This window comes from Triplophysa dalaica, chromosome 2, assembly GCF_015846415.1.
Source record: "Triplophysa dalaica isolate WHDGS20190420 chromosome 2, ASM1584641v1, whole genome shotgun sequence".
Taxonomy (NCBI): domain Eukaryota; kingdom Metazoa; phylum Chordata; class Actinopteri; order Cypriniformes; family Nemacheilidae; genus Triplophysa; species Triplophysa dalaica.
Genome location: NC_079543.1, coordinates 22,875,100 through 23,019,278, shown reverse-complemented (window position 1 = coordinate 23,019,278; position 144,179 = coordinate 22,875,100). Strand labels below are relative to the sequence as shown.

The 144,179-nt window shown below is 38.3% G+C and overlaps 6 protein-coding genes across 21 annotated transcripts; 4 read left to right on the top strand and 2 right to left on the bottom strand.

Annotated features, from left to right (window-relative positions):
• The first annotated feature begins 41,291 nt into the window (after nt 1–41,291).
• LOC130407249 (larval/pupal cuticle protein H1C-like) lies at nt 41,292–41,897 on the top strand. The gene has a single exon (XM_056730012.1). It carries the CDS (start codon nt 41,292–41,294, stop codon nt 41,895–41,897), a length of 606 nt encoding a protein of 201 aa, XP_056585990.1.
• A 7,300-nt stretch (nt 41,898–49,197) lies between these two features.
• Nucleotides 49,198–56,002, top strand: noctb (nocturnin b). 5 transcript variants are annotated; one of them, XM_056737750.1, is made up of 4 exons: nt 49,198–49,384; nt 53,420–53,512; nt 53,669–53,944; nt 54,400–56,002. In XM_056737750.1, exons 2-4 carry the CDS (start codon nt 53,500–53,502, stop codon nt 55,254–55,256), a joined length of 1,146 nt encoding a protein of 381 aa, XP_056593728.1. In that variant the 5' UTR covers nt 49,198–49,384; nt 53,420–53,499; the 3' UTR covers nt 55,257–56,002. The 5 variants fall into 5 exon arrangements, with proteins under 5 accessions (XP_056593728.1, XP_056593732.1, XP_056593719.1 ...); XM_056737741.1 differs by lacking the exon at nt 49,198–49,384 and adding an exon at nt 49,426–51,737; XM_056737754.1 differs by lacking the exon at nt 53,420–53,512 and having other exon boundaries at nt 49,204–49,384.
• A 283-nt stretch (nt 56,003–56,285) lies between these two features.
• elf2b (E74-like factor 2b (ets domain transcription factor)) lies at nt 56,286–72,070 on the bottom strand. Of its 3 annotated transcripts, none has more exons than XM_056735015.1 (9): nt 71,730–72,070; nt 67,670–67,789; nt 66,407–66,626; nt 60,429–60,542; nt 60,164–60,340; nt 59,911–59,991; nt 58,777–58,966; nt 58,269–58,631; nt 56,286–58,180 (listed from the first exon to the last, which is right to left on the bottom strand). In XM_056735015.1, exons 2-9 carry the CDS (start codon nt 67,742–67,744, stop codon nt 57,430–57,432), a joined length of 1,971 nt encoding a protein of 656 aa, XP_056590993.1. In that variant the 5' UTR covers nt 67,745–67,789; nt 71,730–72,070; the 3' UTR covers nt 56,286–57,429. The 3 variants fall into 3 exon arrangements, with proteins under 3 accessions (XP_056590993.1, XP_056591000.1, XP_056591009.1); XM_056735022.1 differs by lacking the exon at nt 71,730–72,070 and adding an exon at nt 68,891–69,287; XM_056735031.1 differs by lacking the exons at nt 66,407–66,626; nt 67,670–67,789; nt 71,730–72,070 and adding an exon at nt 63,302–63,428.
• A 448-nt stretch (nt 72,071–72,518) lies between these two features.
• On the bottom strand, nt 72,519–79,297 carry mgarpb (mitochondria localized glutamic acid rich protein b). Of its 3 annotated transcripts, none has more exons than XM_056738719.1 (5): nt 79,116–79,297; nt 77,528–77,628; nt 77,182–77,254; nt 74,986–76,397; nt 72,519–73,755 (listed from the first exon to the last, which is right to left on the bottom strand). In XM_056738719.1, the coding sequence occupies exons 4-5, from the start codon at nt 75,107–75,109 to the stop codon at nt 73,112–73,114; spliced, it is 768 nt and encodes a 255-aa protein (XP_056594697.1). In that variant the 5' UTR covers nt 75,110–76,397; nt 77,182–77,254; nt 77,528–77,628; nt 79,116–79,297; the 3' UTR covers nt 72,519–73,111. The 3 variants fall into 3 exon arrangements, with proteins under 3 accessions (XP_056594697.1, XP_056594708.1, XP_056594718.1); XM_056738730.1 differs by having other exon boundaries at nt 74,986–75,257; XM_056738740.1 differs by lacking the exons at nt 77,182–77,254; nt 77,528–77,628; nt 79,116–79,297 and having other exon boundaries at nt 74,986–77,138.
• A 414-nt stretch (nt 79,298–79,711) lies between these two features.
• On the top strand, nt 79,712–83,925 carry LOC130408384 (histone PARylation factor 1). 2 transcript variants are annotated; one of them, XM_056731893.1, is made up of 8 exons: nt 79,712–79,795; nt 80,400–80,568; nt 80,751–80,937; nt 81,279–81,377; nt 81,521–81,671; nt 82,132–82,219; nt 82,384–82,556; nt 83,048–83,925. In XM_056731893.1, exons 1-8 carry the CDS (start codon nt 79,754–79,756, stop codon nt 83,180–83,182), a joined length of 1,044 nt encoding a protein of 347 aa, XP_056587871.1. In that variant the 5' UTR covers nt 79,712–79,753; the 3' UTR covers nt 83,183–83,925. The 2 variants fall into 2 exon arrangements, with proteins under 2 accessions (XP_056587871.1, XP_056587864.1); XM_056731886.1 differs by having other exon boundaries at nt 79,785–79,885; nt 80,404–80,568.
• A 655-nt stretch (nt 83,926–84,580) lies between these two features.
• On the top strand, nt 84,581–142,371 carry ank2a (ankyrin 2a, neuronal). Of its 7 annotated transcripts, XM_056735275.1 has the most exons (50): nt 84,581–85,058; nt 100,614–100,715; nt 103,010–103,108; nt 103,950–104,048; nt 104,127–104,225; nt 104,409–104,594; nt 105,919–105,942; nt 106,384–106,392; nt 106,887–106,985; nt 107,813–107,911; nt 108,891–108,989; nt 109,132–109,329; nt 109,419–109,517; nt 109,757–109,855; nt 110,069–110,167; nt 110,921–111,118; nt 111,250–111,348; nt 111,440–111,538; nt 111,618–111,815; nt 111,895–111,993; nt 112,736–112,834; nt 113,007–113,105; nt 113,734–113,832; nt 113,929–114,001; nt 114,078–114,131; nt 114,410–114,533; nt 114,664–114,748; nt 114,855–114,955; nt 115,917–115,952; nt 117,356–117,580; nt 117,806–117,904; nt 118,713–118,867; nt 119,021–119,232; nt 121,316–121,508; nt 121,594–121,690; nt 121,815–122,043; nt 122,181–122,306; nt 122,524–122,646; nt 122,729–122,761; nt 123,079–123,100; nt 124,365–131,228; nt 131,922–131,999; nt 132,915–133,046; nt 133,181–133,321; nt 133,437–133,638; nt 133,842–133,908; nt 138,494–138,577; nt 138,811–138,975; nt 139,239–139,412; nt 140,556–142,371. In XM_056735275.1, the coding sequence occupies exons 1-50, from the start codon at nt 84,939–84,941 to the stop codon at nt 140,574–140,576; spliced, it is 12,435 nt and encodes a 4,144-aa protein (XP_056591253.1). In that variant the 5' UTR covers nt 84,581–84,938; the 3' UTR covers nt 140,577–142,371. The 7 variants fall into 7 exon arrangements, with proteins under 7 accessions (XP_056591253.1, XP_056591264.1, XP_056591273.1 ...); XM_056735286.1 differs by lacking the exon at nt 106,384–106,392; XM_056735295.1 differs by lacking the exon at nt 114,078–114,131.
• Nucleotides 142,372–144,179: the final 1,808 nt, after the last annotated feature.

Below are 144,179 nucleotides of genomic sequence, written 5' to 3'. Positions count from 1 at the left end.
TCTTTAGGTTGGCTGTTAAAATGCAGGACTAAATAAATTTGGTCTGGACCAAAAGAACCGAACAAATATGAACGCACCCTTAGTCTTGTTTTATGAAAGAAAATTTAAGAACTAGGTAAGTTTATGTTTAAAACAAGATTGAAAATTAAATCTACAGTAAGTTTACATTTACACTTAGTCATTTAGCAGATGCTTTTATCCAAGGTGACTTACAAAGAGTTTAGGGAGCAATAATATGTCATACAGGAGGAATAATACAATAGGTGCCAATACATAGTTACTGGTTTCAACAAAAGCTATACCACTACCTTTTGAGAGAAATAGAGAATTTGTTTTTTTTTTGTCTGTCAAGTATTCACAGAAGAGATGTGTTTTAAGTAGTTCATTAGTGATTTCAATCTGATACAGGCTTCTAGCGGTAGCCAGTGGAGAGAGATGAAAAGGGGTGTCACTGGCAAACCTGCTACAAAACTACCGAAAAGTTTTATAGTGCACCTTAAATTCTTCCAGACACCTTGCCCCAATCGCTTAACTTACCAATTAAATTGCACAAGTTGAAGAGGAATGGAAAAGACGCTTAAAGAGAGGGAACACAACTTGATGAGGTGGGGGATGAGGGAGAGAGAAAGGAGTGGTACCAGCCGTTTGGAAATATGACGGTGTTTGTTCTGTCAGCCCACAGTTAACGGAACCTTAGTGTGTGTTAACCTGTCAGAGGGCCTAACCCAAGGCTAAAGTGGCAATTTCTTTTCACACTCCAACTCTGGAGAGAGAGAGAGAGAGAGAGAGAGAGAAAGAAAGAGAGAGAGAACCTATCATCAGCCAACTGCGGCAATGGCCAGAAGAATGTCATAAGCCATTGGAAGATTTGCGGTATGGATATTATAAGGCAGCGGGAGGGTTGGGCGGAATGTTTTTCATTCACTCTGCCGTTACTCTCTTTTCAATTATACCTGACAAGAGATTTTTCTGGGGTTTAGAGCCGCCATGGCAGCATCATGTGGGGAGAAAAGAAGCACTATCGCTAATGCTCATCCTTTGGGTTAGGGATTTGAACAAACCCAAAACTCAAATTTAACGGGCAAGAATGATGCCTCAAATCGCAATGCTTGTTGAGTAGAGAAGTGATATTACTTTTCTAAGAGATTGGATTTCAAAATGGACACGAACTGGGAACAGGAAGGGACCAAAACAGTATTTAGATAATATGGGCTACCTTTTTTTCCCATGGGTAGTAAGCAACCACTAAGAACACCATTGCAATGCCACAAAACAATTGGCCCCCATTGACTTTCATTGTATGGACATTGGACACAAAAAATGAGGGGGGGAATGAACCGTCCCTTTAATAGCCTAATGAATGACATGACAGCTAGAGAAAACAAGACATTCACGCTGTCATTGTGACAGGTATGATGCACAACAGACCGATAATTTCAGCCCTTTGGCATTTCAATGTTTGGATTTGACCTCACACGCTCGTATACACGCACACAAAGCAAAATCTCACCTGGTCATCTCTTGTTCCCGCACAGCATGGCGGAATGTAAAAAGATAGAGGAGAGACACCTGGAGAGAGTCTTTCTTCCTCCTGTATTGAGAATAGAAAGCAATCAAAGGGTCACCGTGACGACCACACACATTCACACTCTCGTGCCCACGAGCCACAAGCTGTGCCACCATTTTCTGCGAGAAACGGTAGAATGAACAACAAATGAAAAAACGAAAAAAACAACAACAACAACCCCGCGGTTTCCCCACTGCTGTGCGAACCGCTAAAAGTATAACCAAAAATACACAGGCATCTTGGAAACAGCAGATGCGGTTTCACCCCCTTGTTAGGAATTCAATAAGTTGTTCGTCCATGGGGTAGATTCACAAAGGATGGATAGTGGTGAACAAATGGGTGTATAAGTGTCAGTAGATGTCACGTTGTGTCCTACAATGATAGCAACAGTAAAAACTATCAAAATTGCGGGAAGCAGCCCATAGTGCCGAAAAGAACATGGGTTTACAAATATCAGAAATAATGCAAATAAGGTATTTTAAAGGTTAGAAGATGGGTTTGGAAAAAAATATAAGTACAGTAGCAACCATAAATAATGTTGTGTTGGCATATTTGTAAAAAATGAGATGTACGATACTTTTAAGGAATTTATTGGACAAATTACTTGCAAAAAGTTAAAACAGCGAGAATATGGGTTTCGTTTTTATATTTAAGAAAAATTAACTGGAAAAATAAAATTGTGTACATTCTCCTGAACTTTGATTTATAAACTGGTTGTAATTTTTGCCAAGTATCTTTAAATTGTTCTCAAAGCTGAGCTTCACACCAATGCAACATGCATACGTAGATTTTTAAATGCATCTTTAACACAAATCTTTAATAAAGATGCAAACATTTTGGCCACAGTCCTTCGTTTTTGGTGGGTGATGGGGTCCACCATGGGCGTCACTAGCTCTATTTATTCGGGGCTATAGCCCCGATTGTTTGTAATCTAGCACCGAATGTTTTGACCCAGAAATATAATAATAGGAATTCAGTAACTGGACGTTTAAAATTCACTGCTGGATGGATAGTGTTGACACACACGAGTCTGATACACACACAGGCACGCGCACACACACACACACACACACACACACACCCGTGACTGATTTCAACCTATCACTAAAACATCACCATGGAGTTGAGCTGCTCGACAAAATAAAATCTAACAGAGTGAGTATAGAGAAGACTACATAACGGCAATGGCGTTTGCCAAAAAACAAACAAATCTTCTTTCATTTTGGCAGAAGACAAAGAAATTTATAAACTTTAGTGTTTGAGTACACGCAGACGAAAATGAACACCTATAACTGATGATATAAAAATCCGGATTATCACAACAAGCTTGCACAGTTTTTTTTTCAAAGATAACAAAATGAATTTGATCAATTTTTACGAGGATAATGCACAGATGTTGCCTGTCGCTCATGTGAGGTCAGTGAGTGATCCATGGGAACCTTTCTTATCTGGCTGCTGCCTCACAGAAGTGCCAAGGACCGACCGAAACAATAATATCTGAATATATGCAGAGCAGTGGAGCAATACTGTTTCGTATTCCTTGTAAAAAAACATCGTCCTTTTGCAAACGTTTCCCGTCAGCGCGCGAATCTTCACCTTACAACTTAATCCAAATTCCCTACATTAGCCCCTCATGTTTTAGGCTTAGCCCCTGATGGTTTTATTTCCTAGATATGCCCCTGGAGTCCACTAAACCTGTCTTTAGCCAGTTTGTAATATGTAAATGGGAGCTGGAGCAAACACTTACAATTGACCCAGGCCCCTGTGAATTCGAGCAATGGCCTCGGTATAGCTTCTGAGGTCTGTTTGTGTGTGTTTGTATTTACAGCCTTTTGTTCGAGTGTTTTGTTGAAGTGTTTGCAGCAATCAGGTCTTCTATTTCCTATCAGCGAGCCGCCGGTTCTTTGAGTTTGCGAGGTTGCTTTCTGGTAACACTTGAAATCAAATGCTGGCTCTTATCTTCAATGGTTGCTAGTGAGGAGCTTTACACAGCCTCCTGGCATTCACCCAAACTCTCTACGGGTCCATCACCTCCTCCCGGCAACAAGTGTGTCTTCACTTAAGGGATGAGCAAATGACTGGGCTATTTAAATTGCTTCTCTGTAGAAACAAGATAGTACCTTAACATTTGTGCATTTGGCAGACACCTTTATCTAAAGTGTACTAAAATAAAGTTCAAGGTATACTTTTTTTACCGGATTTGGACATGTGACCTTGGTGTTGATAGCACAGTGCTAATACTTGAAAATTTTATAAGATAACAAAATGGTGTTTTCAAAAATGAGTGCAACTGAATATTTGGTGCAAAATAAAATAGGACAGGTCTTGATCTCATGCATCCAAATTTGACAGGATCTGTAGGGGTTTTAGGTTTTAGTATTATTGGTTAATATTATTTCCCGCTGTGTGTGTATGGTCTTTGTTACATCAGCAGAAAAGGGAATCATTACAATTCAAAACTGCAGCCCTTATATTATACTTCTATATTGCCATCCCTGTTTGAAAAATAAATATTATTGTGAAATGACGTCAAACTGACATTTCCAGCAAACTGTACACAACAGATCAATTACAAATCATTTAAACAGGCTTACAGTTGTGATTTTTGTTGTAAATAATGATTTGAAAAGTTGATTTTCGTTTATTTTTAATAGAAAAGTAACAGAATCTTTAAAGAACCATTGAAGAGATAGTTCACATTAATATGAAAATTCGGTCATCATTTACTCAATCCCTTGTCATTTTAAACTTTTATGACTTTCTTTCTTCTGCAGAACACCAAAGAAGATATTTTGAAGAATGTTGCTAACCTTACATCGGCGGTTCCCATCAACGTTTTGTGTCTGATCGGTTTTGTGTCCGTGTAAAAATATATAATTACGTGTTCTGCAGAAGAAAGAAAGTCACACAGATGAGAAATGACAAGAGGGTACAACTTTGGGTGAATTAAAACACAACTTGACAGCCTCTGGTTGTTACTTTCATTTTATGGATAAAGCCTGAGTGACATTTCACTCTGGATGAAAGTCCATCACCTGCAACTGAACCTAGCAAAAACAGAACTGCTTGTGATCCCTACTGACCCAAAGACTCATCACAACCTCTCCATTCAACTAGGCTCATAAACCATCACACCTTCCAGAACGGCCAGAAACCTGTAGTGTCAATCGATGATCAGCTACACATATAATGTAACAAGCACCACCCGGTCCTGTAGATTCATCCTCTACAATGTTAGGAAAATTAGACCTTTCCTGTCTGAGCACGCTACGCAAGTCCTAGTTCAGGCTCTTGTCCTGTCCATGCTGGACTATTGCCATGTGCTACTGGCTGGACTCCAAGCTTGCACAACCAAACCTCTACAGATGATCCAGAAGTGGTCTTCAATGAACGAATAGAGCACATGTCACTCCTCTCTTCATCAATTTACATTGGCTACCTATAGTCGCTCGTATCCAAAACTCTGCAACTGACCTACAAGACCACCTCTGGTTCAGCACGCCCATATCTTCACTCGCTAATACAGACCTATGTACCTGCCAGATCCCTACGCTCTGCAAATGAACGACGTCTTGTAGTTGCATCCCAAAAAGGGAAAAATCACGATCACGTACCTTCTCTGGATCTGTTTCACATTTGTGGAATGATTTAACCAGTGCTACAAGATCAGCAGATTCCGTAGCCATCTTTACGAATCGGTTTTAAACACATCTCTTCCATCAGCACCTGACCGAATAGTTCTGACTTTTAGTTCTTTTCTACTCTTTCTATCCTTTAAAAAAATCCTTTGCCTTGTATATTGTGGTAGGTTATATGAGACCAGTTTTTACTGCACTTATGCTTTTTCTTGCGCTTTGTTGTTCCAATTGATTCTATTGTTTCTCATTTGTAAGTCGCTTTGGAAAATAGCTTCTGCTAAATGACTAATTGTAAATGGATAAAGCATCACTCCTAATGTAACCATACAGGTTAAGAACAACATAAAAGTAAGGCCAACGATTTTCATTTTTAAGTGAACTGTTCTTTTAAAAAAAGCACAGATTATTAATGCCTGTGTACATTATCACAAAAATGTGCTTTAATTAAGCTTGTGGGTAGTTAACAGCAGTTAGTGGTTAGCTAGTTATGCTTGAAATTGGTTGTTTAGACTTGAGTCATGTCACTCAGCGGGTCACTGCCGCCATCGACTGAATTCTGAGCTTCTTACCTTACCTTATGAAACACATTGAGACATGATTAAGAGCCCCTTGAAGGCCCGGCGATGGGCTTTCAACAAAACAGCTGTCCTCCAGCCCAGGCTAGCAGTAAACAGAGGCTATAAAAACTGATTTCAGGTCAGTTTGAAGGAGCTATGTGGAGTGCATAAAAATCCACTTGGCTTGATTTGAGGCCGTGTGTGGGAGGGCGTCGAACTTGAGAGAAATAAAGATCGTTAAACTGATTTGGGGTCAGCTGAAGAAAACCTCTTACATTGAGATGAGACAATCAAGCTGATTTGAAGCCTGCCGGCGGCCGAGTACAAGGCTGTATGCGCACCTGTGGCTCACTGACTCACATTGTGTTGAACAGAAGCCGACCGAGCTTAGAATAAATGTGCAATACTATATTGTCGGTATCTACTCGTAGCTTAGATCTATGAACAATACTGTGCCGTTCAAGTACTCTTTAAGAGCTAATTGGCTTTACAATGAAACTATACTGTATGGTTGATGCTTGAATGAGGTCATTGAAGCCTCTTTAACTTCACATCTGAGGCTAAGAGCCCATTGAAAGTCCCTGCGGCGCTGTTACCTAGAGAAGCAATGAGGGTTAACATAGCAACTGTAGAATTAAGTCTCACTGTTATTATACTATACCTTTAATTAAAAATGTCAAGTAAGAACATTGATGAGTGACATATTAATAGTACAGCCCTTTGATTTTCATGATGCGTTAAACACAGACGGAATTGTGGAATCCAGGCATAAAAACAAAGAATTTAGTGGTAAGAGTTCAAAGCAGTCAAAAACACCACGCACTGTCAGTGTTACCAGTAAAATGGTTCTAAATGAGCAAGCTGCTCCAAGTGAGATTCGAACTCAAAACATGCAATGAATCCAGAAAGGGAAATATGCGCTTAAACCATGAGGCTACAGTCAATCATAAGTTATGGGGGATTTTTTGAAGTTGTGCAGTGAAGTTTCCCTGCACAGACCACAGCTGGTCTCCGTTACACATGCATAATTAATGCGTTAAGATTATCAACATAATTAATCATAATCACTTCATGATGCAAGAAGCTGTTCACATGGTACGTTTTTGGCACCCCTCTTGCACACTGTTGGCAACTGCCTATGTCGACTTTACCACAGGCCGACCCTGCCTATATGACTTTCTTCTGCAGAACATAAAAGAAGATATTTTGAAGAATGTTGGCAACCGCCGTTGCCAACCTCACTTCTATTCACTTCTTGTATGAACACATTTCTAAAGCAAGTGAATTAGCACTGCTGTGATAAACACAGAAAATGTGTACATTTGACCTACAGTAACAATGGGTTAAAACAGCCCAGCATTGGCTAAATGATAATCCAACAGTGTTTGACACAATGTTTGGTTAAAAAAAGAATTTTAAGAGTGTTTATTACAGTTGTTGCGTACGCCCTAAAAGCGTCTGTGTTGCAGCAACACTTCAAACAAACAAAAAACTCCCATCACATCTTCACAAGAACATCTTTGCTAGGACAGTATCAAATGTGCAGCCCAGAAAACCCAAGGCAGTTCACAGTGTCGGCTGTGGCCCCATTAGTGATGATTAGGGTGGAGAGAATGTCTGAGTGCAGTGGAGTCGAAAATGAGTTTTTCACATTGACATTCAGGGCCGCATTGTTGACACCATTCGGTCGCATCTGCCTCTGCATTATTGTCTGAGCATTTATCATCATTGTTGATCGGTCAGATTGATGTGATGTGTTGCTGAATGCTGTTGGAGTTCTTCAACTCCATTAAAATTCCTCTCAGAATCAACTTACAATGAAGTTTGGAAAGTATGCCTGACTGTGTTTACTCTGTATTATGTTTTAACTCTGTGGATGCAACCACTGAACACGGCGCTAGACGCTAATTGGTAAAATGTTCAAAGGTGACTTCTGCAACTGTTAATCTGAACTCCCACACAAAATAAATGTAGAATTGTGTGTGCGTGTAGAGCATTGTCTATTAGCAACTTCTACATGCTTGATATTTGATCTGAAAAACAGGCTGTTTCTCAAGACAGTCATTATGCCATCTGAAACTGCCAGGCTATTAGTGTAGCACACGGACAAACAGCTCCAAGCCATGTCTTAGAACCATACGAAAATATCACACAATACTGGACATCGGTTGTTTACTCGGGTGCTTTATTAGAATGTTGACAATTCGTTGTCTATCACGCTCAAACAGTAACAGCAGACCCCAAGGGAGTGAAAACTCCCAATCGCCAGAAAGAGTTAGAAAGCGAAGCAGCTAGCGTTTTAACACATGTTTTTGTCTTTTTTGTTTGTTTTTACTTGTACAGCTGATTTGAAACAATTCAAATTGAATAAAGAGCAATTTGACTTGATCTAAGACACATGGCAAAAGTGATAACATTGCACATGCATGACATCAGCGCTTTCACAGTTGTGTTTTCCCACTTTACACTGAGACGACAAGGTCCTCACACTTTGAAACCTGTTTTCAAAAGTTTGCTTTTTTAGTCCCACATACTGCCGTTGTGGTGTAAAGGAACAGCCAACACACATAAAAATTTACCTTTTTTTAACTTGAACACATCAAATAGATGGCCGCTTAGAAAATTACAGTCTGAGAGGTTTTGTTTAATTTTCTCATAATGGAGGAAAATTTGAAAATGAAACAATACAATATTTACTTTTTTTTCAAAAATATACAGAAATGAACACTGCGATTTTATATCTGGCGATGCCGTTTCTGCAGATCGAATTAATATTTCTTAATTTTCTGAGTGTTATTAATATAGGGACCTTTCTCCAATGACTATTAATATTAGACAAAATGGTGATGTACAGAGCATAAATTCATTGCAATGTCATGTCCTTCAGGCCGATAGTATGAAAAATTGCTTTTATCAACTCTAAATATAGCTTTAAGAGTGATATTATATAGAGAAAGTAAAAAAATCAAAAAACAAATGATACAAAAACGCAAATAAAAACTTTAAGAAAAGAAGAGGGCCAGACTTTCCTGAAAATCAAAGTTAGACTATGCTAGACTCTTCTTGAATGAACAAGACAGTAATGAGACAAATCAAATCTCAGATAAGCATGAACAAAATCAGAAAAAGGTAATAAAAACAATTACACAGGCACAACTGCTCCAACTTTAAGTGACTGGAAAAACAAAACATATTATAAAAGATTCTTTGAAAATAATTAAATCTGAAATCTTTACACAATTAAAGGTATCTATCTGAGTTAACCACAGTATCTCTGCCCAATCGCTGGTGACCACCTGTGTTTGCTGAACACTGCCAAAACCCTCAACTCTAACATAAACCGTCACTTCAATTATCATTAAACTAACATTTCACTTAAATTGTTAGTGTGGCCAGCACAACCATTTACACATGCACACAGATGTGCTGTTAAAGCTTTCTCATTTACGCTTGCTAAATTTGCATTTTAACTTTCAAACTGCTTTTAATCAACATGTTTAGCCACCTGTTCTGTCTATTTCTCTTACAGTCACTTTCGTGCAAACACACACATATATTTTCGGACAGGTTTCTTTGGATGTTTGTGAGAAAGAATCTTTATAATCTACATAGATGTACTGCGCCATTGTGGCAGAATTTCGGGGCGATATTTGCATTTATGTAGGCCAGAGCTGTCAGAATGATATGACTTTTAATACACCGTTACTGTTTTATTTATTAATGACACAAGTCTCATAAAAATAAATCATAATTTGCTGAATATTAACATTGCAAGCTGATATTCAAACAGACATACTGTAGCAACTCTTGAAATATGAGTAATGTTCTACCATGCATCTCTTAAATGTGCATCTACAAATTTCTAACCATTAAGAAATGTATATTTATTCCTTGACAGTTATTCCCATGTCCGAACAATAACAAATACAGAAATTCAGGTGAAAAAAACTACCACTTCTTTTCTAAACAATACATGTATCCCTAATTGTCGTAGGATTAAATAGGTAATTGCACCCAAATGAACATTTTACTTCAAATATGATATTGATATGATATTATAAAGCCATTAAACTGTGAAGACCTACAAGATTTCTGTTGTGTTTATCCTTTATTACCAGAGGACAGATTATCTCGGATCACTATAAAAGTTCTGATCATGACGACTGTACACAACATCACCACTAGACGTGATATGCTGTTAATGCTGCACAGATAAAGAAAACCTGTTACAATTTCTAGAGGGAATAAAAAATGTAAATTAGTTTTCGCTGTGTGCAAAAGGGTGTGATTTTTAAAGAAAAGACATGAAGGTGTAGTCTATAGAGCATCATTTTATGCTGTATGCACTTAAGTGAGAAAGTGTGTGTGCGTGTTAAGGAAGCAGTAGAGCGACAGAGAGAGAGAGAGACTTTATCACTCCCTCATGGCCAGAGGAACAAATCCATCCATTAAAAGAAAGAGACAGCCAAGGTCAACACCCATATAAGGGCAATCATAGCACAACGCTGCAAAGAGTAAAGGTTCACTCTATCAATGAGGACTAATGGCTGTTCAAAATACACACAGCGCCAGTAAGTGTGTGGGTGTACGTGTGTGTGTGTGTGTATCCTCTAACCTGTGCTTTAGCTGAAAAGATGAGTGTTGAGATTTCATGCTGTATGTGAGGAACTTCTCTAATAATTTATAACACTACTGCAACGCAACCAATATTTAAGCAACATATAGAATCAATGAAAGTGACAGGCATCAGAAGACTGGGTTTACAATGCTGCTGGTCTCCTTAAAAGCATAAACCATATAAAATGAAAACTGTAGTTTATTGCTTTTGGTCAACTTTTGGTAGCTTTAATACCATTGCTGTGATAATCAAAAAATTGAAGTTAAAATAATGGTGAATAATTGTGACTTTGCGATATTGGACCAATCCAATAAAAGTAAGCACTTTTATTGACCCCCTCCAGTTTGCATGCCAGCCCTATATAAGTGTGGACGATGCTCTTATTGGCATGCTTTGAGGGATTATATGCATTTTAAAAAACCCTGGTGCAGATGTCGGAATTTTTTTATTTGACTTTTCTAGAGCATGCAATACCATTCAGACTACATTTTTGTCAGGGCTTGTTTCCATTCCCGATTTCAAAAATGAGTATATTTTGTGTTGTACTCGGGCCCCACAGGGTACCGTTTTCTCTAATTTCCTGTTTAGTCTGTATACATCTGATTTTCAATGAACTTCGGACACTTATTTTCTTCAGAAATATTTGGATGATTCAGCTGTTTTGGGATGCATCAGGGAAGGAAATGAGGAGGAAAATAGGAGTACATTTAAGGACTTTCTGGAATGGTGCAACAATAACCATCTGAGATGGTGGTCTAGTGGGTTAAACCACTGAACTGGTAAATCAAAAGGTTGCTGGTTCGATCCCAGCAGCCACAACCAGTGTGTCCTTGATTAAGACACTTTACTCCATTTTGCTCCAGGGGGATTGTCCCTGTAATAAGTGTGCTGTAAGTCACTTTGGATAAAAGCGTCTGCCAAATGACTAAATGTGATCTGGGACTGAAATTGTCTACGATTTAGGAAATGGTCATTGATTTTAGGAAGAGGAGACCCAGAGATCCAGTCTCTATTTCGGAAAAATAAATGTGGACCTGGTTTCCAACTACAAGTACCTGGGAGTACAGTAAGATTATAAATTGGTCCAGCCACATGGAAGCTGTCTACAAAAAAGGTCAAAGAAGGCTCCACTTTTTGAGAAGGTTACGATCTGTTAATATTTGTCAACCTCTACTCTGCACCTTTTACAAGACTGTTGAGGCCAGTGCTCCCTTTTTTGGTGTGGTGTGTTGGGGGCTGGGAGCACATTCATCTGATAGGAAGAGACTGAACAAACTGATTAAAAAGTCAAGCTCCATTATTGGCATCCCACAGGACTGGGTCGAGCAGGTTGCGGAAGAAAGAATGTTGAGAATAATAAATGCTATTATGGACAATAACTTGAACCCATTACAAGCTCTAGAGATGTTTAGGCAGAGTAAATTCAGTGGTAGAGTGATCCCACCAATATGCAGGACTGAACGGCATCGTAAATCATTCTTGCCTAATGCTATTAGGCGATTTAATGTGCAATAATTGGACCATCTAGTTACTGCACTTTTTGTATGTATTTTTATATCTTATGTTTTCTATGTGCTGGATAGATGATTTGTGTGTTGTGTTTGTTGTGGCTGATAATGATGTAAGTATTTCTATTTAATATTTAATGGATCAATATTTCTGATCTGTTTAACACAAAAGAAGATATTTTGAGGAATTAAGAAAAGCTATTCTTCGACTACTATAACATTTAAATTGTAGTGAATGATGCTCCAGAAATATCAGTTGCGAACATTCTTCCAAATATCTTTCTTTGTGTTCAACCAAACAAAGAAATGTATTCCGGCTTGGAACAACTTGAGGGTGAGTAATTCATGACATCATTTTCATTTTTGGATGAACTATCCCTTTAAAGCGGCCCTAACACACAGGGTTTCTGCCAATCTCATATTAATCTTGAGTACCTATAGAGTAGTATTGCATACGTTTGTATCTTCGAAGAGTATTTAGTTTGATCAAATTTATAAAAGATAGAAACAGCTGCATGATTACTTCCGAACTCATACGGCGCGTGCGGGGGGGAGGGGTAGGCTGAACTAAAGTACTTTGTCAACAAAACACAGACATCAGTTTCACTCACCGCATACGGTTCATGGACGGCTCGATATATCAATTTCAAACGATCTCCAAATCCAGCGTTATATCCACTGTTAATATAACATTCATCACCCAAATGCAGTGAACAAACAAACACCTGAACTTCGTGAACATATGCTCTCTCTCTCTATCCTGCACATAAGTGAAACTGACGTCTGCACATGATCCTTCTCCTGCTTTCCATGCTGCGGCGTGGACGTGTCGCTTGCTTTTCCAGGAGAATTGTCCAATTAGGTACTAAGATTATAGGATTTTTACAAAACAGTTTTATATGTTCAAAAAAAAAATCTGAAACCTGTACGGTCGCTGGGGTGGGGTATTGAGCACAGAAATACCAAGTTATACACCCAACTCGTTTTTTGACAAGTTGGCCATGTTAAGCATGAGAAGACGGCACGTTTAACATTGTAAAGAAGTCAGAATGCATGACACTTCATTATAGCACCCCTTTAAGTCTGACGTCACACACCACCATATGGCAGGTCATATACTGTACCCCTCTATCAGATGCCATAGAAAATTAAAAACGATGCTAAAATACACTCAAGGCGAAAAACCCACGATCCCATCTTCATAACAAGATCACTTAATTTTTTATAAATTACAAAAATATTGATGTCTGAGATTCCGTGAGCCTGGAGACTGTAGTGTACACTGGGAGTTTAAAAGATTTCGCTAAAATTTGTGAAATAAATTTAAAGCTCATAAACAGTTTTTCTAAATATTCTCCATTGAAATGAGTTGCAACTTGGACCGAGAAATAATATTCATTACTTCAGGTTTTTAAGTGGATGCAATGCCCTCTAGAATAAGAATGCCCCATTCTAATAACGTATCTTCCACTGGAAGTCGTGGTTTTACCTGGCTGTGACGTTCACTAAAACATACTAGCTAAAGCAAGTCCCAACTTGCTGTTTGAAGCAGAAATATGTCAACATGGGATAGAAATTGATATTCTCCATATCAAGCATTTAATGAGCTCTGTAAATGCAAGAAACAGCTTTAATCAGCTGACGCAAAACATTAACAGGTTTCACTACAGCCAAATCGTAAAATCTCAATTCATTTTAAAACATTTCACCATTGACAGATTCATTAGTTTACGTTTCATTCATTAGTTGGCTGTTCGCCTGGCATTTGACCAATACACACTGTGATATCTCATAAAACGGACAAATGTGAGAGCTGCCTTACTAAATGTGTGAATGTAATTAACACAGTCCCAGATTCTTTCTTTTTCCAGATTCAGTCTTTACTTCTACTGTAAAAATTCGAAAATAACTATTATTTCACTTCAGAATCAGCAAAATAAGAATTTATTTGACAAGTGCTGGCATAATTAGTGCTTTGTTTGATTTCATGTGTACACCGAAACATGAAGTGATTTTGTCTTGTGTACGGCTTCCCGCGGCTTCTCGCGGCATCAAAAGTAAATAATTTGCAAACACCATGCACATCCAACAGGAAAAGGCACGCTCAGTGTAAATCTAGGAAAAAAATCAGTTCCTGACTTCAAATATACACAATAATCCTTCTATCTCGGCGAAGCCATCCAGAGCATTAAAAGACCAATGGTCAGACCAGGTGTTGGGCGTCTTGAAACGTCATCAAGGTAGGAAGATCTTTTTTTTTTTTTTTTTGAAGCAATGCCTTCGCACATTTTCCTTTGAAGTTGCTTTCCACACACATACAGATTGTAATGTCACAGCTCATTGTTAATTTCAAAGACTTTTCTAATATTGTTTGTACTATCTGTTTGCGTTCTGTTCACTTGGGCCATCTTTTGTGTTGTCGAGGTCTAAATATTTTGTCATTTTATAGGTATGAAAGTTTCCCCTCACACAGCGTCCAGACTTTGTTTTTTCATAGCTCTGGAGATTTAAGAGTTCGTAGCTATGATTCAGTTTTAAATCAACGTTGTCTTGAATATTTCTCCTTAAGTTCCTTAGGAATGAACATACAAACAGAAACAAGATGATTGTTGACATAGAGGAAGAGCCTAGACTCAAGATGAAAAATAGAAAGCATGCTCAGAATTGGTGTTAGGCACAGAAGCACTGGAAGAAAATTTCAAATAATAAAGACTTGATTGCAGACTTTAGTATCTTGGCAAATCTGATCATAGTTTAAGACATGTTGAGGAGACACAGGTACCATTACAAGTTTTTCAGAGGAAATATTACCTTAAAACCAGGAGACATAAAGGGTTAGAATGCTCAGCCTTATGTTGTTCAAACCCCTGATGGGTTTCTTTGTTCTTCTAAAGCAAATATCCTTTTTTAGGATTTTTTGTTATTTTTTTAAATTGGGAGTAGATGGTTAGACTGCTGTCTCAAGATTATTAAAGCGGGCGTAACACACAGGGTTTCTGTAAATCTCATATAAATCTTGAGTACGTATAGAGTAGTATTGCATACTTCGTATCTTCTAAGAGTATTTAGTTTGATCACATCTTTTATAAAAGATAGATATAGCTTTAGGACTGTTTCCGAAAACATACAAATCATGCGGGGGGGAGGGGTAGGCTGAACCAAAGCACTTGCGCACCCATTGTCAACAAAACACAGACGTCAGTTTCACTCATGTCCGGCATCTTTTAGCGCTGGGGGGGCTCCATATATCAGTTTTAAACAATCTCCAAATCCAGCCTTATACCCAAAGTTTATATAACATTCCTCACCTAAATGCAAACAAACAAACTCCTGAACTTCGAGAACCTATTCTCTCTCTGTCTGCTTACAAGTGAAAGTGACGTCTGTGCATGCTCCTTCTCCTGCTCTTCTGTGGCCGTGCCAGGTGCTTTTCCGGGAGACTCGTCCAATAAGGGACTAAGAAAAGTTGTTAGAAAACAGTTTTAAATGTTCGGAAAAAGCTTTCCGAAACCTGTACGTTTACTGGAGGAGTGTATTGATCACAGAAATACTACGTAATACGCCCAACTCTTTTTTTGACAAGTTGACCATGTTAAGCGTGAGGAGACAGCACGTTTAACATTGTAAAGAAATCACAATGCATGACGCACCATTCCAGGGCCACTTGAAAAATGAAATACATGGTATTATTTAAAAAAAAGACATCTTAACAGACATGTCAATCCATCTTAGTTTCAAACCTCTCTGAGCCACTTACACAGTCAGTATACTTAGGACGTTTACTTTTTATAATACATACTGTAACATGCAGAAATGGCAGAGGAGTGCTTTTTTTCCAAAGAGGCACAGATCAAGACTTTCGGTTTTGATAAAGAAAGTTACTGGTGGTTTAAACAACATGGGGGTTAGTAAATATTGACAAAAAAAGAATTGGGGTAAACTATTCATTAAAGCCAAAGTCTGCATTTGCTCTCCGTTTGATCTTATTATTATCCAGGAGAACAAATTGAGCTGTGCATTTATACATTAAATAGTTCTCACGTAGCCCATCACAGTATTGGGAAGTTACTGTTAGAAAAATGCTAGGTGAGATAGGACACCGTCTTGACACTGTCACTGGATTTAAGGTTTAATTAGAAGGGTATTGGGGGACAGCAGTGAGGGGAAAGTTAAAACATGTTCAGATCGGATGTGGAGTGTAGGGTTAACACAGCTGTTGGCCCCCTTCAAAAATCTAAAGTGCACCACAATAAAACCTTTAACAACCTTCTGAAAAACTTTAATGGCTTCAGCAAGAGCCGTCACTATGTACCGACTTGCCTAGACTTTCACTCTCTTCTCTCTCTGTCCTACTCTTTCTCATTACTGCTTTCGTTCTTTTTTCTCTTCTGGCCAATAGCGTCAGTGCTTGGTTCTTTCATACAGAATGAATTTGAAAGATGTGGATGAGAGTAATTTCTTTCTCTATACCTGTCATGCTGTGTTTCCATGGTTTCTTTATGCCCTCTTTCACTCCCAATTCCTGCTCCTTACTTTTCTATAGTCCACCACAAAAGACGACATGAGGGTTCACACTCTAAAAGCTCTTTCTCATTTCTATTAGTTTTCTAGCTTTTATGCTCGTTTTTCTTAATTTTCAGGTTATTCTGACTTCTTTTCTCCTTCCTTTCTTTTCTCCTTCCTTTCTAAGTTCTTCCTGCCTTCTTGTTTCCTTTCCTTTTCTTTCGATAGTTACTAATTATCCACCTGCTGGATGAAAAACAAACTTTGATATTCCACAAAACTATTTTTTAACTATTATTAAGAGCTTATTAAAATGCCCAGACACCCATTTAGTCACCTCAAATTCTCCAATGCTGGAAGGCCAAATGAATGCCATACCAAAAGCCTGATTCTTTTGTCTTTGTGAAATAATTGTAACTCTCTCTGTCCCGTAATCACATGTGTCTTGTTACATTACGCAATGCCATCAGAGGAGTATTATGGGATGGAATGAACATCTGCTTGTCACACCGGCGCATATTTTAACAAAACACCTGTAATTATGCAAATGGTACAGCATGTGATTATCCTGCATTACAATGGCATACGGTAATGATTAGAGTGGCTTTAATGACTTACACATTCGCCCTTATAGATGAAATATATTTACACAAATATTATGCAGACCATTGCTTACATTCTCACATAACCAATGTAACTGCAATTGTACAGTAATAAGTAGATGCTTATCTGTTACAGAACGTCTTTCACTGCAAGCTTTATTGACTCCAATCATTCCTTCACAGTCTTAAAGGGACATGTCTTTTTGAAATGTATAGGTTTTTTCACTGTTTTAACAGGAAAGTAGAGGGAGAGAGTGTTTTTTTACAATATCATATTTTTTTCCAATGAAAATTCTCTAATTATTTAAAGCAAAACTATATTTATGTCAGTGCAAACATAAATAATAATAATTTCAGATTATTTAGCAAAACTGAAAATCCCAAAAATTCAAATATGGCAGGACAACGATAACTTAAAATCTCATTCGTTCTTATGCTTCCTGTAACAATTTTTCTGGGTCTCGTGTCACAAGAATTATTAGAAAACAAAATTCCACCAAATCATTGTAAATTAAACAAAAGTATTTTCTTATCACTTTTTAGATTTATTATTATTATTATAATCTTTATTTTTTCATTACAAGCAAGTACAGGCAAGATGGACCATTATTTGTAAACTGCTAACAAATGGACAAAAATCTCAACAAAAACACTATATATACTGAATTTTCCTTTTTTTTTGAGGTGTTATATGAAGTGTATTTTAATGCATTTCTTTAGCCCGGGTACCTGCGTCTGCATCTTAATGTTCTGGTCCTCGCAAACACTGTCTAGAAAGAGGCGAGATGTTCTACGGACAGATCAACAATCTTTCTCGTACTGATTTTGGAGCGCGATTCAGGAAAGCACAAGGCTGGAGTCGAGATGGGAGAAGATTGTTGAATTGGAATGATTGATGACGACAAGAAGAGACAGATGGAAAGACAGAGATCCAGAGGAAGAGGGTTGAAATTGACAAGTGCTTGTGGGGACAGTGAAAAAGATCCAGAGAGGAAAAGACAAGCAAAGATGAGGAAGAAAAGCTTGAGAATGCAAAAACTGAGGCAGACTGAGGCAGACAAAGAGACAGAAAGATACATAAGACGATAAAACAAAAAAGAGAGAGAGAGGGAGAGAGAAAGAGAGAGAGAGCAGTCCGGGAAGACAGCAAGAGAAGGCGTCAGGCTGCTGGGTAATCTATGTTATGAAGAGAGACGGCACAGACAGAAGAATCAATGGACCTGTCTGTGTGAGAGAGAATGGAGCCCAGGTTCCATGCCTAGCAAGCCCCAGTCATCCTGGAACTCAGTAAAGCAGACAGACCACGCAAGCTCATCTCCTCCCCGAGACCAGGGCTACTCACAGGGGGCATCAGAGGGTGGAGAGGAGAGCCTACGGAACAGTAAATCAGCCAGAGCTGTCGCTAACGCTTAGCACGGCAATATGTTCCAATACATCCCAGTCAAGGGCACGGAGGCGAGCTGACCCATTGAAGGAGGGGTGGAGAAAGAGCTGATGAACAGGAGCAGTAGAATGTGGGGGGAGAAATCCAATAATAATGAGAAAAGAGAGCGAATTTAAGAGCAAAAGAGAAAAACGGGAAAGCAGAGCAATTTTCCTCTAAATCTCAGTGCTTCAGAAGTGAAATTGTTGTTTATGAAGCAGTTTGTTCCAAGCCTTGATTCTAATAGATCAATAGCTTTTTTATATTCGATATTCGCTACACTTAACAATTCTGTGTATCATTGCTCAGCACCCAACCTTAGCAATGTAAACGAACGATTCAGTTGCTGTGCACAGTCGATCAGGGACTCTTTTTTTTCCAGCTTCAGAAAGACTTTGGGATTTTACAGTGCTTCTTGAAAGGTGCACAGATTTGTTTACCATAATATTTGTATTGTGTAGTGGTGCAACGGACCAGAAAACTTGCGTTTCGGATCGTTTAAAGATTTCGGGTCGAGGCTCGGATAATATTTCGGATCAGCTAATGACAATGCTCTTCAAGGTTTTATCTTTATAATATGAGCAGTTCATAGAATTTTACCTGTGAAAAAACCCTGAAGTTATCAACAGATTAATTTAACAGAGAATATTGTTTCTTCTAGGCTATCAGACAATATAAATACAATGTTTAATTTTTTTTTAATATGAATAACAAATAAATAGGATATAAACATGCAGTTAGAGAATAGAGCAAAAAATTGATCTCTAGAAATCAGATTATAAGTGTGACAGGTATGAGGTGACGATCATGGAGTGTCACGACTGACTGTCTCGCGCCTTATGACGCATCAAAGTTGCATGTTTGCGCTTGGATCATGTCATTTGCACTTTGATTTATCACAACATAACTTTAACGCTATAGCTTACGCAGCAGTTAATATATACGCGAGAACGTGCTTTTGCATTGTACTCATCCAGATAATGGAGAGAGAGAGTGAGACCGTGTGCATGCTAAAATGATCTTTTATACTCTATGATGAATAAACGTACGGTTTAATCTGTGGGTCACATGGTTTCCGAACCATAGAGCATGATCTGCACGGATAACGGATCAACCGCGATCCATTCCACCACTCGTATTTTGTGTTAACCATTTTATAGACCACTTTGGAAGACGTAAACAACGCTGGTCCTAGGAACACAAACGCTACAGCATTATCTTAATATATGTAGTCCAAAGTTCATATTAAGCATATCGAACCCTTTAAAAGAACAAAATGTGTGTTGTGAATACAGGGGAAATGTGTAAAAGTGTTTTTTAAAAATTATTACTTAACAAGTCCGAATGTGTCAAGAGCCTATGTCGTATAATAAAGGTCCCTTTATGGAAGTCGTACCCCACCCTTCGGACATAATTGCAACAGTAGCTACTTCAGTAATAAAGAACAAGTCTAATTTCTTGAGTCAAAAAAATCCTTGTTGTTCATTCTCTCCCATGCTTTCTCCAGCTTTAATCCTCCTAGGATCATGGCCCTTTAAAAACTAACAGTACTGTTTAGCGTGCTGACAAAATGTTATATGCTTTCCTACTTGTAAGTCGCTTTGGATAAAAGTGTCTGCCAAAATTGTACATGAATGGGAGAAGACCTATAAATCAAAAATCGGTGGTTACAATAAAGCACAATAAAAAAAATCTGTACTGTAAATATGGCTTATTAAACTGAAAGTGCGCATCTTTTGATTTTCCCAGTTTCCAGATTAACAACTCTTATTACAGAGCCCCCCCCCCCCCTAGACAATTATTAGTCATTTTATGACTGATGATATGCTCTTTTAACTGGAAGAAAATACTTTTTGCAGCTAAAGCGCTGCTCTTTTCCCTGATTCATAACTGCTACCTCTTGTTAAATCTCGAACATCTTTCTCGTGTCTTTATTTAAACTAGATTTTGAGAGATGCTTTGAGGTTCTCCTCCCTTAGGAAGGGCCCACGATTTGTCTGATTCAAAAACAATATGTTTGTACAAAATATAATAACACTAAAGGGAAAACAAGAGATGATAGAAGACGAAAAGATTGAACATGAAACGAAAAATGAAAGGCACTTCCAAAAACTATGCATCGTTTTGTATCCCATCGGGAAGGAGCTTGGAAGCCAACAACCTACGGCAGAGATCATTCATTCAGGAGAGCAGAGCAGTCTCTCAGCTTGCCGCTCTTCCGTAATGTACAGCACCCCAGCTAATTGTCACTTTTTCTCTCATGTCACTCGTCTTTATGTCACAAATTCACATGTGTCAACGGAAAGCCTGAGAGCCGATCCTGTCTAATTGGACACAGGAGACCGACGCCGTTGTGCCAATGCTTCAATCTTAACACGTGAAGCATTTCCTCCAACTTGCACATGACGCCCCATGCATTGATACCCTGCTTTCTCCCCTCAAACATATTGGATGGATTGAGTGGATCGCTTAGCGGTGTTAGCTGGAGCTGTGACATGTTTTGCATAAGCCGTAAGAGTATGTTAGAGGTGAAAATGAGTCAAAAAAAGATAAATGTCACTGTTGAAAATTGTGGATGCTGCTTAAAGGGAGAGTTCACTATAAAATAAATATTCTGTCATCATTTACTCACCTTCAAGTTGTTCCAAATCTGTATACATTTCATTGTTCTGATGAACACAGAGAAAGATATTTGGAAGAATCCGTATCACCAAACAATTCTCACCCCCCATTGACTACCGTAGTAGAAGTGCCCCAGATCTGTTTTCTGTCCTACACTCTTCAAAGTGTCTTGTTTTATGTTCAACAAAAAAATGAAAAAGTAGTTGGGATGACAGAATTTTCAATTTTGGGTAAACTATCCCTTTAAACTGGTAGCTGCGTTCTGTAACAGCTTAGTTTCATTACATCTCATTAGGTAGTTCAAACCATGGCCGTTTCTCAATATGAGTTCTTCGGCAGTTGTGAGTCCTCGTGTTCTCTCTCCACGCCATCAATAACCTTCAAAGTCTGGTTCCAATACTCAGGATCAGAGAGCAAATGAAAGTTTCCGGGTGTGTTATCGATATCAAGGTGCTTCCATTCAAGTTCGTTCTTCCGAGGCTGCTTTCAAGACCGGCCTCCACAAGAACACAAGTCCGTTCTTTGCGTTCTTGGAATTGAGAAACGGCCCATGGTCCAAAAACCAATTGGACCAATTAACCTGGTATGACAGCCCACAAGTTTGGACAGAAACCGCATCTAATGTTTCAAAAAACAGCTACCAATTTAAGACCATACTTAGAAACAGATGTATATTGTAATGCAATCTAAGTCGCTTTGGATAAAAGTGTCGGCCAATTGCATAAATGTAAATGTAAGATGGATATTGCGAACCCGCAAAGACACTGTACGGTCAATAAACCCCAAACATAAACACAAAAACCCTAATGAAATGTACATTCACAAATCATAGAGCTGCACAAATCTATGAGGCTTAGAGGCGAAGCAAATAGGTCAAACTTACAGCACCGAGGTATAAGGCATTCAGACATAAAAACACTGCAAAACACACAAACACACACATGCACAAACTAAGCTTTGTGAGACCCAGAGACTAACCGAAAGAAAACAAATGTGGTAGCGAAATCCCACCACCCTTACTAATAAAGCCCCACAGCACTGAATATGTATGAATTATGTATAGGTGTCTTCAGGCATGTCTTACGTTACACGCACAAACACATCTAAGATAAGTCAAGTGTCTCTTGAGTATGCGCTAAGTGCGCAAATATGTTTCACTGTTCATCTGAATAATCCAAAATAACTTCAGAAATTGGTCATATGCTCAAAAGAACACAAACACAGACTCTAGGCTGTGTTAGCTTGTATGTTTTTGGCAGTATTGTTTTTCTTAGGGCAAGTTACAAAAGTAACTTGAGTGTTAAGACAAAGTCAGGAAGTGATAATAAAAACAATATGCGTACCATTACAATCGTGAAGCTATTTAAGAGCATGAGGTAAGTGTTAGTCTATACAAGAAGGAGGGGTTAGGGATGAAAAATGGCTTTAGATGAAATTACCAAAATGGTTTTGTCAAAATGTTACCCCAGTTTAACCGTTGTTAAATCTGCAAAGTTTTTGTTTTTGGATAGAAAATAAGCTGGTATTAAATTTATGTTGTCAGCGGCAGTGGTTCAGTGGACTCTGCAACAACCCAATTACTAGCTCGTGGTTCTTTCCCGGTTCCCTCACCCCATAACTTCCTGTCTCTCTCTTCACTGTCCTATCAATATAAAACCAAAAATGTTTAAAAAAATGTAATTGAATGTATGTCATTATAAACAAAAAATGTAAGACTATTCAGCTCCTGGAGGGCCATCATCCGGCAGAATTTATGCATGTTCAAGACAAAGTTGGATGAGGGAATATTCCAGTTTACATATTCTACTTCAGTGCATTCCATTTACCCGTCACGGCAAATTAAAGATAGCCAGAAGTGTTTATTATTTGAATTTATTAATTATAACATATCGAAGACACTGAAAATACTTTAAAGTTTGTTTTTTAAAGTGAAAATGTCTTAAAGTTTCACATTAGATAGCTCCGTATTAGTCTCAATGAAAGCATCTTTGATATCAAATGATGCATCTCCCTAAGGTCGGCCCCTGAGTTCAGATGTCAGATCTTTTCCAGACTTTATTTCTGAGTTTGAGGTAGGAAAAAAATTGTTTTTTTTCTCTAATGTACCGTTAGTACTAACTTTAATGGAACACACAATAACCAGGAGTGGTCTTCAGGACTTCTTTAATAAAATTGTAGGCAGGTGGGAGTTAAATTTTGTGATCCATTGTGGATACAAAATAAGACATGTTGAAGAATGTCGGTAACCGAACAACAGCGGTACTCATTCACTTCTATTGTACAGACACAAAACCAATGCAAGTCAATGGGTACGACCATTGCTTGTTTACCAACATTCCTTAATATATATATATTCTTTTGTGTTCTGCAGAAGAAGGTCTTACAGGTTTGAAAAGAAAAGAGGGTAAATCATAAAAGCAACTTTCATTTTTGGGTGAACTATCCCTCAACTATCAAGAACTAAAAGTAACAAAGCTTTCCCTCTCCAATTCTTCTGTGACCTCCCTTCCTGTGGGAATATAATTGTGAACTTGAGTCTTCCAATTTTTTGTTTCACTAACTACACATGGCCCAAAACTTCTCAATCTCTCCATGAGTGTCCAACTGTTTAACACATTAGTAAAGTTTCATGGTGCTGTGACAGCACTTTGCCTTCAGCAGCTGGAAGACCTCTGCTTCAGGATCTCCAGGGACTTCCACCCTCCTTAATTATTGTAAACCTCTCCAGTACCCTTCCTCTCCCTTCATGCTCCATCTCCCTCTTCCCCTACAATCCTCTCCCTCTAACTCTCTCTCTCCCTTGTTGAAACATCTGTTGTTTATCGGTTCTTTTCGTCTCTATCGCTCCTTCCCGATGTGAGGGAAGAAGAGGGGGGTCCTGTCCGGGGGGGCTCCTGTCACTCACTGATCACCTGCTCCAGGGTCTGGGAGGCGGCAGACTGTCCCTACGGCAACCGCACACCGGTCAGCACCATGACAACGGAGCTAATGTATTCAAGGGAGATGAAAGATGACGATGGGTCGTCCCAGCGGAGGTTCGACCTAGTCACCAGCTGAAAGTGAGGGAGGCCCACAAGACAAAAGTGGAAGGTGAATCAAGGAAGGCGAGATGTAAGCTGCCTTGCTGTCTACGCATTTAAATTGCATTCAAATGAATTCTTAAGACACATATTTTTTTCACATAAAAAAATGGCTATGGGATTGCCATCTTTGTGAAAGGCTGCTTTGATGCTGTCTTTGAATTTATAGTAGTATGAATAGCAATAAAAAATTGTCTAGGTAGGCAGTTCACTAAAGTCTAGGTAGGCAGTTCACTAAAGACCAGGTAGTAGAACAGGTAAAAGGGAAAAATGAAGGAGAATGAAGATAAAGAAACCAAGTGAGAGTATGAAAACAGCAAAGCCAACAAACCCAGAAGATATTCTTCCCATTTTGCAAAGCATCATCTTTCGATATTCAACCACGATTTCTCTTATTTAAACTAAAAACTCCTATTATTGATCCCCATCTCAGGCTAATTGACTGCTACCAACATCAACACTTGACGTTTCCTGATGTCTATGTCAGTCTAGAATCTCTCCAAATGTAGCCGATACTCTTAAACGTTTCCCCCATTCACTCTATTGATTTTTCCACTATTCCACAAAAGCTAAAGGCAGCTTTTAGAATGTAGAAAAGCTGTATTGGGCTTGTTTTGGTCAGCACTGGAGGAAGGCCTTGCAGAGAACAACGATCTTCATTTAGTTGTGAGGCAACAAAAACAATCAGTCCTGTCCCGGAGAGGAAAAGAAAGCACATTGCCACTTTGTGCTCTACTGCAGTACTCCACTTGATCTTTCAATCTATTCCTCATGGACGAGAGCTTGACCCGGCATAGAGCCTGCGTGCATTAGCGTGTATACCGGTGAGGTGCGATAAAACCTATTTTCAACCCTTTGGCACCTAAGCACCAAAGGGCATCTCCGAAATCAAAATGAATGGGTAAATTGATGCCTACCACTCTGTGTTTACACTTAAAAACATATGAGGACTCCTGTTCCAATTTTTTTAATCTTAAAAGTAATCAAGGGAGATGGACAAATTGCCACTGATTACTAGGCCTGGGACGCTTAGGTGGGTAGCAATTTGGAGATGACTTATCTTAGCGCAGATAACAGCCAGCAGGTTAAGCAGCGGAGCCCCATTTACTATCCGAAACCGCAGGCATCATCTATTCATCTGACTTCAATTTAGCAAGTTCAAACGTTTCAGCACGCCTCTTTTCCAAACGAAATTATGTTCACTCTCACTGAAACAAAAACTTTTTTACAGGCAATGAAAAGGCATGAAAATTATTACCGGGGAATGATGTGACATTTGAGCTTAGGTACCTCACATACCAAATTGGATTCGGTGCCACCAGCATGAATGAACGCTTTCTAATGCCCAAAACCCCTCAATGCAAAGGTCAGCTAAATCTAGAGCTTACGCACAGATGGACTCATCAAAAAGCCCTGTTGTGAATGATATCTACTTGAAGGTGAACTGTTTGTACTGATGATAAATAAAATGCGTGTGAGAGATACCGCCATGACACATGCATCTTTTGAATGTTTCTCTTTAAAGAGCTACGGAGTTTAATGTATTCTAGGTCAGCTATAAAATGCAGGGTCAACGATTGTAATGCCTTCAAAACATTATTCACATCGTAATAACATCGAGCTCCAAAGACTTTGGACGAACCATAAAGCGGGGGTTCCCAAACTTTTCAGCCCACAACCCCCAAAATAACGAAGTCAGAGACTGGAGACCCTCACTATCCTCGGAGGTGGTTAAAGTTTACAAACGTTGCGCACAACTGCGCACATGCACTCATTAGGTCTTTCCAAACACTTACATAATGCCAACTCAAAAGAACACATTAAAACATAATATTATTTAATAGTGATTTACTCATTACTTTACTTGTTGTTATTCATAAACCATGAACTATTTCGACAGATGGTCAAATTCCATCAAACTGATTCCAGTGCTGACGAATGCCCTTTTTATGCAAACGCATAAGGTCGATGGATTTTCTGACTGCGGCGCTTCTCCGCCCTCCTCCGCTTCTCCAATTAAAATTAATTAGCAAAATCAACCTGTTAAAGAGAAATGAATCAATCATTTCTCTATCACATTTAATGATGTAAGTGTTTAAAATCTGTAATACCGTTGGAGCAATTCCTGGTTGAAGAAGCACCTAAATTAAAATGAGTCATAGGCAAGTATGTGTATATATACCCGCTAATAAATTATAGCTTACATCTGAGACAAACTGACAAACTTTATTACCCAATTGCTCTGAATTGTATGCTTTTGTTCAGTGATGCAATGCAAGCAATGCATAAACTATCGTCATGTCTTTTAAATGCCTTTCTCGTCTACCGCAATAATGCAACACTTGAAATGATTTTCATTTGACGTCTTTTCTCAGCAACTGCACGCGATTCATTTCATTTATTAATGAGCATACGTAATTAATTCGATTAAAATTCAGTTGACAACCCTGTAATTGAATCACGACTTGATTGGATGTGTTAAGAAATTCATTCCTTTGCCGTTTGAAGCGCTTGAATCTGCACAGTTGAACTTAAATAAACACCTGATTGTGAGAAAAGGAGTTGGTTCTGTTTGTTTTCGTCTGTCCTTTCATCCAAGCAAATCGGATTGCTGAATGCCTGTCAGAGAACCAGCCTGATGTTCGCTATATCCCTCAAAGAAGACAGATTCAAATGTATCTCCTCTGCTTGCACCTAAATACACTCCTCTTTGCTTTATAGGGTCAGAAGCTTTTGTGAAAACATCTGCTATGTACAGATTGTAACGTCAGGCAGGTTTATGGGCTGTCATGCTCCTGTCATGACAGTTTCCAATATCCATTTTGATTCTCTGCTCGGCTCCGGAGAACTAGTGCGCCACTGACTGAGGTAAAAACTGTATAAATAGTAGGTGAAACGGCATGCATGCAGCAATAAAGGCTTTGTAATGCATGCTATTTTACTATTTACTACTTGCATACTGAATTCTTTTTTAAATGGTATGCAGCAAAAAGGCTATTTTCAGTATACATACTGAATGCTGCATACTTAATAGTATGCAAAACACAATGATATGACTTTCTTTCTTCTGTTGTACACAAAAGAAGATATGTTGAAGAATGTTGGTAACCAAACAATGGCGATTCCCATCGCTTTTAATTTTCCAGCATTTTTCAAAATATCTTCTTTTGTGTTCTGTGTATCTTATTTTCATTCTTTGAGGAACTCTTTATCAAGCGGGCTATTATTACCATACAGCTTGCTTTGCATCTTATGTCAATCAGTATATGCATATGCGTACTTGACATAGATCCCACTTTCATTGGATAATAATAAGTGGCACGCCGTTCCAAACACATCCTGAGACTTAATTTGTTTGCAGGAGACCACTGTGGAGCTCGACGCTTGGAATTAATACAAGGCATGCATGCTGCACAGAATCACAGCTTGTGGGAAAGAATCCAATTGCAACTGTAGTCAATTTGGTAGGTAAATTATTAGCAGCACTTGTAGGTATTAGCCCATTGTGTCCAAGCCTGTCTGTCAGCCTCAGTGCCATTCTGTAATTAAGTGCCTGGATCTACAGAGCATGTAATCTCCTGCTTCCAACCGCTGATGCGTTGCACTCTGGGAGTTGTAGTCAGCGACAGGATTGATGGCTGCCATATGTAGTTCATTTATCATCGGGTCTGTTTGAATTCCTTATTAAATGAGACAGGAGCAGCATGGGGGATGGATGCGGAAGCATGAAAGAATACATACGTGCGTTGAAGTAGTAAGAATGTGTGTGAATGTACGTCTGTGTCCTATGGACTAAAGTAGTGGGACACCCCTGTGAAGAGGGGTGGGAGTCTTTTGGTACCTCACGATTCGATTCATATCCATTCCATTCCATTTTCTACCGCTTATCCGAACTACCCCGGGTCACGGGGAGCCTGTGCCTATCTCAGGAGTCATCGGGCATCAAGGCAGGATACACCCTGGATGGAGTGCCAACCCATCGCAGGGCACACACACTCACTCATTCACTCACGCACTCACACCCTATGGACAATTTTTTCCAGAGATGCCAATCACCCTACCATGCATGTCTTTGGACCAGGGGAGGAAACCGGAGTACCCAGAGGAAACCCCCGAGGCAGGGGAAGAACATGCAAACTCCACACACACAAGTCGGAAGCGGGAATCGAACCCCCAACCCTGGAGGTGTGAGGCGAACGTGCTAACTCGATTCATAACGATTTTTAATAAAGATTGTTCCTCAAAATTCGATGTGATATATGTTTCGATTTTATTCAATTTTGCTGGAATGATTGCGTTCGATTTGAGTCTTTACGTTTAGTGTTCTCAAAATCTTGTCAAGTTCCTTCTTACCATAGGGTTGATAAAATCCAAAGTATTTCCAAAAACTTGGGACAAAAACTAAAATTGGAACAGGGTGTATATCTTTCACCCCCGCCATCGCTGTTGCTGAGCTGAAGCTGTGCGGTCTCTCGACTGTCCAGGCGCCGCACTGCTCTCACAAAAAAGTTCTGCCTTTTTTATTCCGACAACATCAACAATTGTTATTTTAACTAGAAAATCTTTTTTTTTATCTGTGAATCGATAAGAAAAACTAGAAAATAGTTTTTTGAATTCTGTGAATCGATAAGAATCGTTAGAGGACTGAATCGCGATTCATATGCGAAAGATTTTTTCACCCACCCCTACCTGTCACACGTTTATCTATTCCAGTAATTCAAAGAATTATTTATGCAATACCATACAATACCATATTAAAGAATTTTGTTTCCATCTCTGTAGGAAAAGTTTTGGAAGAGGCTTTTCTGTTCTGTAATGACTGCAACGCTATGTACAAGTCATCGGGGTTGGGTGATGAGTGTTTGGCACAAAGGTGTTCAGCTGGGCTCATGTCTGGGCTTTATGCAGACCAGTTAAGCTCTTCCACACTCGACTGAATCAATCATTTCTCTTTGAATCTTGCTTTGTGCACAGGGGCATTGTCACGTTGGAAAAGAATTGGGCCCTGCCGGAACTGCTGCTGTGAAAAAAAATCTCTAGAATATGCTGTAATATTAAGATTTCTACTCATTGAAATAACTAAAGTAGCCAAAGCTGTTCATCAGAAGGTGGCGTCCTTTTGTCCATATAGTGTATCTATCTATCCATCCATAACGGATCGACTTTGTGATGCACAACACAGCAAAAATCCATAGCAACTAAACTTCTTCAAAAGGAACTACAGTAATTTCTGAAAAGTGTTTAGGAAACTTAAATCTCCTCACAGGAGGCCTTAGTTGGCCTCGACGTATATGTGTTTAGGGGGCTGGTTGGTGTTTATCTGTGCAGTAGGGGTTCTGTAATGATTTGCCCACACACCGAGAAGAACTGCTTTGCTTTGGCCGAATGACCACTAACGACAAATACACACACACTAGAAGAAACACACTTCCTCTCCATCACACAAACAAACTCTCAACTTCATTGTTCTACTCATATAAAAAGAGAACGGTAAAAGAAACACATGTATTTTTGCCCTGTCTCTCTCTCCGCCTGTCTCTCTCTCATGTACACTGAGCAAAAGGTTGTGAACAACACCCAGACCATTTTCTAAAGCCAGTGCATACGAAACCTCTCCGAAAAGGGAGGGTGTCTTCTTTCAAAACAGCTTTTAGCACTCATTTCTTGGAAGTGCCTCTCTTGCTCTCTCTCTCTCTCTCTCTCTCTCTCTCTCGCTCAGTTCTTTCACTGCTTTGCTTTGATGTTTCAAGAGCTCCCCCTACTGCTGGCAAACAATCCCGTGAGTTCATCCTTGTTAACTGGATTCAAATGAGTTATGAATTTTTCGTAAATTATTTATTGACTCATTTCCATGATGTTTATCCGGAGTTTATTAAGGGAAGCTGCCCTAATACGCCCTTGTCAAAATCCATCACTTCCCATTTAAAGTCCCTCTCAGCCAATCATTACCAAAACAGTCCACGCATCCAAATCATTGCTTAACAGATCGGCTGAAATAAATGACACTTGCTCTGGTTTGTTGCGAGGGCACGGGACCGGGATGCTTACGGGATGCTGTTTACAGGCTTATAGAACAATGGTCCTAAAAGCGAGTGCATTTTTGGTACCCCAGTGGTTCTCGACTCTAAAATTTGACTGCGAGCATGCATGCGACAGATTTGAAAAGGCACTCAGATAACAGCACGTTATTCATGTTTCTGAATGGACGTATTATGCCAGTGAGAGAGAAAGGGACCGCGTGCATCTCTGTGTAGTCGGCAGCCTCTTTCCTCGCTAGACTGTTAATCCTATTTGGTCTGAGCAGTGAAAATGACTGTCAATAGTTTAAGCTGATAAGAGAAAGAAGCAACGGGTTTAACCAGAGACCTCTTTACACAGTCTGGTCTCCACAGAGGAGGGATGGAGTACTTTTATTCTCCCACTTTTTTCCCCCCCATTTTCTTTCTCTCCCTCTCTTGGCTTCTCTCGCTTACTGCCTCATTCCTCCTCCTCTCTGAATCATTCCAGCGTTGAGCGTTGCAAAGAAGCTCAGGACGAACAGAATATCTCGTTTTTGTAAGTCATTTTATTCACTTCTCCCTTAACGCTCGTACACTCACACCCACAGAAAGAGAAGAAGAAAGGCAGTGGCTCGGAGACGAATGTATTGCTTTTGATAAGGTCACACTGTATGCTGAAGATTTCTTTAAAACAGAAATAGCACATATATGTTTTATCTCAAAGCCAATCCCTTTGGTTAAAGAGATTTAGGTCAGTATGAAAAGCTGAAGACTTACAGTGTCTTAGATACTAATGCTAAATGAAAAACTATAAGAATATAAAGAGTTAGCTGTTATGCGGTGCCCAATAACATGCTGTGATTCAGACTTACCTTTTAGGCAAAGATGTTTTATTAATGTTGTATTAAGAGATGCATGCCAGGGGTGCTTTTGGTCATTTTAAAGAGATTCCAAAATTTAAAGCGATTTCCAAATCTGGGGTTTGAAATGTCATTTCAATAAAGAGCACTAAGCAGATTCGTAACTATTTTATTAGGTGGCAATTTGTATGTTTTGGGAAGCATTCGTGCTAATGACTTTGTTTAGGAATGGGGTTTGGGGAGGGGCTTCTGTATGGTGTTTTTATAATAATGGTACGTTTTGATATAAACTTACACAAATGAGACACCTGGGAAAAAGTTACTAATACCTGTGAGTTATGGCTGAAGATTTTGGATTTTGAAAATGTTTAAAGCAAAAAATGGTTATGAGGTAAAACCAAACACATTTACGATTGTAATAAGCACATTTATGATGCAAGTTTTTCATTGCAAAGACATGTTTCCACTCAAAGACATAAGTCTAGTAGTCTTCTTATAATAAAATATTTACCATAATGTAAAACATCAGGTTTCACTTAAAGCGATAGTTCACCGAAAAGTGTAAATTCTGTCATCATTTCCTCACCCTCTTGTCATTTCAAGAAATAAAATGACAGTTTCCGACAGAAACATTGTTTCAGAAAAACGTAGCTAACCTAACAGCCTCGGCACTCATTTACTTCTATTGTATGGATATAAAACCAATGCAATTGAATGGGTGCCATTGCGGTTCGGTTACCAACTTCCTTTAAACTATCTTCTTTTGTGTTCTGCGGAAGTCAGAAATACAGGTTTGAAATGAAAAGGTGGCCAGTAAATGATTTTTGGATTAACTATCACTTTAAACATTTGGAATCCATGCCCGTTTTAGTGCATGTTGTAGGGAGGTGTCAAATACTCCATGTTAAAATAAGAGACATGATATTTTTTCACATTTTTACTTAACTGTAAAAAATTACTTTAATAAGAAAATATTAAACATGACAAATGCAAAACAGACGCCCTTTCACTAGTGGCCTCAGACTTTGGAACAGTCTCTAACAGTCATTTATATGTTTCTGGTTTTGAAAGGACACAAGTAAAAGTCTGTCTTACTGCTTGTGCTTAATGTTACTTTGCTCTGCCATCAGATGATAACTGTTCAAGGCACGTCTCAATCCTCTGGATGTTGTGTGAAGTACAGAACACAATTGTGCAGCGGGTTGAGTTGAAAAGCATTGATCTTGAATCTGACCCATGCTGGAGGACATGGTTAGAATTTCCATTTGAGAAAATGGTAAGACGTTGAGATACGGAGGTACGGAGGTACTTTATACTGCTGGGGACTTATACTGGTTGGCAATTTTTACTTACTAAGGTTATTGTTGCGAGGATGATTTCATATTCATTTTCACACAAAAAATATCTATCAAGATCCTAAAATGAAAACATTGTCATTGATTCACCCTCATGTCATGCCATGCTGTCAAAAAATAGAATTTAAGAACATGTCAAAGATAAAAACAACCCCATGAGTCAAGGATTTGTGAAGTATGTAAAATCTTCTGAAGTGATGTTTGTTTTGCGAGGAATGAAATTTTAGGAACCATTAATGAACATTGCACATTTTTAATCATATTTGTCAATAACAGGTTGTCAGATGTATGCTCTAGCTCAGTGGTAAGAACATTGCGTTAACAACGCAAGGTTGTGGTTTCGATCCCAGGGGATTGCAAATACCTATGTAAAATGTATAGGATAAAGCAATGTAAGTCGCTTTGGATAAAAGAGTCTGCAAAATGCCTAAATGTAAATGTAATGTTAATGTATGCTAACAGAAAACTAATGCTGTTTTCAGTCAGTGGTCTCAAATGGCACCGCTTTTGTAATTCAACATATTTTGGAGTCAATTTCAGAACTGGGTCACCATCCACTTCCATTGCATGGAAAAGCTGATAAAACTTTAAGTTAAATCTGGACATTTTTGCTTGATATCTCCTTAAATGCACCACTGGAAAAAAACACACAGAACATTACAGGTGAGTAAATGCTGAACTTCTTTTAAATAAACTTGCCCTTTAAAGATTTAACACGGACCAAGTCTTTTTCTTTCCCTGGCAGTAATAGAAGCATTTTAGAGGACCTAAGCAGGACCACCGAGGGGTCGTCATTCGAGAGCGATTTTTGTCCTTGTGAAGTGGGAGTGATTGAAGTATAGAACCTCTAATAGAGACCAGGAGCGCCTGAGGGACCACGGAACAGCCGGCGAAATACAACACCCGAGAGAACACAGAGCCTGAATCCCTCACACATGCAATCAAAAAACAACCCCAGCCATCAATAAATAACAGTGAAGGAAATGCTTTGCTCTTCTTTGGAGTGTGTATTTGGAGAAGTCACACACCCTTTAGGCTAGAAAAAATAGCAGTAGAAAACTGAATATTATAAATAGTTATTGAAAGAAGGGTGGAGAGAGGTTAAGAACGAAAGGAAGATAGAGAGAGAGAGAAAGTGGGATATTATGTTATCATTAAGCTCAAATGTGGTCTCATAGGGCCTTAGTTAACGGCTGTGTGTCTGCGCTCGGAGTGTGTGTGATCATTTGAGACAACACCTCTTCATTTCTATATTCCCCATACGCTACCTCATTACTGTATCTCAACCATCAGACCAACACTTAATTACGGCTCCCTCCGCAGCTCTTCGCTTCTGCGCGAAAGCTTCCGCAGAGCAATAATACTCGCTTCTCGTCTTGGTTTTTTTAGTGCAATGGTCATGTCTGCCGAAGCACCTTGACAAGAAAACACATTATCTAAATTCCCATCAGACCTTTCAGTGTGTTCCTCGGGTTTCTGTCGGGTGGATGTAACTACTTAGCAAGTACTTACTGGGAAATGACATCGGCGATCGATTGTGAAAACGTAATTGTTAAAGGGATAGTTCACCCCCCAAAAATTATGTCATTGTTTACCCACCCAAAGGTTGATACGAACCTGTACGAATTTAGTTGTTATGCTAAACATGAAAGAAGATATTTGGAAGAATGTTTGTAACCAAACAGTTTTTGGGGCACTATTGACTATCGTAGTAAGAAAAGCTTTTGTTCGGTATTCCACATTCTTCAAAATATTATCTTTTTTATTCCATAGAACAATGAAATTTATACAAGTTTTGAACAAACATACGTTGTTTAGTTTTTTGACACTGTTGACAACATTTATCAGGACATTTTCAACAATTTGGCTCCCACAAGTACCTATAGCCAAACCCATACACACACACACAGCTCAGGGGAATCCTGCACTTTAAAGGCTGCTGAGCACGAGACAAATCTGCTTCCCTGGTCTTTGTCCATGTGACTGTGGCGCTCTGAGACCGTGCAAGCGGGATGATCCACGCTCGGTCTAAACTGTCCTTGGGAACTTTGCCACATTTCCCATCAGCAAGCCCGGCAGCGCTGGCAGCTTTTCGCATGGGCGGCACTTTGAAAAGTCTGCGACAAGAGGAGAACAGGAAATGCAAAGACGGAACAAAAAATAAAAAAGATAGCATGAAATGAGATCAAGCTTTCGTGTTTGTCAGAGCGCTCGGGAAGCAGAGGCTAATTAAGAGATGGATAACCAAGATTAGAAAGACAGCGGAGTGAAAGAAAAATACCATTGCGAATGGATTCAATATGGATTAGATACAAACACAGCAGGAAGGGCTTTGCATTCACAGACACAAAAACAAAGCCTCTTAGGACATTTTTGGCTTCCACGTCCATGAAATTATAGTTTACTCAGTACCGGTTGGTAAATATTCTAATACTTTCCAATTTAGCTGACATTTTTATCCAAAGCAATTTATAGAGGGTGAACTGAATTTAACTGTCTTTCTCAAGGCGAAATGGGTATATAGCATAATTATGATCTTAATAACAATCATTTCAGGGAGGCTAAACACCCCTTAGAATATTAACTATCACATTACAAACCATTGAGGATACATTCATTCATGCATCTGGCAGAACAGGTTGGAAGATACATTAAAAGCCGTTATAGGTTATTCGATTCCACCACATGAATAATAGATACTGTATATGAAAACATCCATGTAATATAGAGCATTGAATAACGTTCAAAAGCCACCCGTGGTTAATAAATAAAATGAAAGATAAATTTAAAACTGCTCATTTTGCATGAAGAGTAGAGTGTGAACTTGACCTTACTTCTTGCACATATGCAACTACCTTAACATTGCATTCAAAGCATACAGTTTTTAAACTGTATACATGTTCTCAGGTAATCAAATCCATGACCTTTGCGCCGCTAACACAATGATCTACCATTGAGCTACAGGATCACTTTGGTGTAATCTAGTTCTGTCTTCATTTATTTACCTGCAAGTTGTTCCAAGTCTCTATACATTTCTTTGTTCTAATGAACACAGAGAAATATATTTGGAAGAATGCTTGCAACCAAACCGTTCGTAGCAACCATTGACTATATAGTAGGAAAACTGCTTTATAAATTAGTTTTCTCTTTTGAACACAAAAGAAGATGTTTTGAAGAATGTAGGAAAGCAGACAGTTCAGTTCTTCTGAATACCATTGTAGTTGTTCCTACTATGGAACTCAATGGTTGCCAAAAACTGTTTGATTACAAGTAAACAAAGAAATGTACACAAATTTGGAACAACTTGATGGTGAGTAAATGAAGATAAATTTTTATTTTTAGGTAAACTGTGCCTTTAAGGGGAGAATGATCCATGGTACTAATGCGACCATGGCCAATATAAAACGACTATAGATGACTCTTCTTGTTGGTTTATTGACCAAAATGAACATGGGATTGGACACTAGCAAAACTTGAACCCCCTGTCATTTCACCGAGAAAATTGGCAAAAAGGTATAAATCCATAAAGAAGGATCACCAGGCAGTGCAACCAGAAGCTTTAGTTATGGTATTCAACAAAGGTCAAAATAAACAAGCAGAAGCGGTGCATACAAATTATACTCAGCAGTCACACACATCCTATCTATCTGGACTCGATTAAATCTCTCAGAGGACGCCCGAGCTGTCAAAAAAGCAGACTATTTGCTTTATTATTCATATTGTGGCTTGCGTGAGGGGTTTAATTCAGATGGGATTAAAATCACAAAGTACGTCTGTGAAACATGCATTCACCGGACCACCTCAAGGAAAACTAGTCCCAGCTGAATGGGGTTCTGAAAACTGCACTCAAATCTCAATACCAGCTTTCCATATGTAGATTCACACCCGTGCCTGTTCACATAAATTTTAATAAGCTCAGACTATAAATTGTTTCATGGGAGTGTTTAAAATGGCAAGCTTGACAGAGAGTTACTAATGCAAACGTTACCATTGTGTATTACTAGTACTATTGGACTAAATAATATGCATTATTTGCATATTTAAATATTAACTTATATTAGGTTAGGTGGAGTTGAGAGAGAGATAGCTGTCTTGCAAGCTTGTGTATCCGAGTCTCTTGTCCATACACATTTTTGAAACAATTCAAAAGTGCAAAGATGAGCAAATAGGGATGTTTATCATGAAAAACTGAATCTGGTGGAAGCCGTTATGACTGTTTAAACTGACATTATGAAAAGGTTGATTGAAAGTGATGGGTAAAAAGGGTAATAGCAGGAAATCCAAACACAGGTAATTAACCATCTGCATCAATAACGTAAACATCTCACCTAGAGACCAATTACAATTACAAACACAAGCGACAACTACTACGGAAACAACACAATAATCATGACAAATGCTCATTCGAGAGCGTGCGCCGTGTGTGTCAACCGAGTGTGCTAAAAAGAGAGTGTCCGCTAGTGTACAGAAAAACAGAATCTAAGGGGAGAAGATCTGTAGCCTAAGGCTGAGAATTTCCAGCCACGATCTCACACCAAACTGCTTGAGGCATCGATGTACGCACGCAAACTCCTTGGTCTTGTTTAGCGAGCCCGAAAACAGATGGCCGGGTCACTGCGTGTTTATCTGCCTCCACTTAACAACCCCAACCTACACCATCCACCAGCCCTAAGCCACCTTCATTCTCCTCCACAGAGAATAAACACACGCAAAAGCACAAACAGGTTCCCACACACACTTATGCAGACGGCATCGAGCGTATTCCCCCAAGCGGCGAGCAAAAATCCTCCTACCCACACACACTCGTACGCTGCCAAAAGCCTTGCAGAGATTTTGGCACAGATGCAGCGCCACGAAATACTTCCATAAATGAATTCTGTCAAGACGCGCACACAGACACATGCCCGCCAAACGGCCCAGGCATTTGCTAATTTGTTGGCATAGCGAAGCTTCTTCAAGTAGCCTCTCAGGAGAAGTTCTTGTTTGCTAACAGCACGGCAACAAAGCGTTGACAGATATGACTCCGGCCTGCTGCTATGAAACTCGTTTCACAGCGTTGTGCGGCGATTTTTAACAAAGCCGACTGATCCTCGGTCAGTACTCATCACGTCGCAATCCTGATCAAGCTTGTTTAGGCTGCAGCTGTGATGCTTGAATCCTGAACCCCTATCGTAAAGAGACCGTTAAGAATTTGAATGAGTCTTGTAGGGGATGTTTAAAAAAGGAACGGACCTGTCGGAGAGACAAATCACAAATGAGATCTCTCAATTGGTTTTCCAAGATTAGATGAGGAGCAAATGGAGCCTCTTCTTGCTGTTCAGGTTTTTATTCTAACCGAGAGTTTAGCAATGTCACAAAATGTGACATGATTGTCTGTAAAAGTTAAAAAGCGGCATTACTAATCATAAATTTCATCAAAACTGATCTGCTATTTAATTTATCTTAGCGATGTTTTCCATAGCTACTACAGTACGTTGTCAACAGGTGTCTCATTCGATTCTATTTTAATTCTCCTAAATGACTTGTAGGAGAAACATCTGATATAAAGTTAATATTTAAATGAAACGTTGGAACTCCATTAAGTTACGAAAGAACAAACTTTGAGCAGTACAGTTTTCACAGGGGACTAATATGTTGCAGAAAGAAAGGCTGCCAGACAAAGAAATGACTAACCCTGAACACAGAGAGAGAGAGGGAGAGAGAGAGAGAGAGGGAGAGAGAGAGAGAGAGAGAGAGAGAGAGAGAGAGATTTAAAAAATCCATGTTGTTAAAATGTACATAATACCCTTACCAACTTGTGGCATGTTAAAATTATCTTAACAAAACAGAAAATTACAACTCTTCCTCAACAATTTCCCAAGGAGTCCCGTTTAAAGAACAAATAATTTTAAACTTTAAAAGATCATGCATTCATTTATAATAATGGAAGTCAATCAAAACTCTTCATTTTACAAGCTTTGGGAAAACAGCTACTAAGTACTATGTGGATTTTTCTCTGTTTTCTCGTTTCTTGTGACAAAAATTCCCATCTTTGCTTGACCAAATACAAATTCAGCAATTGAGACTTCTGACAGCACAGATAAACATTTTCATCGAAAGAATAATATTAAGAGAAGTAAAAAACATTACCATAATCTCAAATAAAGGTTTTAGCCTCCAACAATCCATAAATATGTAAACAACAGTCTCTATCAATAAACAAAAAGGGCAACCATCAGTTCTGTCAGGATTAATTACAGATATAAAAGCATTGCTTGTAATAGCAACATGCAGCACCCTCCAATGTAAATGATTTAAACTGCAATTAGTTGACTGGCCGCTAGAGACTGGCTCCAAAACAGAGCAGAATCTTATGATGTTAAAATGCTCAACTTTATACCAAAGAAAGACAGGTTTACAGCTTGGTAAAAAAATACGTTGATCTGTATAGATAATTTTGCCCATGACAACTGGCAGGGGTTGAATATTTTAAAGAGGTCAAATATGTGTTTTTCTGTGTCTTTGGTGTGTTATAAGTTGCCCATGCATGTATTAGACACGTAAAATTGCAAAAAGTACAAAAGATGCATTCTATCTAAAAGCGAATGCTAACCCAGACCTGCCTGAAACGCCTCGTGTAACCACACCCCCACGCATGTACGTCACTTTGTGGTATGATTTGACTAAGACCGCCAAAATGTATACGCAAGTAAGGTGGGCGTACCTGTCAGTACAATTGCTTTGGAACCTGATGATCCAAATAGGGTAAGAGGCGTTACATTTCTGTCACTTTTATGTGCAGTATTCGACCAATCAATACAAACATGCACGGTATGTGGAATATACAGCGTTTTAACCTTAAAACCCTGAGACTAATGACCTCTTTAATGTTATATAATTCAATTATAGTAAGAAAATTCGGAGTAATTAAGGGCGTGGCCACTTCAGTGACAAGTAGTTTCACCAACCAGCCACCTCGGCTCCACTCACGTCCCGCCTTTTTGCCCCTTTTTTATTATCCGGGAGTGACGCGCAGCGATGCCTACTTAACTTTATAATTGCTCTTCACAAACCTATGGATGACGTCACGGACACTACGCCCATGTTTTATATAGTCTGTTCTCCACAAAACATGCAGAGAAAGAGAAATGGCCAATCAGAAAATGGCCCTGCCCCTTCTCTCTTAGAACACTTTGGATCCAAACATCAAAAAGTAAGAGATTAAATCTCAGGCAGGAAAATTCTTAATCTATACTGCCTTCTGCTCCACTCTCACCACATCCATCTAACTTTCCTACGAGTGAACACACACATAGAAAAGATTAAAATGTAATCACTTATATAACCTGTGCTGCAAAATTAAAAAGAGGCCAAAAATACCACACAAAATACTACAGCCACACACACGTGCAAATCTCTTAATCTAAGCACACCTGATAAATTCCTATTAACCCTTATGTTTTTGAGAAAAGATTGTTTACGTTTCAATTTGAAAATGAATATCGACTTGTCTCAAAAAAACTCTCATGCCCTGGAGCATCATAGCGTTGACTGTTCAATGAAAAGCATCACAATCTAAAAATCCAATCCTGCATGTTTGAAACTAAACGGCCTTACAGAAACGTGAGGCGAGTGTGTGATGTGTTGCCGTCTGCAGTGGTCAGAGTGGATTAAATGCCATTGATCATCGGTGAATGGATTTAACAGCCAAAATATGATGAATGTTTATCATGTAACAGTATAGGAAAACACAACTAGAGGACAATCTTAAAATGGTGAGACTGCTTTTTAGATTTTTTTAATGAAAGTGTTCAGTCATGTGTCTCTTTGAAAGCTTCAATTTCTTAAATTTGCAATGTAAGGTCTGAGATTTCGAAATGAACATTACATTCACATTTACATGTATTTGGCAGACGCTTTTATCCAAAGCAATTAACATTGCATTATCCTATACATTTTATTTCTAAGTATGTGCAATCCCTTCGGATAGAACCCACGACATTGGCATTGTTAACGCTATGCTCTTACCACTGAGCTACAGGAATGCAGAAATGGGTCATTTGTTATACGTGACAAATGTAAAAATGTGAAAACATTCTCTCTATGATTGAATGAACAAACATGTTATTGTCTTTACAACGTGCACATTTTTTTTATCAAGTGATATACTGGACATACGCGTCATATTTTTCAAAACTGAAAACATGAACTATTATGAATCCAGCACTTTACTATTCATTTGTGAAGCATCCCGGTCTAAAGTGATTTCACTTGATGTATTCTGCACATTCTGTTGAGAAATAAAACTAATCCACAGTGTCTTCAGAGGCTCAGCTGTCGGGAGTAAATGAAGACTTATTTTCAGTCTTGCATCCAACAACAAAACACCTTGTTTCTTTACAAAACATTTTCGTAGCTCACTGTAAGTAGTCCAGCATGAAAAAACAATGGCGGACAGTGTAGAACTCGATGAGGGCAGAGACAGCATAGTCAATCAGCAGTCAAAAGTCCTCAATCAATGTGAAGTCAGGTTACTGACAGTCCAGAGCCCGCTCGTAAAATGGCCACCAGTCCAGAGCCTGTTTACAAGATGGCTGCCAGCCCTGATCTGGTTCACAAGATGGCCGCCAGTCCAGAGTTAGCTGACAGGAAGGTGGTTTCAAAGCGTCTGATTTCTAACCTAGAGGATAGAGACTCCTCTGGCGTCTGTGCCGGTGCCTGGTGTCTCTAAGATCTCAAGCCCGGTGGTCCCTAGTCCGGTGGTCCTGGAGGCATCTCTTCCTGAGGTCCTGTTCCTGGAGTCAACTCTGCCGGTTGTTGTTGGAGCCTTGTGGAGTGTCTGGGCTGTGTATTGCTCTCCCACACGAGAGGCCGCTGAAAAGATGAACGCCCTGGACTCTTCAGTGCCAAGTACCACAGCTAAGAGGGCCGCTCTGACTTCTACTCCCATATCCAGGCTTCCAGCTCTGCCTGCACCTCCATGACGTCCAGCCCTGCCTGCCACGCCCAGGCATCCAGCCATGCCTGCGACCACCAAGCTTCCAGCTTTGCATGCCATTCCCAGGTTTCCAGCCCTGCCTGCCACGCCCAGGCTTCCAGTTCTGCCTGCCACGCACAGGTTTCCAGCTTTGCCTGCCACGCCCAGGCTTCCAGCTACGCCCAGGTTTCCAGCACTGCATGTGATATCCAGGCTTTAAGTCCTGCCTGCCATGCCCATGTTTCCTGCTTTGTCGGCCACGCCTACGCTTCCAGCCCTGCCTGCGACATCCAGGCTTCTAGCCATGCCTGCCATGCCAAGGTTTCCAGCACTGCCTGCGATACCCAGGCTTCCAGCTTTGCCTGCCACGCCCAGGTTTCCAGCACTGCATGCGACATCCAGGCTTCAAGTCCTGCCTGCCATGCCCATGTTTCCAGCTTTGCCGGCCACGCCCACTCTTCCAGCCCGGCCTGCGACATCCAGGCTTCTAGCCATGCCTGCCATGCCAAGGTTTCCAGCACTGCCTGCGATACCCAGGCTTCCAGCTTTGCCTGCCACGCCCAGGCTTCCAGTCCTGTTTGCGACATCCAGGCTTCCAGCCCTTCATAGCACGCCCAGGTTTCAAGGCCTGCCTGCCACGCCCAGGCTTCCAGCTTTGCCTGCCACGCCCAGGCTTCCAGTCCACCCCAGCCCTGCCTATCACGCCCAGGCTTCCTGCTCTGCCTCCAGCTCCACCCTGGAATGGACCAGGTCTGGTTCTGTCTATATTAGCCCTTGTGTTTCAATTATCATTTGTCAGCAGTTGATTTTTGTGCCATGGTTCATTTATGTTTCGGATCACTTTTGCCCCTTGTTTCTTTGTTCTTTTATTTTGTTGAACTTTGTTTTGTGTCAATTAAATCCTCTACTGCACTTGGATCCTCTATTCTGCCTGGTTTCTACTCTGTTACAATAGCCATGTAGCGAATATCTAATATCGAGAGACCTAATTTAAGTCAAGAATTGCACTATATATACGGTAATGTTTTATAATGCAAAATGTTGTCACAACATTGTTACACCCGAATTCCTACCATGAAGTTTTAGGAAAAACACCTGAAAGTACTTAATACTTTCTGTAAATGAGACTGAGCCACAACATGTCCTTCTGGGTCCTAACAAAGGATTTAAAAAGCCCTTATTCAAACCAGACAGACCCCGTATGAATGAAAGTCACATGAGAAATAAACAAGGAGGAGATGACAAAAAAAACAAAGTGGCATAGAACAACATCAAAAAGCTTCCACGAGAGAGAGGTCATGGAGGTTAGATGGTGATAGGCAGAAGAACAAGGGAAAAATTGGGCAGACACAGACGGCTGCTTTGAAGGTGGAAGCAGGAGATGACACAGGCCGAAAGACACAGTGGTAAGTTTTAATGACGGGGGAAAGAGTGGAAGAGAAGGCGAGGCAGCAGATAAGACAGCAAAAAAAGAGATGAAAGATATAAGGGTCATTGGGACATTGGAATAAGGATTACCAAACTGCATACATTACAGACAAAGAGTGCGCTAATGAGAAAGTAAGAAAGAGAGGAGAAATGGACGAGGAGGAGGAGAAAGAAGAGAGAGAGAACAGGTAAGAAGTGAACAGGTTTGGAGTCTTCGTAAGCCTGCAGTGCCCTCTACAGGTAAAAATAAAAATGCCTTCCCAAAAGAAACCAGCAGCTGAGTGCCCCTCTATCCAAAAATAATAAAATAACAGATCTAAGGCGTTTTCTACTTTACAGGAAGGCTTATTTTAATGAAGAGTTTAAAAGAAAACAATCCCTGACAGATTTCACCACCCTGTGGTTTCATTTCACACCGACTAAAAACTTTAGCATTGACTGATTTTTTTTTATAAAAGCTTTATGGCTCCACACAAAAGGTTTTTGGAATCAACTGCGAACAATGCAAAACTAATTACACGACGTGCGATAATGATGCGGTTATTTTTGCGCAGCTTACACTGAGCTCATTTTGCAGATCAAAAGAACGAAAAGAAAGAAATGTCAGCCGGTATACAAGCTAGTTAAGCTCGAGATCGTCAAACAAATGTCAAACAAATTAAACATCCGGTTTTATCAAAAACTCTAATCCGGCCTGAGGGCCTGTCGGCGGACGTACACGCATCAGTTTCCAAATGGCAGTTGGCCTCGGGCAAGGAAATGCCAAAAACATAAATGTCTGATTTTACCAATAAAAGGCTTGTCATTCATAGATCGATGCTCCAGCTTCACAGTGTAAAAAGTAATGAAGTGTGCACGCGCGTGTGTCCTCGCGCCCCAGTCAATTACAACATCCTTGACAAAAGGACAAGGACTGTAATAGTGACACATGGAAGACAGAAATTCGCACACACTCAAACACATTCACGGCAGTCTCATGTAGAAGCTCGGCTGTTATTGCCAGCAGCAACAGCTTCATATATTGATTTCCACCGAGAGGAATCGAGACGGTGACATGGGGAGAAGGAGAAAACGCGAGCACAAGAAACTTTTGATTGGCATGCAAAGGATAAAGTGAGCTGCTTTAATGCTGAGGCTGTAGACGAGAGAAACTTGAGTTAACCAGTGTGGACAGTGTAAAACATACAAACAGAGAGAAGGAGAGAGAGAGAGAGAGAGAGAGAGAGAGAGAGAGTTATTAAGTGTGTGCCCAGTAGGTTGAAGATGGAGGTAATCTGTGATCTTTCAGTCTTGCCCTTCGTGATCCACTGTCGTTTTATCCGGATGACCAGATTGCCCCTGCTCTCTTTCATCCGACTCTGGGAACGACAAGGACAGAAAGGGAGACTGCAAAAGGAAGGGAAGAGGATGAAAGACATCTTCCTTTATCTGGTGGGTGATAGACAGCGAGAGAGAGAATCTAAAGTGAGCATAGACACATTTTTAGTAGTAAGGCACATGTCAAAACATCGAACTGCAGGTGAACTTACTCTCCACACAGTCAGCTTAGCTTCCGGTGATGTTTCTTATACTATCTTGGTTTAGTAAAAATGATCAGAAGCATTTCAGACAGGAACCACTCCGAGATCAAAACAGGGTAGCCTTAGAAATGGAATACCGATTCATCTGAATGGAGCTGAATGCAGATTTGTTGGATTCTTCACATAAGGTTTTAAGAATTTTACATTCTGGAGTACATCTCTCCTATATACAGTATAGCTCATATCTTGAGGAATCAGATTTCCTTGATCTCTGGAGATTAAAGGCTTCAGTGTACTATGAAAACATACTGATATTTTCATAACTTCAAAATTTCTTCTCCAGATCAGAAAACTAAGCTTCAAAAATGCCTTAAGTTCCACTTGCACAAAAAACAATAACTACAGCAATAGATAATAATATTGCTTATTGAAAGCTTGTGAACTGCAAGCTTAAATTTAAATAGATTTTCATTTGCTGTTAAAGTTTCGTCTCATCAGCTAGAGCAAAAAATTACTCCTAATTTACTATCCATCCATCCATCCATTTTCTACCGCTTATCCGAACTACCTCGGGTCACGGGGAGCCTGCGCCTATCTCAGGAGTCATCGGGCATCAAGGCAGGATACACCCTGGATGGAGTGCCAACCCATCGCAGGGCACACACACACACTCATTCACTCACGCACTCACACCCTACGGACAATTTTTTCCCTAATTTACTAATTTAATATAAAATTTACCTAATTTTATTCTCCTAATTAATCACAATTAATTGCATCCAAAATTTCTTTGTGTTTACATAATAATAAATGTCTGTGCACTATGCATGTTTATTTTGTATTTATAAACACATACATGTACTGTATATATTTAGGATTTTTTTGCATGTATGTATAAATATTTTTAATTAAATACTTGAATATTTTTAAATTATTCATAAATTGTATTTACACATCCTTTTTTAATTTTTCTTAAATATATACACAAGTATGTGTTTTTGTATAAATACACATATTATTTAAAAAAACGTTTATTCTTGATGCGATAAATTGTTAAACAGCCCTATTAGAACATCTTTAAAACTTGATCGTATTTAAATCTTTCCTGGTGTGAACGGTGTTTACTTTGTAACCTATTGAAAATTATTATTATTCCCAAATACACCAAAAGTGGAAAAGTAGAAAGACTTTTGGCTGTTACAGCAAGGGCAAAAGAAAAATATTGATATTATTTATTTGTTGGTCCCAGAATTGTTTTGAAACTGTCATGACAATGACTTTACGTCATATATTGGACTCGACAGCAAACTTACAGCACGTGAGTAAAATGCAGCGCGGTTACTCATTTCCAATGAAAAGACAATGTTTCCATAAGAGTTTTGAACACACAACTGCGATAAACATGATGCTTTATTATGAAAGTCAAAGAGAAATTAAAACCAAACCATGTTAAAACCTTATTAAGTATAAGTAGATTTCAGACAAAAAAATGAATGTCAGTTCATGATATGACTCTTCGCACCAACACAAGGCTACCTGTAAAAAAACAGTAATAGATTTAAATACAACGGTACGGTTCGATACATTAAAGTTTTACTATGATATTAACATAAAGTTATTGTTAAGCTTAAGAACGGTACCATATGCAAAAAACACCACATTGTAATACTACAATGCTGTTGGCAGAGATTCATTTCGTTTTTAAGGTTAAAAATAACATAAATTTGTGCCCTGTATCTGTCCATTAGAGTCTCTCTGACATTCACAGTTAACTAACAACCTCTCTTTTCTCTTCTCAGAATAATCTGACAGCTTTCCTGTCAGCCGTGTCGGAAGAACGGGATTAGAGATGAAAGAGAACAGGAACGGAGGGACTGTGAAAGGAAAGAAAGAACGGAGGGGTCGACAAACAGGTCATGTCCCAACTATTATCCTGCCTCTGGCGTTAGTCATTAGCGTAGCAGTGACAGTGAAGACCTCAGGGGGATCGATTGTGAGGACAGATTCACTGCGAGTATGAGTTTCACCATATCACCATGAATAATTTCAACCTTGGGGAATCCTATAGGTTAAAAATGAGGTAATTAAAGTGAGAACATGACAAAAAACGGAATCGGTTTGACTGAAACGTCACCGTTCAGCTGATGGCACCACGAGAACGCACGCGGTCCAGAGACGTTCCCCACTGACTGTCCCGAGATGTGATGTCAAAGGCAGCTGACGGGAAAAACTACAGTCTGTTTTACACATCAATTCAAAACGCAAATGAGCCATTTGCAAAACATCTATGATATAGTGAAATAAGATGAAATACTGATTCAGCCTCCGATGGGTAAAGATGCTTTTGAAAAGCAAGATGCTGCAGTTATGGCATCTACTATTATTAATAACTTGATACTTTATGAAAGCAACAACAAAGAAACCTATAGCTAAACCGACTCTTTAAAGAAAGCCTAAAAATTGTTCTTGCTTTCTTGAATGGTCTGAAATGTAAATTTGTCCAAACAACTGGATATTTGCAAACCACTTATGGCAAATCACTTCGGCACAGAAATTACATTTTAACTTTACAATACATGAAATGTCCCTGCGATGGGTTGGCACTCCATCCAGGGTGTATCCTGCCTTGATAACCGATGACTCCTGAGATAGGCGCAGGCTCCCCGTGACCCGAGGTAGTTCGGATAAGCGGTAGAAAATGGAATGGAAAATACATGAAATGTCTCAATCCAAACTCCATCGACACTCCACCATGCATTGCAATTCCATCTTCAGCTGAGTTTATTTTTATTGTTTTCTCTCTTTCTTTCCTCTTAATTTATAGATTTATTTTCCTATTCCCTTGTCTTGTTATAACAAATTATGCTTTAGGCAACCTAAAGTGGTATAATTCATCATCCCCCTCACTGTTCTTATAAATCTGCCTCCATCTTGGCTATATGCTTCATTAAACCTCATAAACTACACGCGCAGTGGAATCCAAAGAGAAATTAGTTTTAGAGATTATGGCCTACCTGAACAAGCATGTCTGAATGCAATACATTTGAATAACCAACCATACATATTTATGTTGAACTTTTCTTTGTTAATCAAAAAAAAAAAACTTATAATTTGCTGCTGATCTATAGTATTTATATATCCCCAGGCAGGGACTTCAAGCCAATGCCATAAAGCAAAATTAGGGTTCAATTTTACTAAATAAATCGAAACCCTTATTGAATCTACACAAAGATATAAGGCAACAGACATTTGACAATGACGATAAATCGCTTTACCTCATCTTCAGTTGCTGTCTTCTTGTTTATGTTTTTGTTATGGCCTCCTGCACAAGATGTTATTAAAACAACACAACCGAAATGGGTTTTAACTGTCATTAAAAATATCCACCCAGTTTTATTACGAATTAAAAATATATTGTGCGAAAACCTTAAATGAGGATGTAGTTTTAAATGAATCAGGTGAAAGTCAGGGTAGGGCTGCAAAGTATTTTTCATGTTTTTTTCTTGCCTGTGTGTTAATTTTAATAGAATTGAAAAAGGCTGTGAACTTTTCTCTGATTAATTCAAGTGCTGCATTTAAAGTCACCGTGAAACAGAAGTTGCGATTGACTTCTTTTCCATATCGTGACGTGTATCCGAGTGTAACGGCTTCTGAAGTTAGAAAAAAATGTAGGGCGGGGCTTTATTTTGCCCTGTCGTTTTTGATTGGTTTGTTGTACGTTTGGCCTGCAACTAAAAAGACCTGGCCATTGGACAGTCAGTAAAGTACTGCCTCTTTTTTCTTGATTGCACGGTGACTTTAAAAATAACAAAGTGCAATGCCCTCAACACACACTACACCCACAGTCGTTTGCTTCTGAGACTAAGAAACATTGAAGAAACATATAAATCATCTGATTTAATGAATTGATTATTAAAAAAAAAAAGTGTGTTTCACATCCGATGTCCCATGTAAAGACCTTTTTCTTAGGTTTTGAGATAAAAACTACGACGGCGTTTTAGCGCCACGTTAAAAATAAAAATAATCCAAGATTTCGAGAATAAAGTCGAAATGTTACGAGAATAAAGTCGAAATGTTACGAGATTAAAGTCGAAATGTTACGAGAATAAAGTCGAAATGTTTCGAGAATAAAGTCGACGTAATACGTATTTTGTTTACGTGAAAGCTGTAGTTTAAGAGTTTAAGTTATATTTAAGCACGTCATCTGAACCAGTTAGTTCTTAGTTCATATCTGATTTTTTCTTCTGAATAAAATTACTAATTATAACTCCATGATGATGCGCCAAAAGACAAAGTATTTCCTTATTGCTAAATCATAATCTAAAGTAGGATTTAACCAAATCCTCCACATCCATTGTTTCTAGCAATTCTGTTATTTTTTTTCAAATTATTACGAGTTTATTCTCGTAACATTTCGACTTTAATCTCGTAACATTTCGATTTTATTCTCGAAATCTTGTTTTTTTATTTATTTTTAACGTGGCACTAAAACGCCGTCGTAAAAAACGGCATAAAGTCTGAAATTAAAAATTAGGGTTAGGGAACGCCTCTTCTGTGTTCTGCAGAGACCGAGGATACTCACAACTGCGGTCTTGGTCACTCGAGAAAAAGTGTGACAGACTGTCCCACTAATTTTACCGTCCGGATTGCGTCGTTGACACGTGATGCGTGTTACTTTTTAAAGCGCTGCGGCGGATGGACCAATTATAGCCATGTGTGATTTACAAATCCTTGTTTTATATTTAAAAACGATTGGGGTCTCTGTTTAATAAATCTAACTATAAATGAAAATTAACTTAATTAATTACTTTATTGATTAATATAATTAAGTGTATTTAAAAAGATCCATTTTTTAGCAAGTAAAACCAGGTCTACCTGAGATTTCCACGATGCACCCAGAGATAGATACTATTGGGGCAGGATTCGCCTCGTTCCCTCTTGAGGAAGATTGTTGGATGTCTAAGCAACGTTTTATCCGGTAGATGGCAATGTTACTCCGCTGATCAGAGATCGGTTCATCCTATGACCTTGCTTTTGGTTCGAAGTGGTATTTTGTAACGAGCGCACGCACGAGATCACACGCAGGCTGAATGTATCGATACTTTCAGTAATTGACCGACCGGAGAACCAGTATTTTACGCCAATCTGGTGAGTGATGAAAGCCGACGTTTAGCCACGCTAACCTTTGATAGAACTGCACCGTGTCGTGTGCTTTCTGTTTCATAGGTCCGGGGGAGCGCAAGTTAGTAGACGTAACGTTAGTCTGGTCTCCAAAGTAGCCAACTCAAACGTAATGTATCATAATGTAATTAATCGTAAGGTTTCTGTATATCGATAGGTTCATATTGCGTTAGCAAAGCAGAGTTCGTGGGTTCGATCCCAGGGAATTAAGTACTGATAAAATATTAATTGGTGTGTTAAGCGTCTGACGCGAGCAGCTCGTGCTATAATAGCGATAATATACGTTACGCAACGTGTTAAATGTGCTTCCGTGTTGAACTTATCATTAGTTTATCCGCAAGGATACAAGATCAAGATAAGATCTTTAACTATAATAAAATACTGTACATGTTAGGTGCTACTACAAATAATAAAAAATGCGGATATGCCAATAGATATGTTTACCTATGGCGATTATTATAATATTATGTCTCTAATAAATCAGTAATCTCTTCTGTACTCTGACAGCTGAAGCCCATCTTATCTTGTCGTCGTTTTTCCCACGACCTCTCCCCAGCTGTCCTAGGTTTCATGACACAGATAGCTTTAGGTCACTTAGGGGTCAGACAGCAGGGATCTGATGGATCTCATGAATGAAGACCCCAATGTCTTGACTTACAAACCCATGATCTCACGCATAGAGTATCACATCAAGTTGAATCCCCCTTGAGATCATTTTTCCTGATTTATCATTGTAGTAGTGGTGCTGTAATACAAGGAGTGTGCTGTGCACTTTTACTCATTCTGTTTGTGTTGTTGATGATGCTATTTTTGATCTGTGACTTTTAAAAGTGACCTCAAGCTTTAAATTGAAGGACACACAAAGCAGAGAGGAATGGAGGGATTATCATTGGCTGTACAAGATGTTCTCATCTGTATCCGAACATTGGGAAATGCTTAGGTCAACACTTTCTGTTGGACCCATCTGCAAAGCACGTTCACAAAAGAGGAAACAATCTTACCAAATTAAACATTGTGGCACTGTGGTACTGTTATGGTGTCAGATGGGAGTGCCATAGTCATTTAATATAAACTGAGGTACAGAGTGATAACAATGGTAAGGTACCACTGTATAGTACATGATGCTCCAGGTTGAAGGCTCCCAAACATTCGATTAACTTACTTTGAAGTTGTTTGTGACTAATGAAAAATAACTTCTTAAAATTGCACTGACAAAAATGAAATATACTATAGATCATGTCACAAGACGTAAATAACCTTGGTCCAGAACCACTTCCTGTTTTATTTATTTATTTTCATTTCACTTCTACAATTAGTCTTAAATATGCTCGTTTAACATTTTAATCAGTTCTAAATCTTCTCTCGGTTGTATTTTGTTGTTACGTTTGTGTAGTGTTAAATAACTGAAACGGGAAGTGTTTTGCACTGGCGTTGTTGTTTACATATTGCGAAATTGTCTTTAGACACGTTCCGTGGTTTTAAAGGTTTACTCATATATTTGACGTTTCTATTCCTAGATATCACAGTTTAAAACTATGATATTTTTGTTTCAATGGCTGACAAAATCTTTAAAAAAAAAGACTTTACCGTTGCTCTACCAAAGCAAATACCTAAGCACATGGTAATATTTGGCAGCTCCTTTTAGTGGAGGATTGTATAGCGGTTTCGTGTTAACATGGCTAACGTAGGACATTCACATGACATAAACATGAAAAAAACAAGCTGTGCAAAGGGTGGCTACATATATATCTGTTAAAACAATAGAATTTTACTGTAAAAATCAAAAGGAAAAATTGTGTGTGGAGGGGGATTCATTTAAAATCAGCAAGTGACTCTTTTGACTGGTACTGTTGCAGAGTGTTGTTACCCTTGCAGAATTTTATGACAAGTTACACAGACTCATTCTCAGTTAAAAAAATTACACCATATGTGCTGAAATTGGCATTTGTTACACTATACCAGATCTTGAAGATGTTGTTTGTCGGCTATGTGCGTGCGTGCTTACGTAAGTGCACGCACATGCTTGTGTTTGTGTATGCATGTCTGTGTTGTAACCATTGTTACTTCTTCCTTTCTATGAAGTTGCATGTGTATAGTTTGGCTGTATTACGTGCACAAAATCATATGTTGAAACTTGGTTATATTGTGTATACCCTGTAAAAACTTGCTCAATCTTGTAACAATCTGTGCACTCACTGTGTGTGAGTCTATATGGTCTCAAACCTGTAATCTCAGTCTGACAGAAGCTATTTTACACGCAGCCAGTGGTGCATTGCTGTTTGAAACCACACTAACACAACTTCAAGAATTCAGGTTGTTGGTAAGATAAGCGATATTATTTTCCTATAAATGAAATGTGCAGAGTTATCGTTGATTATGTTGGTGTTTACTTTCTACTATTTGGTCATCTGCTATTCACCTGTGCAACTTGGGTTTACACTAATGAATTTGTATAGTGATTTACTATGTGTTTCACATCCGAGGTCCCATGTAAAGACCTTCTTTTCTTAGGTTTTAAGATAAAAACTGCATAAAGTCTATTTTGGGTTTATGGTTATGTCATAATTCTTGCAAAGACACATTATTAGTAGTACAAGATGGTAGCAGTTGGTATCAGATGGATCTGACATTGTATCTCCGAAACAACTAGTTTTCAGGAAAGGACGAAAAAAAAGTATTTTTTGAATAATGAAATACAGTATAATAAATACTATATAGTACATACTGTAGTTAAAGGGTTCATATGACGCGGCTCAAACAAATATTATCCTTTGTTTTAGATGTAATACAATGTGTATACATGATTTAAGGTTAACCTTTTGTCTTATTGCTCCTGTATGACATATCTCTTATTGCTCCCTAAACTTTTGTAAGTCGCTTTGGATAAAAGCATCTCCTAAGTGACTAAATGTAAATGTATACATGTTCCTAGAAGCAAAGAACCAAACAGAGTCTATTTTTAAATCAATCCCTGTGACATTTTTATTTGTACTAAAGATCTGAAATAGTTATTCAGATATTATATTGTGATGAAAAGTAGTAAAAGTGGTGGATAAGTGGATTGTAAAAGTGTACTGTACCCAATTCCCAGTGGCACTGGCATTATGAAAGAAGATTTTCTGGGTCTTTACAACAAAGATATTATACTTATTGCAGGTTGTGACTGTGGAATCCCCTTCGAATTTGACTGGATGCTATATTTATGATAAGCAGTAAAAATGTTTCTGTGGTCTGAGTGTCCATTCATTACACATAGTCAATGTAACCCTGTTTAGTCTTTATTCACTCAGCGAAATGCATTATCTACATAAAAGCCATTACTACTAGTGCTTATCTGAATTTAAGTTGGCCTTTTCTCCATGATGCTCTAGCATCTCTCAACGGTGAGCAACCGAAATCTCCAAAGATCTACAGAGCCGTGAAGCAACTGCGTTAGCAGCTAATGAAGAGTTAGTCATGGATGTTCAGTTGATTAAGATCAACATGATCTTACTAGTGACCTATAGACCCACAGCAGAGTTCTTGTGTAACCAACCGACACATTCTTTTGAATGGAAAAAGTCTACACCTGTGAATATGTATGGTACTGAGACTTTAAGATCAATGGAGCTATTACATGCATGAATGCCTTTGGGCTCAGAGTTCAGGGTGTGTTTCGCTGTCGGCTCGTGTTTGACCAATGCTGCTCGGTGTAACCATATGTCTGCTGCCCTAAGACGACAGGTGTGACACAGTGGGCGTGGCTCCTAGTAGAAATGTTGCCATGGTTGCTGTACTGTTTGCTGCTAGGAGACGTTTATCCTACAGTACACAATTGAATAAGGTAGTTATTCACCCTAGCGTCTTTCAAAACCTGTCTGTGACTCTTTGCTCTGTGGAATAGAAATGAAGATATTTTGAGAAATGTCTCAGTGGTTTTGTGTCCATGAAATGGAAGTCAATGGGGAACCGTGTTGTTTCGTTACCAACGTTCTTCAAAATATCTACTTTTGTGTTTTGCAGAAGAAACTCAGAAAGGTTTGGAATGACAGGAGGTTGTGTTAAAAAGGAATATGTCACTTTTGGTTGACCTTTTTCTCTAAATGTCAATACTTGGTATGTGCTCGGTTTTTATTAATACAGTATATAGTCCAAAATGTATATAATTGATGTTACCATCTACACTTTCTTTTATTCTTTTTAAATTTGAATTCTATATTCCTGTTAGACTGTGGAACGATCCTAATATGCCCATTGTTTTATTTCTTGTAGTGCGTTCCATGGGCAGCAGCACTAGTAGTTTGTATAGTGCCCTGGCAAATACCATCAGCAGCCCTGCTCTCTCTCAGCCGTGTGTCTCTGGGTACAGTCCAAATAGCGACCTGGATTTCCATCAGGACCCGGTGGACCCTTTGGGGCTGCTGCGAGAATGTAAAGAGGTTCTGAGAGACCGGCCAGCGCGACTGCACAGAACCTTTGTTCAGACCGGCCATTGGGACTCGGGGCAGATGCAGATCAGAGTTATGCAGTGGAATGTACTTGCACAAGGTGGAAATCTGACTGTACATTCACATTTATAAAGAATGATAAAAACACCATATGATTCATATTTTATATCATATCCAAGTGTACGAAATTACATGTAATTGGATCACTTTTATGCTAGAAAGTATTTGAAGAAGTGTTATATCCTCTTTTCTCACTGGCAGATAATGCACTTGTAGTTCACCCAAAAATGTCGTCATTTATTCGCTCTCATGTCATTGCAAACCTGTATTAGTTTCTTTCTTCTGCAGAAAACAAATTAAGTTATTCTGAAGAACAACATTGGCCAACATTGACTTCCATTGTATAATCACAAAACCTCAGAGACATTTCTAAAGATATCTTCTTTTGTGTTCCACAGATAGAAAGAGTCTTATGCAGGTTTTGAATGGCATTAGGGTAAATAAATGATATGAGAATTTCTTAAATTCCCTTTAATGACCACTCTCTCTTTGCAGCTCTCGGTGAAGGCATGGACAGTTTTGTGAAGTGCCCCCTGGATGCTCTGAACTGGCCTGAACGAAAGTATTTGATCCTGGAGGAGATCCTGACCCACAAACCTGACATCCTGTGTCTACAGGAAGTGGATCACTACTTTGACATGTTTCAGCCCATTCTGGCTAGTTTAGGCTACCAGAGCAGTTTCTGCCCCAAACCGTGGTCCCCGTGTCTGGATGTCGAGAACAACAATGGTCCTGATGGCTGTGCTCTGTTCTTCAACCACAAACGCTTCCAGTTGATAAACACGACGAACCTACGACTGTCTGCCATGATGCTTAAGACTAATCAGGTAGCGATTGTCGCTACGCTGCGTTGCCAAGCAACGCGGCGGGCGTTCTGTGTCGCCGTAACGCATCTGAAGGCACGGAGCGGGTGGGAGGTCCTACGTAGCGCGCAGGGGTCGGATCTTCTGCTGAACCTGAGGAACATTGCACAAAGTGTGGGCACTGAAGAAAACGGAAACTCTGACGTTCCTATGATAGTATGTGGTGATTTTAATGCAGAGCCAACAGAGGACGTCTACAGGAATTTTGCAACATCTAGTCTCGGATTGGACAGCGCATACAAGCATCTCAGCACGGACGGAAAAACAGAGCCACCTTACACAACGTGGAAGATCCGCCCAAGCGGGGAGAGCTGCCACACGCTGGATTACGTGTGGTATTCACACACAGCGTTCCATGTTCATGCAGTTTTGGACTTTCCTACACCAGAACAAATCGGACCAAATAGGCTGCCTTCCTATAACTACCCATCAGATCACCTCTCGCTCGTCTGTGACTTAGGCTTTAAGGATTTGAAGCCTGTTTGCTAATAAATCAGACTTAATGGTTGTTTCGCAAGATGTTTAACAAGTAGCGACTTGGCAATGTTTCCACATGTTCTGTGTTGTGTTTCTAAATAATTCTTGATGCAGTAAGTGCATTCTTAAAGGGACGGTTCACACAAAATAACGTTCTGTCATTGATTTCTCATATTAAATCCAACGTTTTGTCAATTTTTTCTAAATACTTTGTTGTTCCATAAAGTAAATCATGACTGCTGTTATTTTGGTGACCTATTATTTGTTTGAATGCAGCTGACTTTGAGAATGTAGATTTAAATGCAAAGAAAAACTTTTTCAGGTATGATTGAACTTGTTGGTGAGGCTAATGTGCATCCAACAAATGCATTGTTGTATTCCTGTTGCAGACTTAAATTAAACCAAATAGTTTGATAAAATATTGTGTTCATTCAAGCAATAGAAGTGTATTTTTGTCACTAATATTTTAGATTTATGCTTTATCACCTCCTATAAGCTTAACATTTTTGCAAAGGACATTTATCAGGTAACCACACTGCTCCTTAGTGGCGGAACATCTTACTGCATGAACATAAGTCATACTATGCATTTATTCAGTACACTAAAGCAGCCTGCATTACAGGTATTATGCAATGAGAACTGTTTTGTTGATATAAATTTAACACTTCTGCAGTGTTAAATAAATTAAATTAGGTAGAGAAGTATTTAGATAGTCTAGCCAAATGTAAGAATGTCACTGAATAAATAAACTATTAAAGTGAGAGCTGTTATAATTCATGAAAGTAAATGTGTTTCGTTTTGAATTTTAAAGCAACAGACAATGTTAAAGTATCTAGACTTTTTAATTAATAGTACACGTAAATAATAAACTATATCTTGTTTCTTATACAACTGGGGCCCAGATCTAACCCACATTATGATTGCTGATAGATTTTAATTATTTATTTATATAGAGACGGAAATGTTTGGCCTTCTGTTTATTTTTAGTGGGAATGCAACAGCACGGAAACGTATCATAAGAAAAACCACCAGGGCTCAAAATTCATGAAGTTTTTTTTTTATATTCGAGTAAAATCTACTTGAGTACACTTTGGAACAAGAGTACAACAAAATAGAATATACTTCAAATGTTGAATATACAAACTAGATTATTCTGAACACAAACATCTCGTTCTCTCTTTCAGAACGAATAAAAAGCAAATTGCAAAAGAAAAGGCGCAAGAAACATTTGGATGCATGCTGCCTATTGACCTCATTCTGTACTTCATTGACAACAAATCGCCATCATTTCAGCTGTCAAGTCTCTTGAAATTGGACTAGATCACATGAAAGACTCAAATGTTACAGACTGTTTTACTCCAAGAGCTTCGAAAATGGACTACAAGAATGCCTTGCAGTTTGTTTGCCAGTAATACTGTGCTTGGTACAATGTGTCGAAAAAAAGAGAGATTAACACAACAAAAGCCTAATAAGTGTGACTTACAACAAAATCAGAAAAATTTAACTGTTCTAAGGCTGCACTGTTTATAAATTCAGTAAACTGTATAATTCATATATACAAAGTCCTTAATTTCTCCCGTTATTAGAAGTGGAGGGAGAATCTCCTCAAAGTTCCTGTGAAATGGTAGCACACGGGCACAAGCGCGTGCTCACAGTGATCGTCAAAAGAAACTGCTGGTTTTGCGTTGCAATTCGAGTGTAAAAGAAAAAACTTTTTATACAAGTTATAAAAAGTCAGATTTACACTCGCTCATTCACATTTCAACTTCACTATTCGACTACTCACTCATTAGTGTTCTGTTAAGTTGTTAGTGTCTAAGTTTAAGTCAAAATAAAAAAGTTGGAGAACTGTAGTGATCTTTACACTGGTCCCTACACAAATTCATAATTGAAATGACAGACATCCAATAAACCTTTGACGTGCATGTAGATTTGATCCACATGATGGGTGAACTGCGGTGTGAGTCACAATGCTTGTTGCGTTTTTTTCGTCTGGTAATTTTTTTATACAATGAAAACACACTTGAACTCTGTACAAAATCTGTACAAGTCAACAGTAATCTCCAGATAATTTGGTATGTGGTACATATGGAAAAAAACACCCAGCGTGTGATTGAATAGTAACTGGGGTAAATGTGTCTATTCATTTATTATCATTCATGACGGAAAAAAAAGGCTTTGCTCCTCAGCTCTCGGCTGTTTCAGACTGTGGTTTTGCACCTTCTACCACCACTTCCACTATTTCCTGTGTGGTATTGTCCTGCTCAGGTCTTGTCTGGACCACGATCACCCGTTCTCCCGAAGTGCTGTCTGCTTTAGACTCGGAGTTCGGTGCGGCGCTCTTTGCTCTCGGAGAAAGCTGGCTCTGTTGAATCTGGATCTGTACAGGGACTGACATTGGATTCTGCACAGAAATTGAAGCAGGAACCGTTACTTGTGTGGGGCTCTGGATTGAGATCGGACTAGACACTGTCTGAACGGAGATTGGGAGTTGAGCTTGGGTCTGAATTGAAATGGGGACCTGCGTCTGAGCTTGAGTCCGCTGAGCAGGCACTGCCAGTCTGACCACCTGCGTCCCTGGCGCCATAGACACAGGTGTGAGGGCTCGGACGGCGAGGGGGGTGCCCATCAGATTGATGCCCGTAGGGGTACCAGGTTTGGTTTGAAGCTGGCACTGTGTTAGCTGGGAGGCAGGTATGGTGATTATCTTTGCGAGCTGGACTGTTATCTTGTCACCATTTTCCGCCGTAGCGGGCATCATCGTCGGTATGGTCTGGAACAAGACTTTGGGTGCGTTCCCGCCGGTCCCTGTGCCGGCATTGGTTGGCGCCGTGGTGAAGATCGATGGATTTGCTGATTGCACGGCCATGGTGGAGATTTTCTGACCCAAAGAATTTGTCATGACAACCGGCACTTGCATAGCAACCCGTACAGTCCTGGACACAAGATATATTATTAGACATTGCTATTCAAAACCATTTATCTGATCTAACACGCACCACTTTTAAATTCAACTTTGGTTACCTGGGTGCACTGGTATTGGAAACGATGGTTGCATGGGAGTGCTGTAATACATCGGCCGCCGTGGAGACTGTTACTATGCGCTGAAAGGGAGTTGCCGCCAGTGCACCTTTGGCTTTTGGAGAGCCTGGGTGAAGCAGAGTCCTACCACCCCCTCTTAAGATAGAAGGTGTTTTGGAGAATTCAGCATTCAACAGTGTGTCAGACGAAGGAGGTACACGCTCATAAGTTTTCTCTTCGCTTATGTCATCACCGGGGTCACACTTATCGTCATCTATGACGACAATGTCTTTAGGCATTTCCTTAAACTGGTACACCAACCTCTGACCTTCTACTTTAGCCAAGATACCTCTCTGATAGTAATACCTATGAGAGAACGACACAAAATTAACATACAAGGAAAGACAAATATAAAAACATGTGCTGTCCTGGACACTAATTCCTCAATGTGGCATTCAAGCCATGCAAAAAAACTAATGAAATCAAGTACTCGTTCACACAAATCTTTTACCTGAGTGCTCTGCCCATGGTTTCATAATTCATATCAGGTTTATTCTTGTGTTTGCCCCACAGCTTTGACACCGCTTTAGAGTCCACCAGTTTAAAGATGCCTTTCTCTCTCTGGGTCCACTTGATGTATTTGGGACAGGTGTTCTTATCCTGCAGAAGGTCTAAAAGAAACTCCCAAAGGTATGTGCTTCCTGTAAGAAAATGGCACCAGTAGAGAAAAATCTTAGCAATAATAGGCAACTAATAGCTATTGACAATTAAGCAAAATCAGGCATGTGATCAGCCAAGGACAAAAAAGAAGGAAGAGCGCACGTGCATGCGCCCTCGCCCAACCCCTCCAAAAATAGGCTTTAATGTTACGAAGTAAATGTTACATGATCAAAACAGGAAACTGTCTACCAAAGAATGATTTTTTTCACTTCGCAAACCAAATCAAACTATTATAACTTCCCAATTCCGTTTGCCAAATTTGGAAATATCAGTTCAAATGTTTATTAGTTTAACAGTCACCTAAACAATATTTCATAAAATAGGTTGATGGTTAGTGCAAATATCTTATGCAAATGTCAAATAAGATGGCATTTACAAATGGCCCTTGAGTAGTTTATACTATAGGCCTACTTTAAATTCCTTAAACAATAATTGAACACAAGAGACTTCCATACACAGCCACTAGCATCTACGTCATTCACACAGAGTTTTTTCAGAATTAATCTGCAGGTTTTGCAAACGATGCATGTTGAGGTTTAACCCCTTTAAAGGAATAGAACACATTCAAAATGAAATTTCTATCATCATTTACTCAGCCTGTTGTCATTTACAACCTGTATGACTTACTTGCTTCTGCAGAACACAAAAGAAGATCTGTTGAAAAATGTTGGTAACAGGAAAAGCACTGGTCCCCATTGACTTGCATTGGTTTTGTGTCCACACCTTAGAAGTCAATGGGACAAACGGTTTTTGGCCACCAACATTTTTCAAAATATCTTCTTTTGTGTCCTTCAGAAGAAAGAAAGTCACAGGTTTAAAATGACAACAGGGTGAGTAAAATATGACAAAAAAAAACATTTTCGGCTCTGTAAGTAAATATCTCAATTTTCAGTGCATATATTCTCTTATTTCCTCAAATACAAACCTTTTCCTTCTCTAGACTTCTTTTTGATGCCCAGATCCGGAGATCCATTTGAAATGTGATGGGGTTTAGGTCTGCGCCCAGCTAAAATAAATAACAACAACCGTTTAGAACCGGCCCCATTTCACTTTTCATGTTTTGTCTTGTTGCTCATAGGATGTGTTTATATATAAATGTCAACAAAAATTGCGGCCCCATATTTTTTTTCACTCCTGAACTTTCAATGCCTACAACTGTAATGTTCTTGCAGACTCACATTTTCTTCTCTTAGTGGGTTCCATCTCCAGCACTTCTGGTTCCTGTATAACAGTAACCATCTCCATGGGCTCAGAGTCTTCTGTACTGACCTCCACCACAGTCTCGGTCAGCACATCGGGCCGCATGGCAGCGTGCAGGAACTCAGAAGTGTTAACACACGGGGGCACAAAAACTTCTACACACCAGAAAGACAAAGAATCTTAGTAAAGAATCAAGATGTATAGGTATGTACAGTGTGTTATGTGATGGGGCACATTTTTTACCTGGGCTCCTGTCTCCACGTAAGCTGGAAGGAGAATCCATGTGCAGAAGAGCTTCTGCGGCCTCAATGGTTTTATCAGAGCAATAAACAGTTGAGCCATGAACCGATGCTTCCACTGCCATAGAGGAAAAACACACAAGTTGGTTAATATTCTTAAAAACTGTATGTATTGTGTGTGCATAGTATCAGACAGGATTGTTGTAAACGCCTTCTACAGGATTGTTTTATACACCTTCTACAGCATTATTTGTTAACATCAACTTTAATGTAATCTATGCAACATATACAACTTAACTTCATTCAATACTCAATTCAAGTCTGTCCTGTTTAACGTTCTAACCATACTTTTTAAGTACCTTTAAATTGTGATATCTTAGCGTTTTTGATATATAATACAGTGCTTGGTATCTACAGGTTGCTGTTTTTAATGCAATGGTAAATACACTGAATGGCCAACAGAGGGTGCCATTTGGGTGAAAAACCTGCACATTTTGGACTTCCCAAAACCATGATCCAATCCCACTAGGTTGAATCCCAAAGTAACATGTTTTGGCAAGAAAAAACTGCTTCAGCTAAAGCTGTCAGTCAAAATGATATCATGGAGATCAAAACGTCCTGATCAGTTCGTTTTGAAAGAGTAAAGGACAACACTTATGATGATGTCGCCTTACGACTTTGCACTTACATAGGAAATTGATTAAGAAGCTCACGTTCTAACAAAGACACATTAATGAAGCAACATATTGTATTAACAATCAAACGATTTAACAGCCAGTGGCAGATTTACATTTATGCATTTGGCAGATGCTTATATCCCAAGAGACATGTTTTTAGGCTACACATTTTGCAAGTACATTCCACAGAAATCCAGGCCAGGAGGACTGTACCTGTAACAAGTCAACTCAGCCCAATAAGCGTACACTAAAACAGTTTGGATGAAAGCATCTGCTAAATGACAAGTCACTTCCTTGTGGGTCTGAGTTAGCAACAGGTGTGGAGAAGCTGATCCGAGACCTGTGAAATCAGGCATACATAGGCAGAACCTGCAGCCCTGACTGTTTGACGTTGACGTCCATGGCCGCCAACACCTGTGCAAGTCTATCCGAGCCTTCGCTGAACTCTCATTACAACCCGACCCTATCCATGTTTGGGTATGTGTGTCTGTTGCCACACACAGGGGCTATCTTTAGACCGTGCCAGTCGTAACCACACACACACGGTGTCCTTTAAAATAGGTGACCCAGCATTCACTTGCTTCTTGAAACAAATCAGCCCTGGAGACAATGTACAAATTAAGCTATTATGAAATAAATATTGAAGTTGTATTTTGCTTCTCTGTAATTCTAAGAGAAAAAGAGAGAGTTGATGTATAGCTTCAAGAATGGAATAAATGTTACTCCTCTGAAGACATTTGTTTTTTGACTATAAGATATTCATTTAAACTAGATTCACACAAAATAAATAAAATACAATTCTGAGGCAATTAAGCATATTCATTCTGAAATACCAGATCTAACATGTGAAACGTTACGTCATAAACAATGCTTAACTCTTTAAAATAAGCAAAACACAAATAACGATCTATTAAATTCGAAATTAAAGCATTAAACAAATACGCCGATTGCGTACGTACTCAACGTATAAATTGAATAACCCCAAGCTAAAGATTTAGTATTGTGGCACTATTTTACCGCTAATAAAATAGCGGTCCAGAGGAAAGTAGTGCAGTCCCTCTTCACTTCCGTGTTTACAGTCGTCAGAGCTTTCCCTCCAGTTCTTTCTGAAGACGCTCTCAGAGTTTCCTGCCACTCAACACCCGCCCCGACTCTGATTGGACGCCGCTCTAACAAACGCCCCAAGAAAAAGACAAGACGATTGGTCCCGTGTAAGATTTCGAACAGAGCGCGAATCCTATTGGACGACGAGTGCTGTCATTCAAAGTTTAGACAGGCCAGCGGAATAACAATGCTTCCGCCATGAAATCTTAACATTCACTTGAAAAACTCAAAATACCCATTCGAAACCTTTACAACACCACCTGCCTAATGTGATAAAGAACAAAGACGCGTTTAAAGAAAATAAATTAGAGTGAATGTTGTTCTTAGGTGTTGTGACTTTAGCGATGAAAGCACGCCACGTGAATGCAAAAAAACAGCTACCACGCTTAGATAACGGGACATCTGCTAGAATAAATCAACGTGCATACAATTACACAAACAATGATTTCACCATACAGCTTAATACCGCAAATAAATCAAATTACAGTTTTAAATGTACAACACGCTTGTTGCTTTGCGTGCATTTTGTCTAACGTGTATCACATTTCTTTAGAGCACGAGGAGTTAACATCAAACAATCAGAAAATAAAGCTCTCGAGTACAATTTTATTGGGAACTCAATTTACGGAAGGGTAAAATAATATGAAGATTTAGAAAGCCGTATTATCAGTTAAGAAATAAAACTCAATGTCCTTCCGACTCCAGACAGCGTGGCAAAGACGTAGGAAAGACAACATCTCTCCCACTTCCTGGTTTCAGAGCAGCGCACCACCTCCAGAGAAACCCGTTATTTAAACACACTCCGCATTTTAAACCCCTCGCGCGCCGTGCAAACTCAACACTGTGCACAGCGAGCACACAAAACACAACCTGCGTAACTTACATTCACACCACTTTTCAACTTTCTAAAGCGAGCGGATAAGAAAAGCAGGCAACGCCATGCAGGTTGCCAACCAAGGTGATCACTTCCTGAAATGCCCTCCATTACTTTCTAGCACAACTTAACGGATATCAGCGCTACGGCTCGAGCGCCGCTCCTCAGCACCTCAAACAATCCCACGACGACAAGGTTTAAAAAGCGCTTTTTTGTTTTTACCTGCTCGTATAAGCAAATCGAGCTGGTTAGCGGGTCCCTCATGCAGCGACGTCGCCATGTTTCGTCCAGAGGTGCAGATTCACATTGACTCGCATTGAAAGCGTATAGAGACGCACGACTCGAATATCACTCCGCCTCCACAGGAAATCTCCACAAATTCAGCAGCACGCACAGATCCTTCCGCGGCATACACAGGAAATCCTCCGCGCTCTCGGCGTTTACGTTTAATTTACGTCAACAGTGGAGAGAGAATTCACTCAACCGGTGGGTTCGTGTCAAAGTCGCTTCTGTTTTTTCTCCACTTTAATATTATTAGCATACTATATACAATATAGGGCGATTAAAAACTGCGCACACTTGTGCTACATATACTTAGTAAAACAAACATTCAGCAATTCATCAGCTAATGTATGGACAGTCGCACATATGACTAGACTGAGCGATTAACATTTGTCATTTTCCTTTAGTCTTTGTGTGTTTGAGATTATGGAATTTAATTTAATTTAGATGTTGCCTATTCAATTACATAAACATACTCCTGTTCCATTTCTAAGCTCCTTTAATTGTGATCAAATCATCTTAAATTCCTCTGAACGAATAATTTGTTAAAACAATAATTATAAGCTGTCTAATGATCCGTTTTGTAATACATTTGATGAAATGTCCGCAAGAGGGCAGTGGCGATTTACCACCAAACAGCAATTTCCAAATCTCTCCATTAGAGTATCCATTACATATCTAGATTAGACAATATAGTCGTCGCCAGATATGTAATCACGATCATTTGATCGTTTTGTGAATTATTTAATAAGCATAACAACACACATGGATCACATTATAGCAATAGAAGGTTCCTTTTTTGTCAATGTGCTATACATAATACTCTGCATAGAGTACCCCAAAACTACTTCACTTGACTAGTGTTGATTTATCCATCCATCCATTTTCTACCGCTTATCCGAACTACCTCGGGTCACGGGGGGCCTGCGCCTATCTCAGGAGTCTTTGGGCATCAAGGCAGGATACACCCTGGATGGAGTGCCAACCCATCGCAGGGCACACACACTCACTCATTCACTCACGCACTCACACCCTACGGAAGTGTTGATTTATATTCTTCTAAAATAAGGGATAATGATATACAGTTAATTATTATTTTGGCTTCACAAAAATCTCACTGCCAAGACTAAATACTGCCAGAATACAAAAATAAACATGTTGAAGCGCAGTCAGAGCGAGTTTACAAAACACCATTAACTAATGCTGACCGTACATTTCTGTTACATTTACACAGAGAACTAAGAAAATAATTCTGCAGGTAACATCCGACTACACACAAGACAGAAAAGTTATAATGCATGGACATGGACTGTTGATTTCTAAGTTTTCTGCATTTAACTTAAAAAACTTTTTACTGTTTATGGATAATATGGGTATGGATATGCAAAATAACCAGCACTGCTACATTTACTGATACAAGTCTTGGTTCTGTGAAGAAGGGTTTTCTGTCTGAATGGCGGCAAAAACAACAAAAGTGGGCATGAGAACATCACTGACATGCGTTTCAAAGCTGGGATATTTCTTTCAAACTTGTCAGGTCTTTTTAAGTCTATTCATTTTGTGTGTGTTTATATTTGTTTATCAATTCTTCATTTACCCATCACAAAAGTCCCTCAGTGGGTGTATGTATGGTATAAGTAGGTCAATCAATATAGAAAACTTCTCTATCATTAAAATGTTTTTTTTTTTCACCAAAACCAAATTCATTACTTTTAAAATGATCAGCTAGCCTCACAATAGTCCCTTTCACACATACAGTCTTTACTGTTTAATTGCAAGAAAATTGCAAACAGATCATGTGTGAACAGGACCTTTACGGTAAAGCGTTTTTTCTAATTTTCCAGTAACAGAATTAGTAACGTTACCGGCAGATTCCAGTAAGTGGGGATGTGTGAACGAAGATTAACGTTAAGAGCACGTACAACGCATAAAGCGTGGACTGCTTTGGCCCAATCATAACACTCCATTATTTCTGCACCGAAGTTGATCAAAACAGTGCCAAACACTTTCTCGTGTATTCGCCAAACTGCCCACGTCACTCGTCCACTTTCTGTGTATCTGTATGTAGGAACATTACTGTTTTCTTGCTTCTGCATTTGTCCTCATATAGTTCAGGTCAGTTTGAAAGTTTTCTATCTACCTGTTGTACCGCAAAGTTGGGATGTGTAAAGAAAGAAGTAAAGAAAGAAGTAAAATTACCAGAGAAAAGGACTGACACCAACCAAAAGCTGTAATAGTTCCTCCGAGTTTAATAAGGCTGCTTGTGCATCGTCACAGTCATCAGCATACATGCAGATTCAAGAGACAAAACATAACAGGTATCCAACTTTGGTCACAGAAACAGAAGCCGGCGGAGCAGTTCTCTCATCTCTTGTTAGTTTGCCCCCTTCGTCTTGACATGCCTATCACGCATGCACAGATCTTTATTGCCGTAAATACATAAAGTGACCGTACACTGTCTACCCCGCACGCGAGCAGCACGGCACAGTGTGCTTGGGTAAAGAGCAAGTATATGACCCAAACATCAACAACAAGTTCGTTCACAGCAACATCCCCATTGTTAAAAAGGATCAAATGAACTCTCACAGTGTATATATAAGATTTAGCTGAGTTCGGTAAAAACAAAAATCACACCCCCACCATATTTTCAAACATAACTCTGGTTGTATTGCAGCTATTAGGAAACTTCCGCTTGATGACATCATATTACTGGTATTTTGAGACAACTGTGTGAACGCTGCCATTTTCCATTGCTTGCGTGAACAGCACATTTCTGTATTTACAATAAATTTACCTGAATGAATTTACCAGTAATTTACCAGCATTTCTATGTGAAAAACGCTATTGCTTCTTGCTGACATTGTTAGGGTACTATTAGGTTTCAAGTATTAAAGAGAATGACAAAGTGCAGTCATTGTTTTGATTCAATTTAACATAACATTAAAAATAATCTCCTAACAAAGAAAATAGGTATCGAACAACATGAGGGTCATTTAAATGACAAAAATGACCTATGATGAGTAGTTTGAACGGTGTGATTCTTACCTGTCTCCATAACTTCTGTCTCCATGACTTCAGTCTCCACCTCCTGCTCCTCGGCTACACCCTGCATCAGGTAGGTCTCATCATCATACACCAGGACCTGAGCAGCGAAGCCCTGCTCCATCCGAGCGCTGGGAACCTGTTCCACGATCACTGCAGGATACTCCGCTTCCCCTTCCACTTCTCCTTCCATTTCCCCCTCCATCTCACACACTCCTTCCTCCTGAAAGAGAAACAGAGACTGTGTCAAATAGTTTAAGAACAATTTCTAAATTGGCGTTTCTGATTTATTTTTGGCAGGTTTTTAACTTAATTCAGTAACAGTGGGAGAGACAAGGGGGGGATAGATCGGACCACAAGTCAAGATTCAAACTCAGTCACACGAAGCGCAACTGCGACACACATCAGCTTTGACTAAATAAGCATTTCTCATTGAAAACCCTAAAAAACAAAATTTCCTTTCGACTGAAGGGAAAGTAAAAATTCACAAAAATGTGTGGGGTACAGAGGGCTGTATGATATTAAAGAAAAATGTGATACGTGAAAACTTCCTAAAAAACATGATATGCAATTAAATACTCCATTGTAGTTGCAATTAGCCTATTCCAATACAAAAAAAAACTAAAAAAAATGCTGATAATTTGATATATAATAGGTAACAAGTGTTTAAGAAAATTATATTTTAAAACCTTTTCAAAATTTTGGTACCTATACATGTAATTTAAAAAACTTGGTTGTGTTTAGTTGAAGTAATAAAGTCATAAGTATCTGTAATGGCACAAGAGTAAATTATGAGAGAATTTTTATGGACTATTTCTATTTCTACAAATAGTAAGTAAAACACTTTGGAAGTCTAAGACTGCAGTTTAGTCTTGCATAGCCATTCTGGCCAATTCTGATACAGAAGACGGTTAGTTACATATTAAGTTTCCTCAGGAATATCTCAGTTCCTCAGGCACCCTAAAACTCCCAACATGTTTTAAAGATCTGGTCACTGGATTTGGATCTGTTGAAACCATCTTTAAAAATCTTTAAAAAATGTTGGGAGTTTTATGCTTCTTCCTATGAGGTGCAAATTGTGGCAGTTTGGTGTCATGTTAACGTTACTTTTTTAACTGACAAAAACTTGGGAACCATGATTCATGCAACATGCATCAAATGTCTGTAAATAGTTTGTGGGCGCGCCGTCAGTGCCAAAGACATGCGCCAACTGCACATAAAGGACAAATGTGCAGGAACTGGACCTTGTAGAGGAAAAAGTCTTACCGGTAAATGGTCGTCCACTGCAGTGACATACTCCACCACTGCTCCTCCACTGTCTACGAGCACAACAGACGTCATGACTCATACCCAGCTCTCTACTGACACCAATGGCAACCTCCAGAACTGCAGACAGAGAACAAAAAAATATTAAAATACATTTAAATAATAAATAATTGTATAATGAATTGCTTTTTGTGAATAAAATTATTGTATTGTCAAAGCCAAGATACAGTTCACACAACATATTGTAAACAAACATTACTAAATGTTACAAGCAGATTCTAGGCTTTTTAACCTACTCTCCCTCTCTCTTGTCTGCTTGTCTGGGTCAAACAGGAAACTCAGTCTTGCTAAGGAACAGAACACCAAAACAGGAAGCCTGTCGGTGGAACATTGATGCCATGGCAACAACCAACATGCTTTGGTTTGTGGCATGTTAAGCGCTGACACAATTAAAGCAACAGGCCACTCCCAAATTGTGAGGTTTTCTCATTACACTTTCATTACAGAGAGAAAGGACGAGAGACAATCGGAGTGAGTGTGACACCCTAGCAGCTAAATTATTAAGTAACTTTACTGCTTCAGATTGCTAAAGTGACGGAGCAATGCAATTCAGTGGTGAACTGTTAATGCTCTCAAACATAAAAAAAATTCAAGTTGCTTGTCAGGATGAGCAAGTAAAATTCTCTCTCACTTGCCCATACCAAACATTCACATGTCCCGGACAAATGTCAAGCAGTTCACTTTAGAATTTGCCCCCATTCACTCTCCATAGTAATTTTTATCCGTAAATGGCAAGTTCATGGGGTCAAATTTTGAAGTGAACTACTCCTTTAAAGTGCCCTGCCCTACTACCATAGAAACAACGTCACAAGGTCTGTGAAGGGACGAAGGGGTGTGACAGCTAAATGTGACATGCACACTTCCTCACAGATGTGTCTGGATCATGTTATCTGCAAATGACAAAATGACAAGTATTTCCACATAGCAGCCATCCCAAAATGTGCTTAAAGTTCTTAGCCAAACACAAATACATTAATTTAGCAAATATCATGCAACAAAACTAGATGTAGATATTCCCTTTTGCAAGTTCAACTGTTTTAGCACACAACACTAAATTGTGATCTTGTGGGTATACTGTTCCCTGAGGGCATTGAGTTGATCCACACAAGTTGCGATATCAGATGTTATCAGGAAAAATCTAGTTATTCATCCGTTTCCAACCTTTTGTTCCTGGTGCAGCTGTAAAAATCCCACAGCGTTCCCCCTCCAAGATCCATACCGATTTCCAGGAAACACTCCCAAGACATTTCCTTAAAAAAGGTATCCAGTCCACTTCAACCATGGCTTCCTTTTCTTCCAAGATCTCCACATTCCAACAACCTGACTCCACAGAATCCAGTCGCTTTGCCAAAAAACATCATCAGGGAAATAATGGCTAAAGTAGAAATCATAAAGAGGCTGACTGACACAACCTAAATTGTTTCGCTTTCTGTTTTTTTTCTTTCTTCCTATGTTTAGCAGCTATTTCTCTTCTAAGAATAAGTTTAGTCCCTGCTCATGTCTAAAGAGTAAGGCAGCGTCTGTAAGTTCGACTCAGCATTCTGTGAGGCAGGATCACATGGTCTGAGCTTTCCGAACAGGCATCACATGACCAACGCACAACGCTGCTTTTGTGTCCTCAACAGACTCTCCAGTGATGCAACGTCCCACCTTTAAATACACACACACACACACAGCCAAAGCCAAAATCCAGCCTCCACCCAACCGCCCTTCAGATGCAACATATTATTCCTCAACTAGAGTCAGCTTGCATCATCTTTCCATCAAAACAACTTCTGCTTTAAAAAAAGATTCAATTCTTGCTTTTAAATAAATTTGCTCAACCATATGTTTCAAATCCGTAATACTCCTAAAGTGAGACATAGAAGTTGGGACTTCTGTGGTACTTTGAGAAGGGGTCAATGTGTACTGTTGATCGATGCATGGAAAATATCAATATATAAACATTTAATTTTGGGGTGAACTGTTCCATTACATTCTGTGGTCCTTTCTATTTAATGTTAAGAACACGGAATGACACACTAGTGCAGATGGCACACAAAAACACTGTGTGGGAGTCGGTGGGGGTCAAACATTTGAGCAAAACAGGCCAAATGTTAACTGACCTTGTGCAAATTGGTTTACGAAGCAGAACGAATTTTCCTGTATTCAAAACATGCTATCCGATGACTTGAAGACTTACAGTGCATTGTGGCATCACATCCCGACAAATTCATTAGGAAACAAAGAGCACAACCAACATCTTAATAATAAATTCTACATAATTGTGAGATGGTGGTCTAGCAGGTTAAACCACTGAACTGGTAAATCAAATGTTGCTGGTTCGATCCCAGCAGCCACCACCAGTGTGTCCTTGAGCAAGACACTTTACTCCATGTTGCTCCAGGGGGATTGTCCCTGTAATAAGTGGATAAAAGCGTCTGCCAAATGACTAAATTAAATTAAATTAATTAAATTAATAATTGAAAAACACAAGCAAGATTTCTAGTTATGAAATATCCATTGGAATAGTTCAGCTGGGTCAGTGAGAAACAAAAGATGGCAAAAATGTGAATCTACTATGAACAAAATACTATGTCTTGTGTTTATTATGAGCTCAAGAGCACCAAACACTTCCTTCTAAACATTTGGAAAGGAAGGGATATCCAAACTTTTCCGGTCTTAAACAGCAAAGTAAATATGGTTATATTTCATGAGCAAGTTTATCAAACAGTCTGTGCTTCCATGACAACACTGATGTGTCATCAAGGTTTACAACGAAACAACAAACAATGATTTGTTCAGTTTTGGAGTTAAATACGATCTTGAGGGCAACCACAATGTTTACTGGACATCCATAACACACAAGCCTAATTTACTTACACCATGTCTACACCGGTCGCAACAGGCACGACGCACCGCATCCAGTGTGGACAAAATGTAAAATTATAATGGGTTGTTATGTGTTTCTAATATCTTTTGTCGTGTCGCCCGGTGTAAACAGGGTGTTAATCTGTCTAGGCCTTTGACCTAGGTCCACATTGTTGCCATTGATAAAGAAACTTTATCACCATATAAAACCCACTCAAGCTAGAGACATTTAATAACACACCAAAGATATCTATTCAAGGTACGTTAAGGGCCGGGCACTTTTCATACCTTATCTTCAGAAATCAGCAACTGCTCAAACAGATCAAAGTCCTCTGCAAGTCTACACTGTTCACTTCACTTTCAGCAGTGTAAACATACAGGTCATAGAAAGTTAAATGCCAAGCCTACACAAGTGAATAAATCTAAACCAGGTTTAGGACAAGCCGGTGCTATTTATTCATTAAAATGTAATGTAAATGCATAATGCATGTAAAGCAGTGCCTGAAGAAAAGCTGATCCTGTTGCACTCTGTCCAATTTAGTGGGCGTTGCAATATAAACATTGGAGGAAAAACGACACAGCGACATCATCTCAGCTCTAAGTTACGAGGAAAACCACAATTTAAGCATTCGTGTGTTGTTTAAAGGTCCAAAACAGCAAGCTGAAAGTCTGACTCTATTCAGTATGCAATACACAAATGTGTCAAAAATCTTTGAGTTAATACACGTTTTACACACTGTACTTCAATTAAAAATATCAAATAAGATTCCTAAACTAATTAGATAACAAAAGACTAGATTTTTAGGTCACTTAAATTTCATTCAAATCCAACAACAACTTTCAAAAGAGAAATCTGTCGTATATGCCTGCTTATCAACTCTCTACTAGCATTTAGCTTAGCCAGCTAGCAAATAGGAGCGCTTTGAGTTACTCGACGTAAACTTATGAGACCTTTAAACAGATAAACGATTAAACACTTTCACGCGTGTTAATGTGACCGAATAACTTTTTCATTAATAAAGTAAAACTAATGGAAAAGCCCAGTATAGCGTAGGTATCCTCTTAGCTTCAGACCCAAAGCTACGCTAATATAACCGCATAGTTGCTGCTCGTTCATTAAAAGATGGAAACTTTCAAGTAAATGACTTACCTTATAAAGCTGTTTCTTTTAACGAAATCCACAGTATTGTTTTCCTCGGTTTGCACGCATATGAAATAAGATGGGGGTAACGTTACTGACGGTATTACTGCTGTGGTGCCGAGGGTGAGTTCGTCAGACTGTGGCTGTTAGCTGCTAAGCGCTAACACACCTGATACACACAAACAATCACACACAGAAAGACACACACACTACTAAGCGCACACTGTACCACACTGAACGATCAACCACAAAAACAGCGATCCCAGTACAATTCTCATTCCCTGCGATGACGGGACAGCCGGGAAACAAGTAAAGTGTGTTTGCAGCAGATTCAGATCAGAGTCATGATGTAGTAGTAGCTCCCTTTCTCTCTCTCTCTCTCTTTACACAAACACACTATTGTTTTATATATTTCTTATAACAATTGTGATATATTTGTATTCTATGACAGAATCCGTCCATACCCTTTGCATATAAAGTGTTAAAGTTGCTTTTTCGCTATGGACATGTAAGAAACAGTAGCTTATTTAACCCACGAATATTATAAACATATGTTCACTAATCATCTTTGCAGCAATTAGTGCAACAATTTCATCATTGTCTGATAATTACTTTAATATCTGAATTTGCTTTTTATCTTGATCGCTGAATTTTGACAATAGTGGCTCTGGATTCTTAAAAGGGCAAAGCTGCACAGAACTTCCAATTATTACAATAAAAAATGAAATACATGTAATGAAATACATATTTAGTAATTGTACATTAAATACTTTCTTTTATTAATGAATAAAATGTCAGTAAAGAAATCCAAATTTTATTTAAGAAAACAGAAATCAACGAAAACTGTAAAACATGAAAGAACTCAATAGAACAGGGAAGACTATGTAAAGAAGACTATATAAATGTTTTCACCGTTTATTTATTTATGTTTACCTGCTTTTAGTTAGTTTTAAAGTTGTTTTAATACATTTTGGGGGGGGGGATAACATAGCATGTCTCACTGCAGCGCACTGCGGTCACTTTTTGTCAATTATTCAAATACTCTCGTTGTGATGGACTGCGCTATGTGCGCTTCAAGACACAGTGTTAATAGTGACCTCTGGTGGTAAACTTGATGAACAACGGGTCTGGATGTGTCAGTGTCAACGATCTTAAAAAACTATTATTCATCCTTTGGTTAAAATGATTTTAGTCTCGTTGTCTATGAGTCGTATTCTTTGAAATGTTCAAATGTACCATCATACCATTTATACTTTAAAAATAAACATTTGTGAACAGCAACTAATTCTTGGCATAAAAATTATGTTAAAAAGCTGCACATTTCTGCTATTAAAAACACAATGGAACAGAAACGTCACATATTATATTGTATTGACATATTTTAAAAGCATTTATATCCTATTATAATTCTCTGTAGCTTCAGTTGGTTCAAATTCCTCCAAAGCATCCACCATTGTTTCAGAAACATCATCTTCTGTAGCTCCAGTGGCCTGCAGATCTTTTTCAAGGGCGGATGGTGCTATAAAATCTTCTAAACCAGCTGTCTCGTGACATGGTGCTTTGTCTTCCTTTACCGTTGCTGAAGTCATATGTGCTTCTCCAGAAATGGAATCATCACCTGACAGGGTCACAAAAGACCTCACAGCCTTTTCCAATGCCAAATCATTCTCCATCTCTCCTGAAAGCTCCTCATGTGCAACTTCGAATAAAGCAGGATGTTCATCTGCTACTTCCGTCTTGACAGGGTTGTTTGTCTCAGTCCCATCATAGTCTGATGTTGTTGCGTCTTCTAGTGCATCAGACCTTCTCATGTCAGTCAGCACATCCACTGCTTTAACTGTTATAGATCCCTCTACTTCTGGGACCAACGCTTTAACATCTTGTAGCTCTTCTCCATTGAAGGTGTTTTCTGAATGTTTCTCCTCAGCTAACTGCACAGCCACCAGATTCTGGTCTCCAATTGAAGCTGCAGCGATCTCTGCTGTAGATCCAGCAATCATTCTCCCGGTGCTTAGTAAGTCTGACACAGGGATAGCTGACACAAGATTAGTTTGTTAAAACAGATCTTCATTTAGCAGTTTTTCAGAATTTCTTTACTGGATTGGATATACTTCAAATGGAATAATAGTAAATGCTGCATGGTGGATAGTTTAATACATTGGGTCAGAGGTTTTCTCAAAACCCCTTTGTAAGATCAATAGTAAAAGGGATCGGTTATACATCGATGTTGTGATTTCTTGAATATTTTCAGGAAACCTTGATTTAGGCATTCGTGGGTAAAGTATCTTAAGCGCACTTTAAGTAGCATAGATTTATGCTTTAATAACCAACACACATTCAAGAGATTTACACAGAATGACTGTAAGTGATGTTAAAGCCTCTTCTAGTCAAACAATTAAGATAGCTTATAAAATACATTAAGATGCAGTGGGCCTTTTACGAATAACAATTAAAGTGGAGTTGAAGCTTGGCAAGAGGAAGCTAAATATTTTTAGCAGATGAATTACAAAACTAACACTGTGCAGGCAGGAGCTCTTCTAGAAACAATACAATATAGACAGTTTCAACGGCAACAAATTAAGAATGAAACAGATGAAACTGTCTAGACAATATATATAAACAGCACAGAAAAGGAAAGTGTGAGGATTGTTTTGGATTATTTTTATCTGTTCAATAAGGGGAATTAAAAGGTGTGAAAAAAAATCACATTTCATAAGACTTTGCTTAATGTATACAAACATTTCCTTTAAAAAAAACACAATCAACATTCCAAGAACTGGTCAAGCCAAGGTTCAAATAACAGCATTGAAATGTCTCCAGTGTCAAGCAATATTTTACGCAAGTGACACTGGGATTAGCATGTGAAGAAAACTAAGACTAGAAAATTACCCCCAAAAAGGTTATTTGAGAAAAAAAGGCACAAGGTATCTACCGTGTTCTGATGCTGTAGTTATAGTATTATTTGTTTTGTAGAAGGCACAACCAGTGAATGAAGGAGAGATTAGACACTACAGTGTCAAAGTTAGTTACAGCATTACATAAAAAAATTGTGAAGTCTCTCTAGTCCCCCATCAGATTCTATTACTGGAAACCTATAATCACTCCATCCCACTTTTTACATTGAAATCAGCACCCTGGAAACTACTTTCTGCCCATGGAACAAAGGTTCCACACATGTTCTGAAGGTCGGTCAGGGGATGGTTTATTGGGTTCACATCTAAGCTGCTGGGCATCTAGGCCGCTTGCTCTACAGAAGATGTCTCACCCGTCGTCACGGAAACTGGAGCTGCAGCATCAGCAGCAACATCATCAGCGTGTTCCTCAGCATCAGGTGTCTCAGCCTCGACGACAGCAGGTGTTGCCACAGCTTCTTCAGCCTCCACTGTCATATCAGCCACATGCTCTGCAGGAGAATCTGAGCAGCATTGGTGGGTTCAGTAGCAAGTACCCCAGAGATGGGATCTATTGCAGTAACGGTGAGTTCGGCCGGAGTAGTTTCCACAGCTGCTGCTTCTTCTGCTGCTGTGAATGCAACCACTGCTTCCATACAGATTGCAGAAAAACGGATAAGCAATGGCTGACCAATGTCAGCATGTGATGTATGAAATATGGGTATTCAATTTTTAATAATTAAGAGATGAATAAGAATAAACCTGATCACAATACATTGTATTTTTGGGAGCGTTTCACATGGTTTGGAATCAGATTTTTTGCTTTGTTAGTGCATAAGCTCACTGGAGTTACAAAGGAATGAATACGGATACAGTCCCATTTAGCAGTTTTGCCATCAGGTAAAGGAATACTTCATCCAAGAATTAAACCGCTGTCATCATTTACTAAACGTTCAAGTTTTTCCAAATCTGTATAATTCTTTTCTTTATTCTGATGAATACGGAGAAAGATATTTGGAAGAATGCATATTACCAAACAGATCTTGCCCCCCATTGACTCCCATAGTAGGAAAAAAATATAACCTAGAACATTCTTCTAAATGTCTTCTTTTATGTTCAACAGAACAAAAACAAAAGAAGATAAAGTCATTTTCTTTCTATTTTATTTATCCTACTATGGGAGTCAATTGGGGTCAAGATCGTTTTGGTAATAGCTTATAAGCATTCTTCCAAATATCTTTGTTTGTGTTCATCAGAGCAAAGAAATGTATACAGATTTGGAACAACTCGTAGGTGAGTAAATGATGATATATTTTTTTTTGGATGAAGAATCCCTTTAGGTTGTTAGTATTCTGACATCAGCAAATATCTTCGAAAGTGAATGAAAAGAGGAAATCAATACAAATGATCAAAAACCTTTATCAAGATGTCGTGCTAATTAATTCCCTGCCACCAATTTCAACTAGATCCCCATTATTCACCAACCAAACATAAAATATTAACAAAACATGCAAGATAATTGGTTTAAATTCTCTTCAATTTTAAGCAAGACATTGGCCAAACCAGGTTTTTGATATTTCATGATCGAAAGAAAAAGTATAATTGCAGTGATGATGAATGCAAAGAATTGATTGATGAATATTGCCGCAGCCAAAACAAGATGACAGACCAGAAACTGCCCGCTACACAAAAACATTAATTTGAGCCGAAATTCTACTGGTTATTGATGTGAAACGCTCAAAGACAGACATGCTGACAGAAATAAGTTTATACTCACCCTCATCATCTGAAGAACAAAATATAAGTGGTTAATGGCATGTAATTGAAGGAAATAGAGGTCAAATCTACTCTAATTCTAGCTGGCTTATAGGCTGCCAAGTAACTTGCAGAGAGAGAGAGAGAGAGAGAGAGAGAGAGAGAGAATCCAGGAACCAGACAAATCAACAGCAGACAAAACAGAGGCATGCACCCGTCAATTCAATTAATCCTGTAATAAAATAACTCTGAAAGGGAACTTAATCTCAGCTGTCAGTATAAATTATTCACGCTCGCCGATGTTGAAAGTGTTTAGGATTTGACTTTAACAAACTGAAAACCAGTAAAAGTCAAAACCCAACCCTCTATTCATAGTGACATTATTAACATTCATAAATGACCTCCTTAAAGGAATAGCTGTTCATAATTTTGATGCCACGGCAAACCCATTTAATTTTCTTTATTCTGTGGAACACAAAAGAACTGAAGAGTTTGGTTCCAAAATGAGTTACTTTTTTTAATTTCAAAAACCATGTTTTTTTATTGTGCATTCCAATTTATATCAATCAAACTGCAGCTGGTTTGTTTTGATTTGCGATTACAACTCATAAAATACAGCTAACCAACACAATAAAACACTATAAAAACATTGGAACTCATTTTGGAACCAAACTCTTCATATGTTGAAAATGTTACCAAAAAACATTTGGGACCCCGATCCCTTCCACTGACATTTCTCAAAATATCTTGTTTTATGTTCCACAGTCTATCCATTTACCTCCCCTAAATAAATAGATTAAAAAATCCGCACTTACTTTTGGATCTGTTCTCAATTTGAGCAATCCTGTCATTATATCTTGCACTGTCAGAGTTTATTGTTTTATAAGCCTGAAGAAAAGGAGGGGTATGGACAGAATGTTGAAGATGTACATTACATTTTATTGTACTGTAAATAGCATATGGTGGTTATTATATGATAATATCAAAATGTATTGGTTGTAGTTGAGTGCAAACTATTGTTGAATATGATTTAACTAAACAAACTACGTTACAGTACATCCCACCAATTATAGACATTTGAACAATGTTTTCACGTTAGCTGGATGCCAAGACTCCTTGTAACCAAAGCTTTCTGAAATACTGAGGAAATAAAATACTTACATAAACAAGAGCAGCAGTTAGTGAGCCTCCACCAAGTACCATGTATGCAATGTTTGTGCCTGATGTAGGCAGTCCGAAGGACATCCGTCGTATTGGGACAGCTATTGAAGAGAAAGATACAGACATAAAGTATCACTGTAAACCAGGACTGTGAAAGGAAGATCGCGTATTAAAAAAAGTACTACGTTTATCTAAATAATTCAAACTGTATGAAGTGTATTATTTGATATGGAAGGAAAGGCTAAACTGATCATGAATATCAGGACATCCTTCCAAATGTGTATACAGAAGCTGAGGCGATTGCAAAAATAAGTGACTGCAGCAAGGTAGTCTTCGTTTCATTTATACACTTATACACAAAAATATACACAAGTACAGACAAACACTGACTCTTATTTTAGTCTATGAGGATACATCCAGTGGAGTGGTAGGGGCTTTCTGCACAATCCTGGTCAAACACATGCTGGCTGTAAGCCCCGAGGCCCTCTTCAACTATTTGGGTAATTTAGGAAATGGTTGAGGAGGTTTTGTGAATACATCAGTTCAGTCATGCATACAGTGCTGAGTCAGCAAACAACCCATTAGACCTTAAAGTTTAAAATAATTTAGACATCTTCATATTTTGAAGAACCAGTTACGGGCAGACTAAATATGCACCCAGTTCAAACTGAGTGAATCCTTTTACAGGAAATTAACTTTAAACAAGACCAAATCCAGCTATTTCCCACAGATGAACTGGAACAGGCAATATCTAGTGTGCACACCCCAGCCGTCTGTAATGGAAAACTCAGCTTTGAAAACAAACTCCAACAAAATCAAAATCCACTGACAAAACATTGCTGACAATAAATAAATATAAAATAGTTTAGTTTTACTCTCAAAGGAAATTTTGTTTTGGAATCCAGGGTGCACACATACTCAATACGTTATCATAGAAAAAATTTATCCAAAGATCATTCAAAAAGTGCCATAAATACTAATAATAAGTAATCAAAATGAAAACAATCATCATATCCCAGTTGAAAACAGCAAACAGTTGTTAAAAATCATCAACATTGTAAATCAAATAAATGCATTATTGTACAAAGCAAATCAAATGTATAACTAAAGACAAAGTACAAATAATGAAAATAATAATGACAACTATTCTTCCCTTTATTTTTTTATAATAAAATCTAACATGTATATCTCAAGGACATGTCTGTTCATTATATACTGGTGGTGCCATCTAAATTCATAAACAACAGGTTTTTCAATTTGCTGTAAAAAAAATGTTTTAACTAATTACACAATTTTAATATTTGTAAAAATGTATATATTGAACAATATTTTATGCATACTTCCGGACAGATTTGATGTTTGTATATCTCAACTGTTACATAACACAAACATGAGAACTCAATGTCCTGGATTGAAGTAAATAGTCAAACCACTGACACACCTCCTGTACCACTGGAGTTCAATTAAAATTTTATGATTTATTTCCATATTTTATGCACCAACACCTCTCCCTATTGTATTTTAGGCTGGTGCATTTTATTTTCAAACAATAATCTTTTCTTAGCGATTGTAAATTGGTGTTTCTTACCATTATTGGACAAAGGAAAGAGTGTTTTGCGTGCCAGAGGCGCGAGTCTTTGCCAAGCCGTTCTGCAGAACATCATCACCCTTGAGAATCCACAATCAGTAAATGACTGAACAGTGTCAATGACAACCTGACTGAACTCAAAACTTGTGTTTCTCTATGAGCATGATCCTTATAAATTCCGACTGTCACCTCCCTCTTTTCACGTCATGCATTTTGTACACGTGGTCTGAAAATAATCTAAACATTATGACTGGTAATCTTAATTGCGTAACTTTTAAACCAAATAGTTTTGTTTTATTCAGAAAGTTGATCACATTTTTGGACATTATCCGAATGTTTTTTTATTAAAAATATTTTTTTTTTTTTTTTATTCCTCAAATAACGAAGATAACTTTAAAATGTATAAAGATTTTTAAAGACCATTTGTACAAATCTCAAATTTGTATTGTGTTACAAATCCCGTTATTTGTTTTACTTAAAACGGGCATTGTCTAGTCTAGTGCATGGTTTATATTTTTTAAATTACCAAACTATCAATGAAAACAAATTTACGTGTGTGACTCTTATTTTGAAAGAAGTGAAAATTCTACCGGAAATCCAGAACTTCGGCTCGGAAATTCGGCGTGAAAAAAATCAGCATGCCTGGACGCGGGAAAAGAAAACCCAAATCTTTGCCGCAGGTACATCACAAAATCATCAACAGTGAATGGATAGACAAAGAACGTTGTTTAGTTTTGTCTTTGTTTTATTTTGTTGCATTTTACTAAGCGGTATGGGTTTCTCATTATGGTGGTGTCTCCTTAGTCAGTAACGTTACCTTTGCCTTGTTACCTTGTGAAGTCAATGCATTTGAAATAATAATGTTTTCAAATCATAAGGGAACTAGGCATATTGCTCAAGAAGATATGTGCATTTGAACAGTATTTAAATAAATGCCATGCAAATCTGCCTTGGCTGTTTTTGCCCTCTCATTGCCTTGCACTATAGTGACAGTCAACCCCGAAGACCTAGCGGCTTATGTCATTACCACAATATTAAAATATGTAATGAGATTCTAATCAGTTTATGTTTAAAGAATGAAGTTGGCATGTTTGATCTTTATACTGTTCAAAGATGATCAGACCCTGTACGTTAATCTAGGGACGGTTGCTATATAGTGACAGATAACTTAATCTTACATAATGCATACGTTTATATTATACAGGCTATATAATTTGATTCAGACTATTACTGTGAACTACCATATTCTTTCTGTGTTTAAATTTTAATTCTTGCCTGCTTTAGACAGAAACACCAAATGGAGATGTAAAAAAGGCAAAAGAAGACCAGATGGATGGAAAGATGGAAGAAGAGATGAGAGAGGAAGTGGAGAGGTTGTACAAACTACGTATGCCTGAGGATTTCTACCAGTTTTGGGAATTTTGCAAAGGGCTTCGTGCAGGGAGTCCACAAGGTATGTACTGTAAATGATTGTACTGTACTTGTACTGTTTTGTCTATACAGTGGAACCTTGCATCACACTTTCATGTAACTTAAAAATGTGTGGCTTTTTACACCTTAATTTTTTTTTTTATCTGAAATGTTAATTTTCACATTGTAAAGTCTTTAAAAATGTCTTGTTTCTGTACTCAACAGATGCTCTTAAGGAAACGCTTGGGCTCCAGTTAGTCGGCCCATTTGATATCCTGGCCAGAAAGCACAAAAGCTCATCTTCCTCTCCGCCCAATTTCCATCTGCATTGCCGTTATTTTTATGATCCCCCAGAATTCCAGACAATCATAAAGGGGAACGCAGACACACAGCACCACATGGGCTACTTCAGGTGAGTGTTTACCTGTAAATGGAACAGAACGAGCAGACCTCTCAAAAATAACATTTTCAAAGATTTTAGATAGATTTGATGAGTTATCAAGTTAAAAATTATTTGCTTGATTTCCATTTCACGTTTATAGCTGTATTTATGTGAAAAAAAGGCTTTTATTTCAAGACAATTTTCGATGTATTGACAGATTTCTAGTTCTTCCCATTTCTAGTTTCTTGAGCTTTTTAAGATTAAGTGTAGAGTTCCACAGTTTTGACTGTGTGTATTATAATCTACGTTTCCAATGTGCTACTTCATTAAAGTTATTAAATCTGCTTGTGTCCTTTTATTTTCCTGTTCAGAGATTTACATGATGCTTTGCCTGTGTTCATTGGAGAGAATGAAGCCAAGAAGGGATATACGATCACACAGATTGGGGACAACATATTTGCTGCAGTTCTGTAAGCAACTAGGAAGGATAAAAGTATATTTGAAGTATACACAGAGTAAAATTTGTAAATAATATGATAAAGACTTTTTTAGAATGAAAGTCTCCTTTAAAACATTTTGCAAATGTTCCTTTTTTACTCTCTACATTACCCAGGCTGTTTTTGCAGAAGAAAAGAAAGGAGAGAGGATACCAGAAGGATGAGGCTGCTTTGGACAGGTTAGAAAAAGATTTGAAACGAGAGGCAGAGAGGCTGGGTTTGCCTCTGGACCAAAAAACTAAAGCGATGAAGCAAAGAGAGAAAAAGGTATTGCAACATGATTTGACATTATCTCTAGAACGTTTGTGAAAGTAGCACCAGCGTTTCCCATACAATGCATTTATATATATATATAAATTCGGTGGTCCGCCTGGGTATATTAATGCCCCCCCAAGTATATTTGTTATCACATTTAAGAAAATGATCCATCGTTATACTGACCGTATCTGTGATTGATTAACTAGTGGACACACAGCGCTTCCCCGTCTTCTCTCTTTCCTGACTTGTTTGGTGTGAGTGGCATGTACGTGCGCGTCCTCTTTTTTAGAAGATAAACGGATATCAAGTGCTACCACTAACACGACCCAAATTTGACATGATGATGTCACAAATATGCTTATTGGCTGTTAAAATCCTGTGGGAAACACTGAGCACCCATGGTTTGAGCTTTCCAAAAATCACATGCCTTTTGCCAACATTTGATGATCTCTAATCTTTTTTTCTGCAGGTGGTCACAAAGACGTTTCATGGAGCAGGAATTGTGGTTCCAATAGATAAAAATGACGTTGGATACAGAGAATTACCAGAAACTGATGGTAAACCTGGAAAACTGGTTTGTTTTTTGTAACCATTAACTAGTGTGTAAAAAGAATATTCTGCACTTTAGTACTAAATCTTACATTATGAAATGGAAAACAAACACTGCAACACTTTGTAAAAAATAAAAATAATCAAAAATATTTTGTTTGCTTTGTTGTAGCGAGTCTGAAAAAGATTTGCAAAGCGATAGCAGAGGCGAAAAATGATGAGGAGAGGATGAATGCTTTCGCACCCATTCAGGAAATGATTACATTTGTTCAGTTTGCCAATGATGAATGTGACTATGGCATGGGCTATGAGCTTGGGATCGACCTGTTCTGCTACGGCTCTCAAGTAAGATTTCAAACATTTCATCAAAAGCCTTGCACAAAGTTACAAGAAAAGTCCATTATTATGCAGTATTCAGGTTGACTTCCAAACATGTTATATGAATGTGGACTAAATGTACTGGATATTCTGTAAATCAGAATAGATGTGACAACCAGAAAATACATTTTAATAGCTTTAATTAATGATAATTATTAATTTAATTAATTTTCATTTTCTTAGCTTTATGTGCTTAAATAGTAAAAGTAGCAATGTTTGATTCATGTAGGAGTTATAACCTCAGCCTTTTTTCAATTAATCTAGTTAACAAAACTGTTAAATGATTTGTTAATGAGTTTAGTTCAGCTTGTTGAGAATACTTGTAAAATTATTATTAACAGTATACCTCACTACCATGATGCCATCTCCTCCCATGGTTATTTTGTGTTACAAAAATACATTAAAAGCATTTATATATATTTTTAATGATATGCCGTTCTCTTTGTTCATTTTGATAGTATTTCTATAAAGTGGTACGTCAGCTGCTCCCCATGGCTTACAATCTGTTGAAGAGAGGTCTGTTCGGTGAGATACTGGAGGCACATCTCACCAGTCGTTCCCACGACAACCTTGATCAGCTCACCCCAGTCTGATGTATTGCGAGAAGATGATAGGCTGCGCTCAGAATGACTTGCGGTAAAACATGCCGGGGTGGCAGCTGGGACAGATTACACTTCTGAGGTCTTCTGTCGTTACTCGGTTATCCTTTGTTGAAAATGCTTTAAAACCCAAGACTTATTTGTAGAAGCCTTATTTTCTTAAACCTACAAATTATTTTTAGTTCTATAAAAGATCTGACAGCTGGTTAGGTATTCAATACAAAGGTCAAGTTAAATTTTGTTTAAATTAAGTGGGAAGTATTTATTTCTGCTGTCAAACCATTTCACAATAGAGAAATGATCCTGGATGTTCAGTTGTTACATGATTTATTTAAGAGTCCGCTTTCTTCATTTCCTTTCACATATGTAGCGTAACCCAGTTGCTTGAAGCAAATGGGTGTTTCACATAAAGATCATCTTCGAGGTACAGATATCTGGAGTCTTTGGCATCTTGGCTGTGGTTTAAATTTATTCTGCGTCGTATGTGTTTGGTTCTGGGTTAATAAATAAACCTACAAAATGAAGGACGTACGGTTTATGCATTAAATATCTTTTTGATTCTTGGCCCTGTAACTATTGCTTATGATTGTAACGGTACCCAAAGTATGAGTATGTTTGGATTTTTTTGTTAAAGTGTGTCTTCGTTCGCTATTGTTATGATAATTCTCTTATTTCTTCCCAGTACTTGTATCATTCCTTGTTTCAAAGTAAATGTTTAATAAAGTGTTTATTTTTTATGTGTTGCCTTTTTCCTGCACAGAGTTATAATTGTTAATTATTTTTTTATACTAAATCTGATAAATTATTTTGCATTTAAGAGTATATTCAATAAGCTTATTTTGAGTGTTCAATACAGCCAGAGGCCAAATAAAATTTTCAAACATTACCAATGAAAAGGTTCCCTTTAAAACCAATGTCCAATAGAATTACTTGTATATATTTTGTTCAGCAAAGACGAATTGAATGAAAATTTAAAGAGATAGTTCACCCAAAAAGATACATTATTTCATCATTTACACACCCTTTTGTCATTTCAAACATTCTTTGAAATACAGTATCTTCTTTTTTGTTTTGCAGAAGAAAGTCATAAAGGTTTGAAATGACTAAAGGATGGTTAAATAATGACAGAATTTTCCTTTTAAGGTGAAATATCAATTGAAGATATAGTTCTTGATAAAGGTCTAGCGTCATTTGTCTGGCCCTTATATTCTGGTATTTTTATCTAATTCATGAAATTCCGGAAATGTTCCGATTCTTTTTCAGGCTACTTTGAGTTTGAGATATAAGTTCAACCCATCTTGATTTTGCCTCGTCATGTGCAAGTGAAGCTTTGGCTTATGGAGGAGGGGATGGGAGAGCGAGCGTGCGCGCGCTAGAGAGAGAGAGGGGGACCACAGAAGGAGGTTGCTCCACACTCCGCTGAGAACATCGCTCACACTGCACATCTCTTCATGTTTACATTAGCCTTATAGTCAGACAGATTCATTCTTCATCTTCAGCCAGTGTTTAAAACCGAAACGCTGCAGCGTCGTTGCACGTGAACAGCGGGAGTGTCGCATCTCCTGCGCAGACCCGCACCGCGCGGTCACGCCACCGGACACTTGTCTGTTTCGAGCCCACTCTGGTTTACAGTCAAAACATGCGTCGGAGCTTCATCCACGACAACTGAGGACGGAGCACGGGTGACGATAACCTAATCAACGATTTTGCACGATACCGTTTTGTGGACGTCGTCACGCGCTGAGACGTAATGTCAAGAAGCTCGATAGAAAGTCAGAGCAGGGGCGGCTCCGTCCTAGACGTGAGGATGGCATCTTCAAACACTTCGTCCGAAGGAGGTTCTCCGCCCCACCCGAACCGGATCCGTCAGGTCAGTGTGTGAATCGGACGAAACGTCCTTTTGATGTGAAATATGTGTGGGCGAACTTGACACCAGCGGATCGCGGTCTTGTGGACCATGATGCGGAGGATGAGAGGCGTTGTCCTGGTTACCGAATCCTTCTAATGCATCGTTTGACTATCGCAATGCAGCCTGTTTATTTTTGTAAATCTATAGTTTTTTTTAATAGTGCTATTTTTTATTCCATAATGTTGACACTTTCCGGAGAGCTGTGTCCGTGTTCACTGCCAGTGAGGTTTAACACCTGACCAACTGCACAGTTAGAGAAGATGCTGTTTGTTGGCATTCTGGAATGTTGCAGAAGCGTCACTGCTTGAGATTCAGTTTATTTACCAATGTGTCGTCATTCATGAAGTAACAGCAATGCTTAAGAATGTTCAAGCACTTGTTCTGCCCATCTCTTTACAATACTAAGATTACCCTCTGGTTATTCAGCTTGCATGTGTATGTCTGTGCTATCTTATCGGCCAATTTGTCTATAAAATAAGCCATAAATAAATAATGGCCTGTCTGTGCCATTTAGGACATTAGTTTGTGTGGATAGATGCCCCGACGTGTCACTCAGACGTGAGATGATGTGTAGTTGGTGTGATTTGTTGCTCTGAGCCATCGAGAAGGTTGTTTCCGCTGTTTTATTTCAGAGCTGACAGAGGTTTGGGCCTCAAGTGGTTTTGCTTAGTTTTTCCTTCATGGTTAGTTAGCTACATTTATACACCAGATCTCCCTAAAAGCCCCGATCCTTCATCTCTGACATCATTCTTTGGTTCTGTGCCAAACACTGATGTAAGATTCAGAAAGTGTAAGGTATAACATTCGGCCTCAACAATGTTGTGCACTTGCCGGGTATAGACTTGAAATCTAATACTGTTTGTGGATTATATGAACGTGTGCATCTAAAATAAAAATGCTTTCTCTGTAATGCAGACAGAACTTTTTTTCGTGCTATTTCCCATTTGTTGTTAGAAAAAACTCCTTTCTCTCTCTCTCTCTCTCTCTCTCTCTCTCTCTCTCTCTCTCTCTCTCTCTCTCTCTCTCTCTCTCTCTCTCTCTCTCTCTCTCTCTCTCTCTCTCTCTCTCTCTCTCTCTCTCTCTCTCTCTCTCTCTCTCTCTCTCTCTCTCTCTCTCTCTCTCTCTCTCTCTCTCTCTCTCTCTCTCTCTCTCTCTCTCTCTCTCTCTCTCTCTCTCTCTCTCTCTCTCTCTCTCTCTCTCTCTCCTCTCTCTCTCTCTCTCTCTCTCTCTCTCTCTCTCTCTCTCTCTCTCTCTCTCTCTCTCTCTCTCTCTCTCTCTACACACTCACTCATACACATTAGTGCAGTTTCCTATTGGGTCCTGAGTTATGATATGAGGGAGTGCTGTCAGGCTCTCTCTGGATAATTAGATTCCAGTAATGGACCAAGCACTGGAAGCGCACACACGCATGCACACAGGCGTCACCTTATCGCACAAATACCATTTTAGCACTCTTGAAGTCTTTGTATTTTGACCAAGAGATTCCTTCGTATATGTGGTTAACAGCCAAGATACATACAGTATATCCAGTCCCTGACAATGCTCTTGTGTGATGTTGTATAATAAATGCGGAACAGTCTTTATTTACGTCTCTGTATGTAATTACAACATAATGCTGTACCTAATATTAGAAGTAATATTGTACAGTCTGATTTGATTTCGGAAGCCATCTGTTCCTAAATCGGTTTGAATTGTTTTTAAAACTCAGTTTGAAGGAGGTACAGCGGTAGAGAGATACTAAGAACAAGAGCCTTACTATATTATGGTACTTTTGTTGCAGGTCTAAAAATAGGCTGCCATCAGTTTAGTCTTCTGACATTCTCTGGTTCCCCTCAGGATCGGGTAGGGTATTCGTACCTGCAGAGCTGGTTAAACGGTACTTGTCTACACTATATGGAATACATTTGTAGTCTATAGGTGATGGAAGACTGGCACAAACATGACACATTGTTTACTTCAAGATTATCCGCAAAGTAATTCAAGATGTTTCACACAAGTTATTTGATTTTTAAAGCAAAATGTCCTGATAAATAAACCATTCTTACAGTCAATGCTGTTTTTTGCTCATCATTACTTCATATAGCTGCCCTGTACTTGTACATGTGTAATGACAATAATGTTCAATCTTCCAAATGCCAGGCTACTCTTGTGTAGGAAGAGTAATTGTCAGCAGAAAGTTTGGTCCTTGTTTTTGACAAGACCTGCTAACCTGATCTCAGGGGAATTTATAATTATTTCCCTAACCCTGCCCCTAAACCTAACGTCACTGTTGCGAAAGCAAATCGTACTAAAAAGTTGAACGAGACCGTACAAATTCATACGATTTCGCCCAAAATAAGCCACCATCGTAAAATAGTTACGTTTTTGCCGTGAGATTGTATTGGATCTCCCCACTTAAAATTATCAGTCTGCACCCAGCTGTACAGGAACCATACATTTTCAGGAACATCACAGGGACGTGTTATAAGTACTTACAGACTTTCAAAAGATACAAAAACTTAGAATTCTGACTTGGACTCTGACTTGGAACTATAATAAGGGAACCAATGGGAGTGGTCTGATGTGATGTACAGTAAAGAGCCTGTGATGGAGCAGTGGGGTTCTATTGCATTACACAGCTGCATACTGTTGCATTGTGGGTAGCGGGTGCCAGGCCAGGCCTGCCCTCTGAGGACTGTTTCCGTGGCAACCGTGCTGCCCATAACTGTCTACACACGACTTAACTTTAATGATGATCATTGTGTGATGATGATCTTCATTGTATTTTGAATCTACAGCACACAAAAAGTTGGAAAAAAGCAAGTTTATGTTAGTATTAGTAATAATTAGTATTAGTATTTATTTGCAGAAAATTGGGACAATCTTGAATACTGCAAAATAAGGTCATATTTATGTTTAAACAACACAATCCTAATGTTATTACAGGATCAGCAAAAAAGGAAAATGTGCTTTTTTTATTCCTCTTTGCTTTCTCTCAGTATTTCACATTGCTGTTGGGTGAATTTTTTTCTATTGATATTCAACTGACAATGGATTGGAAATGAAACAATATGGAGAAAGGCAAGTGGTCTCTAATTTTTTTCCAATGCTTTATATATCATTTTTCCACATTGCCATATACATACAGGGAATTATGCTATCTTAACTATATAAGACCAGAGAGATAACAATTGTATTTTATATACAATTGCCATGAAAAGTGATTTCAATTGTATTTATTGGAAGTGTTTTTATTGTTAATGTACTGAAAGAAAAGTCAAAGCATGAGAAGCGAATGCATTTAAATCTAACATTTTCTGTAGAATCTTGTGCAGCATACAGAATAAAGTCTGAGTTGTATAAGTGTTTATTAGCTAATGGAACCCCAGTGATTTTGTTTGAGTTGGGTGAGGGCTTGGAAATGTATTTCATACTTTTAAATATTTATGAAACACCATTCAGGGCTTCCTGCAGGAGTGGAAAATGGACGAGATCAATGACGGCTTGAGGACAGGGAAAGCAGATGGGTGAATCGGGGGTATGAACAGTTTGCTGTGGTGGACGCATAAATGGTCCTTGAACCAGGTCCAACGCTGAATTTGACAGGCTGGGCCGGCCCCTATTCATCGCAGGGCCCAAGACAACGTTCCTGACAACCCCTTAAATATTAATGGATAATGCTGAAAAGTGAGGGGATGAATAGATTTAAAATATATAATATGACACACAAAACCCCAATTGCTTTAGGTCAGTTTTCTACATTCGAGATAACAGTAAAGATGAAAGAACCTCCTTATGCATATTGAGCCAAATATAGGGTCTACTAACCCCACTCTCCCCATGACTTATATGTCTACCAATGTGACGCACTGTGATGCATGGTACTTATTTGTTAGGAGAAGTCAGAAAGCATGGCTCATTGCACACGCACACAATAGCCTGCCCTTCCCGGAGAGCTAATTGAGTTGAGTGTGTTTACGAAGGCTTCCCGATGCTCTGATGTGATTGCTGTCCCGTCTGCTGTCTGCAAACTTTTATTGATCCATCCTTCCCTTATCTCTTTCTTTCTCTCTAGCCTTCAATAATGTCCTCCACATTGTCCATTTTGGCACTTAAAACTGTCAGGTAGATGCTTGCTGCTAAAGTTGTTTTATTATATTTAAGCCATTTTTTGCTGGCAGTGCATGTAATTTAAGGTCATGTGATTTATTATTTATCAGCTGTTTTAGGGAGCGGCTCTCTCAACCAAACAATGGATCACTTAAACATTTTGATGTTTTCGTAAACCGCGTCTTAGATCCTGGCCTGGTACTTGGGTGTCTGGAAATGGGGGGCAATCTATCAGTTCATTGTTTATTAGACTATATATAAAGAAATATGTAAAAGTTATTTTTTTTATTGTCAGCTGGACATTTTTAGAGGGGTTCTAGGGAAAATCAGGGGGGCAATTCCCCCTCGACCTTCCAGCTCAAAATATTACGACCTTCCAGCTGTAATATTTTAAGCTATGAAGTTGGCTCGTTGAATAAGCTTTATTCTGTACACAGCGAGTGCACCAGTATGAACGCAAATTGCGATCAGAACGACTCGCAAACTAATGACTCCTTTGAACCAATTCGTTTACACAGAATGCAAGGGATCATTGAATCGTTCAAAGCTCAGTGGACTGCAAGAAAACGTAGGGTGAGAATGAGACTGGTTACTTATGGCCTAAAGTCTTATAAAAATGGCTTATATTAAAATGTTCTACTTTTCTCTTTGATTGAATAAATGTAATGCTTTATATAACCTATTAGTTGTCATTTCATCAAATTGTTTCAGAACTTTATTATAAGTGTTTTGTTAAGACACTTAAAGGGACGGTAGGCCTATACACGAGTTGTACCACCTCCGCATCATTGTGAGCCAGGAAAAACCCTGATAGCCCTTTAATATTAGCTCATTTTAAATAGTTCTTTTGAAAAATGACTTATTTGTTATTTTTTGTAGTTGAGAAGTCTCTTCACAATTTTCAGAGTCAGTGCAATACAAGAACAACTGTGTTTTTTAGGAACAGCCTGTAATTTTGCTTAGTCAAATGTTGAAATGTGTGTTGAGTTTGTCAGAAGAAGTCTTTCCATAGATGATAGTTATTGTTTATTTTGAACAAACATTTGAGAAAAAAGGAAATAGTGAGAGATTAGTGAGGCATTAGTTGGGACCTGGCAACCAGACTTCAAAACAAATTAGCAGGCATTGTAGTTTCATAGATTCCTCTTAATGCCACTCACTCACATATGGCCGTTCCACCAGAGTACACAGAGAATTAAATAAGCTGCGGAGTCTCCTGCTTTACTGTTTCCCGTAAATGAATGTCTTGCATTGCTCTGTATTATGATTCAGCTCTGATTCAGTGGTGCGGGGTCTGTTCAGTACAGCAAAGAATGCATGATCATATATTATAGTGTTACCGTGGTCTGCATACCACAGACTTATCATTGCTCCTCTCCTACAGAAATGTGTGATGGTAATACCCTGGCACTTTAATACATGCATAGTATAAAATTGTCATATACATGTACCTGTATGGTTCCTATGGAATGGGATAGAAGACATGGTATTACCAGTGTCCCAAATGTTTTTTTTTTGTTCGTGGTGTGATAGAAATAGTAATAGTGTATTAGAACATTTGTGAATGTTCTTGTGAAAAGGGTGTGGTCATTTCGCTTGCTCTTCCTTGCTGTTGTCTCTCTCCCTCACTTGGTTCTGTCAGTGTGTGTTTGGGTGCGGTCTCATATGAACGGAGTCGGAGTCGATGATAATTCATCTATTTATGTCTAGTGATATTTGAAAAGGCACAGAAAGGTTTCCGTCCAATATCATGACAATTTATTAATGAAATATGAGGCTGTTCGTTTTAAATTCTAGAGTAAGGACTTTTTAGGTCTGTGTTTGTGTGTGGATGAGCAGGGTGAGAAGGGGTGGGGGTGTTCCATCGCCAGCTTCATGACATTTGCACTTCAAAGAGAAATAAAAAGAGAGAGAGGCAGCTGTCTAGATAACATCATCAAGGGGTTAGACGCCTATTATGCAATTTTTTTTTTAGCAGTCCTGACACCTGACACAGGCCTTCAAATTGTATGACATTGACAGTCGCAGAGAAAAAATACCATATCACACAGCCAGGTGAAAACAAACCTATTTGATTGACGAAGGCAATAGCTCATAAGGTTTAATGACAGATACAAAAAAAATGAATTACTTTTTTTAAATGGCCACTCTGTATAGACCATTTCATCGGACGCACGCACCTGGACTGCAGTTAACTTCCGGACTGTGTTTGTTTATTGGTCTGGCTAGCGTTTATATTCAGTTAATTTTATGTTATTATTAATTTGTATAGTTTTTTGCATATTAATTTTAATAGTGAACGATTTGCTGTATGTTAATTTTTCAAAACATTTTTTTAATGGGCCCTGTAGTTTTGTACTGTCTGTACTAATGGGTTGCCCAACATTTCACAAATTTTCATGAATTGAAATTTTTCACTCTGCTGTAAACCTTCAGGCATTACATCACTGTGAGCACACAATATAAATAATTATAAACAGAAATTTATAGGGTAACATTTGAGCTTGCATTGTGGGATTGTTTACCTAGTTACTAGCTTTAAATTGAGCTGAAATACGATATGTTTGGATATCTCTGAGACATTGGGAGTGTGCCAGTGATGCTAAAAATGCTGTCATGTATCTTACTAAGATTTGACACTGATCCAGGATATTGTTGTGAGTAGGTCTGGGTGGCTTAGTCTTTCTATAAAAATATATGATATATAATATAGGCGACTAATATTAAATGACATCAGCTTCTATTTTTGTTTGGCTATATGTCTTTTTTCTGTAGCCCATAAGTGCGATGTAAATGTTGTGCTTTTGAGATGGTAGAAAAGCAAAAGCATTTATCAATGTGCACTTATGAAAGATCGATGTGTTAACTAATGGCATAATGTCAAACACTGTAAGAGGTCCAAGACCAAATAGGTTATGCTGTAGAAAAGTGCAGACTCAGCTATAAGACTATACACTGCCTGCATAAAAACACACCATAAACTTTGGTTTTATTTTAGATTCAAATTGCAGTGCATTCAAAAAGTTTATTGTTGTTTCGATATTTAACACTACGTGCCGTACATACATGATGTTGTTGCGTGCAGATGCAGTTAGCAAAAGGTTGTGGGATCAAAACCCGACAAGGGTTCATCTATAAACTACAACTATTATGTTTTTGAGGAAGGCACCTAACTGAAGGTTACTTCAAAGGGACTGTTTCTGTAAGTCACTTTGGATAAAAGTAATCCACTAAGTAAGTACTTAGTACTTCGGAACCAATGCATGCAAAAAGCTCTTATTGTTTTGTTTGCTGACGCAGCACAATTTACCAATGTTATCATAATAGAGCTATTGCATGATGGGCGAGACCTAAGCATCCTGGGTAATGATGTTCAGTAAGTGTAGTGATGGTAATACATTGTAGCCCCTTGGGAGCTCCACCCGCTCAGCCCTGAAATGCGATACTTGGCGCCTGCACACAATCTGCTCATGTTTATCACTTTATTGATTATGTCCTGTGCTTGTCCATTTATCAGCACAACAGATCTTACAAGGCCTGTTTAAGCTCAAATAGACCATATGTCAAATATAATCTTTCTCTCTGCTGTTTTTAAAGCAGGAGTAACTCATACAGTTCCTGCATTTCTCATGTTAATCTTGAGGATTTACAGAATAGTAGTATCGTACCCTTCAAATATCCGTAGTCTTTAATTTCATCACATTTATAACAGGCAGATACCGCTGAATGATTATTTCCGAAAACATACGAAGCGTGCGGGGGGGGGGGGGGCTTGGCACTAAAGCATGTGCGCACCCATTGCCAACAAAACACAGATAAAAGACTCAGTATCAATTTTCCTCGTGCGGTTCATGTCCGGCATCTTTTATTACTTTGACTGCTCCAAATGCAGCGTTTTGTCCACAGTTTATATAACACCCATCATTGAAATGTTGTGAACAAAACAAACACACCTCAGTTTCTCTCACTATCGCAAGAGTCAGAAGCTGCAGCTGACGTATCCTAACGCAGAGCAGCCAATCTTGATGGTAAGCTGGTCTTCCTATCGCTTATCGGTTGGGCAGGCTATTTCTTTCGCCTTGCTCGGGCATGCTTTAACGGGAGAATTGTCCTATAAGGGACTGAGAAATGTTGTTACATAACGGTTTTTCATGTTCGAAAAAACTTTCTGTAACCTTTACGAACCTTGGGGAGTGTGTCGAGCAAATGAATACTATGTAATATGTCCAACTCGTTTTTTGATAAGTAGACAGCATGTTTGACATTGTAGGGAATTCAGAATCCATGAAACACCGTTGCACATCCCCTTTAACATAATACAGGATTTCTTTTAACCTGAGGTTATTTTCTGAATCATACTTGCGAGGTCACAGTTCTGATTTCATTTCTTTTAGTATCTCATTTCCTTCATTACAGAAATGAATTTTAAGTGGAGCATCATATACTACTGCATATATTGGGAATTAAAGTATTCAGTATCGTGACCTATTGTGACACTTAAATCAAGATGAATTTTATGCAACAGTATTTGATTTGTACTGCAGACTTTTTGATTATCTGGAACACAGCATATTGTGACATGGTTTATTGTGTTCAGTTTGGATATGACTGCTTCTAGCTATAAAAGCTAAAGATCACTAAGCATGACTTGATTGATCTTCTCTCCACTTGTCCTACTCTACTGTGTCTTTGTGCTAGTTACTAAGCTCTTACTTTGCTCTGGAGAGAATCAGTTCTCATATGGGATCAATGTTCTATAGATTTCTTTCTGTTCGGTCTCTTTACACATGAATAAATAACACGATAATCCCTTACAGGAATGCATTTTGGTATTTGCAGTTTGCAATGGTAATTGGATGTATGGGAAATAGAGTACAAAACACTACACTTTTAAGGTATTTATTTGACAGAATTACTTGGCAAAAAGGCAAGCATCAGTGTGTATGGGTTTTATTTAAATATACAAAAATGCACAGATTTTTTATTTATTTGATCTGTTATAAAAATTTGTTGATCCTCTCGTGTAGTAATATTTCGTATTCATTATCCTAAGCCATTGTGCATTTGTTGGGTGTAATGTTTGGCCACGCCTATTTAAAGGAACAGTTTATCCCCAAAAATAAAAATTCTGTCATCATTTACTCACCCTCAAGTTGTTCCAAATCTGTATGCATTTATTTTGAATACAGAGAAAGATATTTGGAAGAATGCTTGTAGGAAGAATGCAGTTCTTGGTCACCACTCACTACTATCGTAGGAAAATAACCTGAAAACCTGTTTTGAAAAAAAACTCTAAAAAAGGTTTTTCTACTATGGCAAGTGTCCAAATATGTGCAAAGTGTCTACTAAACCACCAGGTGTCAGTGTACTGTTGATGTCTTTTCACTGAGATGTAGTAAGTCATGGAGGCCAAAAGGTGGAGTAGAAGCATTATAATTGAGACCTCTCACAAATGCATTGGATGTTAGAGCTCTGGTGCAATTAACATATTTTACATTTTTTACATTTTGTCATTTAGCAGACGCTTTTATCCAAAGCGCCTTACAAGTTGGGTAAACAATGGAAGCAATTAGGTGAAACATAAGGACAACAAAAAGCATAAGAGCAATAAAAACACAAAGCCTACTACAGTGTACAGAACCAAGTTTAGTTTATCTAAGCTTAAATAAGCATGCTTTTTGATTTTGTAGAAAAGATATATGTTTGTGTTCATTTTAATGAAATAACTTTTAAAACACAATTAACTCAAATGACACAAAATGCACTTACATGACATATATTGTGTTATTTGTTTTAAATGAACACATACTTTTTGAGAATCTACAACTTTCTATTGATGCCAAGCTGTAGAATATTTATTGTTGTGAATTGGGGTTGGGGAGTTTTGATGTAGCCTACAGTTTAGGACAAATTATTGGTGAATCTATCAGAAGAGTCTTTAAACATTTACACATGAATCCACACAAATCACAGCCAGTTTAAAATGCAATTTAAACAATCAGTACATTGATCTGCATGTAAAAATCTTGTATGTAAATTTATACAACACTTTAACTAGCAATAAGTGATTCAAATTGAAGCGGTATTTTAAGTGTAGTCACGAATCATATCTTTTGCATTGTTTTTGCTCTCTTCTGAGTTCTTCACTGTGGTCTTCCCCAAACTCCTCACAGCTCTGAGGAGCACACATTCGAACCATGACAACACACATAGCCTGATGTCTCTACATCTGGACAGTCATTGTCACCTCCCATCCCCTCTCTCTTTATCTCTCTCACTCGCTCTCTGTCCCCTGTTCACACATGGCTATATAAATTCAAATTCTACGAGCGTGGCTTTCCTTTAGCCAAACACCAGACTTCAGGAACCCCTTAGTGGAGGCAGACATATCCAATGTAGAGAGATTATGCAGAGAAACAAAGTAGATTATGTAAAAAAGAGTAATTCAGAGACATTTCTATGTCCATTTAGCAAACTTTTAGCAGAGATAAATGAACGAGATGAACCTTTGGGGCTACACCACAAGGGCTTAAATCATCACAAGGGACCTGCTTTTTAATATTGTGACAAACTGCATGGGATCGTACCACTGGTGGTTGACGTGACGTTTGAGATTCGGCATCAGTTCGGCATTATGGCCCATGCAGCGGCACACCTGAAAAAGGCTCGGGAACTTGAACAACCTCCTGAGCTGAAGGCTCTCGCCAAAGCCAGAGAGAGACGCAAGCGACATAGAGAGAGAGCAGAGCGCAAACGCAAGGTACCAACACTGAACAAAATTGTTCTAAACTCGGATTCATTCAACCTGTTTTTCAGTTTGTCATCATTTAATGAAACAAAGTGCAGAACATCTTTAAAATATAAAGTTTGTGTTTGAAATATACAGTGGGGTGATTTTAAATGAGATTATCAGCATCATTTCAGTAAAAATATATTATTAAACATCAGAATCGATTAATATTTGGTTTGTCCACCTTTACTTTTAATTACAAAATGCACCTTTGTACAAACCATTAATATGCTCACATATTTGCTGGCATTAGATAAAGAGAAAGTAAAGCATCTTCTATATGTTCAATAAACCACAAAGCTTTTTTTTAAACAAACCCCATGTGTTCAATGTGTTTATCGATTTTTAGACCCCGTTCTGTAGACGATATCTATCATAGGATGAAAGGAAATTATATATACTTTATTGTCCCTTATGAGGGAAATTTGCAGTGGACTTCGTGCAAATGTATCTTTGCAAATGTATCCTTAATGTGGATGCAAATGTATCTTTAGTAATCCATTTGTGTAGAAGTTATCCATATCAATCGGTATGTGTTTGTTGTAAATTGTTAGTTCTGGAGCTTTGGGTGTAGCAGATGTAGAGTTAACCTGCGAAGTTAATCTCTCTAACGCTCACTTGCATGCACGTTATGTGAGAGAGGGTTCATGGAGTTCACTGGGAATGAGGATGTCTATTAAATATTTTTTTATACTTTGATGCTTCTTTGTTCACCACTAATCTTTAAGATTAAAGGGATACTTCACCCAAAAATGAAAATTCTGCCATCATTTACTCGCCTTTGAGTTGTTCCAAATGTGTATACATTTCTTTGTTCTGATAAACACAGAGGAAGATATTTAAATTAATTATTACAACCAAACAGACCTCAACATCCATTGACTGCCATAGTAGGAAAAAATACTTTATAATTTTGGTTCTGTTGAACACAAAAGAAGATATTTCGAAGAATGTTGGACAAACAGTTGTGGGGCACTTTTGACTATCATTGTTTTTTTCCTACTATAGTAGTCAATGGGTGTTGAGATCTGTTTGGTTATACACATTATTCAAAATATCTTTCTCGGTGTTCATCAGAACAAAGAAATGTATACACATTTGGAACAACTCAAAGGTGAGTAAATGATGATAGGATTTTCATTTTTGAGTAAAGTATGCCTTTAATTTCTTATGTCTATATCTAAAAAAAATCACATATTGTTTTATTTTTCACTATCCAATCTTTATTACAAAAGTATGATTTTACATTAAAACACAGCCCCAATATTAGGCCTACCTAAGGATTCGGTGACACTATATGATTGCGTTTTTTTGTATTTATTGTATTGCAGCTGAGCTCTAGGGTTAAATCCTGTGGTCAGCTTTTCCCCACCTGTTTCAGAGCACAGATACTGGAAGGGGCTTATGAAAATAGGATCATCCTACTTTATATGTAGATATGTCTCTTGAGCAGAATTTCATTGACTTAATTTGAATTGAATAACTTAAAAATATTTGAAAATTTCATTGACATTACACAATAAACATTAACTAATGTGACTTATAATTCAGTAGTAAAATCATTAGTAAATCATAAGGACATAGTTGATCTACAAACAACTGTTTCCTGAAAGTGACCGATTTACATCAGCGTAGGGCAGTCGGTAATATATTGCCAAGTTTAAGATACCAAGGACCAACTGAAAAAAAATGACGCACAGTAAAATGAGAGTTTATCCTCTTGTAAATTCAAGCCTACGACTGATTTCTTTTGCAGGACACAAAAGAAGATATTTTTAAATAATGTTGTGAAACCCAACAGTGACGGTACCCATTCACTTGCATTAGTTTTGTTTCCAAACGATAGTGAATGGGTACCGTCACTGTTTGGTTACCAACTTTCTTCAAAATATCTTCTTTTGAGGAAAATAGAAAGTCAGACAACTTAGAATGACAAGAGGGTGAGTAAATAATGACAGAATTTTCATTTTTGGGTGAACTATCCCTTGAAGAGTATGGAGATGGTAAAGCCAAACTAATCTGAAACTGTATAAATTTGATGAGAAATGTTTGCATTCATATTGAAATCTTCAACAAGTTTGACGGTGGATTGCAGACTTGGCAAATCTGAGCTCAGTTCGCTAAAATCTCTTCTAATGCAGGATTCCAGTGTATTTTTCTCTGTAGAAATATCTGACACGCAGGAGACTTTTAAATTAGATCAAATTGAAATGTTAAAAAGATTTCAGCGTCATTTTTCTTTCTATATTACAGAACTTTGACCTCTGCCCTGCTGATTCACTAACCTTTATTTTCCTATTAATGGCAGTAAAAGCTATAGTATTTAAACAGCACCATGTCATTGAGCCACCCAGTCAATGAAAGTTCAATATGTCAGATGTCTATAGTGGAAATCAGAAAAGCTTTGATTTTGCATCATTGTCTGGTCAATGTGTTCAGCCTTAGGACAGAGATGACCCACAGACGATGATTCTGTCTGATTCACTGAAGGCTTTACTTCATTCAGATAAACTGTTTGCCATTCCTCAATGCTGATGACAATTATATATACTTATAGGTGCTCCATTATTTACATAGTATTGTGATATACTAAATTTAAGTACGGGTCATTCTGTATCCATGGACTTCAAAAGGGAAAGGACGGGTTTCCAGTTGGCTCTTCCCCGGCAGATCTTCGTCTTGCTGAGCCGGCTCCCTCACAAAGCCGCCTGGTCCTGAATGGGTTAAAAATAACCCAGCTCTGGATCCCCAACGGGGTGCACGTTCGACCTGATATAGCAATGGGAGACATGTTTACGGCCGCAGTTGTCAGTGGCGCAGACAGGCGGGAAGACAAGAGAGGGACAAAAGAAGAGGAGTCCAGGGGGTTGTACTAGAGCCCACTCTTTATCACATTGGAACAGGACATGGACTTAAAGGAGCAAATAAGAGATAATGTTAGGAACCTGAGGAGAAAGAGGAAGACATGAAAGTTTGGAGGATTTTGCATTAGTTGGATGGATGCTCTGAAGGTTATAATTGAATGGGGTTTGGATTCCACCTGAAGACTGAGGATAATGCAAAGCCATAAAGCTAAGTGCATGTGAGAATGTTGGAATCAATCTCCAGACGGGCAATTAGATGTTGAGTGCTTGGTAAACGCAGGAAAAGCAAGCGCAGAAACTCACAAGGCGGGCGTTTATGTAAAAAGCGCTGTGGGTTTTGGGTAAAATTTCACCATGGGCAATGCAGCAATGTGTAAGGCATGCGGTTCAAAATAAAGGCCTGCGGACCATTGGAAGCGAACCATACCTGGACCATCACTACTGCACTTTGGAAGATATTGTGGTAAGGTCAGCATTCTCTAGCAGTGTATGTAGCAAGTATTATTCAAACTTACAGTATGTCAACCACATGAGTGCCAGGGATCAATGCTAGACTGCATGACTTCATCGGCAGTTTTGTAGCGTCTGTTGTCAGTGTTTTGGTCCTGGTGTGGGACGTTTGTTAAACAGGTGCCTAGCGTGTTGGGTTGTGACCTCTCTATCTCAAAGGGGGTAAGGGCCGTACAACAAACATTCCGGTTAAAAGCATGTGGTGACATTGACACATATTTTTTTCACGTTTTTATTTTATACATAATAATGCATAACAAGTACAGCTGTTGTTTTTGTTATTAACCGGTGGATTGGTTAACATATTATATTTGATTATTGAAGTTTTTACTGTGATTATGTCATCGGTTTTCACCGGTATAATAAAAAGGTTAGTTTGGTGAAATTTAAAATATTAAAAACAAGCACGTGTGCATAGATTGATGCCACATCTGAAGTTTGATTAAGATTTTCACATGGTCTGTCAGAAAAGCTTTGGTGCATGAAAATAACTGCAATAGGTTTCCTCCCTCTCTGCTCTCTCTGTGTTTGTTTTGATGTCAGCTGTCTTCTTTTTGTTTTTCTGTCTATATTTAGCAGTCAAAGCAGTCAGTTAGTGATAAAATACGCCCCTTGTTGGCAAAACTTTAGTCACGCACCTTTGTTTTGGTATCCTTGTGGGGACTTGCCTTAGACTTCTATTGTTTTTATACTGACCAATGATATTTTCTGTCCCCCAACGCATATCACACCTCTAAACAACTCTAACACAGACATTTAAAAAAAGAATAATTTTGTATGTTTAGTAGACTTTGCAATGTAGATGGATCTCATGTTTTACGATACTTGTGGGGACATTTGGTTTTACAGAATAGTTAAACCTACAGTAACCTTAACACAAATCTGTTGACATTATTAGATTAAAATAAAGGGATATGACCAATTTATGAGCCTATATAGTACGTAGTTAGCACATGTTTCACTACACAAAGAAACACACTGACATCTGAAAAAATGTTTTCAGAATCATTCAAGCCTTTGGTTAGGCTTAAAAATGGACCTGACGGCAGTTCTGCTATAGAACAGGACAACGGTATTATGACCATAGTTATATAACTGTTCATAAAAAAGAGAACAGATATGTGCTTTTAGTCAAGGGTTTTTTTTGAGATGAATGGTGCATCTGTCACATCAAACACTGCAATATGTTTGTGCTGTTTAATCCATCAGTGTATAATGTGACATAATATGTGTTTCTAATGTGTTTCCTGTTTGTTTCTCCAGTCGGACAGTAACACCAGCTTCCTGAGAGCAGCCCGGGCAGGTAATGTCGACAAGGTTCTGGAGTTTCTTAAGGGCGGACAGGATATTTCCACCTGCAACCAGGTATTTTTTCTCACGCATAATTCAAACAAAATTATAAAAAAAGTCAAATACTAAAAATATTAAGTGTGTGGGCAATCGTGGCCTAATGGTTAGAGAGTTGGACTCGTGACCAGAAGATTGTCGTTTCGATCCTCAGGGCCGGCAGGTAACGATTGACGTGCCCTTGAGCAAGGTACCTACCCTACTGCTCGGGCAGTGAGTAGCTGCCCACTGCTCTTGGTGTACGTGTGTTCACCACTTGCTGTGTGTGTGTTCACTACTCACTGGATGGGTTAAAAGCAGAGGTCACATTTCGGGTATGGGTCACCATACCTGACAAATAGGTCACATTCACTTAAGATAAGCAATGTATTATTTTTCTGACCACTCAAATACAAGTATAATGTATACACGCTACAACTTTTCTGTTAAAAACAACCCTGTCCTTAACTCAACATATCTGTGTCTAGTTAACAAATGTTGTTACTTTTAACTTAACATGTGTTGTTACTTCAATTTATTTAACACAAAATGACTCAAAATGTGTAGTCAATACTTTTTTTGACAGTGTTGTCAAAGTGTGTAAGTGCATTTCTACCTGGCTACCTTTTCACCTACATTTACTGGGAAATGACAAGACATCCATTAGATTTTAATTTAATTAATTTAACTTTAACTAATGTTAGAGGAACAGTGGGAGATTTTAGTGCCATCTAGCGGTGAGGTTGCAAATTACAACCAACGGCTCAGTCCAGACTAAATATTACACACAGCACCGTTACGTTTAGTGCAGTGTTTAGTTTGTGTATATAATGTAAATTGTGGATTGTCTTATTTAAGCTGAGCTGTTTTGCAGTTTTGTTGCTTTATAAAAAAGAAATGGCAGTAACTCTTTAGTTTACACAATAAAAACGTTTTTCATTTGCGTTTTTGAAAAGTGTCACGTACACACGACAGCATTATGAAAACGATCTGCATTTACATGGATCTGGGAAATCAAATAAAACGATGTATTATGTATTATGATGTATTATGCCAGTCCAGTGGAAGGCGCTGTCGCGCTACAAAGAAACTCTACTGCTTGCGGACATCTGCACATACACTGTTTTAATCTAAAAGCGCTTTTAATAAACTTTATCACTCAAGGACACCCATTTTCTAAATTTGCGTATTCAGTCCACCAAAACGCTGTTTTTGTGTAAATGAACAGCCAAAACGCGTAAAAAGTTTTCAGTTTGTAGTTGAAAACGCTTTCCAGTAAACAGCCTCTTGGATATGTTCTGTCGACTCAATGTGGAGCGTAATCTTGATTAATACAAAACTGGTTTCAATGGGCTTGCTTTTGTAGCTTAACTGGTAGGGCGCACTGTGCTTGCTTTCCCAATATCATGAATTTAAGCCCTAAGAAGCATGCATCTTTTCAATAATATATTTTTTCCGGAATTTTCTTGACATTTTGTAGGATGGTTTTATGTAGAAAACAATAAATTGCAAAGAAATTACTTCTCACCGATTGGGTCACATACAGTATATAGGATATCCATAATGTGTGATTTGTTAAAAGGATTATTGTACCGTTTACCCTTTGCCTATGATTACATAATATATTTAATTTGTCCTTGTCTTGTCTGATGTATAATAATTTTTACTTTCACATTATCCCATATGATGTCATCAGGAGTCACCATTAAGGAGCCTGTACAACAATGGACATGCAGTGACAGAGCTCCCTCTCTTCCTCTCTCGTGCTTTTTGTCCTGTTCTCTATGAAAACCCGCTGTTCTAATCCTCTCTGAGTGATATTGAAAAATATAATCCGCACATTTTTATCAGTTGTCTCTTTTCGCCCTTTCGTTGGAACACCTCTCACCTGATGCAAAAAAACTCCTCTAGCTTTCATTATCCAAATAAATGAGATTATAGTTTGTCCGGGTAATTCTCTCTGCTCTTGCCGATTCTGACTGCTGGCCGCACCGTGTTACACAAAGACTGTGTCAACATCTGCTCATTGAACAGAGAATTTGTAATCTAGTGAGACAAGTGGTGATCTTGAAACAAGAGGGATTGCGTGTACACAGTTGGAAATAAAGAGATTAAATAGGGAATCTCCATGTTAAACATCTGACAAACTTCTAATAAACTCCCATTGATTTTCATTGTATGGACACAGAACCACTGAGACAACTTTGAATCATGTACAGAGGTTGAATACATAATGACAGAGTTTTCATTTTTGGACGAACTAACCCTTAAGGGAATTAATGCACATATGAACTAATTTAAAGTAAATTGATCTAGTCTCTCTCTAACTGTAGAATGGACTCAATGCTCTCCATCTAGCAGCCAAAGAAGGCCATGTGGAGCTCGTAGAGGAACTTCTGGACAGGGGTTCGGTCGTGGATTCTTCAACCAAGGTACTAAATGCACATAAACACGTTTTGAGTGAGGGGCATGTGAGCCCAAATGGTTATAGAAAACAAGTTGGGAGGTATGCCAGTCATCTACCACTATGGTATGATAACTACTGCTGGAGTCATGTGACTTTGGCCTCTCTTGTCATCTGTCACACGAGAAGAGAGAGAGAGAAAACTGGGACATATACACAAATAATCTGCAATCTACTGCATTAAAAGGATAGTTCACCAAAAAATTTCTTCATTTACTTAACTTCAGATGTTTTCTTTGTTCACAAAAAAAACACAAAGGAAGATATTTGGAAGAATGTCAGTAACCAAACAGAACTCATCCCCCATTGACTCCCATAGTATTTATTTTCCATACATTGACAGTAAATGGGGGATGAGATCTGTTTGGTTACTGACTTTCTCCAAATATCTTTATTTGTGTTTAGCAGAACAAAGAAATGAATAGAGGTTCAAAAGAACCTCAGGGTGAGTGAATGATGACAGAATTTTCCTGTTTGTGATATAACCTCAATGACACATTCCAAAGTTTTGTAGATTTCGTGTCGCTCAAAAATGTGATACACTTTTTGACCTGACAACATTTCTGCAGTTTTTGTAATGCAAGCAATGATAATATCAGCTCAGTGTTGTCGATAGTAGCATTCAATCTGCCTTTTTTACTCTAGAAAAGGTATCTTTTTCCTTCACTTGACCCAAACGTTATATACATACAAACGTAAACCCATAATTCCATCAATTGACATAAATTATTTATTGTTCATTGTTCCTCTGTGTTTTCTTTTGACACATTTAAAGGCACAGTTTGTATTTCTTTTATTGGTTTATTCAGAAAGGAAACACTGCTTTGCACATCGCTTGTCTGGCTGGGCAAAAGGAAGTTGCAAAATTGTTGGCGAAAAGATCAGCAGACGTAAATGCCCAATCACAGGTGAGAAAAATACTGTTCTATAACTTAGATATTTTTGTCTATGGCTTTAAACCAAATCCTGTATTATTGTTACTACAGAATGGCTTCACGCCACTTTACATGGCCGCTCAAGAGAATCACCTGGATGTTGTGCGATACCTTCTGGAGAATGGTGGCAACCAGAGCACGGCCACAGAGGTCTGTAATCTCGTGTCTGTGCAGATGACCTGCTTTATGCTTCTGTTTTGACAAACATGAGATTTTATCTTGATCTTATCTTGAATGATGGCCGAGCATCTTGGCCAGTTATAGTAACACACCAGCAACCACAAATCAGGTCAATATATGTTTGGTGCTCATATATGTTCTTTCTTATTGTAGGATGGTTTCACTCCTCTGGCCATTGCTCTGCAGCAGGGTCATAATCAGGTGGTGTCTCTTCTCCTGGAACATGACACCAAAGGTAAAGTTCGTCTCCCTGCACTTCACATCGCGGCCCGTAAGGACGACACCAAGTCTGCTGCTTTGCTGCTCCAGAACGACCATAATGCTGATGTCCAGTCCAAGGTGAGAGAGGACAGATATGGGTTTCTTTATATAGGACTTTATAAAGTTTTACAAGGATGTGGGGTCATGCATGGGCTTAATTAATCTAACTGCAATTAGTTTGCGAGAAAACAAATCTTTACAACAGCTCCCCCTAGTTGTCTGTATTCATAACTGTCTGAATTCATATCGAAATAGAACACAATACTTTTGAAGTTAAATTCAGTTAAAGGTGCAGTTTGTTAGAATTTTGCAGGAAAATATCCAAAAACCACTAGGCTTGTGTTATATATTTTGTTCAGCTGAGTCCTATCAACATCTCAAATGTTTACAACTACTTGTAAATCGTGGAAAAATCGCCATTCTAAACAGTGACAAGGGGCTGTGCAGTCGTCTGTCAATGGCGTCATATCCCTTACCCTTTGTTACCGCCTTTCATGACGTAGAAACCACATGACAACAGTGTCGTGGACAAATGCAGAAGTAGAGTCTAGGTTCCAACAAGCCACTTACTTTTTTCGAGCAGTCCCTTATTTATGGACCACAATTATTTGCAACATTTATAGAACTTGTTTTTGCTTGGTATACATTGGATAGAATACACTGCTGGTTATGGTGCCATGGTTATACCATAATTGTTGCCATGACATTGCAGTGGGAAAATACCTTGGTGTTCTTTTAAGTAATATTCTTATAAACATCAGATGTGGATAGTACTTGAATATGTTTTACTCTCAAGCACATTTTCTAATATCTGTACTTTATCAAAGTGTTTTTACTTTGGAAAAAGTTAACCTCAATGCTGTGTATCATACTTTTTACTCCACTACATTTCATAAATAAAAGAAAAGATATGATATTTAGAAGATATGTTTATATTTGAGATGGATTGCAAATTGTCAGTATTTCATATTTAAAGTGAATGAGGTTTAAAGCAATAGTTCACCTTCAAAATGAAAATTCTGCCATCATTTACTCATTTTTCTTTTGCAAAATACAAAAGAAGATATTTTTTAAATGGTTGGTAATCAAAAACCGTAGGTCCCCATTGACTTCTATTGTATGGACACAAAACCAATGCAAGTCAATGGGGAAAGCCGGTTTACCATACCAATTTATACCTTAATTTTTTGTTCTGCAGAAGAAGGAAAGTCATACAAGTTTGAAATGACAAGATAATGACAGATTTTTTTTGAAGGTCCCTTTAAGATGGAGTGCAAATAAATTCATTGGATTATTTAAATGACTTTTTTCATTATCCCTGTATTATATTGACTTTTTTAATGCTCTAAGCTAAAAATATTATTCCATATTTTCTTCCTCCTACCATGTGTGACACCTTCAGATGATGGTCAACAGGACTACAGAGGTATTAAGACTCTCTCAGCAGAATCCTGCATCTGTCTCAGCTCTTATGACATTTACTGTATTGCTAACAACGTTAAATCTTTCTTGTCAAATGCATGGAGAGAAGTCTTTCCCTTTTAATCGGTGTAGTGCATGACACATTGTTGTTTTTGTTTTAGCGGATCACTTCGCTTTTGTGGAAAACGTTCCTTTTTATGGGAAATTCCTGTTCATCAGTACACGTTTTTAATGCTGCTTTCTTTCAATGAACATATTGAACAGGAATTATGGGTTTATTTACATGAACTTATGATTTTACTAACAATACTTTTAGAAATGAATTAGCAGTGCATGTTTACTCATCCTAACTAGTGTTGTCGCATCTGTGTATAGAAGTCTCTCGGTCACATTGTGCTGTCCTTTTTGTAAATTCTGTTTTTTTAAATTGCACCATGTCTATCAGAATGGAAAGGTAAGACGAAAAATGGCATCATCAAACCAACTCAGTAAGACAGACATCTATATGTAAATTCCCCCATATACGTTCATCTATAGCAATCTGTGATATGTAGTGAGTAGTTGCTGACAAACATTATTTTGTTTAGAGGTTTTGTTTTGTTATCTTCTCTCTCTGTCACTGAGTAACTTCTCATCTTTCTCAAAAACGAATATGACACAGGGACTGTGTTCATATCTAAATCCTCTGATTACGAATGTTATCTTTCTGTCTCCTATTTTATATATTTTTTTACTATAGTGCATGGTGTGGTCGGATCCATCAGTAGCAGCTGAGAACCCAGACATTGATACACTTTTTCATTCTTTCCTTTAGTTTTTGCACAAACGTGATAAATCATTGGAATGCTGCATGGTAGATCACGGAAGACGAAACTTAAATTAGTTCCCTTCATTCTCTTTTTCTGCTTTTTTTATTCCTTCTTTTATTCCCTTGTCGTTTTATAACAGAGTGGATTCACTCCGCTGCACATTGCGGCTCACTACGGCAATGTTAATGTGGCGACTCTGCTGCTTAACAGAGGGGCTGCTGTCGACTTCACAGCCAGGGTAGGATCATCTACATCTAACAATGTACCAAATAATGGAAGACCTACACAAGAAAATGAAATGACTTAGCTTATAAAAACAGAAACTGTAAAAGTTGACTGTAGTTTTACATCAGGTTTGCCAGTAACTTATGTCGGTTTAATTTACAATTTAGTTTTTATCATAAACTTACCTATTTCTAATATTGTCTTTTTATAAACAAGACTCAATAGCTTAGGTCAGTTTTCTTGTTATGTAAATGTATTGTAATTTAAGAAGTCTTTTGACAAAAAAAGCAAGATCAAAATGCTTGGGAAGAATGTCATTTTTTATTGCAGTGTTACTGTGCTAATGCCAGTTTCTTCTTCCTCATTTCGAATCTTAAAGGTCAAAGTGTTCTATTTTTTATTTAAGTTTAATCAAACTGAAAACAGTACTAATAGGAAAGTAGTTTTTAGTAGTAATTAAATATACAGTAAGTTACTGGCAAACCTGCTGCAAAACTACAGCAAAGTAGTGAAGCATGAATTTGCTTAATAGCTAAAATTACTGTTTGTAAGACTTTTCTTGTCTCTTTAAACAGATAATGTCTTTAGTTTAAAGGTGTGTTTTATTTATTTGTATATATAGTTTTATCTGTATTTCCTGACTGCTTGTGTTTGCAGAATACAGAATCAATATGCTAAACAAATATCTTTAAGATTTAATTATATATTTAAGACTTAAAAAATAAATGAATAAATGAAAAAATAAATAAATGGACCAGCGGTAACATCTTACGAAGTGGTCTTTATGTGTATATATAAGTGGTGGCAAAATGTGTCATTTAAATGTGCGATTTCATACAGAATGGCATAACCCCTCTTCATGTGGCCTCCAAACGGGGTAATATCAACATGATTGCCCTGCTACTGGATAGGGGAGCGCAGATTGATGCCAAAACCAGAGTGAGTATTTCATCAGTTCCCTCGATAGACTATAAAATAAGTCTCTGCCATAGCGACCCCTACTGCCTGTACTTACTAAAGCAATTCAAATCAGAGTGAAACGGCCAGAAGATGCAAATGCTAATAAATACATATTTATATGGACATTCTGTGATTATTATGACTAGATTTTTGCTTTTTATTTAAAAGTATTTACCACTGAGATAAATATATGTAAACCTTGAATTACGACTGTTGACTGTAATTGTTTACTCTGATTTTAAAGGAGTCATATGACATGGCTAAAACAAATATTATCATTGGTTTTTGATGTAATGCAATGTGTATACACGATTTAAGGTTCAAAACGCTGTATTTTCCACATACCGTGCATGTTTGTATCTCCTCTATGCCCCGCCTCCCGAAACACACAGATTTTTTACAAAGCTCATGGCTCTGAAAAGCGAGGTGTGCTATGATTGGCCAGTTAACCAGAGCGTAGTGATTGGTCAAATACTGCAAGCATGTGACGGAAATGTAACGCTTCTTACCATATTTGGAACATCAGGTTCCAAAGCAATTGTACTGACAGGTACGTCCACCTTACTTGCGAATACATTTGGGCGGTCTTAGTCAAATCATTCCACAAACTGATGTAGATTTGTGGCGTGTGGTTGACCGAGGCATTTCAGGCAGGTCTGGGTGAGCATTCCCATTTAGATAGAATGTATCATTTGTTCCGACACTTAAATTTTTGCGATTTTACGTGTCTTAAACATGCACACACAAAAGACACAGAAAAACAGGTAATCACGCCATATGACCCCTTTAATACAACAAATGGCTGTTTTGATTTTTGTTCACTGTAAAACTTGTGTTTAATCATGTGGGTTTTTGCATCAGTAGTGCTTATGATAATATATTGTGCATGTGGATCTCAGTTGTGTGTTTTTAAATGTGCATTTCGCACAAATATTCGCCTCTTTTATTGGATAAACAGGATGGTCTGACACCTCTGCACTGTGCAGCCAGGAGCGGACATGACCCAGGTGTTGAGATACTGCTGGAGAGAGGAGCTCCCATACTGGCCAGGACCAAAGTACTAAACTAAAATCTTTCAAAAACTACCATAACATAAAATGTGGTAAAACCACTGTACATTTGTATTTTATAATAAGAAAATGCTTTTTGAATCTTATGTTCTAATCTGTGTTTGTTTCTCCCAAAACGCACATTCACAGAACGGCTTGTCCCCGCTGCACATGTCAGCCCAGGGTGATCACGTCGAGTGTGTTAAGCACCTTCTGCAACACAAAGCACCTGTTGATGATGTCACGCTGGATTACCTGACCGCCCTTCATGTCGCCGCCCACTGTGGTCACTACAGAGTCACCAAATTACTGCTGGACAAAAAAACAAACCCCAATGCCAGAGCCCTGGTAACTCTTTTCTAAAGATGATTGAGAGCTATGAATGTGTGTGTAGACCAGTTGATAAATCTGACTGTTTTATTGTCATTTCTTATCAGAATGGCTTCACTCCGCTGCATATTGCCTGCAAAAAGAACAGAGTGAAAGTGATGGAACTGCTGGTTAAATATGGAGCATCAATCCAAGCCATCACTGAGGTAAGAATGTACTGCATTGTCCGTGTGGCAAAAAGGGAATGGAAAAATGTCCAAACATCTTTAATGTTTTTTAATGTAATGAATTATTTCACTAAAAAGTGGAATTCAACAAATTTCGTCAATTCAATACAATTTCATCTTAAAGTGGTAAAATGAGTTACATATTTTTTTTCTTTTTCTTTTAACTGTTTTTACTCATTGAAGTATTAAAGCTCTCATGTCTCTCTCTTCCTTTTTAGTCTGGTCTGACGCCAATTCATGTTGGAGCATTTATGGGGCATCTCAACATTGTCCTCCTGTTGCTACAGAATGGAGCCTCACCTGATATTTGCAATGTTGTAAGAACATCATTATTATTATTATTATTATAGACGTGGTTTGTTTCCTCTCATGTTGCAGCCTTTTTTGCACATCATTTCATCACATTATTTTTTGCTCTCACTTGACATCTCCCTAGGCAAAAAAGAGATATTTAAAACTTCTCAGTTTACACAAAGTTGTTTTTTTCTTGTAGTTGTGATGGTATGTTGTTTGTGTGTTGTGTACTCAAGCGCGGAGAGACGGCGTTGCATATGGCTGCGAGGGCAGGACAGACGGAAGTGGTGCGATGTTTGCTAAGGAACGGCGCTGTAGTGGACGCCATGGCCAGAGTCAGTCATTATACAGTAACCACATTACCTACACTACCCGTCAAAAGTTTTTGGACACTTGAGTGAAATGTTTCTCGTTCTTTTAAAAAACATTTAATATGAAAGTGTCCTTAAATGTCTGAAATTAGTTTTGTAGACAAAAAGACATTTTGCAAACAAACATGTTTTTTTTCATGACAAAACTAACATTCTATTTATTATTATTATTATTTTAAATGGATGACTTTGACTGAATAAGGAAGAAAGAGCAGCCAATAAGAGCACAAAATAGATGGTAACTCATTTAATATTGTTTAAAAAGCATCTCAGGGTGAGACCTCGAGAAGCTGCTTGATAAAATGACAAGAAAACATGGCTCCAAATTCTAATCAAAATGTGACTACACCCAAAATTTAATTTAATTTATTTACATTATTCCCAAAGTTCCCTTTTTTATTTCATAATTTTGATGAGTTCATTATTATTCTAAAATGTAGAAAAATATGAACACACAGTAGGTGAGTAAGTGTCCAAAAACCTTTGACCCGTAGTGTTTAAACAAAATGTTCCAGAACTAAGTAATTTTTACCTTCATGTCTTAACCATATAAAATCACACTGGATGACTGGGTGATTTGTTTGGCTTCTTTTCTGACCCTGAAAAATACAAATATTAACATTATTCAAAAAATTAGTAAATTAATAAAAAATCAGACAAGCTTTGAACATTTGAATCATCTTCTTTCTTACTGACTCTCTCTTTCTCAACCTCCAGGATGACCAAACCCCCCTACACATTGCGTCCCGTCTGGGTCAGACGGAAATCGTCCAGCTGTTACTTCAACACATGGCTCACCCTGATGCCTCCACCACAAACGGATACACGCCTTTGCACATCTCTGCACGTGAAGGGCAGCTTGACACGGCAGCCGTGCTGCTGGAGGCCGGAGCATCTCACTCTCTTGCCACCAAGGTCAGACTAAATCTGGAAGACCCACAATCTGTGTTAAACACAGATATGTGACATTGCTACAATTATTTTGTATAGAGACTGTGTATATGCATAGATGACTTCAGATACATATTTCTCTTTTTTCTTTATAGAAAGGTTTCACTCCTCTACATGTTGCAGCTAAGTATGGAAGCCTGGACGTGGCAAAACTCCTCTTACAGCGCAGGGCTCTTATGGATGATGCTGGAAAGGTGAAAACTAAAAAAATATGGCGCCATGGTTTGTTCGACAAAATTTGTTTATTCACAATTGACATTCATTATCTTTTTCTTTCTTTTACAGTATGGTCTTACACCCCTGCACGTAGCTGCTCACTATGATAACCAGCAGGTGGCGATGCTACTCTTAGACAAAGGGGCTTCATCCCAGGCTACCGCCAAGGTACCAATCTTGTGTAAATTCAAAATGACATCATTCATTGAACATGTATTGTAAAGGTTTCTTAAAAATCTATTTGCAGAATGGCTATACACCACTTCACATTGCGGCAAAGAAGAACCAAACACAGATCGCCACTGCCCTGCTGCAGTATGGAGCGGAGACCAACTCATTGACCAAGCAGGGTGTGAGTCCTTTACATCTGGCCTCTCAGGAGGGCCACTCGGAGATGGCATCCCTGCTGCTAGAGAGAGGTGCACATGTCAATGCCGCCACTAAGGTAGACACTTTAAATGGGTTATTAGCACCTTGAATGTTTTGGATAAAATATGAGCTTATGTAAATGCTGTTTTTTTCAGAGTGGTCTCACGTCACTTCATCTAACTGCTCAGGAAGACAGAGTCCAGGCAGCTGAAATACTGGTCAAGCACAATGCAAACATAGACCAACAGACCAAAGTAAGTGTAAAATTATAGACAAGGGTAAAATTAAGCTTTAGAAGGAAAGCAATTAAAAGAAAAATAGAAAATAAAATATATTTTCTAAAATTAGGCATGTAATATATCAATTGCAATTTGAAATGTTATTGATTCATTTTGAATAATTTGACAATAAATATATTTTCGAAAATTCGGTATGTGACGGTATCAATATTTCATACCATTTTTCATTTCATATGACTTAAAAGAATTATAAATAAACAAACTGTATAAAGTAACCAACTGTTTCCAACAGTTTCAAATGCAAGGATCAAAGCTGTCAAGAACAACAATAAAGAATTTGAACATTTTTAACAAATAATATTTCGGCTGGTATGTTTTAGTAAAAAGATACCTAATTTTTACTATAATAGAATCAGTGTTTTTATTATGCTTTAGTCACTGTCATGTAATGTATGTGTTTAATTTATACTTGAATCCAGAGGCATATTATTTCAGCCACAAAAGACACATTGTTTTTTCGTTTGATGGCAAATAAACTAATGTGCATTCTTGAAATCCAAACAATTCAAATAATACAGTTATTAATAAAGTTACTTCTAGTTATTCATGGTATTTTGAAGTGTGCACAAAAACAATATTGTGCGTGTTCATAATCGCGATATTTGTTTTATTGAATACCTACCTTTCCATGTCTATGTATAATTTACATGTGGTCTGTGCACTTCAGATAAACTAAATAATTGTTGTTTTTTTGTAGCTGGGCTACACTCCTCTTATTGTAGCTTGTCACTACGGAAATGTCAAAGTGGTTAACTTCCTTTTGCAAAACGGTGCTAATGTCAATGCGAAAACAAAGGTAAGAAGTTTCTTAAAAATGTATTATGTCGTTCAATGAATTCATAATTCAATAGTTATTTAAAATCCCACAATTAATTAATAATTTCATTATTAATCTAAATGATTTGGTCACCCAAATGAGAAACGGAGAAATTTTGCATATTTTAAATGTTTTTTTTATAACATTTCAGAACGGTTACACACCACTTCATCAGGCTGCTCAACAGGGAAACACGCACATTATCAATGTCCTACTGCAGTATGGAGCCAAACCTAATGCTGTAACCATGGTGAGAGACAAACGTACATTACTGTACATATACAACTGGAGGAAAAAATATTAAGAGCCCTTTTAAAATGATTGATTCATTATTGAATTTAAATCTGAATTTATTATTTATAGATATGTTTTTAGGTAAAATTAACATTTCAAAAAACATTTCAAAATATTTCTCCCAGATTTAATATAAAAATATTGTTTCTAATTCCATTTATTGTCAGAAAATGAAAACTAGAGAAACAGGTCAAAATAACAGAAAAGATCTTCTGTATTTATTTAAGACCTCAAAAACTGCAACACAAGTTCATATTCACTCTTAAACAATACAACAGTAATATTTGCACATGTATTTGGTAAAAGTTCAAAAAAAAATTTTTATGTAATAACCTCAATTTTATCACAGTTTTTATGTGTGTTGTCATGCTGTCAGTCTTTCACATTGTTGTTGGGTGACTTCATGTCACTACTATGGTTTGATTTGTTGAAATACAACAGACACTGGACTGCAATGGCCACAATACATCTAGCTATGCTGAACAAATGAAATAAAAATAAAAACTTCACAGCTTTATTTAGTTATATCATTTATGTTCTTCCCTCCTCTTACCTCAATCTCTCTTTCGCTCTCTCTCTGTCAGAATGGAAACACTGCACTTTCTATCGCTAAGCGTCTGGGGTACATCTCAGTGGTGGACACTCTGAAAGTTGTCACTGAGGAAATAATCAAAACCACAACTGTATGTAAACATGAAGATTAAAAACTTTTAATGTATCTATTAATCAAACTGTATATTCTTTGAATGTTGGTTTGATGGCAACTTGCACTATTGTAGACGGTGACGGAGAAACACAAACTGAACGTTCCGGAAACGATGACAGAAGTTCTGGATGTGTCGGATGAGGAAGGTAAGGTGTACAGTATTTTGATCAGTATGTTCAGAATTCATTATGGACGTTTGTTTAACCTCTTGTGACTCTATAGCCATACAACAGATGGAGGAAGAAGCTCTATGTGAAGTCTCTATGGAGTGTGAAGGTATATAGGGTGTAGATACAGGATGAACTGATGCCTTTACTAACATCACATTTGACAAAAATCTTTTCAGTTCATTCAATATCTATTCAGATGAGTGCTTTGACGTTTGTGTTCTACTCGAACAAGGCATGAATATCGTGTGGACAACTAACTTTGCACTCTTGAATAAATATGTGGGTCTCCAAAATCCGTTAAACAATGAAACTACAGGCAAGTGTCAGACAGTCACTTAGTCTGTGATCTGTCAATCATTCAGTCAATGTGCATGTGTTGTGCAGGTGAGGACACAATGACAGGTGATGGAGGAGAATATCTCCGAGCAGAAGATCTGAGAGAACTGGGTGATGACTCCCTGCCTGGACACTACCTGGATGGCATGAGCTACACACACAACCTGGACCGGTATACACATGCATAAACAGTTTTCTTATATTTGCGATGACATTTTCACAAATTTAGTTTTGATAAACAAGTACACGCACACACACCCAATGTGTCATCTTGCTCGTTCCTTTGTATTGTCCCACATCAGATCACACGAGACCCCCAGTCATCTTGGTTATAGAGGTGAAGGAATGTTGATAGAGGACATGATCACCAGCCACCAACTAAACAGGGTGAGACATCACACTCCTCATGTACAGACACAGGGAGCTTGTAGCTCATGTAACATCTCAGTGTTTGGTTTTTATGTTTCATGATGTAGTCTAATGTGTTTGTCAGGTGTCTGCTTTTCGTGAGCATGAGAAAGACTCGTATCGACTGAGCTGGGGTGCTGAACATCTGGATAATGTTGTGCTGACCGGTACTCTACTGCAGTCAGGGTTAGTACATCTCACACGTGCCAGTTAAAGCTCTTCTCTCTCTCTCTCTCTCTCTCTTTCTCTCTCTCTCTCTCTCTCTCTCTCTCTTTCTTTCTTCTCTCCGTTCTTTCTTTCTTCTCTCCATTCTTTTTTTCTTCCTTTCGTTGTTTCTTTCTTTTTTTCTTTCTTTCTTTCTTTCTTTCTTTCTTTCTTTCTTTCTTTCTTTCTTTCTTTCTTTACTCCTTCCTTCCTTCCTTCCTTCTGTTTTTTCTATCTATCTTCCTTCCGATCTTTCTTCCTTTCGTTTTTTCTTTCTTTCATTCTTTCTTTCTTTCTTTACTACTTCCTTCCTTCTGTTTTTTCTCTCTTCCTTCCGTTCTTTCTTCCTTTCGTTGTTTCTTTCTTTCTTTCTTTCTTTCTTCTTTCTTTCTTTCTTTACTCCTTCCTTCCTTCCGTTATTTCTTTCTTTCTTCCTTCCTTCCTTCCGTTCTTTCTTTCTTACTTTCTTTCTTTCTTTCTTTCTTCCTTCCATTCTTTCGTTCTTACTTTCTTTCTTTCTTTCTTTACTCCTTCCTTCCTTCCGTTCTATTTTCCTTCCTTACGTTCTTTCTTTCTTTTTTCTTCCTTCCCTCCGTTCTTTCTTCCTTCCTTCCTTCCTTTCTTTCTTTCTTTCTTTCTTTCTTTACTCCTTCCTTCCGTTCTATCTTTCTTCCTTCCGTTCTTTCTTTCTTTCTTTCTTTCTTTACTCCTTCCTTCCTTCCGTTCTTTCTTCCTTCCGTTCTTTCTTCTTTCCTTTCTTCTTTCTTTCTTTCTTTCTTTCTTAACTCCTTCCTTCCGTTCTTTCTTTCTTTCGGTCTTTCTTTTCTTATTTCAAATCCTTGCTTACCTTCATTCTTTTCTTCTATTCTTCATCTCCCTCGATCACTCATCCTCTTTGTCTCTCTCTGCTATTTGTGACGTGTGTCTTGTGTTCTGCTTGTAGTCGATCAACCCCATGCCTTGACCATGACAACAGCAGGTGATTCTTCATTTCTATCCCTTCTGCCCTTTTTGCTTTCTCTTGATCTTTCTGTATTATATTGCATGCATTTCAACAAATATTATGCATTTTCAAATAGGCCCTTGAGTCTATTGAAATGATAATAAGCATGTTTGAATTGACAAGTTTTAGTGTTCATAGAGGACCTTATTAATATTATGTCTCACAAAGGTTTGGTATGACTGGTATGTTCCATAACTCTTTCACCTTTTCCCTTTCTTTCTACAGAGGTCTATGTACAATACAAAACATTTAGCCAGCAAATGTACAAATTATATTTATTATGCAAATCATACAATTACTGGTTTATTTTCCACAGCACTAGCCACTAACTATAATGATGATTTCCAAACATATGGGAGCCTATTTGTTTGATAAGTGGTTTTGCAAAACCAATGCCTGGGTGGTCTTCCATAAGTTTGGAAACTAGAATGTGCACGCCATCTTGAAAAAGTTCTTAAGTCATTCCAAACTCGCATGGCTTTTTTTCTACATATTTAAATGTTGATACATTTTCAGTAATTTTACCTTTGATTAATGCTAACCTTGATGCAAACAATAAGGATTCTAACTCGGATGAAAGAAATCTTTTTGGGTTTGGGATGACACAAGGGACACAATTTTCACTTTTGGAAGGAATGTTTCAATTATTTATTGCAAATAATTATCTTGTATATTTAATGTATTGTTTTTATTACAGTAAGTCGTAGCTGATAGTTGTATAAATTTGTAAGCTGATACACAAAATAGGGGCAGATTTACTAACAGTTTGAGGCAGCGTAAACGACTCTTTTGGCATAAAAAACGACTGTCTGTATTTGCTAGACACACAGTATAAATTAGCGTTGAAAAGGCGTGGACACAACTGTTTTTGCAAGTTATCGCATATGCAATGGTAGGAGAGTATTTAATGGTCGACATTGTAATGGTATTTGCGGCTTTATTCAACACCCAAAAAAGTATGTCTTAAAACTTGTGCTTATTTGCTTTGCTCTTGGTATATTTTGTTGGAATTAGATATTGCGCCTCTGTTTTTTAATGTGCGGCTTATTAGTAAATCACCCGAAGAAATTTCCCCTCCCATCTGTATTAATTTTTTTTTTTACTGTTGAGTAAATCTGGCCCATAGATGTAAGCCAATAAATATTGATTGATTTAAAAGACAAAAAACATGCACTATTGATACTGGAAAGAAACATTTTGATCTTCCTTTTACCAAAATATCCCAAATGTTTCCTGCTTTGAACCAAGTATTGTATAACTTGTAAATAACATTTAAAATAATGTGCATCCCTAATAACAGGTTTCAGCAGAAATAAAAGGCATTATCCATAGTGTATGTATTGTCAAATTTCTTAATGTCTTCCTTTTTTTTAAATCAGCTTCCTGGTTAGTTTCATGGTGGATGCCCGTGGCGGAGCCATGCGTGGCTGTCGTCACAATGGACTTCGGATTATCGTGCCACCTAGAAATTGCTCGGCACCTACACGGGTAACATGTCGTCTGGTAAAGAGGCACAGGTTGGCCTCCATGCCCCCTATGGTGGATGGAGAGGGGCTCGCAGGAAAGATCATTGAAGTTGGACCTACAGGAGCCCAGTTCCTTGGGTAAGTCTGTGACAGAAAGTCTAAGCACAACAACAACATGTTCGGCATCACCAGTATCAACGTTTTTGTCTGCTTATGCGTGTTTTTGGACCAGAATGGTGTATGTTCTCTTTATTGTTGTCTTGACTGTAAAAGCAGCACATTATGTCATCATGTTTAAGTCATCACTAGTTCAGATATAACAACAATGTTCGGGTTTTTTTTTAATCGCTGCGATCGGAACAGTAAGCTCCACCTCCCTACAGCTCCTCCTCCTCTAAATGAGGGCGAGAGTCTTGTCAGCAGAATTCTACAGCTGGGTCCACCCGGCACCAAATTCCTCGGGTAGGAGAGATCGTAATGCCACATACTGGATACCAGTCACACATCTCCCCTAGTTATTGTATATCCATCTGTCCTATGTTAGTATGACATTTATTTTGTCCTTTTAATCATTTCGGTTTTGTTGTTCATAAGTTAAAATGTTTTGTGAAATTACCCTTTTTTCCCTTGTTTATTTTAGACATCACTGGACTTTAGTTTTGTTATTTATTGAATGTTTATTGTATTGAAAGTGTTAGTTATGCACTGTGTATATTGCATTATACTTTTCATTGATTTTGTTTACTCCCTTTTGCTACCGCACCTTACTGCATGTTTACCTTATGGGCAACATTTTACAATAAGGTTGTTTGTGTTAACATTAGTAAATACATTAGCTAACATGAAGTCACAATGTGCAATATAGTTTTTCAACATTTATTCATCTTTGTTAATGTGTGTTGATGCTAATAATTCATGTCAGTCCATAAACCAACGTTAGCAGATCCACTTTTTGATTTCAAAAACTTACTAGCAAACGCCAAAATTAACGTGAACTAAGATTAATAAATGCTGTAAAAGTATTGTTCATTGATAGTTCATGTTAGCTAATGCATTAACTATAGTTAACAAACACAACTTTTTTGCAAATTCTCACTACAGTACTTGTTTTTTTCCTTTTAAATGCACACATAATACTCACAAATGTACAATGTTTTCTGAATGGTGTACAATTAAGTGACCCTCCAAACCTCTAGTTAAGCGTTTTAAACCCATACGTATGAGTTCACAGTCTGTTGTATGTACTAAAGTACTGTCCCATGTATTTCAGACCTGTAATAGTGGAGATCCCCCACTTTGCTGCATTGCGAGGAACAGAGAGAGAGCTGGTGATTCTGCGCAGTGAGACGGGAGAGAGCTGGAGGGAACATCACTGTGAGCACACAGAAGAGGAACTCAACCAGATCCTCAATGGAATGGACGAGGGTGAGTGTATGCCGAACTTACTTGATCTGCATTGTATTTTACTCAATAGATCACTCAAATCAAATTCAGCTAGATTTACATTTTGGTCTCAATAATGTGATGATGAAAAGTGTTTTTATTGGAAATGATTGCTTCTTATCGCATTTGCACCAGAACTGGACACGCCAGAGGAACTGGAGAAAAAACGTATCTGCCGCATCATCACGCGAGACTTCCCACAATACTTTGCAGTGGTGTCCCGAATTAAGCAGGATAGTCATCTGATTGGTCCAGAGGGTGGGGTACTAAGCAGCACGCTTGTACCACAGGTCCAGGCTGTGTTCCCAGAGGGAGCGTTGACTAAACGGATACGGGTGGGACTACAGGTATTAGACCCTTGATATGCTTTATTTTTGAAAACTCCAATCTGTCATCTTTTGGAGGATCTAATAAAAGAAATGCAATATAATATCCACAAATATGTCTTCAGATGTGTAAAAAGACCGTTTATTACTTAAAATTAGCTTTTGATATCTACATACACTGCGGGTCTACTTGCATGAAATTCGCCATGTTGTTTCTACAGTAGCCCTAAACGAACAAACTGCTTTACAAAGCACATTTTGTAAATATGTTATCTCCTTGGGGAAAGAAGCAAAAACATGACGACATCTTTGTTCTGTGTCAGCTTCAGAAGGGAGGGATGGAGTGAGCCGTTGTTTGCAGTTCACAACCTCACCGCGAGATGCCACCAAATTTCATACATTGGACCTTTAAGCTATCTTTTAAGGGGTCATATTACGCGGCTAAAACGAAAATTATCATTTGTTTTAGATGTAATGAATGTGTATACACGATTTAAAGTTAAAAAACGCTGTATATTCCATTTACCGTGCATGTTTGTATCTCCTTTTTGCTCCGCCTCTCTGAAACGCGCTGATATTTTACAAAGCTAATCGCTCTGAAAAGCGAGGTGTATTATGATTGGCCAGTTAACCAGTGTGTAGTGATTGGTCGAATACTGCAAGCATGTGACGGAAATGTAACGCCTCTTCCATATTTGGAACAACAGGTTCCAAATCAATTATACTGACAGTATTGACTTCCGTATACATTTGGGCGGTCTTTTCAACGCGCCATATTACTCCTTTACTCTGTTTTTATTACTTTAGATCAATGTGATAAACAGCAAATATAACTTTGTGGTGGCATATAAATTCAAATTGTGTATCGTAATAGTACGGCTCCCTAGGGCAGCGATGTTTTGTTACAGAAAAAAACACAAATGTAAATTTCAGAGCACAGCTCATTCTTAAAGGACCCATTCTTTTGCTGTTTTTGAGGCTTTGATAATATTTTTGGGGTGTTTAACAATAGAAGTCTATTGTTCACTGCTGTCCCTCTTCTAACAAAATGACTGGAATTCTTCCGGTCTACATAAAATCCCTCCGTTCGAAACACTCTGATTGGTATAGCTGACCAGGTCTGTCGTGATTGGTTGGTGCCCCTCTCAGTGCATGTGTATTCATAAACTTTGGCTTTTACCAATAAACAGTAACAATGGCTTCATCTTCACTTTATCAGTTTAAAACACTTGGATCGATTGAAGTATAACGGCGGTCTGCTAGTGCATGTGCAAACCTAAGTCTTTGTTATAGATTGCATATTTTTCCGACTATGTCGAGGGAAATGACACCGGACCGATTGGCATCAGAACGATTATATTAATTAACAGTAATAACAAGGAGCGTTAGTTTTGCCTTTTTATATAGGACCCGTGTTGGATAATAAAACAAGCAGATTGACCAGGAGACATTTGCAAGCAGAACTTCAAAGGACATTTCATAGAAGTGTTTTAGAGGTTTGCGCAAACACACACAATATCAGTGTATGTCACAGAACAGCTTTCACAGCCGATGTTAAAGTCATGGAAGCTGTTATTTGACCGTTGGTTATCTAAGAATGTGTGTAGCTGAATTCTTATTACCAGCTGTAGGACTGTGATGACAGTGAAAGTAGTTTAGCGCGCAGCTCAGTCAAATGTTTACAATCTCTGAGAACCTAACACTACTCCAGCAACTATTCTCTAATGAAGGCCTCGCCCATTTTTTGGACAAAAGCGCTCGGAATAGTGTCATGTACACAGGAAGTAGAGGGTTGTAGTCTGATTCCACCCGTTCTCTGTAGTCCTTGAAAAGCTAATTCTGTCAAAGACAATATCTCGCTTGGCACTGAACTTTCAGCTTTATCATTTTGCAGGTATTGTTCATGCTCTAAAAGAAACATTATACACTAACTAAAGGTTGAAAAATGGGATCGCGGGGAATGAGGCCTTTAAACAATGCTATGGAGTAAGAGTTGAATCAGTGCTCTCCAAAAAAGATAAATAAATAAGTAATACTGAATGGTATATGAAAAAGAGAGAGGTGTTCATCCTGTCCTAATAATCCTAATCTTATCCTTTTGTAGTCCCAACCAATCAGTGAAGATCTGGTGAGGAAGATCTTGGGCAACAAGGCCACATTTAGTCCAATTGTTACCCTGGAGCCCAGAAGGCGCAAATTTCACAAGCCTATCACGATGACAATTCCTGTACCCAAAAGTTCCACCAGTGACGGAACCAACAATACACCCACTCTGCGACTGCTTTGTAGCATTACTGGTATGTATGAATCACATAAGACTTAAACAAAAAGCTCACTTTGTTTAAGAAAGTGTGACTATTTTAAATTATATGGTATTTCTAGGTGGGACTACTCCAGCACAATGGGAAGACATAACCGGATCCACACCTCTAACATTCATCAACCAGTGTGTTTCATTCACCACCAATGTCTCAGCAAGGTGAGTTCTGTTAAATTGAAGAATATTTCCTGACTGAGAATTCTTCTTCCTGTAGTTCAGCAGGTAAACGATTGCACTAACATAATATAAATGTACATTATTTAACCGATGTTTGTCCTCCAAGGTTCTGGCTCATAGACTGCCGTCAGATCCAGGAGTCCGTCAACTTCTCCAGCCAGTTGTATCATGAGATCATCTGTGTTCCCTACATGGCCAAGTTTGTCATCTTTGCCAAAACATTGGACCCCATTGAAGCACGACTTCGCTGCTTCTGTATGACCGATGATAAGATGGACAAAACTCTGGAACAGCAGGAGAACTTTACTGAGGTGGCACGAAGCCGAGATGTTGAGGTACGGCCACGTACCGCCACATGCTTCTTGAACTGAGGAAACCATAAATTCAATATTATTATCTGACTATATTGTCTGAGCCTCATTGCAAGTGCAATTGAAAATAACTGTTTCTCTATTTTTTTTAATCTCTGCAGGTATTGGAGGGAAAGCCCATCTTTGCTGACTGCTTTGGGAATTTAGTGCCACTTACCAAAAGTGGACAGCACCATGTCTTCAGTTTCTATGCCTTTAAAGAAAACCGTCTTTCTCTCTTTATCAAAGTAAGCTCTCATTTTCCAGTTATCACACATTTGCAATTTTGTTTAAAGCGGCTAGTGGTACTAACTTTTTAAAGTGAATTAAAGCATAAAAAGGATTTAATTTGCTGAAGTGGAACAGTCTGGTGAAAAACTTGTGATCTGGCATTCAGCTCGATTCCAAATAAAAGATAACAAGGTATTGGTGGAAACATTATGGTGCCTCTTTTTTTGTCAACAGATCCGTGACAGCACTCAAGAACCATGTGGCAGATTATCTTTTACAAAAGAGCCACGGACATATCGTACCCTAAACCACAACGCAATATGCAATCTGAACATCTGCCTACCTGTGTACTCAAAGGTAAATACTTCCCACAATGATCTACCTTTTTCAAGTTTTATTCATTAAGAATATTTGAACTCACCTTTTTACTCTTTTTAAGGATTCGGATTCTGACCAAGATGCAGATGAAGAGGTAAAACCCAATGTTAAACAGTTTGGAATGTTATAAAGCAAATTAGGGCTGTCAAATGATTAATCATGATTAATCGCATCTAGAGTAAAAGTTGTGTTTACATCTGTGTACATTAATTTTGAATTTATAAAAACATACGCAGACATGTATATTTATGAAAAATGTAAAATTGATAAACATTTATATATGATTTAAATGATTTGTAAATATAAAATAATTACATGTATTTATACATGTATGTGTTTTTGTTTATGCTAGCAATGTTATTCATTAATTCACACTATTAATGCTTTTGTTTCAAACTTATTTCTTTGCAGAGTGAGAAGACACATGAGAAATGTAAGCAATATTGCAGTGCATAAAGTATATACTACACTGCTTGTTCATTCTTTTTTACCATTACAACTCTTGTATGTGTAAGCTGTTAGTCTCCGCAGTGTAAGCACTATGGTATAGAAATGTTGAAGATGTCTTTGGAAGATGAACAGAAATTGTATTTGTGGATCCTTGAATGCTGCGCTATGGCTAATCCTGTACACATCCCTTCCATTCTTCAGTTTTAATTTCAACGGTCTGCTGTTTTTATAAAACATTACATTCAACTTCATATCAATTCTACAACAGTATCTACTTCCGGCCATGTTTAAAAAAATTGTTTTAAGTTTAATGAGGATCGGAGTAAGATCTGAAACATGCCAAAAGAGATACTGGAAAACAACCATTTTCCCTGATAAAAAGTCAAACTGATCAGGCAACTTATTTTTGCCTCTAATGAAATTACTTAATTTGCTTGTCACAAAATTCACCTTTGCATGGAATTTATTTCCTTTGCATGGAAATAACTTGACTTACACATATGATATATGAATATGTGTGTATGAATGTGTCTGCTTAGCCTGGGTGTGTGGATATCTTGATTTACCCCTATCGCTCACTTTTTAATATGGTTCACTTTTGTGTTCATTTTAGTTTTTCTTACTTTCATTTATCTCAGTCAAATTCCCACATTGAACAATTCCATGATAGATTTAAAGATCTACATGATGAAATAAGCCATAGCATTTCATAATTTAAAAGCTTTACGCTCCTGACCGTATCTCAGTGCAGCTTGTTAAGGACTTATTGTTTTGGACATGCTTTCAATGTATCTGTGTTTGTGTTTTTGACATGAGGTCTTTGTGATGAGAACAATCTTGAGATGCCTCATTTGTGCAGCTCCTCTCTGTGTTATGATTACTTTCTCCATTTGTTTTTTGTGTGCAGGTTTTCTTATCTTTTTCTTTTAGTATACTTTTCCTCTCGTTTAAGTGTATGAGTGGATACTTGAATTGAAATGACATGTTAAGCAAGTTATTTCCTGCCCATTTTGTCCCCTCACTCTGTGATTCCCTTTTGCTTTGCTTAACTGCTGCCATGCCTCCCTGAATTCTTCGGATCCAAATCTAGTTAAACCTTGCGATGTTCTTCATTCTGTCAAATAGTTTCCTAAACATCTGAACTGAAGACAGTTTGTATTGCTCCTGCCCTGACTACTTTTTCAATGTCTTCTGTCCTCCTTATTTCCCCCTTTTCTTACGAACCTCTTGTTTTGTAAAAATGGAAGACTATGACGGATCTGAGTCAACAGAAATTTCCATGCTGCACATCATCCATGATCCTGCAACACTTGCAAGTCCAGATCTTCTATCAGAGGTGTCTGATATGAAGCAGGACTTGATTAAAATGTCAGTCCTTTTAACATCTGAAAAGTCAGATCAATCATTTTCCAGAGCTGCTGGACAGCGATCAGATAAGGCAGGGAATGAGGAAGTGGATGAGCCTTTTGTGATTGTTGAAAAAGTTAAAGAGGACTTGGAGAAGGTTGAAGAGATCCTGCGTGAAGGAACGATGGAAGAAACAAAAAAGGGGGGTGCTGCTGGAAAATCTGCAATCATTGAAGATGAAGAGTGGGTACTTCTCAGCGACACAGATGTTGAGGATTACAAAAGCAAAAACATCAACAAAGTTCAAGAGACACTCTTTCAGGAAGTTCGAATCAAACAAGACATTAAACATGGTTCTCCTCCTAAGAGGGATATGTCAGCTATGGTTTCGCATCTCAGCAGAGACCTAGAATATTACTTCCAGGAAAAAACAGCACCAGTTAGACTACCACAAGAGTTGGATATTGTTCAAGAAACTTTTAACGAGGTTATTTTGACCCATGGTAGTAAAAATTATCCAGCAAAAATCAGAAAGCCAGCACGAAAAAAGCGCAAAGATAGAGAGTTTGCAAGTGGCAGTTCAGAAGATGATTTGGAAAGGATGAGCAGGAGTCAGTCTGAGGAATCTTTAGATGAAGATGCAGTTATTGGTGAATCTGCACCTGTTTTTGGAATACTTCCTGTGTCCCCGAAAATTTTAGAAACCCCAATTGGATCTATTAAAGAAAGGGTTAAGGCACTGCAAAAGAAGGTTGAAGAGGAGGAGGAGGTGGGAAAGTGGAAACCCCAAAAAGTGAATACTTCTCAAAGCAAGTTATATGTTGCAGAAACCGAAAAATCAAGTAAACCTCCGAAATCCCCTAAGTCTCCAAAATCACAGACAGAAAGGCTAGAAGAAACAATGTCTGTTAAAGAGCTTATGAAAGCATTTCAAACTGGGCAGGATCCATCAAAAAACATGTCTGGACTTTTTGAGCATAAAGCAATAACAAGTGTAACCACTGAAACTGTAAATTCAGTTGTAAATCAGGCAAACAACAATCAAATGACAGGAACAACCCAAGATTCACAAGACAAATCTGTGGTAGAAAACAAAATTCGTAAAGAATCGCATTGTATGGACCCAGACACAATTCAGCATGAACCAACGATCATGAATCGTTTAACACCACCGATGACCGTAGATAGCACTTGGTCCAGCCAAAGTAAAGTAAGTGATCAAGCTGTAAATCCAAACATTATTTTCAATTTTGAAGATGACAGTCCTTCAGAAAACCTATCTGAGAAGAAAACAATAGACCAGTGTGAAGAGAGTGAGGAACAACAAATAACCTCATACATACTTGAAGATGAAGACCCGAGATTGATACCTGAGAAATTACATTACGATTATAGCATCTGCCAAGACAGGAGATTGTCTGTTGAACCCCAGATTAGCCCAGACAGAAAACCATCAGAGGACTTCAGTGCAGACATTAAGGCAGAGCTAGAAGACAATGCAGAATATCAGCTCTTCAGGCAAACCACTCGTGAAGCAGATAACCATTATTTGATATGCAGTAATGATACATCTTTAGAGGATGGAGATCAAATGCACCAGGCTGCTATGGAGTCTTATTCATATAATCTAGAAACAAGCACTGAATTATCCACTGCTGTGTTGCAAGGGGAGCCCTTACTTCAAAGTGAAAAATATGATAATGACAAATTGGATGAAAGTCCTGATAGTGACAAACATGAGGCTTTGGCAGACTCTCCTGGCAATGGTGTAGGGATCAGGACACCACACTCCAGCACAGGGGACAGTGACAAACATGAGGGACTTGCTGAAACTCCTCAAGTTAGTCCTAAAATCCATGTTTTTCATACAACAACAGTCGCAGACATATTTCAAGGGACTGACGAGGCAGAGAGTATAACTCACCAAAAAATCTGGGTGACATCTTATGAAAAAGCAGAAAGTGACATGAGTGAACAAATATTAACAGTAACTTCGAGGGAAAACAAGTTTGAATCACCATCTCTTGATGACTCCAGGATTGATTCACCACGCCCATACACCAAAACTGACTCGACACCCCTGGATGATTCCAAGATTGATTCATTTGTCCCATCCACCAGAACTGAGTTACCATCCCCTGGCCCATTTACCGGAACTTGGATATCATCCCCTGATGATTTCAAAATTGATTCACTTGTCCCATCTGCCAGAACTGACTTGCCATCCTCTGATGATTCCAAAATTGTTTCACTTGTTACATCCACCAGAACTGTGTTACCATCCCCTGATGATTCCAAGATTGATTCACTTCTCACATCCACCAGAACTAAGTTACCATCCCCTGAGGATTCCAAGATCGATTCACTTGTCCCATCCAGCAGAAATGAGTTACTGTCCCCTGATAGTTCCAAGATCGATTCACTTGGCCCATCCACCAGAACTGTTCTACAATGCCATGATGATTCCAAGATCGATTCACTTGTCACATCCACCAGAACTGAGTTACCATCCCCTGAGTATTCCAAGATCAATTTACTTTTTCCATCCACCAGAACTGAGTTACCATCGCCTGATGATTCCAAGATCGATTCACTTGTCCCATCCACCAGATCTGTGTTACCATCCCCTGATGATTCCAAGACCTGTTCACTTGTCCAATCCACCCGAACTGAGTTACCATGCCCTCATGATTCCATGAACGATTCACTTGTCATATCCACCCGAACTGAGTTGCCATCTCTTGAGGATTTCAAGATCGATTCATTTGTCCCATCCACCAAAACTGAATTACCATCGCCTGATGATTCCAAAATCGATTCACTTGTCACATCCACCAAAACTGAATTGCCATCCCCTGATGATTCCAAGATCGATTCACTTGTCCCATCTACCAGAACTGTGTTACCATCCCCTGATGATTCCAAGACCTGTTCACTTGTAACATCCACCCGAACTGAGTTACCTTCCCCTGAGGATTCCAAGAATGATTCACATGTCCCATCCACCAGAACCGAGTTTCCATCCCCTGATGATTCCAAAATCGATTCACTTGTCACATTCACCCGAACTGTGTTACCATCCCCTGATGATTTCAAGACCTGTTCACTTGTAACATCCACCCGAACCGAGTTACCTTCCCCTGAGGATTCCAAGAATGATTCACATGTCCCATCCACCAGAACCGAGTTTCCATCCCCTGATGATTCCAAAATCGATTCACTTGTCACATCCACCCGAACTGAGTTACCATCCCCTGATGATTCAAAGATCGATTCACTTGTAACATCCACCCGAACTGAGTTACCTTCCCCTGAGGATTCCAAGAATGATTCACTTGTCCCATCCACCAGAACCGAGTTTCCATCCCCTGATGATTCCAAAATCGATTCACTTGTCACATCCACCAGAACTGAGTTACCATCCCCTAATGATTCCAAGATTGATTCACTTGTAACATCCACCCGAACTGAGTTACCTTCCCCTGAGGATTCCAAGAATGATTCACTTGTCCCATCCACCAGAACCGAGTTTCCATCCCCTGATGATTCCAAGATCGATTCACTCGTAACATCCACCCGAACTGAGTTACCTTCCCCTGAGGATTCCAAGAATGATTCACTTGTCCCATCCACCAGAACCGAGTTTCCATCCCCTGATGATTCCAAGATCGATTCACTCGTAACATCCACCCGAACTGAGTTACCTTCCCCTGACGATTCCAAGAATGATTCACTTGTCCCATCCACCAGAACCGAGTTTCCATCCCCTGATGATTCCAAGATCGATTCACTCGTAACATCCACCCGAACTGAGTTACCTTCCCCTGAGGATTCCAAGAATGATTCACTTGTCCCATCCACCAGAACCGAGTTTCCATCCCCTGATGATTCCAAAATCGATTCACTTGTCACATCCACCAGAACTGAGTTACCATCCCCTGATGATTCAAAGATCGATTCACTTGTAACATCCACCCAAACTGAGTTACCTTCCCCTGAGGATTCCAAGATCGGTTCAATTGTCCCATCCACCAGAACCGAGGTACCATGCCCTGATGATTCCAAGATCGATTCACTTGTCCCATTCATCAGAACCAGGTTACCATCCCCTGATGATTCCAAGATCGATTCACTTGTCCCATCCACACAAACTGAGTTACCATCTCCAGAGGATTCCAAGATCGTTTCACATGTCCCATCCACCAGAACTGAGTTACCATCCCCTGATGATTCCAATATCGACTCACCTGTCCCATCCACCAGAACTGAGTTATCATCCCCTGATGATTCTAAGATAATAATTCAAGAGACAATTCAAGTTATGCAATACAGCCACGTAAAGTCGAATGAACCAACAACACATCATATGGAAAGTGCTTCAGCCTGTAGGGAAAGTAAGATTCCTATAGATTCTGATACAATCACTAAGAAGTATGAGGAGGTACTTCAGTATTGTCTTCACAGTGAAGATGCGCCAATCAGACCTTTTAATTTGGATTCACTACAGCCTAAAACCACAAATGACTCTACAACTCTCTGTCAGACAGACTCACTTGAAACTAGTCCCGTCCAAGAAGATGAGTCATCTCATAAAAGCCCAGACTCTATTGAGCCAAGCCCAACCAATGAATCTCCATGTCCAGATTCTTTAGAAGGAAGTCCCACGGGGAAAGGGTATATTGAAAGGGTCTTCTCAACATGTCCAACATCCATTTCTGATTCCCAAGTAAATGCAGAAAAGGAAGTAATTTTTAAAGAAAGTGAATCATTTCAAATATTAGAAAGCCCCGATGTGAAGTGCCTTTCCATGTATCCAAAAGAAATAAGAGACCATGAGGATCTTGATGACACTATTGCTTTACAAAGACAATTCACTCCAGAAGAAGAGATGTTTAAGATGGCTGCAAAGATCAAAACATTTGATGAAATGGAAAAAGATGCAAAAAAGAAAAAAGTAAAATTTGATTTTGATTGTACTTTTATACAACCAGAAGAGCTGTCACCGCACAAAAGTCCACTGGACTTTAACACAGTTTCAACAAACGAATCACAAGAGCAGCGGCTAAAGAGCCTGACTGATTCTGACTCACATGGCGCAGTATTACCCTCATTTTCTTCATTATCAGATGATGATAATGAAAGCTCAAATTTAGCTGAGTCTCCAGACAAGGTCTCTGTAGAAACAGATCTGGTTTTAGAGACAACGGACAAAGGTGTTCAGGATCATAGCCAATTGGAGATTGTCGATTTACAGCCATGCAAAGATATACCATTTGTACAAGCAGACATAGAGGATGAGGAGGAAGACTATGAACAGGTCCATTCAGTGTACCATAGCATAGTAGTAAGTGAGACCTACACTGCAGATAGAACAGAGCAGGATGTAGTTACATCACAACTACAGAGAAAAGTGGACATTGAGATAAGTGATGTTGATACAGAGTCTCCGAGTGAGAGCAAAACATCTGAAATAATTGTTCAACCAGTTTCCCCAACCGATACTGTGTGTACCAGTGCTGCAATAAAAGTGCAAAATGAAACTCAGCCAGATGCATGTCGTTACGAAGAGGACCAGAAAGAAATACCAGAAGAAATACCAGAATCTGTTCTAAGAGACTTGGTACCCTGGAGTGCCCAATTGGATGATGATGAGGCGTTTGATGCAAAAATTGAAGCTGAGGAGAAGAAAATACTTGCTCTTATTTCAGACAGACGATCCACGTCTGACACAACTCCAGGACGTACTCCAACTGAGGAAGGGACACCAAATCCATTCCTTTATCAAGAAGGAAAATTGTTTGAAATGACTAGAGGTGGAGCCATTGACATGACCAAAAGGACCATGGAGGACGAAGCTGTTTTTTTCCCAATAAATGTAGATCTGACTGAAGATGGATTTGAGCAAGTCACATTCAACACCAGTGAATTTGATTCAGTAGCTTCTTTTGAGGGACCTGTAGATGGTTTATTGCACCAGGATAGCATTGCTGATGATTCTGAAGCCTTTGAGTCTGAAACAAGAACTGAGGATATTCAGGTCTGTTTAGTGCAGTCAGAATTCCAAAGTGAACCAGAAAGCCCCACAGAGAATAATTTATACGAGGGCACGCTAATACCAAACATTAATACTGCCACTTCAACAGTAACACGCACCGTGCATTCTGAGCAAGACCCAGAATCCTCTGACTCTTCAGTGGAAGATGAACAGCATTCTGTTGTTGAAATGCCCATATCCACACAAGAATATGTTGTTTGTGTCTCAGAGACATTTTCTGGTACATCCAAAGAAATTGTCACTGAAATAGTGGAGGCAAGACCAAAACCAAAATTAGAAGTAAAAGCAGCCAGCTTTGACCACATTTTAGGGAAAGGGGACTCCACTGAGCAGAACCAAAGGCCTAAATCTGAGGCTGATATTGACAATGCAGAATGGTCCATGTATGTAGCAGAAGGTCAGAGTAATATAGACAAACTTAAACCAAAGATTTTTTCATCCCAGCCGCCTTATTCACAGGAAGATGATGATGATTTACACCAACTCTCCGAACAACCTGAATCCCCTTCTAAATGCCCTCAGGAAGTGGAACATTTGACAGAACTTGAGAAAGGAGCACAAGCTTCTATTGACTTAGAAAGTAGTTTGAAAACAGTTCGACCCCCATCTATAGGTGAGGATGTCTTTGAGACAAGACCCAACTGGGAAGATAGTGTGGAGACACAGATGCAGAGAATCTCAGACAGCTCTTCCCCAGACCAATGTAAAGGTATCTCAACTTGGGTGTTGCCCCTTTAGTCTTTACTCCAAAATATTTGAAAATATCTTAAATTTTTTATTAATTTTATGTTGTATTTCTGTTTTCTTTACCGTGATGTGTTGTCTTTTGTGGTGTCTCTTGATTTTTTTGTGGTGTTTTTTGTGCTGTACATTGTCTCATGCTGATATATTTGTGTTTGTATGTGCGTCATGTGTTTTTTTACTTTAAGTGTCATATTTTATTCATTTTCATATACGTGTATACATGAACTAAAATCTCAAGATTGACTGTCTCTGCATTTGTTGGCCAAGAATTCCTGTGCAATGCATGCCCACTGCTGCATGTTTTTTCTTTAAAGAAATAACAAAATAAGTTTCATTAAATTTCTTAACATAGAAAGTTCCAAAATAATTTGGTAAACACACCATTGATCAATACAGTGGATATAAAGCTGTACAGCGAGTATCACTTTGTTATCCATGCTTATGCTAAATTGAATTTACTTAAAAGGATAACTGTACTTGTAAATGTTTGATATGTTGTACATTTCCGTGCACATCTCCATAATTAGAGTCAAAGATTTACAATCCAAATAATTTATATAGCAAATTAAAGGGAATGTCTTGTTTTCCCAAGATCCTTTTGGTTTTAATGCATTTTAGACATTCAAATATTTATGAGTATTTTGAATAATGATTACAGCGGACTGGCATGATGATATCGATAGGAAAGAAGAGACTTTGGCCATCATTGCTGACCTTCTAGGTTTTAGCTGGACAGGTAGGTTCAATAGCAAAGCAACACTCTGCATCACTCTCTATATTCATTTATACAAATGCTAACATGAAGTATTGCTTCAGGCATGAATGAAAATTAGATTTTTTGTGGCTTGTTTTGAAGAGGTGTTGCTTCACCTTTCTATGAGTTCAGTAAAGATTTTTGGTTGCTGTATAATAAAACAAGCCAATAGACGCCAATGGCCACCTCTAAAACCATGGTTACCACATAGCAACACTCTGGCAACCATTCACCCTTGCTGAGTATTCTACACTGTAGACACTTCAGAGGTGGGACCAAGTAATTGTTTTCAAGTCACAAGTAAGTCTCAAGTCCTTGCATTCAAGTCTCAAGTCCTCAAGTCATCTCAAGTCCCAAGTCAAGAGAGGCGAGTCCAAGACAAGTTTCAAGTCATGAACGTTAATGGAATTGAATCCATTATCACTTTTGTACCCGCAAAAATCACCATTATTGTATGTCGGAGCCAATGGTCGAATGGTTCATATGCCGGTGCGTCCCGGGCGACCCGAGTTCGAATCCCGGCTCATAGTCCTTTCCCTACTCCACCCCCTCTCTCTCATCCACTTCGCTTCCTGTCCTATCTACAAATCACTGTACTAAAAAAAAAATATTTCACCATTATTGTGATCAGTGCATGCCCATCTGCTATGCCACTGTCCATATGACCAAAATGGCAAAATCCCCATTGCATAACACCTCTACGAAGATTTGACTGTAAGATTTGTAGTCCAATCAGGCTACTCCTATCGAATCTTAGACTATTCAGACCCTTCGATGTTCTCCGTCAGTTTAGTAAATACAATGTCCCATCATTTTAAAACAACCTGTGTTTTTGCCACAAATGTGGTACAGGTTTTCTGTCAACACTACAAATTTACATTATTAAACTGTTCACAGAGCTGGCCAAAGAGTTGGAGTTTATTGAGGATGAAATTCAGCAAGTGCGCACTGAAAACCCAAACTCGCTACAAGAGCAGAGTCATGCCCTGTTACAGCGTTGGGTAGACAGAGAAGGAAAGCACGCAACCGGTGAGTCTATTCTCTCTTTACATAAAACCAATTATCTACTTTGCATGAATTCTTAAAAATCATACAAATGTTTAAAGGACCGTATACATAAACATTTTAATAAACAGATTATGTTTGTGTATCAAATTCTGTAGAAGACACTTTGATTAAAAGACTGACTAAAATCAACCGCATGGACATTGTCCATCTTATTGAGATTCAAATGCACAAGTCAGTTCAGGAGCAAACTTCAAGAACATATGCAGAGATCGAGAGAACCCTGGACCACAGTGAAGGTGGGACAATGTTCACCTTCAGTGTTTAATGATCTTTTTGTTTGCTTGGGTTTTCTGACACCTACTTTCAGAGAGAAGAGTTTTCTTGAAGAATCAGTGACACTTTTTCTTGTAGCTCTCTCCTCAGTTCAAGAGGATGCTGAAAGTTTGCGGGTGGTCCGTAGAGTGGAGACCTCACAAAGGCATCCTCCAGCTGTTTCAGAAGAAGACTTATCTGTGGCTTCTCTCCTTGACATTCCATCATGGGCCGAAGCAATGGGAAATGCCCATTCGGAGAGTATTCATGGGGATCTAATGGAGGAATTGGAGATCAGCCAGTGAGTAATACATAAAGTTCCTTGGGTATTTAACAATATGTTTGGGTATTAGAGGTAATTTCATCCATGGTAATCATTTACAGTCTTCTGAATTATACATTTTACATTCTAGGAAGCTTATTTTAACAGTCGGATAGTAGTGCACCTCTACAGATTGTATACTGTATAGTAACGTAATTCCCTTTCCTATCTGCTTTTCCCAGGGATAGCTTCATCAATCAATGGCCATCCCAAGAGCTCAAGAAGGAATCAACGAATGAGGCTGCAGAAGTAAGTTTCTGACTTTGTGCAAGTAAGCAAAACTAGAGGTTGATGTTTTAAGTGTGTGAAAAACAGCACAGACAAAAAACCTAGTACAAGGACGCTAGTTTTCTAGTCCACAAAGACAAGATTGCTCCAGATGTTCCAGTCATTGTTGATGTGTTTAATTATTTAAAATGTTGTCCATATTTGAGGTTCATACATCATACATCGATACTCAGGATTGTCACTGGTAATTTTGGCAAGCAGGATGTGATCAACATATTTTATCCTTAAACAACATTAGATTTGAAGGTTAGAGTTACTGTTGGGTTTGGCTTGGGGCCTGGAATAGTGGCTTCATTTCTCTTTTATTTTAATGGAGCTATGGTATAGTTTACCCAAAGAAATTGTCCCCCTTGATTTTCCATAGTAGGAATAAAAATTACAATGGTCAAGTCAATCTTGACCAATTTTGGATGAACTTTTCCTAAGGATGGAAATAGTGTTTTGTATATCAGTGTTGATCCAGGACCTACAAAACATGTTGATGCAGAAACACATCCTATTTGGCTAAACTTGCCTGAGTTTATAGCATACGCTGTCTTGGTTTGTTGTCTGTCTTCATTCATTGTGAATATCCCTCCAATATCATCTTTTCTTTTTTCATACTTTTCCACGCCTCATATAATTTATGCCCTAGGTTTCATCATCTGAGGAAGAAAAACAAGCTCTGAGTCAACTTTCAGACCATGAAAATAGTATTCCCTCTCCATCACCTGTGGGTTTGAGCAGTTTGTCTGAATTACACCAACAGTCAACAGAGTCATCTCAAAATGTCTTTGATTTCAGTCAGGTATCTATTGCCAGATTTTCGTCAGGTGAAAATTCTGTTGTTTTGTCAATGGTAGAACCTGACAACATAGTACCCGACCTCTTAAAACACACTTCACCAGACAGTGAAGTTGAAGAATCTCAACTTCATGAACCAAAGCGTATGGATGAAATTTCTGGGGGTATGGATCAAGTGTCCCCTGTGTACGAAAAATCTGATTTAGAAAGTAATGAAAAGACAGAACTCTTTAAATCCAGTGAATCTTCAGACACCCCTGAGCCATCTCCATGCAATGAAAGCAAACCATCTGAAAGTGTCAGATTGGTTCCTGAGAGCAGCCAAATGTCTGGCCAAGATACAAACTGTTCATTATCCCTTCATGGTCTTGCTAGCACCATAAAGGAGGCTGGTGACACTTTCTTATACAGGACTGAAATGACTCAAGAAGTTTCAAGAGTGACTCCAGACCTAATAAAGTCCTCTCCAGAATCTGTTCAGGGGTTGCTCACGACAGAAAAGTTTAGTGATTTGGACACAGCATCGTTGCAAAGCTATGAGGCAGAAAAACAAGATGTTGCTGAAAAGTCCCCTACAATTGACTCTGGATCACTTCAGTCATCTCCCCACCATGAGATTACAACTTTAAATGAAGATCAATCTGTAACCATCAGCTTTTCACCACAACCCTCAGAGACCATTTTCACCGAAGTTGATTTTATGATAGAGCAACAAATTGAGTCCCATGAACTTGAGGTCTCATACTTGCAACTATTGGATTGTCCAGGGCAGCAAATAGAATGCTTAGGTGAATATTGTAACGACCAGGAAGATAAATATTGTCCTGAGCAGGAACATGAAGAATTAGAGTTAACACATGAACCTCTTAAAGAAGACACTCATGTTTTTAGAAAGGAACTGCTGTCTCAATCCGAGACTGATTCGGACACATGGATTCAACCAGAGAAAGCACAGCTGAGTGAAAAGTCTCCTATCTTAAGCTCTGATATCAGTCCACAAACACCAGAGACAGTCATAACTTGTCAACATTTTGACTTTGGGGAGCAGTCTTCTGAATTCAGATCAGCAAGTATTGAAAAAGCATTTTCAGAAGACTCCCAAAGTTCAAAACGGCCACAATCAGAGTCATTTATGTCTTTTGCAACCTTCCAGCATTTAGAGAAGCATTTTGGTCGTAGTCTGTCTGAGTCATCGCAACCCTTGGTAAACATGAATCCAGCATTTGAGGAACCTGTTTCCCAGGAGACAATATTTTCCGAAGAACAACATTTTGACCAAAGACTTTCTGAGTCTTCAGACCCTTTGGAGCAAAGTCTTAATATAAATTCAGTGCTCGAGGGACCAGTTTCTCATGATGACGTTGGCAAGTCACCCCAACATTTAGAAGAAAAACATTTTGGTTGTCTTTCTTGGTCTTCTCAACACTTAGAAGACTCTTTAAACATGACACCAGTTCTCAAGGAACCTTCCCTGGAGATAATAGTGGAGTCACCACTCTCTCAAGTTGACAACAGTAATGTTACAATGTCCAAAAGTTCAAAACGACCACTGTCTGAATCATCTGTGTCATCAACCGCCAAACAATCAGAAGAGAAACATTCTGGCCGTTGTCTGTCTGAATCTTCTGAACCCATGGTTCCCAGTCTCACCCGTCCTAACAATCTAGTGTTTGAGGAACTTCAGGAAACAGCTCAAGCAGAGAATCCATTAACTGATCAACCAGACATCTCAAAGGTGGATCTTTTACCAGTTTGTGGAGTTGAAAGTGAAAAACATCAACTTGATGTATCTCAAGGGGAACAACATTCAGACATTGAAAACCCAACAAAAGAATCACCAGAAGATACTATATTTCAACTCGAGTTGACTGAAAGCAAGGAACTAGAGGTGTGCGCAGAGTTTCATTCCACCACTGACATACCAAAGCCTTGCAAAGATTTAACACCAAAACCCAAAGACTTACAATGTGTTGATCAACATGACGACTCTGATCTTGAGACATTCTTCGACTGCAAGCAGAACATCTCGGACAATTCTGAACAAGAGGAAGAAGAGCCTTCGAAACATGCAATAGCCCTCAGTGACAAAGTCATGAAGTCTGATGTCTTTGAACTAAAACAACTAGATGACAGAAGTTCCTCATCGTATGTGCCCTCTGATAAGAGCCCTCGCTGGTCTGTCAAGTCTTCAGATGGTGAAGATTTTGAGGATACTGTCATCATCCATGAACCCAACGAGGATGCCCATGAAAAAGATGTTTACATCAAAAGTCAGGGGGGAAATCTAGACTCTTCTTTGCAAACTCCTCAGGAGCTTCCTCTTCGAGGAGGGGCTGAGTATAATGATGATGATGACATTGGTCTGAGGAGGGTAAGAGTCCTAAGCATGATCTCCCCTCCCCCCATCCTTCACTAAGCCACCCTGTTTTATTTCCGGCTGATTGAGTTTGCTCTACAGTAAAGGAATGGTGTTTTAATTGAACAATTTAGATGGATTCTTGTGTACTAACATTGAAAACTCATCTATAATACAGCAAAAAATAAAAAAGATGGCCGTGTCACATTTACAGCTTAACGCCAATGTTATTGGTTCACGTGGATTGTTGCAAGGGCTTGTGGGTGCTGCTGCATGTTTGTCGTTTATTGAAATTGCACAGAATTAGGATAAAGGAAGATAAAACTGCATCATAATGTACATAATTAAGATGGTAATAATACAAATGAATAACAGTGCATGATTACAAATTTACAAAGTTTTATTGCCCCTTCTCTGATATCATTGGCAAGTTCTGATGAGTTAATATTTTATCTTAGACTCATTATGTTTTCAGTATTATACCGCTGATATAAAACGTAACTTTTCACACATACTGCTTGGTTAGGAGATTGATGAGGCGTTAGGTGTGCTGTCAAATAGCTCTGACGATGATATGCTGACCACCAGAGTGGTGCGAAGGAGAGTCATTATTCAGGTAAAGACATTTATAACGGGATGTCAGAATTGTGTCTGGGCGTTGTTTGCTCCATGTTGGAGGTTCAGTGTGAGTTTTTCTAAACAAATGTTTTACATATGACAATAATTTTGGCTCCCAAAGCCTGTTGACTAATGCATGATGGTCTCTTGTTTATCTTGAGTACCTCCAAAGGTTCATTAGTGTTCTTTTTAACAAAAAGTTATACACACTAAAAAATGTTGGGTTATTTTCAACCTATGCTTGGTTCAAAAAAGGGACAAACCCAACGGTTGGGTTAAATTAAGAAAATGGCCATGTAATATTTGACCCAACCATGGGTTAAACCAACCAAGCATTTTTAAGAGTGCAACAATGTGCATTTTGTATGTGTGGTATGGTTACTTTAAACAACAAATTATGAAAAATCTAACCATCTGGATGACAGTATTTAGGGGTCCCGTTCCCTTTCGGAGTCCTGCATTTTTCCAGCAACAGTATGGCTTAAGCTCCCTGCTCTTCAATTGTTGGTAGAATTTGTCCATTTTTACTAATACAAAGCAGTTACCAAAAGTGAGCTAACAATATGATCTGTGCTCTTACAATTATAGTTTTAATGAAACATTTAACCCCTGAGTGTCATAAAATGGACAATTTCTACATAATATTGTAATAATCTTTCCAACAATTATTTCTACTTATTCCTCTTTTGCTAACCCGTACCTTTACCCAAGTCCAGGGGAAGCTGTCATATGGAGAATGTTGCTTTAGCGGCTGAGATGTATTGATTGTTTATTTAATTTCTTTAACAGGGTGATGATGTTCCAGATATTCCTCCACAATCTGTAACAGAAGAGCAATATACAGATGCACAGGGAAACCTGGTAGTGAAGAAGGTAAATATGTCCATCTTGGGCCAATTTTATAACTACCGACAGTGCATGAATTACATTTTTATCTTTCCTCTGGAAAATCGCAACTGCATTTGAAAAATATAAATGTTGTTTCTTTTCATAAACTATACATTTAGGATATATATGTATACAGATCTGTACACAATGAATCAAATGACACTACTGTACATAAATAAACAATACAATGTGTTTTCCTCTCTCTGTAACCTGTTCAGGTGACCAGGAAGGTGATTCGCCGTTGTTTCTCATCTGACGGGGTTGAGAAGGAGCAGGTGAGGGTGGATGGATCTGAACAACAGCCTGTCATTGTGGAACATGGGGACGGGTACTCCAGAGTGATGAAGAGGACAGTACTTAAGAGTGAAGGGCATCAGACAGAGGTGTGTGATTGAGTTCATCCACATCTTTACGTAAAAAAAAGAACAGATTTATTCTTTATAATATGGAAATGAACCATAATGTAAATATAATTATTGTTGCCATGTAAAATGCTGCTGTTTGCGATGAACAAGATAATTTGTTTATCATTTAATCAGAGTCAATTACACTAAATCAACCTAATCTTAATTTAATGACTAAACTAAATGAACGCAATGAAAATGTGGGTGTAGTTTTGAACACACGTTTTACTAAATCATTTCAGGTGACCTTCCACGAGAGGGCTGGCATGTCGTCTTTAAAGGAGGAATCGGCTGGAGGTCAGGAGGTCACACAGGTGGTCCAGACGACAGTTGTACACGGAGAACGTCTGGAGAAGCACGAGGGTGATTCCGTTTTCGCCGCAGACCTACCCTCTGCTCGGGAAGACTTCACCCAGGTGAGCAGCCAATCACAGTAGACGGCACTGTACATCCTTACAACATTATAATGGCGAAGATTATTGTTATTGTGATAAGAAAATCCCTACATTTCCATCATACAAACATTGTAATTTCTGTACTGTCTTTTTTTCCAAACAGGTTTCATAAACACTTTTTACTAATGCTTGGATAAAAACATACAGCCCCGCCCCTAACTCAAGTCATTTGTTGATTGGACACCTTTAAAATGCAATTCTTCCACTTTATAATGAAACATGTATAATAAAGATTTAGTTTTTTGGAAAGCTTTTTTTCTACCTTCAGTTCCCCAATGTCTTGCAATTTAATAAACAAAAAAAGTAAATAAACACAGAATTGACCTTTTCCCATGATACCCTGTCCTAAAACACATGCCAGTATTATTCATTCAGTGTTACAGTCTCTCGCTCATTCTCTCAGGCTCTAGGCTACTTTGAGGGCTTTAGGAAGGTTTCAATCCCCCATGTGATAGAGCAGGAAATACAGCAACCTGATGGATCTGTTATCAGGAGGTTTGGGAAACAGGCATGCCGTGTGTGTGTGCAAAGTCACGTGTGCATAATTGTTTGTGTGCAAGTAGGAAAAAAACAGGAATTAATGCTTTAAAAGTTTATAATAAAAGTAATTATTGTAAATGTGTAACAATTGATTTGATAAAAGGTACAATTAATTTGATCATTTGCTGTTCAACAATCATTCACAGCATACACCTTTGTTGTTGTTTTACAACATCTAGCAGTAAAAGAACTTAGTGCCTGAAAATTCATGTTTATGCAAATGTCCATAGATATTGTAGTATGGAAATTTAGTGGTGATGTGTGCACTTGCTAACACAGCATGTGTTTACACTTTATTTCTCTCTAATTGATTCACGTTGCCCCTACTGTTCATTTCGATGGAGTGTGTCTTCTTTCCATCTTCTAACTTCTAACCAAAAAGAACCGTCATTTTTGGTACCATGGTAATATCATTGTATTCCAAGTTCCTTGGAGTGTCATGTAAAAGCATTATAAATAAATATGATAGTCAAAGTAAATACGATTAAGAATTACCATGGTAAAATGAAATATTGTGAGGGTATTAAAACATGATCTTGATTTCTGTACCAATTTTTCCTACAGGACGAGGATGAAGAAGTCTAGGACCAGGAGGAGGTCAACAGTAAGAGATGCTGGGGGACAGAAGCGAGTGTGCGCGGAGCAGATAGGCGATCGTTCCAAGCACCATGACAACCTACAGCATCGCCTCCATCAGTTCATTCACCACTATTGTGCCCAAAACGACAGAGAGGAAGAATGGGAGGACGCAGAAGAGATGACGTGATAGATTCCTCCCCTCCATTTTCCTCTTTCAATAGTCTATCCATCTAACCTCTCCTATGCACCATGCTCATGCAATCCTAGAATGCACTTCGCTCCTGCCACTTACAGTCTTCCTGTCCGGTCCAACCGGACGTTCGCCCTATTTCAGTAAATGGACAGTATTCTCTTTTTAATTTCCAACAATTCCCTGCCTTGTACTCTGTGACCAAAGGGTGTTCTTTCCTTTCGTAGTGGTTTTGAAATCCCTCATTTCTCTTGAAAAATAAGTAGCTATAGTGAATGCAAAAATCAAAAAACAAAAAAACAATCACAAAAGGTTTTAATCCAACAGTTCTCTCATAAATCTTGGTTGTTCATACTCAAAACATTTAAGCTTGAAAAAAAACTACTGCACTGCCTACCACAGATCTTGAACTTCAATATCATAGCATTATATCGCAACATCAAAACTTACTCTGTTGATCTCAATGGTTGAGGTCTTTGCCTTCTTTATCAGCTTTTGGGATATCATGCGTCTGTGTAATCTGTCCATTGAGAGTATATATAATATGCATTTTTAAAATGACATTAGAGTAAATTAGCCACCAGTAAAGATCTTAGCAGGCATGCTTAACTTGCAGCATTCACTTACTAATGTCTTTCTATTTTGAGACAACTGTCGGTTTTCTCTCTTTATCTTTTCTCTCATTTCACTGCGTCTGTGATCTGTAGCAACCCTCACCATTATCATCATCACTGGAGACATTTCAACAGCTTTTGTGTTATAATACAATAGGTCACATGGGCAGATGCTAATGGTTTTAATTCAGGCAATGTGTCAGTTTTAAAAGGGATTTAGGACGTTGGTTTGGAATGGTTTTATAGTTTACAGAAATTATGATTTTATTTGTTCTTTATGTGCTTGTGTGTGAATGTGAAAAGGTTAAATTTGAGATATTTGTTTTGAAATTTATATTAGTTTCACTGTTGTGTATATATTGCTCAACGTCAGTTATAAGAAAACTTGCTCTTAGGTATTTGTGATGGCGAATGTTTTCATATTGGGTTGATTTTGGAAGTGAGTTTTTAAATAGACTGGTACAGTTATGCAAAATGTGTGAAACGGAATGAAAAAATGAAAGATTGAATCTGTGCATTACCATTTACATGCCCTTTACTGAATCACGAGTTGGCTTCATTTAAAACTGCAAAAATGGAGTTTGTGATATCGTTTTAGTTTTTCTGAATGCAGCTGGGTTAGAAGAGGTTGTCATTTGATGCTGATCTCAGGCCAGCTCACATGCATGTCCATGCATTTTCCCTTATCATAGTTAATAGAATTCGGGTTTGGGAAACTGGCCCTGGAAAAGCATTGAAAGTCATCCTCCAACCAGGTTGAACACTGCTACTTCTTTCACTGTGACTGGCCCACGTTTGATTTACTTCTAATTCTGTGTCTGTGGAGATAAGAATATGCATATAGAACACATATATATCTATCTATCTATCTATCCATAAAGGCATGTATTAGTTTAATATATAACTTAAAAAAAGACATTTAAACACTATACAATGGCTGCAGTGTGTGTGTATATGGCTGAACGAGAATAAAAGTGTATAAGTGTCATAACCTTTATGTAATGGTTGTTTTTCCTTGTTTGCTTTGGTGCAATTTTGACAACAATATTGTGGGATAGTTCACCCAAAAATGTCATTGCAAACGTCTGCAGAACACAAAAGAAGCTATTTGGAAGAATGTTGGTATCAATCAACATGGGACCCTATTGCCTTTCATTGGATGGACACAAAAGCACAGACACATTTCTTTCAATATTTTCTTTTGTGTTCCACAGAATAACCGTGTTTTAAATGACATGAACACGAGGGTGAATAAATTATGACAGAATTTTTATTTTTGGGTGAACTATCCCTTCAAAGAAGCATCATACATCATTACATATAACACCTTTATTATATTTTTCATTAAATATGTGGATTTGCTAGCACCAACATGGCAACAAAGTGTGTAATTTACACCCTCATATTGACTTTGAGATTCTGTAAGTATCGGAAGAGGAAATGTCTTTTAAAAGAGAAAAACAAGCAAATTAATTTTAAATTTGCCCAAAGTTAACTTCCGGTCTAATATTTGATAATCTGATTATTGGTTAGTAATATAATGTATTTTTCATTTATATTCATATTTTAATGTATATTGATTATATTAAATAAACAATGTATTGAATGGGTCGTATTTAAGTTAAGCAAAGAAAGGGTTCTTCTCAGAGGGTGGACCTGTGGACTGGGAGCAGCCCACCACACATGTGCTTCATGACTTTCACATGTCAGTAAATGTTTTGCGATAGATTGTACAGATGTTCATCTTTGTGCTTCTGTCATAATATTCAAAGTTTATGTTATATACAGACGACAGAAGCAGACGACACAGAGGACAACATATACAGAACACAGATAAACTGACAACACACACCAGAGGTGGGACCAAGTCATGTTTTCCAGTCACAAGTCAGTCTCAAGTCAAGACAGCAAAGTCCAGAGTCAAGAGTCAAGTTGCAAGTCCTGAGCTTTAACCCCCTGAGCAAAGGTACAGTATGTCCAAAAGACATATTTTCTATGCCTTTGTTGATGTTGAAAAGACGTCCTTTGAGGGGCCAGAAGAGAAATGTTTTTCTACGTCTTTTTATGACATTTTCTGAACGTCTGGTCCTGATGTCCAGGGAACCTCTGTACAAAGACTGGTTCAAATGTGTCGTTTTTGGAACTTCAAAAAGTCAACACCCATTCCCTCCCTTTCTACCGCTTGGAAGTAAAATGATATGTGGTATTATACGCCCAAATGCATTATTCTTCAGAAAGAAAACCATAATCAGTTATGATGCCTCAAGGGTGAGCTAAACATGGGGAAATTTGGATTTGGTTGTAAAGTATCCCTTTAAAGTGATAAGATGTAAGAGGAAAATCTTTTGGTGCTAATTGTTTATTTTATTTATATTTTTTTTATTATAATCATGTCCAATTAATATAACTCATATAATTATTACACGAGTCTATAAATATTAATCAATTAATAGTAAACGAAGCATTTAAATTAATATAACTATATACTTACTTATAATTACAAGCTTCAGTATATAAAGCTTTAAGTAATATTTCATTCAACCTTTTTGGAAACCTATATAAAATATTTAAATTCAGTTGATTCACATGCATCAACATTGTCCTCTCAAACTTTAATTGACGCAGTGTTTATTTCTTCCTGTTAAATGTGTTTTAATTCCAGAGATTTCTTTCATGATTTCTTCATCTTCAACAGAAAAGTGAATTGCACTGATACTCGCAAGAAGTCAATCAAACAGATGATGCTATCTGTGTTCCAAGTCTTTCAGTCGTCTGACAAACTCTTGATCAAACCTGATCATAATT

Excerpts from the sequence above, each read along its gene's own strand:
- LOC130408384 (XM_056731886.1), top strand. The coding sequence starts at position 79,822 with ATGGATAGACAAAGAACGTTGTTTAGTTTTGTCTTTGTTTTATTTTGT. Across the intron at positions 80,569-80,750 it reads TCGTGCAGGGAGTCCACAAG|ATGCTCTTAAGGAAACGCTT; the intron begins GTATGTACTGTA and ends TGTACTCAACAG. Across the intron at positions 82,557-83,047 it reads TGTTCTGCTACGGCTCTCAA|TATTTCTATAAAGTGGTACG; the intron begins GTAAGATTTCAA and ends TCATTTTGATAG.
- LOC130407249 (XM_056730012.1), top strand. The coding sequence starts at position 41,292 with ATGACGTCCAGCCCTGCCTGCCACGCCCAGGCATCCAGCCATGCCTGC.
- mgarpb (XM_056738719.1), bottom strand. The coding sequence starts at position 75,109 with ATGACAGTGGAGGCTGAAGAAGCTGTGGCAACACCTGCTGTCGTCGAG. Across the intron at positions 73,756-74,985 it reads TCCAGTTTCCGTGACGACGG|CTATCCCTGTGTCAGACTTA; the intron begins GTGAGACATCTT and ends ATCTTGTGTCAG.
- ank2a (XM_056735275.1), top strand. The coding sequence starts at position 84,939 with ATGTCAAGAAGCTCGATAGAAAGTCAGAGCAGGGGCGGCTCCGTCCTA. Across the intron at positions 119,233-121,315 it reads GGATACGGGTGGGACTACAG|TCCCAACCAATCAGTGAAGA; the intron begins GTATTAGACCCT and ends ATCCTTTTGTAG. Across the intron at positions 138,976-139,238 it reads GTGAAGGGCATCAGACAGAG|GTGACCTTCCACGAGAGGGC; the intron begins GTGTGTGATTGA and ends AAATCATTTCAG.
- noctb (XM_056737732.1), top strand. The coding sequence starts at position 53,566 with ATGTTACCATCTACACTTTCTTTTATTCTTTTTAAATTTGAATTCTAT. Across the intron at positions 53,945-54,399 it reads GTGGAATGTACTTGCACAAG|CTCTCGGTGAAGGCATGGAC; the intron begins GTGGAAATCTGA and ends CTCTCTTTGCAG.
- elf2b (XM_056735015.1), bottom strand. The coding sequence starts at position 67,744 with ATGACGTCTGTTGTGCTCGTAGACAGTGGAGGAGCAGTGGTGGAGTAT. Across the intron at positions 66,627-67,669 it reads CAGTGGACGACCATTTACCG|GAGGAAGGAGTGTGTGAGAT; the intron begins GTAAGACTTTTT and ends TTTCTCTTTCAG. Across the intron at positions 58,181-58,268 it reads TCCAATACCAGTGCACCCAG|GACTGTACGGGTTGCTATGC; the intron begins GTAACCAAAGTT and ends TCTTGTGTCCAG.